The sequence below is a fragment of the Myxocyprinus asiaticus genome, chromosome 28, assembly GCF_019703515.2.
Source record: "Myxocyprinus asiaticus isolate MX2 ecotype Aquarium Trade chromosome 28, UBuf_Myxa_2, whole genome shotgun sequence".
Lineage (NCBI taxonomy): Eukaryota > Metazoa > Chordata > Actinopteri > Cypriniformes > Catostomidae > Myxocyprinus > Myxocyprinus asiaticus.
Window position 1 is genome coordinate 4919536 of NC_059371.1, and position 144179 is coordinate 5063714.

Below are 144179 nucleotides of genomic sequence, written 5' to 3' on the forward strand. Positions count from 1 at the left end.
CTGTTTAAACTCATAGATCACATCTGATTTTCTACAACTCATGATGTCAGGAGTTTTTTTTTTTTTTTTTTTTGTCTACTGAATGTGCTTGGAATGATGTTTTTTAAATGTTTTGTCCGCTGATCGATCCAAAAACACTTTAAATTACAGTACAGCCAATTGAAGATATTGTACATCTATCCCTCACAGCCTCATTCGCATTCCCGTTAACAATCAAAAATGGCGCTGCTGTGAATAAGGTCAATGCCGTCAGATTAAAATCATCAGAACTTGAATTTGGAAAAGCCTCTGAATTCATGATCTTGAAATGAGTGATGAATGAAATGTAATGTTATTAGCATTTTTTTTTTAAATTAATTAGTTAATTTTAAATATTTGAAAATATTTTGTGTGAATTCACCTGTTAGAAATTCGGGTTGTGAAATTCAAGTTACTTTTGATTCAAGTGGTGGATTTCAGGTCATGAAATTCAGGTCTCAATACTTAACTACATTATATTAACACTGTATGTATGTATTGCACAAAATGGAAGACAAAGTAATATTCTGGGTTCAATACAAGTTAAGCTCAATCGACAGCATTTGTGGCATAATGTTGATTACCAAAAAAAAAAAAAAAAAAAAATAATAATAATAATAATAATCTTTAAAAAAAGCAAAAATGGAGGTTACAGTGAGGCACTTTCAATGGAAGTGAATGGGGGTTTAAAGGCAGAAATGTGAAGCTTATAATCTTATAAAAGCACTTACATTAATTCTTCTGTTAAAACTCATGTATTATTTGAGCTGTAAAGTTTAAATTGTGTCATTTTTACAGTCCTTTTAGGGTTTGTTGACATTACATTGTCATGGCAACAAAGTTGTAAAATTGGCTATAACTTTACACAGAAAAGGTTAGTATGTGATTTTAACACACTAAAATCATGTTAACACACATATTGTTTATGTCTTGTCTATACTTTTGTATAGATTGTTTTAGCGTTCAAATATTGGCCCCCATTCACCTCCATAATAAGTGCCTCACTGTAACCCAGATTTAATAATTTTTTTTTAAAGGTGCAGTATGTAAGATTCAGAAACCCTTGTTATTAATGACACCTGTGGCCGTTAAGTGAACTGCAGCCAGCTACCTGTTGCTCGTGCTCTTGCACACACTCTATAGGGACGCGGTGAGGGAGCATCAGCCAATACAATGACGTAATGTACAAAGAGACAACGTGATTCACCGGCATCAAGCTGACAGGTGAGGTAGCATAATTACACAGTTATGATTGTTTTACTACAAACTTTGAGACTGTATATTATATTTGACTCTCCAGTGCTGGAACAGGGCTAAAACAATGTGTGGATATAGGTCTGGCTATGGGAGACTGTAGTTTGAAGTAATAATTTTTCTTTGCATGATACATTTACTGCATTTAGCCTATGTCAGAGTTAGCTAGCTAGCCAGCTTTATCAATAGCTGTTAGCTAAATTTGTACATTATAAATATGTTGACACAATTCAGTATTGATGTGATTCCATCACAACTGTCATTTTGATATATCGATGTGCTATTGTTTTATAATAATAGATTGTATATATTTTCTGTATAACCAAGTTATGTTACACTTATGAATGGGTCTTTTTGCATTATCATGAACATTGTCTCGCATTCATTTCATGTGTTATTGTAGTTTACCTTGCTGAATAATTACAGATTAACATTGACATTAACCTGACTTTTAATATAAAGAGAAGATCTTTTAAATTATTTGAAAGATACGAAGCAAAGTAGCTTGCAATTCGTGTACAAGACTCTCTCACAAACTTTACATGTTAATCTGGTCCCAAAATCTGATAAAATATTAAAGATTTGTGCAGCTCTCGTAAATCTAAGAGAAGAGCTTATTTTAAGCTAATAAATAACCAACATCTAATACATTTAACATTACACAACCACATGTCATGTGTATTACAGAAAGTCTAGTCGGTGTATTACAGAAAGTTCCTAACTTTGGAATCCTGTTATATCTGCTTGGTAACCATGGCAATTTCAGTTAGGATCTCATTTAGGAAAAAAAGATGTTACAAAATAACATTTCTGAAGTGCATTATCTTATCTTAACTGCAGGAAAAGCATATGACAGAAGCATCCTAACTAGCCAAAAATCTTAAAGTGTCCTAACTTTAGGATAACCCTACTGGCGTCCTAACTTAAAACCAGGCGGACGGCAGCGGCGAGGACTCCATGAACCTTCTCGGGTTTTGGCACTAATGTAACAGGGTTCGTAGCTCTTCAACAAAGAAGGAAGCGGGAGATGGCGAAATCCAGCCGAAAGACTTTTAATTCAACAAAACACAACATAAAATTGCTTGGGGCTGGAGACGCCAGTTAGAGAGAGAGAGAGAAATGCACGAAACTGTGTATGTGCGTCTTTGTTTGATTTGCATTTTATGTTATGTTTGAGTTCAGTTTGTTCTTAAAGTTTTATGTTGACTGTTCAGCGGGTACCTACCTCATCCTTGCCCATCTTTAGAACCTCGTTACATTGGTGCCGATACCTGGGAAGGAGGAGGAATGCACTGTCGTGGAGTCTTTGCTGCTGCCATCTGTCGGGAAGCAGAGGAGCCGCTGCCGTCCGCCAGGGGAGGAGCAGCTGTCGTCCGCCAGGGGGTGGAGGAGTGGCTGAGGACCAGGCGACAGTGTGTTCGGGGATCAGCAATCCACTTTTTCTCTCTCTCTCTCCTCTCTCTCTTGTTCTTTCTCTCCCACTCGCTCTTTATCTCTCCCCTCCCCTCATTCTACCCAGGAGGCGGGTTAGACCAGCCGGTAACGGAATGGCCAAAAGGGCAGCTCCTCCCATCCAGGAAGGGAGGGGGGGAGTAAGTCAGACCGGAGGTTTCCCCAGCCTGAATTGGGTGGCGGGGGTATGTGACGAGAGAGGAGAGAGAGAGAGAGAGAGAGAGAGAGAGACGCACGAAACTGTGTATGTGCGTCTTTGTTTGATTTGCATTTTATGTTATGTTTGAGTTCAGTTTGTTATTAAAGTTTTACATTGACTGTTCAGCTGGTTCCCACCTCCTCCTTGCCCATCTTAAGAACCTTGTTACAATACAATAGCATATTTATATACTTTGTTAATTACATTGTTTGCAACGGCAAGGCATTGAGCAATTTGAAAAGCTTGTGTAACGGTGGCCAGCTGGTACGTGATAGCTGTCTGGTATGTGTAAACCTCACTTCCCTGGCCTGAAGAGGTGCACTAGCGACTGAGGCTAGAGGCTGTAGCCTTTAGCCTCCTCGTTAGCGTGTCCACCTCCCAAGCCAGAGACGCTGGTTCGAATCCCGTTCAAAGCGGGTCGAGCAGGACCGGTTACACTTGGAGGCTTATTGATCTCTTCACAGGGATAAATTTGCCTGTGGTTTTTTTAAAGAATGTGGGAAATTACCTTGTGTCGTAAAAGTAGACAGAGAGCCGAGTCAAAGCCTGAACGTGTCACATCATAAGGCTTTGGGTCAAGTCAGGCCTAAGCCAAAAGGAATCAGAGATATCCCACACTGAACACAGCATAACACAAAGTTGTAGGAAGCGCAGTATGTTTAATGAGGCCTATTTTATATCCAAGCAGCTACACTGATGGAAGAAACCATAGTACTTCAGTTAGGCTATAGCATGATGCCAGAAAGCTGCATCTAACTACTAGCACAGCAGAGAGAGTCCCCAAACGGTGTACTACTAACCCAAGAAAACACCTGAATGAGCACTTGTACCCAACCTTCACTTGAAATACTGCAACTAATTATGGAAAAGAAAATGAGGGTAATTTCATTTAACACATGCAGAGCCGAGGGTATTCTATGGAGAGGAGAGGCCTGGTGGTGCACCCTAATCATCCTTGGTTGGGAGTCAGCCCAGATGAGATTCTTTATTAAACATAGCTCCTTGAGATCAAATGTCCCTTCAAGCATTTCTGAGTCAGCCACATGGTGACATCAAATGCTTGGATGATGGGCAGTATGTCATTCTTCCCAATGGAAAGGATGGAAACTCCCTCTAGGTGGGTAAAAATATATTTTCACAACAGTTATTAATAGCAGTTAATTGTACTTAAATACAGTAACACATTTATTGTAAAGTCATATTGATCAAAAGTTTGAGCAGAGTAACTTTATTTTCCTTCAAATCCAATTGACCATGATGTGTCTGGGCCTATACTGAGCTGCAAGCTGGTCATCTGGGGGCGTATTACAGAAACTTCCTATCTTAAGTTTTAAGTTAAGATCTGATCAATTAAGTTAGAATTTTTCACAAATTCATATTACAGAAGCAAATTCTAGCTTAACAGAAGGAACATCCATGTTTCACACAAAGCATCACGGGACATAGGAAAAAAGTGGATATTTCACCTGAGCAAATACCTTAGGTTTCTATTCAAACCTTTGGGCAGAAAGAATTGGAAATAACTTACAGATAGGCAAAGTTTTAGACATAAATTGAGAGACGATACAATAAAATAACCTATGGAACAGATTGAGAGACAACAATCTGTTACAGCAAAGAGAATAAACCAAATTATGCCTTCATAGGGCACTTTGAAGGGAAAACCTAATGATGGCCATGCTGGGTCATTATAAACAGAATCTTCAATAAAAATGTTATAACAACTTTCAGCCCTCCAAAACTCTCGCAGAAATAGGTAAAGTCTTTGAGGGGAACAAGGCATAGGGATGATCAATTCTGAATAGAACGCACCCATATGTTGTGTATATGTTACAAGCAGTGCTGGGTAGTGACATGTAATTGTGCTTTGCTGTATTTCTCAAAAGCATCGTAAGCCTAAGTAGATCGTAGAAACGTCTACGATCTACTAAGGCTTATGATGCTTTTGAGAAACGCAGCCCTGGGTAGTTACATGTAACGGATTTCATGCAATCTGGATTATGTTCCAAAAATCTAGTACTTGTAATTAGATTAAATGACATTTTAAAATACTCATAATTAGATAACAGTTACTTCTTTATGAATTACATAAGACTGCTGGAAGACTGCTCCTTAAGAAGGCTGTGTGCTCTGGAGGTTGCATTTGTTGGCCACATACGTCTTGTTTCAGAAAAGCAAGCAGGACACTCCAAATGCAGCCTTCGAACGTGACCTTTTTTTCACAGGAATTTGGGGTATGCGAGAGGTGCTTCCTCGACACTCACAACCCACAATGCTATGCTTCAATAGAAACGTACATAATTTCTCAAAAAATAAATAAATAAATAAATAAATTATTATGCCAATTTACCTGAAAATATGATGTTCAAATGCAATCAATGTTAATTTCCAAGTTGAAGTAGGACTTCACAAAGGCAGGAAGCAAAGAACTTTCCTTGTTATGCTCTAAGACTCACCTTGGCACCCAGCGTTCCCTTCGCCACAGGCAACAGGCTCTTGGAAGAGTAGGTGGAGAATGGTATCGGCTCCTATCATGATGGTGGGCATGCTTTTTCCTCTCTCCACAATCGCTGCCGCTTTGCACCCTGCTCAGGTTGTCCAGGAGACTCCGACAATGGAGGACCCTCCGCTTCCTCTCCTGGTGGTTCCAGCCTCTGTGGTCCCAGAGGTTTCTGGTTCAGTGCCCTGGACCTCGCCCTCCGAGTCCCCAGATGCCTTGACTTCGCCCTCTGAAGCCGCCTTTTCACTGCATCCGATAAACTACAGACAAGAGACCAGAAGTCATTAATTTCCAATGGAGAGTCACACCGGGGCTGCGTAGGGTTCCGACCTCCCTGTATGGGACATTTTCGGATCTGATTTGAGCTTTGACTGCATTGAAATATTTCAATTTGAGCGACCACACTGAATGTGACCGCCCAACCGGAAGTGATTCATGCAAAACTATCAGCGCCAAGTGAGAAACACTTTACGATAAGGTTATGTTCGTTAACATTAGTTAATGCATTAGGTATCATGAACAAACAATATATATTTTTTACAGCATTTATTAATCTTTGTTAATGTTAGTTAATAAGAATACAATTGTTCATTGTTAGTTCATGTTAGTTCATAGTGCATTATCTAATGTAAACAAATACAAATTTCGATTTTAAAATATATTATTATGTTTTAATGAACAATAATTAAGATTAATACATGCTGTAAAAGTATTGTTCATTGTTAGTTCATGTTAACTAATGTTATTAAATAATTTGGTTAAACTTTACAATAAGGTTTCATTTGTTAACATTAGTTAACAACATTAGTTAACTTGAACTAAAATGAACAATAAATATTAATCATTCATTAATCTTAGTTAATGTTATTTTCAACATATACTAATAATTTATTTGTTAACATTAGTTAATGCACCATAACATAAGCTAACAATGCACAATTGTATTTTTAATAACGAACATTAACAAAGATTAGTAAATTGTGGAACAAATATATTGTTAATTTTTAATTAAAGCATTAGGTGTCATGAATTAAAAAATTTTAACGAATGGTACCTTAATGTTACCGAAATATCAATGAATTTTGTCCCAAACTTTATCCTATACACTTGCTACTTCTGTATTTTGGACAATTCTGAATGTAGAAGTCAGAAATGATTGTTTATGTTTCAAATATATCACAAAAAGCTTTTGTAATTACAATAAATGTGTGATTAAATGTGTAGATGTGTCATATATTTCTGCACACGCAAAATCTTTATATTTAAAATCACATCTATGAATTTCTGCTACCTATTTGCTGAATTATGGTTGTTGTTGCTGTTAACAGGTTTGGGAGGGTTACTGTATGAAATGTAATCCACTACAGATTACAGAATACATGCTGTAAAATGTAATTTGTAATGTATTCCGTTAGATTACTCAAGGTCAGTAACGTATTCTAAATACTTTGGATTACTTCTTCAGCACTGGTAGATTTTTTCACTTGTTTTGACTATAAAAACTCTGCCAGTACAGTAAGACAAAATACACATGTTAAAAATATATTCTCTGAAAAACCTAAATATCTTATGCAGTGTTGTTTCTAAAACAAGATCAATCAAACTGATCTTGTCTTAAGGATTTTTAGATATTTGTACAGGAAAAAAATACAAAAAATATTATCAAGAATACGATTTTTGCCCTAATATCAAAGATCTTACTAGAAAAAAAGAAATTATGATCTAACATGAATTTTCTTGATAATAAAATATGATCGTGTCTGGTTATGCGCATGTAAAATGGCTAGAAATAGCATTTTAGCTTAGCGTAAAGCTGACAATTTACACAAGGTTTATTTCTATTTCTTCTGCTCCAAACTTACTTCAAACTTACTTCTCTGTCCGCTCATATGAATGTAACACATCATAAGAAAGTGTTTCACCGCTGTTCAAATGCACTTTGGATCACATCATTTATATGTATAAATGTTTTCCATCTGAAAGGACTAAATATTAAATGAAACAAATGACAATAAAATGCAAAGTAATCTCTTCAGTAATCTAAATACTTTTTGAATGTAACTGTATTCTAATTACCAATTATTTAAATTGTAACTGTAGTGGAATACAGTTACTTATATTTTGTATTTTAAATACGTAATCCCGTTACATATATTCTGTTACTTCCCAACCCTGGCTATAAATAAATATAATTAATCGTACAAGCTAGAGCTACTGTATGTGCAGGGAAGTTTTCTCTCCTGTCTTGATATTTTTGAGACTAACAAAAAAAATTTAAGTTTTGAACCAGTTAGACAGATCAGACTAAAATGTGACACTATATACACAAGAAAAGCAAGTTATCCGTCGCTGACAATCGGTAAAAAACATTTAGTAAAATCAATATTTAATCTGCGACTGGCATCGCATCGTCCGCCATGTTTTTTTCTCCAACTCTGAAACTGTGATTGGTCGAGAGGATCAGCAGCGGGGACTGTTTGGTAGTAGTCCACTGTGGAACACATGTTGTGTTCAGCCGAAGGGTGCATTGAGGGTGCAAAGGGGGTGCTCGCGAGCACCCTTCTGAGGTCAAATGTCAAATGGGCCTAATTAAGATTAATGCACACTATCTTTTTTTTCCCTGCTCTTTTGGACAAAACATACATATCAATTCAAATGTGTTTTTGTGTTTCATGGCCCGTTAAATGCCTTTATTCACCTTAATAGAATCAGAAAAATAATGAGTAAAAAACACACATGTAAAAATATACAACATATCAATTCTCATATTTTGATGTATAAGTTTTTAAAGCATTTAAGCAATATTTGTATTCATTGTAATCAGTACCAGATAACAGTTAAGAAAAAAAATCTACCCAGCACTGGTTACAGGGCATCTTAAATGGATAGTTCACCCAAAAATCTCTCATCATTTACTCACCCTCATGCCATCCCAGATGAAGAAAACAAATAAAGATTTTTAGAAGAATATCTCAACTCTGTTGGTCCATACAATGCAAGTGAATTGTGACCTTAATTTTGACGCTCCAAAAAGCACATAAAGGCAGCATAAAAGTAATCCATAAGACTCCAGTGGTTAAATCCATACTGTATGACAGGTGTGGGTGAGAAACAGATAAAAATGTCAGAACTTTGTTGTCCTTTACTTCAGTGACAAGATTGTGATTGTGGTTATTTTATGACAACAGGGATTTTTTATTTTATTTTTTATTTTTTATTTGTATTTATTATTTTGCTCCATGAAATTGGAATGTTCGTCTGATAAAAATCAGGTTGGTGGAAGACTGCACCAGATATTACCATCATTGAGCATTATGGTGTAGTAGTCGCAAAGCGCTGGCCCAAGGGATAAGGGGCACAGTTTGATTTTCTCTTCTTTGTGCATAAATGTTTCACCTTTTACCATAGAGTTCTCTTTTTAGGGTCGCTCTGCTGACAGCAGAGCTGCATAAGTTTGCTGAAAGAAATTATGGACTTTTAAACATAATAGAACAGTTTCAACAACAAAAACATTATAACATCAGCTGCATGAATTCAAGGTTTTCTTTGCATTATAGGGAGCACTTTTCTCATAAAGGATGAGGTGGGATCAAGACTCTGGGTGTGTTTAATAGGGTTACCCTAAGCATTTACTTCCTCCAGGCTTGTCCCTGGCCATTGTGAAATGCCCCCAAAATTCACAAAAAAAGTGCCAATCTCTCATGGGAGGATGCTTGTTGCCATGTTCTATTATAATCAGCAATTTTAGGTTTATTTTGTGTTCAAAAATTGTGATAGAGAACAAACAGAGGTTTAATTCTATTTAGTGTTGCTGATGTTGTTTTATTGAAATGTTTCTTTGAAGGCACCATTATGATGATTAGTATTCTCTTTGGTTAGGTAATTGAATTGTAGGTTATATTAATAAAGGTTTCTTCTAGCTAGTGCAGGAATGTTTCAAAAGTATATGTTTGCTTGCACTGTAATGAAGAGAATAATTTAGTGTAAGTTCATGTATCTCTCATTGAGGTGCCAAAAAGTGGCATAATTCTCTTATTTCATTCCAGGTTAAATATCTGTGTCTTTAAATCAAATATATATGAAAAATTCTAATTTGAAATCCTCCATATTTATTTTGGTAATATAACTTGAGCAATTTTACACAACTTAACAATTTCAGCTCTTGTGTTAATATAGAGGAAAGTTCAACAATGGTGATCATAAACCAAACTAATTTTAAGATAAAAGCTTTATGCTGGATGCTAGCATAGTACAACAACAACAACAATAATAATAATAATAATGTAGCCAAGTGAAGAAATGTAATGTGATTTAACTCTAGTCATAAATTGGATGTGGCCCCTTTAAGAACCGGAGTTTTGTGACACCTGCTTTCCTGCACTCTCTCCTGTTAGAAATGTGAGAACATACATTGTGCAAGAGAGCTCCCAGTTTTGTTCATCGGTTGATAATTCTTTGGGATGCATATGGATTGCACGTGTGGAGTTCAACCACGTTTTACACATGTGAGGACTGGCCTCTGCCCTATTTCCTTGTACCTTATTTCATTTCCATATTCCGTTTTTTGTATTTCATTACCATGTTTCATTAAAAAAAAATTCTTTATTCTTTTTTTGTGGTCTTTTTATATAATAAGGCCCTTATCGACCGCTCTTATTTATTTTTTAAATTTTTTTATAAAAAGCCATCAGAATAAAAACCCAATATATATTTTTGTATCCTGTGGTGATTTTCAACCCACCTGCTACAACAATAATAATGTTATGTAAAAATACAAAAAGAAATGCATTCTTTTAATGTTAGCAAAATGATTACTATGTGATCTCTCTGTGGAAATGCAACTGTATTGCAAATTCAAGGGCATTTGTATTTGACAGTGACTTCAATTAAAGAACTACTGTTGTACTTGTTGCAATGACACTTGGTATCTTAATCCAGAAGAACTATACATGTGTCACAGAGGAACTGAACTAAGTGAAGGTAGGATCCAATCGAGGGACTTTATTGACTCAACTGGAGAAGCAATAACAGAATGAACAATAACAGGAAAATAAAGATAGGAAAACAAACCAAGTAATCCACAATGAGGATATCTAGACACCACAAGGAAGATATATACACACAGTGAATATAATGGGTGACTAGACAACAAATGAATGAACTAGGAAGTCTATATATACAGTTGAATAGCTGATAGGGAGACGATGAACAGGTGAGAATACTAATCAGAAGTCCAGGGAATTAGATCGAAGAAGGATGGGATTGGAGGAGACTGATGAGGGTGTGAAGAAGTGGAATCTGGAAAATGAATACGTGACAGGGCGTCAGCTTTCAGGTTTTTTAGAACTAGGGCGATAAGTGACGATGAATTGAAACCGGGTAAAGAACAGGTCCTATCGTGCCTGACGAGGATTCAATCTTTTGGCTAAGCAAGATATTCCAGATTTTGATGATCTGTGAGAACTTGAAACAGGAACCGGGCCCCCTCCAACCAGTGTCTCCATTTCTCCAGAGCCAATTTGATGACTAGCAGCTCTCAGTTGCTGATTTAATAGTTTTGTTCAGCAGACGTTAGCTTCTTGGAGAAGAACGCACATGGATGAAGTTTGGCTGGGGTTCCCTGTTGTTGAGATAAGACGGCCCCCACACCATTATTTGATGCGTCTACCTCAACAATGAAGGGGAGATCCGGATTAGGGTGTATCAGTATTGGAGCACCTGTGAAGGTAGATTTAAGCCACTGGAAGGCTTGATTGGCTGCGAGAGTCCAGGAGAGGATTTTAGGTTTATTTTTTAACAGACCAATAAGTGGTGAGACCTTTTACTGAAATCATAGATGAATCTACAGTAGAAATTAGCATTGTAATTCTTTGAGGGTGGTGGGTTGTGGCCAGGATGTAATGGCGGTCATCTTTACTGGGTCCATCTGTTCTCCTTGAGGTGAAATTATGCATCCTAAAAACAGGACAGAGGGTTGATTGAAATGACATTTTTTGGCTTTGAGGTAAAGGTGCTGCTCACGGAGTCACTGGAGTTCCTCTCGTACATTGTGGATATGCTTGGTGAGGGAGGACGAGTAGATTAAGATATCATCGATGTATACAATAACAAATTTGTACAGGAAGTCCCAGAGTACCTCATTCATAAAAGACTGAAAGACGGAAGGGGCATTAACCAATTCATAGGGCATGGCCTGATACGTAGTGACCTGTCACGGTGATGAAAGCGGTCTTCCACTCATCCCCCTCCTGGATACGGATCAAATTGCAGGTGCGCCGCAGATCCATTTTGGAGAATATGGTAGCTCCTCTTAACTGTTCTAGGGCTGTTGGTACTAGAAGAAGAGAATATTTAAATTACTGTAATGTCGTTGAGGGCTCGGTAGTCAATGCAGGGGCACAAACCGCCATCCTTTGCCACGAAGAAAAAGCTAGAAGCAGCGGGCAAAGTGTATGGTCGAATGTACCCCTGATTCAAAGCCTTATTAACATACTCCTTCATGGCTTATTGCTCGGGAATGGAGAGGGGGTATATCTTCCCGCGGGGCCCTAGGAAGTATCTCAATCTCACAATCCCATGGCCGCTGAGGTGGAAGTTGAGATGCTTTTTGGGGGCTGAATATGTCCAGAAATACCTGGTAGGCTGCAGGAATGTGGAAATCGGCGCCGATGGAGGGACTTTCAATGGATATGGTACGACATGGAATAGATAAACAATTGGACAAACATCAATCGCCCCAATGAGTGATACTCCCAGTAGACCAGGAGATTACTGGGTTGTGGTGAATGAGCCAGGGAAGACCCTTAGAGTTCTCTAGCACCAGCAGAATTCCTGCTGAACCGGAATCTATAAGGGCAAGAGCAGAAGGTCGTATGAGTTGTGTTGGAGATAGTAGTTGTGATAGTGAAGGAGGTATGATGTACAGTGGGACAAAGAAAGAGCTCACCATCACTCGAGGAGGGCGCACAGGACAGCAAGGTATCAAATGATCCAAAGCCCCACAGTAATGACAAAGGAGTTGATCTCGTCACCTCTTTCATTCAGTGGGTGTGAGTCAAGTGGAACTAAGCTGCATGGGCTCCTCCACAGAAAAATCTGTCACTGGCTCAACAGATCTCCGGCGCAGCTCATGGAAGAAATACTTGGACACTGGTATGGGACAGGCATGCAGACAATTATTGACCTGAATAGACAACTGAATGAACCTTTCCAGCCCCATGGCATCATCAGCACAAGCTAGCTGGCATTGCAAGGTGGTGAGCCCCTTTTGGTAGGTGGTCAAGAGGGCGGGCTCATTCCAGTTACTGGCCACCACTAGGGTCCAAAATCTTAAGCCATAATCGGAGAATGAAAGTTGCCCTTGGCGGAGACCAGTTAGTTGCACCCCGGAGTGGAAGCCTGACACAGGATGTTGCATGAAAGCTCTGGAAGAGTAAGTGATTGCCCCATTTTGATCCCAGATGGTGGCCCCCCACTGGAGCGCCCTGCCAGATGATGTATGCCACTTTAGCTTGTTCTGTAAGAAACCGATCAGGTTGCAGCTAGAATGCAAGGTAACATTAAAGAAGAAAGCTGTTACATTCCTCCGCAGAGCCGGCATAATGTGTTGGGGCAGCCAGTGGACTCGAACCGGGGCAATCCGGAACCATAGGAGCGGGAGGAGGATCAACTGGAGCAGTATAAGAGTTACTCCCAGAGGACGGGGTAGCGGGACTCACCCTGGAAGAGGAGAGAGTGGTGACCGCTGCTGTGAGGATATCAAGAGTGATTTTGATGTTGTGCAGGGTGTCAGCATGTTGTTGAAGTATTTCCCCTTGTGCTGACAAAGTGTGGGCAATAGATGATTCTCCCGCTGGATCCATTACAATCAGTCTAGTCTTCTGTCACAGAGGAACTGAACCAAGTGAAGGTAGGATCCAATCGCGGGACTTTATTGACTCAAATGGAGAAGCAATAACAGAACGAATGATAACAGGAAAATAAAGATAGGAAAACAAACCACGTAATCCACACTGAGGATATTTAGACACCATAAGGAAGATATATACAATATACACACAATGAATATAATGGGAGACTAGACAAAGAATGACTGAACTAGGAAGTCTATATATACAGATGAATAACTGATAGGGAAACGATGAACAGGTGAGAATACTAATCAGATGTCCGGTGAATTAGATCGAGGAAGGATGGGATTGGAGGAGACTGATGAGGGTGTGACAGCATGTGCACTTGCTTTGGTGTTGCCACCCCTCATAGTCCTCATGCCACCCTATAAATACTTTTCTAGATCTGCCACGCAGGTATCTCACTAATAGCCAATCATCACATGGTGAGTGTTCCTACTTTATTTAATTGACTGCATGGGCAATTCAACATTAAACACTACAAAGAGTATTTACAACACTGCTTCAGTGTTAATTTTACACTCCTGTAGTTGGGGACAATATGTACATTGAGAAGTGTGCATTTAATACTGAGAATTTCACTGTGTAGACTTATATATTGAATCTGGCATTTGTAATGTCAGGACATAAGGGTGGTGTTCAATGGTCATTCTCAAGAAATGGTGCAACTGTGAATTAATTCATTAAATTACAGGAAGATATTTGTATTTTTAATAATTCATTTGTCATTCATCCAAAGGTTACTGCTGAATGTTCAAGAAATTATTTTTTCCCTATTTAGGCCCAATGTACAAAAAACAACAATAGGGATGGGGATGCAGCCTCCAGTAAAGTCTGGTAGTATAAGTCAGTTTCTGTTTGCCTTCATATATTACAATTCACACATTATAACTGAAAATAATAATAATAATAATAATAATAAAAATAATAATAATATTAATAACCAATCACATTTATATTCCAAAATATATTTTGGATGCCAATATTTTGTGCCAACCCTGTTAAATTAAAAATCTTTCAGGGTTGATAGAACCCTTTGAAATGCATGTTTGTATATTGACATTGTATTGACTCCACTTTGTACTAAAGAAACCTAAAAGCTTAAAATAAGAATTTCTAGATGAAAATGGTGTTTGAAAAATGATATAATATACATAATTAACATTTCAGATAAAGACATAACTAAAAAAAAAACAACACATTTTGTTTTAACTGAAGGTTTATTTGTTGCCTAAAGTACATCTTCGACCATTTACAACTAGGCAGATATAAAAATAAAAACAAAGAAAGCAAAAACTTAACTTAAGTCTCATCATGAGAATCGGAGAATGGCAATATTCATGAAAATGTACACCTTTACAGAATATTAAAATGGAGGAAAAGTGCAAAAGAAACAATTCCAATATAGGATAACAGTCCCCACCAGTAAAAAAATAAAAAAAATAAAATAAAAACTAAAACAAAACAATGTACAACTTAAAAAACAAAAAACAAACAAACCAAAAAAACCGCAACAACATGCAAACATACTTCATTGATAGCTTTGATCCAAATTTAAATTCACTCTATTTACACTGGTATTTGGTAGGTCATATAAGATTATTTCTTCTTTCAATGTAGCATTTTGAGAAAGTAACAGTGTTCATAGAAACAAAACAAAAAAAAAAAATGGCAATATTCACACGCACTAAACCAATTTATTATTATACCATTATTATAATAAACCAATTTTTTATTATACCAGCTGAACAACCAATTTAAACATTTAATAAATATTGTTCCATCGTATTGAAACAGACATCTCAAAATTAGAGAGAAAACAGAAATACCCAGAGGTAAATAAATAAAATTAAAAATAAAATTAAAATAAAAAAAACTGAAATGTGCTGAGAAAATCACTAATCATAAAAAACCCTCTTAAATCTTTTGGGATGAAAGAAGACCGTATGTGAGCCATTTTGTTTCTAGGTGGAGAGAAGGCAGGGACAGCTAATGCTGTGTGTGTGTGTATATATATATATATTTAACCCTATACACAATCAAATGACAAGAAAATACATAATATTGAGCCCAAATTACAACAAATTACAGTACATTTTTGAAACCTCAAACTCTATTCTCCAACATGGTCCCCTGAACACAATCAAATGAACCTAAAATTAAAGGGTTAGTTCACCCAAAAATGAAAATTCTCTCATCATTTCCTCACCCTCGTGCCACCCCAGATGTGACTTTCTTCTGCAGAACACAAATGAAGATTTTCAGAAGAATACCTCAGTTCTGTAGGTCCATACAATGCAAGTGAATGGTGACCAGAACTCAGAAGGTCCTAAAATGACAAAGTCAGCATAAAAGTAATCCATAGGACTCCAGTGGTTAAATTCATAGATATATGATAGGTGTTGTTGAGAAACAGATCAAGTTAAGTCATTTTTTTTTTTACTATCAATCTCCACATTTGACCAGCCCCAACCAGTAGGTGGCTGAATGTGAAAGTTCTGGTCACCTTTCACTTGAATTGTATAGATCTACAGAGCTGAAATATTCTTTTAAAAATCTTTGTTTGTGTTCAGCATAAGAAAGAAAGTCATACACATCTGGGATGGCATGAGGGTGAGAGAATTTTCATTTTTAGGTGAACTATCCCTTTAAGACACTAACTGATATTTGTTCACTTTTTGCCAATTACATTTTCTAGTTATTGTTTTGTTATGCAAATAAAAAATAAAATAAAAAAAAATCAAATCTAAATCCATATAGCAATTTTTCTCAGCGTTATTGACACTATACTAATGTCTGAGCCATGGTTGTTTGTAACTAGCATTTTAGCATGAACAACTTGATCACCTTGTTTTAAATACACCTATGACTTCCCAGTCTGATAAATCTCTCTATATACCTAATGTACAGTATAGTAAAATATATATGAATTCTATGCATTCTGGTCTTGAGAAAACATGGCATGCAAATATACCAAATCACACACTGAATGGTCGCTGGCAATATTAGCATACATGTAGTTTTCTGAAGATACCTACTCAACCCTTACTAATGGCATATTTCTACACAATTAAAAGTAATCCAAGGAGAGAGAAGTCTTGCACACAATGTACATAGGAAAAATCTGCAGGAATTTATTAAGAGGCCACAAAGTGTAAAAGTGCTCAGTGCACTTTGTGGCTTCTTAATAAATTCCTGCAGATTTTTTCTATGGACATTGTGTGCAAGCCTCCTTGGATAATATTTAATTTTTTGATCTTACACACCAAAGCTACTTGGATATATAATTTTTTTTCTTCAGTATTTGGCACAGACATTTTTTTCAGCTTTTTTCTGCTGTTTGTTTACACAATTAAAAGTAAAATATTTGAGTTATTGGCCTATGACGATTCTATCTACATGTGTACACCGAGATTATGGCAGATAATTTAACATCACCAGTCATGTGCTTGTTATATAGAGAATATTAAAGCTTGTAGGTGACATCTACAGTGTATATATGGTACATTTACTAGAATATTATAACCAGTAGTTCATGAGAATATTGTAAAAGTTTAAGAGAGAAATATGTTTGAAATTAGAAATAAAGAGTTGTGCCTATGATTCAAGTTTTACCGATGTGTCCAATGTCTTTTATTTTCTTTCATGAACTTCACTTCCCACACCTTTAAAATGTACAGTCATGATCTGACCTGTAAGCTGAAAGTTTTGTTTTACAACATAGGTTTTCATATGAAGAAAAATAGAAATAAAATAATTTGAAAATTATATCTGTATAGTTTCCTGCTTAGATATGCTACTTTGCGCATCCAAATTCAAGTAGATATGAGCAGAGTAATGTGTAATTCATCATTTACAAATTGTGTGCTGTTGATATGTGTATTGAATTCAGTAAATTACTTTACAATGCAAATATTGTATATTGTATCCTTTGTGTTGTGTCTTTAAGTTGCGTAACATGTTCCATGTGGAAGTTTTCTTGCATGTGCCAAATATGTGGCATGTTGTCCATAGTCCATGCTTCTTATGCAAAACTGCTAGAGCTGAGACACTGGAACTTTTCTCTCAGTGACTGGACAATTTTGGGCTGATTTACACCCTGCTGGCTGCAGTCTGGATCATTCCACTGGTATCCCTGTAGAGCCATCTCAGGTGTGGTCTGCTGTCCCTTTCCAAGGGTCTGAATGCTGCTTTGAGGTTGGCTGCAGTACTTAACTGCAGTTCCTGACAAATTGTGCAGCTGAGCCGCTATGGGCACCTCTTGTTTTTGCTCTTCGCCCTCATCTTCAGAACGGATCTCCACATAATCGTCATCATCATCTCCAGTGTCTTTAAAGTTGGCCAGATAATTTTCAGTGGCACTTTGTGCATTCAGTGGCACTTTTTTGCCCAGCACCACAACTTGCTGTGAGTCCCTTAGTGTGATATCACATGGCACTGAGATGTCAGAAGTCACTTGGACAGGACATTCAGGGAGGCTTTGCTGCCGACACATGTGCGTCCTTGATTCTTTTCTGTGCACCTCCCACATCTGATTACATAGTCCCCTCCCATTCTCTTTTCCAGTCTGATCTATCAATGAAGATGAGGACTTGCAGTGATTGTAAGCTGACACTTTAGTGTTACGTGGTCCTATTGAAGAGTAAATGTGATCAGAGTCATCTTTGCTTGGTGTCACACAGGCACTCCAACGCTGATTGTGTTGAGTACTATGAGCAGGTGGGGGGTTCTTCAAGGCAGGAGTTGAAATTGCAGAAGTCAGTCCTCTCTGTGGGGTTGAAGTGCACACTGACGATTCTGCTGGCCAGGACACAAAATCAGCAAGTTCTCCATTACTGTATGTGCAGTTCAACCAATCAGACTCTTGGGTAGAGCTTTCGGATAGGGAAGGGGAGGAGGTGGTGTTCGGGAAAAGTGGATGGGGGCCTGCAATACTGACAGAGGACTTCAGTACTGGAGGAGTTATAGGAGAACCCTTGAAAACCACCTGCTCATACAACTGAGAGTACTCGGCTATTCTTGCACCTAACCAAAAGAAAGGAAAAGGAAAAGAAAGAGGTGTTCATAAAAACTTCAAATATATCATTTTGTTTAACTTGTTTGTGTCACGCTAAGTAACACTTTGTAGAAAAAATATAGAATGACCTTAGTCTGTCTTACCTATAGCAGTGCCACCTTGTTTCTTCTCCTCTAGTATGGCTGCCAGGTCTTTCTGTTTACTCAGCCTTAGCTTGGCACAACTGGGTTCATGGTCCATGCTCTTCATCTTCAGTAACTGGTTGGCCTTTTTGATCTTCTGACTGTACTGCCTAGCCATGAGGAACACTCTGTTCTTTCCCCTGTCCCCAAGCTCAAGAACCTGATCCCTTGCTTCTCCACCCAGCAGTAGACTAGAGGAGCCAGGCTCCAAACTACTAAACAAGGACTGAAGCTCTGAGTCCTTTGGTGAAGAGATGTCCTCATCATCCATCCGGAAGCTTCCACTGCTTAATCTAGCTAGTTTGTTACGGATGCTCTTCACTGTGCCACATTGAGGCTCAGGGGTGGGGGAAAAAGGAAGAGAAGGTAATGTAGGAGAAGAAGACACCTCAAGTTCTTTCTCATCTAACATTGTTTCTGGAATGTTGAGGATGGGGAGATGGAGACCTGGAGGTGGTCTGGATGCAGTTGAATTCTGTGATCCAGATAAAGCAGAAACTAAAGGGTCCATTTTTAAGGGTAATTTGCATGGAGAGTCATTTGACTTTTGCCCAGAATTGGCTTTCTTACTTGGAGATTCTTGTGCTTTGCATTGGGAATCATTCGCCTTTTGTTGCAACCTGTTGACTTTACTTGGGGAGCTGTATGTTTTACATAGAGAGTCTTGTGCTTTTTGTGGTGAGTCATGTGTTTTATATGAGGAGTCTGTTCCACTTACAGGAAATGCTGCTGGAAGTCTGTCCGGGTTCTTTTCATTGTTCCGGATGTAGTTTTCCAGATCACACCAGATCTCATCCACTTGCTCTAACGTGTTATTGGCTGTGAAAAGCTGAGACGTTTCAGTGTCTAAAATTGAAGTAGATGGAATCTGGGGAAGGGGTCGATCAACTTCAGTGTTGTTTCTAGAACAGAGGCTTTCCTCAGAAACCAAGCCCCCTAAAATCTTGCTAGTCATGTGATCTATCTCCGATGTCTGCAGGCTGTCTGTTTTTCCCAGATTAGTATGCGTTGAACAGACTGGGCGATCCTGGAAAACAATGGTGTCATAGACATTCTCTTCGTCCTCAACAATTTGCAGATCACATGTCTCAAATTGCTCCGTCTCTCGACCAGAGGACCTATTACTCTCACATGAACTTTCAGTTTCAGTTGGAGTGATTATAACTTGTGGCGCTATCCTGTGTTTGACTTCTGTGACCTCTGTAACTTGGTCCTTGCGATTCATCCCCATGGCCTGAAGCTCCTCGTAACTAATGTTGTCATAAACATTCTCGATATCATCAATCGTCAACTGCTCGGCAGAAGATGACCCTGAGATTTCAGTGCTTGAAGACTCGGGCTGGGCATTGGTCTCTTCCTCTTTTAGTGCTCGCTTGGTAGGGCTTTGTCTCTCACTCTGTTTTTCTCTAACACTGCTGGCCCTACGAAGTACCCTGCCCCCACTTACGGGAAGTTCTAGCTGCGATCTATGAGTCTGTACAATATGCCAGCTACAGGGTCTCTCTGGATGGTCCGTGGTTTCATGGTCACTCTCTGCATCATGACTGCTTACATCTCTCTCAGTTGGCAAGAACATCTGATAGATGTCTTCATCGTCAATTTGGACAGACTTTTGGCGAGTGGGAAACATAGCCCTCCGGACACGATGGTCTGCCCATATGTTGCAGACAGAACGTTCCCTGCCTGTTCCCAGCATGTGAGAGAAGTGTTCATCGGTCTCTGTTTCAGGAGGACCAGTCACTCGTAGGACAGGAGTGTTCATTTTGACAGCCTCATTTTTTAGCGTCTGTTTGGCGGTCTGAAAAAATTATAATAAGCACCTTTACAATAAATTCAAATCATGCTGTTTACTTGTAATATCCCACAGATAAACCAGTACAAGTAATTTGTAAATCTGTATTGTTATGTTTTCATTCACCCAGGTCATTTTAGAATGTCTACAATTTCAGGCAGGCTTGAAAAATGTGTTAGTTGTAAGACATCTGGATACTCATCCAAGTGCACCATAATGAACACCATAATGTTGAGACTAGTTAATAGCAACTGATGGAGCCTTTTCAATGAGAAGAATCCAAATGAAATAAACAGAAAAAACAAATACTTCTGCTTCCAATTAGATATCCAGAAGCCTTTAAATGTCCAAATGAAATGTTTTGCTCAAAATAGAATCAGATTGACAAGCTTTAGTACACAACAATGAATCAAACATTTAAAGGTAGCCTATATGTTTTCTGACAATGGTTTTCTACTCAAACTATGAATCAAGCAAACTGTGATCTGTATTCTTTTTATTCTTTTCAAGTTATTGCTATAAATCATGGGCAAAAAACAAACAAAAAAAAAAGTCTGCAACAGCAGTCATCGCAATGGGGGCCAAGGACATAGCAGCCAAGTTAATGAAATCCATGGTGAATGAAATCCTTGAAAGCATTCATGATAGGGTGATTGTTACATACACAGCATTAGAGCCAAATTTATATTTCTAATGTTTGGAATTATGTATTATGTAGCTGATTATGATTATAGTTTAATTTAGCAATTATTAAATATTGAAATGTAATATGTAAATGGATTAATGTTGTTTATGTAAAGCTTCTATTTAATTGGATTTCTATTGATTTTGTTCTAAGAAGCAATATGGTGGTTATTTAGGACACAGCTTCCTTTGTTGTCAGGTGAGTAGTCACCTCCTACCTTTGTCTGTAAACAAGCATGACACGGTAGCTTAGGCAGGTATGCAGCCATATGGTTTTTGACTGCATTATATGGTTCTATGGATTATTTCATTTGGATTATTGTATCTCATATCAACATGAATGATGGGATGATGAACAGAACTTTTTTGACATTATATTGCTTTAGCAAAGAAACAAATAAACTAAATAGAAAGCATTTGGATTGTTGGAGCATTGGATTGTTTGTGAAAATGAAAGCGAGTCAAGCACTTGAGAACACCGCAAACCTTTGGTGTGAACTATGTATCATGTATCGCCTACAGTATGTCCTTAGTACCTGGAGATCTGTATGAGTGAGGTTGTGGTTTCTCCACTGGTCAATGCTATCCACTGACACTTGCTGGTTTAGCCTTTTCCGGCTGCTCTTCCCTGGCACCCTCAGCTTGGCCCCAGAGCCCTGGTTGTACAAAAGTCATGTGATCAGTCAAAATGAAATCTAGACACAATAATGAAATGTAGACAGTTTAAAAAAAAAAAAAAAAACATTCTGAAATTGGAATAGATACGTGAGCTTTATGCTAGAACCACCTTGTTTATTGCCACTGTATTCTTAAGTAATAAGGATAATACAAAAATAAATAAATGGCAAGTGATGTCACACATTAAATGTCATCTCACACTCACCAAACCAGTGTCATCTTCATCATCTGCATCCTGTGGATGCGGCCCTTCATCTACATCACTGTGGTTGCCTTGGTCGCCAGGATCCAGCGACTCCTGTGATTCACTGACAAGGCTACGAGATCGGCCAATCGAACCCAAATGGGCCACAGGTGACAGCAGAGTGACCCCCAAACTAGAACGCTGTGAGAAGCAAATGCAAGTTTATGATATATCTTCTCGAACACTTAGGTCTAACACATAAGCTATGCCCTCACTACATGATTTTTGGTCAGATTTCCCAATTATTGTTTCTGTCCAATCTTTTCTTTTGTTTTTCAGACAAAATCAGTGCACAACTAGGACAGCGAGCTCATCATGACCCTCCATTTCTGGAAAAATCTTGTGTTAACTCCAAAAAAAAAATTCGCTGTTGGCCGAGAATGTCTCTTGGCTAAAGATCTTGTTATTTGTGTACCTCACCTGCGTTCTGTTGTGTAGTATGTGCGCTGCTCCGACAAGAAGATGACAGATGGAAAAAAACCTTGTTGAGCAACTGTCTGACAGTCGTAAAGTGAGGGCATGGCTTTAGTTTAAATGTATTTCTTAGATGTATCTACTCTAAATTTTTTTAATGGATTCATGCTTTTGTGAATGGAGTTTTTTTACCTTCTGTGTATCTGGGCTGGATACTACAGCAAAAAAAGGCAAGATAAAAATCATTTAAATTACATTTGTAGAATTTGTAGAAAACATTTTACATGAATCACTTTACAAACTAATGCTACTTACTTATGTGTTTGGAGTTTTTCAGTAATTTAGCCAATGGCTCTGAGAATAGGGAGAGACAGAGGGAGAAAGACATATTGAAAACAGAAACATAGATTAAAAAAAGATTCAGTTAAGAGAAGATTGGAGAAGATGAAATCCATTTGTTTTGTCTGATGTGTCTACCTGTCCTCCTTCGCACTCTCCTTGGTGAAGGACCCTCCTTAGTGTTCACTCTCTTGTCACCCTCGGAGTTAAAGGTAAAACCTGGATGGTCTAAAGAAAGTTTCAGAAGAGAGTATGAAATCCAGTTATTTTAATATTACACATGAACTTCACCCATACATGCACTGTAGCTTTTAATGTGAAGTTAATCATAATACTTACTTGCAGTATCCATCTCCAGAATGGCCTGCTTAGCCTGTGGAGAGACAGAGAGAACACTTCTTGTAACACCTACGCAAACACTGCAGAACTCTGCATTTTGGGTCAGCTTCTATTTTCTATTTTCATGTAAAGGGGCCATGACATGACCTTTTTTTTTATTACTTTAAAATGTTCCCTGAGGTTCAGTTATAATATTAGTAAAGTCATATATTTGTAAAACATGATCATTTTCCACCCTTATTCTAACCCTCTGTCAGAAATACTCGGTTTCAGTGTTGCTTCTCCTTTAAGACGTTACAGTAAACGCCCACATTTCTGACTGGCTGTCTCCTTGCCATCTCACTGCTCACCACTACTGGGTGGGGCTACTGAAGTATTAAGGCAAAGTAGGCATTGATGTTTTGTTGTGGAGGCGGTCAGATGCAAATATCTATCACAGTGTGACCTCATGATGTGGAGGAAGTAGAAAACCAGTCGAGTTGTTTTGGCAGCTTGGTTTCAACAAATTCTCTTTCTGCAGTGAGGAGTAAGTTTTGAGTTCTGAAACTTACAGTATGTTTTTATAGTACAGTGACCTTTCCTATGTCAAAAAATCAAAGAAAATTTGATTCCTCATGTCATGACCCCTTTAAGGTTTAGTGATCTTTAATCTCTTTACTGTTAGGTGAAAGAAAAAACATATTAATTTTTAATTATTTGTATTTATATGTATATATTAGGGTAGTATCAAGTAAAACATTTATTACAGTATGTATTTACTGTAATACGGTTTACAAATACTGTACTGTAATAGAATCTGTTATCGAATCACCATTGAGAATAATGGGAATAATAAACAAAAAGGTCTGGGTGCATAAGGTCAGGGTTTCCCAAACATTTTTGTCAGCTGAACCCCCTTGTCCTAAATGATTTACCTGAAGTACCCCCTGATATTTTAAGTATTTTTAACCTTCGAAATATAATACATTTTACATCTTTGCACTTCCTTTTCTTCTTATTCTTATAATGAACCTCTATTGTATCTATTGTTATATATCTATTATAATATTTACACATTCATGTGTCCCCATTACTTCTAGGAATATTTTTAAGAAATGAAACATTAAACATATATGTTTAGTCAATTATAAATTATATTTGGTTTCAGCAGCCATATAGACACAAGGATGAGAGTGCAGCCGTAAAGCCAGAAGGATGGTTAAAAGGAAAATTTACTCGACTGATGTTCTTTCTTTCTCTGTTTTAATTGTCAAATGATGGACAACATTTGAAATTATCCGTCAATCTTTTTAAAATTTGGTAAATTAATAAATATATATTTTGGTACACAACCTCTTCACAACCTTCCAGGGGTTACCTTACAAACCTCCATTTGGGAAACCCTGCATTAGGTAATGAGCATTAAGGAGAAAATGTGCTTAATTGTGTAAAAATAAGGTTACAATGCAATAAATACATAAATACATTTCAGTTGAAATTTATTTATTTATTTAAATTGGGGTGAAACCATCTAATTGAGTACTGTGAACAACTGCAGCTTTTGTTCAAAAACATTCAGGTTGTGTTTCAACTAAATAACATCTGGGTGGCGCTATGCTCTCATTTCTAGTATAAGAGAAACTTCTGCTCAGAGATTATTTAGCAGAGATGGGCCACTTCTATTAAAATGAATGGGAGAAATTGGAAAGCCCAACGGCAGCCAACGGTCAACGGATATAGAAAGGAAGTCCTGCCTTACTGGTAAAAGAGCCAATCACCAATCACCTGTCAATCAACTCGACAACGTGCATGAGCATAAGCTGTTCAAGCTGAGAAAATTGTGTTTTTTAATGTAATCTGAGGTACAGAAGCACAATTTCTTATACCAGTTTTGTCAGATTTTACTGCTGATTTGAAACATGTCCTTTGATCGTAATCTTGACCAACCGTTTTGGAGATTTTGGTGTTCCCTCATTCAAGTAGACAGGAGCTGCACTGGCATAACTGGAAATAACTGACTTGCTAGAAAGACTTTGTTCTGCTTCACCTTCAGAGTTCTTTCATTCTCTTTGAGATTTGAACTAATTTATTGTGGCACAGTTCAGTGGGAACAACCAGATTTGGCCAAAGCCTCACAATCACTGAGAGTACATTCTATAGAATTATAGTTAGGACATTGTGTATGTTCATGTTCTAACCTTGGCCGGTATTTTGGCTGGATGGTTTTCAAGGATCAGCCTTTTCAGATGCAGGACCCACATTCTCTTGTCCTGTTGAGACTTCGCCTGAAGGTGGATTAGAGATATATCAGCACAATCTGAAGGTTTAAGGCTATTTACTGACACACCTCTGTAAAACCACTGTGACCGAGTCACCCAGCATTCAAAGAACATCAGCACAATCATAAAAAAACAAAACAAACAAACAGCAACATCAACTGGGTGGACGTCAGCAAAATTAAGTGACAAACAAACAGATGTGGTGGACTGGAACCATCCCTCAACAGTGACGCAATTGTCCTCAGTTCATTTCATGGACAGTTATAATGAAAAGCCTGTGGGAAAAATTGTTATTCAACCTAACAGTGTGCTTATGGCCAACTAACTGTGATGAACTTAAGAACAACATGTAAAAGGATGTTATTCAACTTATATACATCATGTCAAAGGATGAAATATAGTCCAGAAAGGCTTATGTTATCACAACAAAGAAAATCTACAAGCAGATGTTAAAATTATCTGTATTATCAGACAGAGGCAGACAGTTTTACGAAAATGTGGGTGAATCTCACCCCAAAATCAAAGAAAAAATAAGAAATACATTTTACTTAAAGAAAACTAAGCCTAGTGGAAGGATCATTAAGATATTTTTGCATTGTGTATTTGTATTGCATTATTTTTATGAACATTATGCCTGCATTTAGGACCATTTTCAGAACATTTAAGAGGGGATATGCCAAAACAGATACTGGTGTCGGAATCAGGTCCGATACTGTGCTCATGTAGTTGAGTACATTGTGTTAAATACACAATTAAATTATTGCATATACCAGAAGATCAGTAGTTAAATTAAATTTAGTACAACAAATATTTTATGATGTACAGTGTAGGAGGTGGGAGGGTTGTGTGTGCTTAATTGTAATGAAAACAAAATGCAAAATAAATTAAAGCTCTTAAAAATAAGCTTTAATTTCTATATGCAAAATATCAATTCTGTTTTTTTTTCTTTAGACTTCTGGGAGAGAAATATGACCCAGAAAGATTCTTGACTGCCCACGTCTGCTCGCGTTCTTGTTCTAACCCTAAGAGCTTATGAAACAAGCTTATAAAAATAAAAGGAGAGTGAACATGTATTAGCTCCTTAGATAACAGTGTGCCATCCAATCACATTAGAGTGGTGGTGATTCACGGGCATTCTGTAAGTTGTGGCACATACTGCATCACATTTATGACTTCTCGGCTGACATCCAACACACAGGTCAGATGTAACAGCACTGGCTTTAGGCGAGACTCAATCTTTCATACACACACACAAATACATTTACAGGTATGTGCATATAATTCGTACAAGCAGAAGCTTGTAGGTAAAGAGGTGTGGTTTTACTAGGGTAAAGTTCAAGGTGATTGGCCATTTGTCAGAAGTCTGGCCTCAGGCTGGACATTCCTGCGTTTGTTTAACACGGCCTGCTCATCTTATGTTGCGTACAGTTTGCATGTGCATGTGTGTGTGAATGTTTGTAGTTACCTGCACAGTATGTTGAAGTTTAGGGTTCTTATAGTGAAACACAGTGAAGCTCAGAGGTTCTTTAGTGATGACCTCCACCAACATCAGATTACAACACTGCAAATAAATAAATAAATAAATAAGAAATTAAATAAATAACAGTCTCAAACTTTTCAGGCAACCATGACAGCAATTTATGTACATTTCAAATGACTTCTAAAAGTAGCTGGTTTTATACGGCAAAGTTCTACTTAGCGCTGTGCTAGAAATAGAAACAGTCGGGCAAGGGTATTTTTCTTTGCGACATTCGGACACTGCCGTTTTGAAGAGCATTTAAATATGAGATGCATGCTGTCCTGTCAAAAAACTGCATGTAAAATATTAACCAATGTGACATTAAATTTAGAGCTGTGGATTTTATTATTAATTACATGAAAACGTTTTAAAAAACACAATTAATCATCAAGGCTATACATACTATTACAGCAATTCAAGCTTGATGTACCACCTTGATGCAGTAGGGGGCAGTCAGCGCTCCAGCTGTTCAGGCAAAGCGCCTATTCAAACCAATGAGCAGACAATTTACCACCTTAAATAGATGCGCTTTTATGCTGAAAAACAGCTGGACCAAGCTGGGATCTTGAGACATATTTTTCAAAGGCAGAAAGCCTGAAAAACACAGCACTTAGGACTATAAGCACTGAAAACAAGTCAAACTCAACACAACCAAAATGAGACACACCAAAAGCGTTCGTCTGACACACAAGACCAACAATTAAAAAAATCAGAGGGATGTAGGCCAAAAATAGGGTTATGTTTGGTGGTGTGAAAATAAAACATAAAATAATATATTGATTATTAAATGGCTACCTACTAAATAAATAAGTAAATGGACATAAAATATAGACTTGCATCAAAATTATGATATTATGTGATAAGAAAGAAATCGCAGAGTTTATAGAAACATTTGAATTACACCTCTGTTTGTGTTGGAGTACTGTTCTGTTCCACGAAAGTAATTTATTCAGAGACAATCAGCAATAAAAAATGCATTAAACTATAATATGTGTGATTAGGATAAAGCAAAGATGCAAATTAAGTTGCTTTCATAGAGTACTAGCACTTTGGTGCTCACCTGGGTCCGTTTCACTTTAAAGTTTTGTTCATTTGATTGGTGTGAATGCTGTTTGGCTAGTGCTACGAACTGCACCCAAAAATACTGGAAAAGGTGGTCTAGGGTTCAGTTCATGTGAACTTTGGTACGGTTCACTTCTGATATGAACAATCCATCCTGAATATCAGAAGTGAACAGCTATTGATGACGTATAATTTGCATCTTTGCATGCTGACAGTCGCAATTATCATGATATAATGCATTTCTCATACTTTCTTGTCTCCAAATAAGTCACCTTCTGAGAGCAGATCACATTCTGCACATCTCTTGCAACACATTTTTGGTCAATGGCAAACAAATGCTAATAATATTCACATTTTTACACACCCAATGCCATAGCAGGAGACAAACGCAAAAGCCGTTCTGTCAATGGAAAGTTTTGGTGGTAAATGCAATGAGAAAATACTTCCATAACAGTGAAACTGACATCTCAGTCAAAACCTAGTTAGAGTGGTAACTAGGCTGCCTCTATTACTCAAGTTGATGATGCATTAATAACACAGTTGGGACCCAAATAACACGAATATGATGTGTACAGAGACTAGCAATGGCAGGTGGAGGGGGAGGAATTGAACTTGGAATCGAACCAAGTATAAAAGCACCCAATAGCATCAATAGTGGTTCACTTTCGTGAGTTAGGCCAGATTGCTTTCATACCTAATGAGAACTGCACCAGAATTCACATGAACTATCCCCTAGACTGCCTTTTTCAAGTCAACTTGGTCCGCTGGTGCAAACCTGAGTACGGAAAACCACTTACACAACAAACAAATGAACTGAACCCATTAAACAGACTTGAGTTTGCACCAAAAGCTCTAGTATGAAAGTGCCCTTATGGTCATTAGCTGGTCCAAGCTAGTCTGAGTGGTTCATCAGATGGACAACCAGCTGGTGGACCTGGTTTTGACCTGGTAGATCACCTTGGCTAAGCTGGTAGTGACCCTAATCAATGACAAACAATAAACTAGCTATCCTGTTCAAAACACCAGCTCGATCACATGGTATGACTTGTTTTTTCAAGCAGGAAAAACTGGTGGGTTCATGAGCTCTCACCAGGATGTGAGCCTTGTAGGTGTAAGTCTCCTCTCGTTTCTTGGTGATCAGTAGCAGTCTATCAAACAGGAAGAGTGTTCTCTCATTTTTCGCTCTCTGGATTCGGAATGTTCCCTCGAGAACCAGCTCGCCATAGCTAATCAGATCAGGCCCATTCCAGTTAGTCAACAAACTCTGAACCTCCTGAGAGATAGAAAGAGAAAACAGAAGAAAACTGTTACTTCTCACATACATCAGTTCAATTAGTCGACTGACTTTTATGTCTGAAGAACCTCAACCAGAATGCTTTACTATCTGTTACCAGACCCACAAAAAATGTGTTCTCTGCTGGAACTAAACTAGCTTAGGGTGGTAGTCGGTTTTACATAGTCCAAGTTGGACATGTATGGTCATTTTCTGGTCCAAGCTGGAATAGGGAAAAGGTTCCCTTGTTTAGTGCGGGTGGATCAGCCAAACGGGCTCAATAAAGCATAATAGTGCCCGCTCACTTTTTGAGCCACCTTGGTTCCGAAAGCATTTTTCCCATTATTTTCACAGTGCGTCATGTGAGTGGGACAATGCAGAGCTCTTTTGGTGCGCTTTATTGGCCACAGTTTTCTGATTTAATGATCTTTCTCCAGTGGAGCATGGATAGTGTAGATATTCACCAGTAATTGTGCTATTAAAGACAATTTTTAAACAATGAAGTTGAAATAACAAGGACTGATGGCTTCAATAGAAGCATATACCATTGATTATCAACCTCGGAGCTCATGCTATGTCAGTCTTTAAGGTTTAAAAGTTAGCGTTAAAATTAAATTCCCCTGTTGGGAAAATGCTGAGATTTTTACTTCTGGAACTAGACTTAGGGGTATGTTTAGATTTATGGCCTCGTCCGGCTGTCAGGCACAAAGCGAGGCATCCTTCTCCAATGGGCATGGGATGAATCCAATCTGATCTAGATGTTTAATCAACTGTACTACTAGCTGGTGGACTTGGTTTTGACCCGGTAGCCCACCTTGAAGCTGGTTAGAGCTGGTTAGAGCTAGTTGACCACTTTGGACAACCAAAATCCACCATGTTCCAAAAACCAGCTTGACCATTTGTAGCAGCACACCCTCATGTATTCTGGAAAAGTAATTAATGCACTTGTCCATTCTGCACATACTATATGTTTGTATATACAGTATGTGTGTTGGTTACACAAACCTGTAGTCTCACTGCATGTTCATGTTTTCTCTTCATGTCATTGATGTGCCAGGCCACTCTCTGCATGGTGTCTATGGCCTCCTGGATCACGTCGTACATCTCTGATTCCTTCTCCAGATGTGTGGCGATCTCCTGCAAGACACCAGCACATCTTTGACCTCAGAGTGTACTATAGTAAACGCATGTGTAGGTAATGCAACTGAGTGCAAATGAAGTCATGTGATTTGAACGAACTGATTAGTTAACTAGTCGGTATAGCCTCTGCAGTACTTTTTTTAAAGAGTGTGTATGTGAACACTTACATGCAGTAGTAGATGGTACTTGAGGATCCTCTGGACAGGTTTAAGCAAGTATGAGCCGAGAGGAAGGGAGTGTTTCAGACTCTCCTGACGTTCACGCAGAAACTTTGCCACTGTTTTATTCTGCATGCACTCTGTTAAGACAGCAACGGACCTGCAGATGCACACAAACACACACTTTATTGATACAAACATTTTTATACGCTCTGTAAAAATACAGACTCGTGCAGATATACAAAATAGATAAAATACAAATACAACAACCAAAAATTACATCTATATCTGCCAAAAAATGCTGCTAGAACTTCACTTTTCTGAGTCATTTTTTGCAATGACCTTTAATCAACTGGTGTCATGATGATTTTTAGTGGATGTATAAAGTCAGTTCCCTTCAAGTTCACACAGGTGTCCTAGCAGAGTAACCACCACAGGTGTAGTTCAGCACATTAACTATGGATATGTTCCACTAACATTTGATAACCAGAAAATATCCAAATTCCTTTAGTTTTGAACATAATATCCATTGTTTTATCATTTGAAGCCTAACAAACTTCTTTTGAGAACTGTTTTGCTTGAAAAGTATGCTTCTGCTGTCTTTCTTTAAAAGAAATGCCACTTGGTTGGATATTCTGTGATCTAATACAATGATATTCAGACATTTTTATACGTGACTTAAGTGTCCAAATTGTTTTTGGGACCAGTATAGGCCTACAGTATATTAAAAAAACGCATGCATGGTTGAGAGAATAAGGTTGAACCCTTCTGTTAAAACACAGATTTTACAGTTTATTGAGTCTGCTGCCACACCTCACAAAGCACTGGGAAAGATAGACATATGTGTGTGTTTGCACGCGCGTGCATTCCATTGTCCTGCACACAGACTTCACATTGTCCCAATGGGAAATATGACCAGAGTATCACTGAAATACATCTATCGCTTTCAAGAGTATTACTGTATGTGTGTGTATGATGTGGGTGCGTGCCATGTGACCTTGGTTAGGGTCAACAGCTGTGTGAGGGTGTGGAGAGAGAGTCTCAGTGGCCCAGACAAGAATCCATTCTCTCTCTCTCTCTCTCTCACACACACACACACACACACACACACACACAATGCAAAATTACAACTAGAAAAAAATTGCAAATAAATAACATGCTAATATTTTTATTTTATTTTTGTTGTTGTTTAGTGTTAGCTAACACTAAACAGGTTAGACTGTTGTCATCTGTGTTTCTTTGCAAGATACCAAAACATCAGTATGTCAAGTAATTCTGGTAGTGAATCCTGTTTTTCACACACACAGAATGTTAATTTAGGGGATTCACTCCCTCATGTAAATGTGGTTGTCACTCTCAAAAATTGCAGCATGTATAAGGCCTTCATTTCACTCAACATCAAAACAGGACTCATGTAAGCACGTGCTGCACCTGTATGTGTCTGTGTGTGTGTTAAATTCTAATAATGAAAAGAATCAGTGGGTTTGTGTCATATTTTTCCAGGGAGAAGGTGTTGTATGTCAGTGCTTTTGTTGAGCTTAGTTATGTTTCAGGCAGACGAATTAGCTTCAAATGTCTGCACACATACAATCACCCAAAGGCAAGCACACATTTGACACATATACACATAAATCTAATAACCTTAATAAAAGGCATCAATACTGTTCTGCTACAAAAACACTGACATCCTCTTTTATTTAATCTTCTCTGACTTTTTATTACGGAGCCCCATAAAGGACAGGGAGGGAATTTATTTTCTGAAATAGATTTGCGTTCCCTCAAAATAAGATTTGTGTTCCCAAGCAATAAGTTTAGCATTTCTTGCAATAGGTTGCAGTCCCTCGCAATGTGTTTTGCGTTTCCTCGCAAAAGTTTGCATTCCTGCTTCACAATAAGTTTTGCATTTCCTCCCAATATGTTTTGCGTCCCCTCGCAATATGTTTATTGGGTTCCCTTGCAATAGTTTGCATTCCCTCGCAATATGTTTTTTGTGTTCCCTCGCAATAGCTTGCATTCCCTTGCAATACGTTATACGTTCCCTCGCAATATGTTTTGTGTTCCCTCGTAACATTTTGCATCCCCTCGCAACGTTTTGCTTTCCCTTGCAATAGTTTGCATTTCCTTGCAATGTGTTTTGCGTTCCCTCACAACATGTTTTGCTTTCCATCACAATAGTTTGCATTCCAGCTTCACAATAAGTTTTGCATTTTCTTGCAATAGATTGCGTTCCCTTGCAATCTACTTTGAGTTCCCTCACGATAGTTTGCTTTCCTTGCAACAGTTTGCATTCCCTCGCAATACGTTTCGCTTTCCCTCCCACTATGTTTTATGTTCCCTCGCAACATGTTTTGCTTTCCCTCGCAATAGTTTGCATTTCCTTGCAATACATTTCACATTCCCTCGCAACAGGTTTTGCTTTCCCTCGCAATAGTTCGCATTTCCTTGCAATATGTTTTTTGTGTTCCCTCGCTATAGTTTGCATTCCCTCGCAATACGTTTTGCGTTTCCTCGCAATATGTTTTGCATTCCTTTGCAATATGTTTTTTGCATTCCCTCGCAATAGTTTGCATTGCCTCACAATACGTTATATGTTCCCTCGCAATATGTTTTGCGTTCCCTCGCAACGTTTTGCTTTCCCTCACAATAGTTTGCATTTTCTTGCAATAGTTTGCGTTCCCTTGCAATCCGCTTTGATTTCCCTCATGATAGTTTGCTTTCCTTGCAATAGTTTGATTTACCTCACAATAGTTTGCATTCCCTCGCAATATGTTTTTGTGTTCCCTCGCAATAGTTTGCATTCCCTCACAATATGTTATATGTTCCCTTGCAATAGTTTGCATTCCCTCGCAAAATGTTTTGCATTCCCTCACGATAGTTTGCTTTCCTTGCAATAGTTTGAGTTTCCTCACAATACTTTTTCTGTTCCCTCACAATAGTTTGCATTCCCTCGCAATATGTTTTGCATTCCCTCGCAGTAGTTTGCATTCCCTCGCAATATGTTATGCGTTCCCTTGCTATACGTTTTGTGTTCCCTTGCAATGCGTTTTGCCATTCCTCGCAATTGTTTGGATTCCTTCGCAATAAGTTTTGCATTTCCTTGCAATAGTTTGCTTTCCTTGCAATAGTTTGCGTTCCCTCGCAATACTTTTTGCATTCCCTTGCAAAGGTTTGCATTCCGCCACAATACATTTTTGCTTCCCTAGCAATATGTTTTGAATTCCCTCGCAATATGCTTTGCATTCCTTGCTATAGTTTGTGTTCCCTCATAATACTTTTTTTGTTCACTCGTAATAGTTTGCATTCTGCCACAATACATTTTTCGTTTCCTTGCTTGCAATATGTTTTGCATTCCCTCGTAATAGTTTGCATTCCCTCACAATAGTTTGTGTTCCCTCACAATTGTTTTCATTCTGCCGCAATACATCTTGCGTTCCCTTGCAATACGTTTTGTATTCCATCAAAATAGATTGTGTTCCCTTGCAATAAGTTTTGCATTCGATTGCAATAGTTTGCATTCCTGCTCAATACCAAGGAAAATAAAAAATGACACTTCAAGTCAAAAACTTTTCCAACCCCTGCTCTAGTTAAACTGTATTAAACATGTTTTTTTTTTATGAGTATGATTTTTATTGTTTTCCTGTATTATTTAAATATACTAAAAACTAAAGCTAAACTGAAACTAGAAAACACTACAAAAAATAAAACTACAGCCACGTCCACATTAATATGTTTTTGCTTGAAACTGCATTCATTTAGCTTCATTTACACCTCTCATCCACAATAGAATGCCGTTTTCTGCCACATAAAACAGAGCATTTCAAAAAAGCTCTCCATGACTATATACTTTGGAAAATAGTATCATTAGAAAACTGAAAACTGAGTTTTTAAATGAAAATGGATTAGTGTGGATGTGACCTAAGACCCATAAAAACAAAAACAGAACTAAATTAAAATGACAAATTTTAAATAAAACAGAAATAAAGCAAACTTAGCAAAAGAGACAGATTGGATGGTTGAGAGAGAGAGAGAGAGAGAGAGAGAGAGAGAGAGAGAGAGAGAGAGACAGACAGGCAGACAGACACAGAGAGAGAGAGAGAGAGACAGTCAGGCAGGGGATTTCCCTCAGGGGGAAGACATATAGGAACAGACTCTCAGACTCCAATGGTTTTAGACACATGCACACACACAATGTATAATATGAGCATACACTCCTCACATTCCACACACACACACACACACACACACACACACACACACACACAAGCATGTGAGAAGGCATCTCTCAAAGTCTTTATAAAGCTCTACATTGAGAGACAGATGGTGATACGCTTATACACACAATCACACACACCACAGGAAGTGTACTACAACCACAAACCACAGGATGTATTTCTTACCTTGGATAATTTGTGCAGTACTGTGTGTATATGTGGAAGTCTTCACTCTGAAAAACAATTAGGAAATTGGTGTTAGTTACTAAAAGTAGATGTGTGTGTGTGTGTTTGGTTTACAGTGCTTAAGTATGCTTTGGGAACAAAATTGTCCCCAGAAATAAAAAAAAAAACTCCCTCTTTGGGACATCCCCAAAGGTAAAAACTATATATATATATATATAAAACAACAGAACTCAGAACTCAATAGAACAGTATGTCCTGATTTTAAGTCAAGTAAATATGTGTGTGTATGTACATACATACATTTCCCAGCTTCCTCTGAAAGGTCATGTCAGGATGGTGCATTATATAAAGTCTGATAGGGCCACCACACACACACACACACACACACATACACACACACACCTATAATAAAAGAGTCCTGCTGTTGTGTTTACAGTAATGGTAGATCTGAACGCGCTCTGATTAAATCTCTCTCCTCTCCTCCTTCATCTTGAGTCATTCGCTCTCTCATTCCGCCTATATGAACATCAAAGAGTTTGTAAAATACAGAGCGCCAGAGTATCAAAGAGCCATTTATCCTCTTCCTCCAGCATCCCCTCTCTCATCTGCCCCCGCTGGCTTTCACATGTGCCCTCTTTCTCTCTCCATACACACACATAAACGCACACAGGTTGGTTTATTAATAAATGTGCCCTGACATAACTACTATGACCCACACACACACACACACACACACACACACACACTGAGTGGTTCTCCATGGGAATCGTCTAAATTTAAGAGCTACATTCTCTACTGTCTTCAAATGTCCAGAACCACAACCAGATGTGTGCTGTGTTTGTTTATGTGTGTGGGTGTGTGTGTGTGTGTGTGTGTTCATTATTGTTAATGACACTTTCCAGTGTGCAATTTGTTATTTTTTTTAAAAGTACAAATCCCATGTTATTTGACGCGAGAGATATTACACATGTTAGATAAACAATTATCGAACATACAATTAATATAGCATGAAAAGCAGATAGTTGTAAACAAATCATATGTCTGTATTGACAAAAATGGGTAAAAAACAGTATTTTTTCGTTCCAGTTACGGCTTTCCACTGCCACCTTTCCAATTGGTAACCGGTTTAAACTAAATAAAAGAACTGTTAATTACATTCTTTGTAAAATGACAGTACTCTGTGGTAAGGGTAGGTGAGATACAAGTTGCTGTGTTGCTGGATCTCACAAGAGAAACAAGGCACCTGTTTTGGACATTATCTAAAGTAACATCATTTAATAAACATATTCTTGATTTTAAATATATCCCCAACAATATTTTGAATATTAATTTGGCCACCTAAAACCAATTAATAGCCTAAATCTCTCTCTCTCTCCTGCATGCATGCACACACTGCATGGACGAGTTTGTACTAAACGTCACATTCAGAATCATAGTGCATACTTTTCACCCAGTTTCTCACACAAAACCATCTTATAACATCTAAACAGTTTTTTTAAGAGCATGACTTGAAAAACAATATATTTTAATGTTTGCATTACATAATCAATTACATTTACTAGAACAACTACATTTTTGGACAAATAATATTATAGCTGTTACTTTATTGTGTATTGTAGCTCAACTGAATGTGGTATTGACCAATCAGCATCCAGGACCAGAACTATCTGTTTTATAAGTACTAATAGGGTTGTGTTATACGTATTTGTCTGTCTGAAGTGAAGAGCTGTTAACAGCTTATTAATATTCTAAGAGAAATACACTAAGTCAACACTAGAGAGAGAGATAGTGTGTGTGTAAGAGAGAAGCAGTGTTCTCAGGAAAGCTTTGATAGGAATCAGATGTAATAAAAAGCCCACACTTTTACTGGAATCACGAGCTCTTTTGTGATATCAATACCACAGAACTGGCTGAGTAATGCATTTTAAACACACACACAGACACACACGCACACACACACACACACACACACACACAGTTCTGGAACTGTGATTGGTTGCTAATGATGACTAACCTCTACCAAGAAGACTGACCAATACACACACACTTTATACCTTCTAACCTCTTTCCACTGTAAGACATAATGTGCAGTCAGTCGGTCATTATAGCAAACTACAGTAAACTCAGACAGGGTACCTAGAAAAAAAGTGAATTTCTGCTTATTACATGGCTTCTTACAAAAATAAATAAATAAACAAATAAATGGACATCAAGTTTTGATTTGAGAGATTATATTACAGTGACTTGATGTGAGAAGAAAGAGAGTGTGGAGTGATTTGAGAGACTTGAAACTAGCGCAACTACTTAGGAAATTGGTCAATTATTCAGTTTAGCTCTCATTATACAACAGATTTGATAACAGAATTCTGCAATTGACCAATCAGAATCAAGTATTCCAGAGAGCCATGCATTTCGGTTAAAGTCCTTCATAAATGCAGTAGTTTAATGTTCAGTTTTCAATTACATTATCATTTAACTCAATACACTCAGGAGTGTAATAATCTATGAAAATTCTGAACATAAACAAGATGTGTGTTTGTGAGCATATGAAAATGTCTGTGTGCATACACTGCAAACAATGTTTTAGCAGGTAACGTTAATACAAGTAAATTAACTGGTTTTAGTCAAAGTTATTATGGTAGCACTATCCATTATTGTTCCATTTGTGGAGGGTTTACAAAGTGGTTAATAAATGACTTATAATTAATTTACAAATGCATATAAATATTTGATATGCAGTTAGAATAACATGCATAAAAAAGACTGACTTTAATGCAATACCTGCCAAATAGTGAGCCATTTTACCTCACGTGTTATAAATGCTTAATAACACATATTAAACATTATTATTAAATTAGTTATTAACTAAAAATGAGTGTAATAATCAATGACAAATACTGAACATAAACAAAGATGTGTGTATGTTAGCATATGAAAATGTATCTGTGCATATACTGTAAACAATGTTTTATCAGGTAACCTTAATACCAGTCATTTAACTGGTTGTAGTCAAAGTTATTGTGGTAGCATTATACATTAATGTTCCATTTGTGGAGGGTTTATAAAGGGCTTCATTAATTATTTTTAATTAATTTACAAATGCATTATAAATAATTGATATACAGTTATAACAACATGCATAAAAAGGTAGACTTTAATGCAATGCCTGCCAAATAGTGAGCCATTTTACCTCACATGTTATAAATGCTTAATAACACTTATTCAACATTATTATTAACATAGTTATTAACTAATAATAATTAAGACATTTTTATGTTTTTGATTAAGTATTAATAACTGTATTTATTAGGTATTTATAACATTTACCAGTGTTAAAACACATATGCTATAACTGCATATAAATTATTTGTAATGCATAATGACTTATTAGTCATTATTGAACCCCTTTATAAATCCTTAACAAAGGAAATATTGATGTAAAGTGTTACCAATATTATTTAATATGACTGCATCAACCTGACTAGATTGGTTTTAGGGTTTATACGAGTTTGTTGTAAGCCACAGTCATTTGCACTTTTTAAATGAGCAGCCCCCTGCTACTAGCACATCAGCACAACAATAACCCCCCCAAAAAAACAGACAATTATCACACAAAACCACAGGACAGAAACCCACTGAAACCAGCATTCCAGCAGCTGCTAATTAGAGCTGTAAAACAGCTGTAACACTTAATCAAGTACTTGTTATTACACTGTCAAAAGAGACACTTGAGGTGAGAAACTAATTATAACACAAAATAGTGTACAGGATTGTTAATGTGTGTGACCAGGGACTTTCAAGCTCAGAAAATGACTAAAAAGCACCCTATATAATAGTACTTGTGCTCATTATTCCAAGACTTCAAAACCACACAATATCTTTGTGAGAAAGACCAAAAGTTCTTATTCACTGAAAATAACTCCACAGTAGTTCTCTTTATCTAGTTTGCACATGTGCACAATCATAACTGGTTCTGTTATGAAAAACATGTAATTGACGCCATTGCATATAAATGCACATTGACACAACCTGTTGCAATGCATCTTTCAATATGCGCATGCACAAATGAGAATTGTTAGCTACAGTGGAAGGTAAGATCCTGCAAATATTGGCTTAAATTTCAGTCTTTTTCCTCACACAAAGTTATCGTACTGCTAACTTGGACTTGGAATGTAGCGCATGAGTTACTGTATGCACTACTTTAATGGCATTTTTATGGGGTTTTGTAATTGTTGGAGCTTTACAGCCCTATGTTTAACATTTTGCTATACATCCTCTTTAGTGTTTTACAGAAGAAAGTCATACAGGCTTGGGACGACATGAGGGTGAGTAAATGATGACAAAACCTTTTACTTTGAGGTGAACTGTTGCTTTAATGTTTGTCTTTGTGACAAAGGTGTCTCGAAAGAAGAAAAAAGAGACAGTTACCTTGGCTACGAAACACTTCGCTATGGCAACTGGGTCAGCGTTACACTTCTCCAGGTCATGAAGCAAATCACTGAAACACACACACATACACACACATTGATTATTTCAGCGACAAGGCACTCAACAGCACACAATAAAACATCTTATTGTACTGTATTGTGAATATAGGCACAGCTAAAAGGTGTTGCAACCACACAGCTAAACGAATGACTATATACACAATATAGTATGGCCTCAAGTGTCGTATTGCTTTAATAGTTACTACCTAATAAAACTACTAAATACATAAATGTAGGTTAAAATGTTATGCAGATATTCATTAAGTGTCATCTTTCCGCAAGAAGATACTGTGTAGTGCTTGACAGGTAAAGTAAGGTTAATAGCTGGTCTCTATGGGTGCTGCACAGTGATTTACACAGCAGCTGGGCGAACAAGTGTTTTGTGTCAAAACTGTTACTATATTGTGTATTAATCTAGCAGCATTCAGGACCAAAACTATCCATTGTATACATTTTATTTTTACTCACATTCGTGTAAGGGCTGAACCGGTTGTAAAACTATTCAGATTCTTTTTTAGTTATGTGCTATATTGTATGTATTGTAAGAACAGGTCAGCTTCCATGAAATAAGCACCATTGTGGAAGTGTGTGTGTGGTCACTTCTGCATTGCAATAGTATGAGGTAACACTCGGTATGTGTGTGTGTGTGTGTGTGTGTGTGGGCTAAAAACACAGGAACGGTCAGGAGCTAGCCTTTGGTGTGAGTCTGGCAATGCGCAGGTGTGTGTGTGGTCTGAAGTGAGAGGAACCAAAAACAGTCTGTTTTGACGTTTGTCACTGAAACAAACAGGAACCGAAATATGTGTGTATACCTAGGGTTATTTCATTTGTATTTTTTTTTTTTTTTTTTTTTTTTTTGGGATGTTTGGACAGACACTGACACTACAATATAAACATATCAGACCCTCTTTAATTAGGTGTCTTTAACTACTGTATTTATGCATTTGATACAATGTTCTTATTATGTACATATGTGTTGTTGTATTGTACTTACATTTAAAGTACCTGCATATTATTACATCTGTAGTTACACTGTTAACCTTACCTCTAAACCTAACCCTAACTCAACCCTTACCCTAACCCCTAACCTCTAAACAAACTCCTAAACCTACCCGTTCCTCAACCTCTGCAGCAGAAAATGTGAATCTTGTGAGAATTTTCAGAGGAACATATAGTTATAGAATAAATACATTGCATTGTTTGCATTTTCATTTTATTCCATAGTAATTGAAGACACCTAATATAAAGTGGGACCAACATTTTGACTGCATCTAAAAATTAAACCCTTTAACATATTAGACACATACAGATTTTTACAAATCCTGACCGGAGAAGGTGACAGAGCTTAATCCTCATTAATCAGTATATGATGGAGAAGCATTATTTATTTGTCTGCAAAATTGTCTGCAAATGTACTTATAAACAGGGTTGGGAGGGTTACTTTTGAAATGTAATCCACAACAGATTACAGAATAAATGCTGTAAAATGTAATTTGTAACGTATTCTGTTAGATTACTCAAGGTCAGTAATGTATTCTAAATACTTTGGATTACTTCTTCAGCACTGGTAGATTTTTTCACTTGTTTTGACTATAAAAACTCTGCCAGTACAGTAAGACAAAATACACATGTTAAAAATACATTCTCTGAAAAACCTAAATATCTTATGCAGTGTTGTTTCTAAAACAAGATCAATCAAACTGATCTTGTCTTAAGGATTTTTAGATATTTTTACAGGAAAACAATAAAAAATTATTATCAAGAATACGAATTTTGCCCTAATATCAAAGGTCTTACTAGAAAAAAAGAAATTATGATCTAACGTGAATTTTCTTGATAAAAAATATGATTGTGTCTGGTAAAATGTGCATGTAAAATGGCTAGAAATAGCATTTTAGCTTAGCGTAAAGCTGACAATTTACACAAGGTTTATTTCTATTTCTTCTGCTCCAAACTTACTTCAAACTTACTTCTCTGTCTGCTCATATGAATGTATCACATCATAAGAAAGTGTTTCACTGCTGTTCAAATGCACTTTGGATCTCTTCATTTATATGTATAAATGTTTTCCATCTGAAAGTCTAAATATTAAATGAAACAAATGACAATAAAATGCAAAGTAATCTCTTCAGTAATCAAAATACATTTTGAATGTAACTGTATTCTAATTACCAATGATTTAAATTGTAACTGTAGTGGAATACAGTTACTTATATTTTGCATTTTAAATACGTAATCCCATTTAATGTATTCCGTTACTCCCCAACCCTGCTTATAAATAACCCCCAGATGGGACTAGTAAAAGTAAAGTCATTTGCACTTTTTGTCAATTGTTGAGCTTTATTATCAAAGCTCAACAATTATGAAATATAAGTGAACATGCCAACAATGTAACATTAATTCATTTACTGAGAGCGTGTGAGTGCTTACACAATGGTTTTGATCTTTAGAAATCACACAGACCAAATTAAAACCATCAAATTATGTAAAGGGTAACACTTTAAAATAAGGTTATATTTGTTAACATTAGTTAACAATTTTAGTTAACGTAAACAAACAATTAACTATAATTTTACACCACTTATTAATCTTGATTAATGTTAATAACAACATATACTAATACTAATACTTAAATTTTAAGTTGTGCTGACATTAGTTATTACATTATTAACTAGTATGAACTAACAATGAACAATTATATATATTTTTATCAAATGTAAATGTTTATATTTTTATGTTTTGCCATCAATACATTGAAATTGCATGTATCTATGGTCCCTTGATCCCAACACAGAAGAAAATAAAATGTAAAAAGTAATTCTGACTTAATATCTCACAGTTGTGGCATTATTTCTTGCAACTGCAACTTTATTTCTCGGAATTGTGACTCAATATCTCGCAATTGTGAAATCCGAACGTACAAAAATGTATATACTGTAGGGTACAATTTGAGCACATTTGATTTTATTTTCTCCCAAAAAACTAAATAGCAACAAAAACTACCACAGTACTTTCCTAAACACCTGTTTGTCACTATGCACTGCAAAATGTTCCTGATGTATGAGATCAATGTGTGTAATGTTTAAAGTTTGAGGTTATTTGATTTACTGTAATAGTTAAAAATTTTGCAAATGTATGTAGTTAATGAGAATTCCTGAAATTTCATTGTCAACTCGGCTTTAGGACTCCGTTGCCAAGTATTCATCTGGCGAATGTCCGCTACCTCGCCAACAAAATGGATGAAGTGCTTCTGCTCACTCAAACAAATAAGGACTTTTGGAACTCGCTGCTCTGTGTTTCACGGAAACCTGGCTGAATGAAGCCATCCCAGACAGCACGCTAAATCTGCCGGGCTTCTGGCTGTTCAGAGCAGATCGCGTTGCAGAATCATTGGGGAAAACGAGAGGCGGTGGAACATGCTTTTACATCAAGGAAAGTTGGTGTACAGATGTAACAGCATTGAAGAAGATGTTCTGTCGTAATTTAGAAGTGCTCTTCATCAACTGTAAGCCTTTCTCGCCGCAGGAGTTTTCCTCGTTTATTCTGGTAAGTGTGTACATCCCGCAGCTGGCTGATCACATCACAGACATGGAACGACAACACCCGGACACTTTTGTCATTTTTCTGGGAGATTTTAATAAAGTTAACCTCACCTGTGAACTGCCAAAAAGAAAACAACACATCACATGCCCCACCAGAGAAAGAAATATACTGGACCAATGCTACACCACTGTAAAGGATGCATTTCACTCTGTTCCATGTGCAGCTTTAGGACTCTCTGATCACTGTCTGGTTCATCTTCTCCCAACCTACAAGCAGAAACTAAAATCAGCTAAGCCTGTACTAAGGACTGTAAAGAGATGGACTAATGAAGCAGAGCTGGAACTACAAGCCTGCTTTGACTGCACTGATTGGAGTGTTTTTGAAGCTGCAGCCACAGACCTGGACGAGCTCACAGATACTGTGAAATCATATATCAGTTCCCTATCTGTCACTCACTCGACGTTGTGTCAAAGTTGTGACACTAGGGGTCACCCTTGGGAGCCCAAACACCTCTGATCTTTGAGAAAAGGCCAATGGGAACTGGAGAGTTGAATTTGCATGCCACAGGAGCTGGCCTGCAACCACTCATTCAGATTTTTTCATCGGAGCCAAGCGGTTGTGTTTCAGTGAGCTGAATTCCTCCACTGATCCATTCACCTCGAAAGCTGTTGGATTTATCTCAGGGCGAATTCGCGATCTCATTCTGGGCTCGCAAAGAGGATGAGCTCTCGATCGCAGGGTCGGAGAGCAGGCTCCTCCAGTCTGATGCCGAGGACTTGACTGGGCTCCCACCCTCGGGTGCGGTCACCCAGTCGCAGGCTGACGCGGAGCTAGCGGCCATGCTTGCCTGGGCGGCTGTGAGCGTCGGGCTGGAGTGGAACCCTCCACTCTCCCCTGAACCCTCGCAGCTCGACAATTGGTTCCTGGGCTCAGAGCGCCGCTCACGGCTGCGCCCCACCACGCCCCGGTTCCTTTCTTCCCGGAGGTGCATGATGAGCTCACGAGATCATGGCAGGCACCTTTCATTGCCCGGACCCGATTTATGGGCTCCTCCACTCTCACTACCCTCGATGGTGGGGCTGCCAGGGGGTACTTGGCGATTCCCCAGGTGGATAAGGCAAAATGCCACCACCTGGCGGAACCGTCCAAGACTCCCGTCCAGGGCCTGTAGGCTTACACAGTTGCACCCATGCCAGGATGGTTGCGACATGCTGCAAGGACAATTTCCCTCCTCCCCTATCCCGGACCGGTCCTATGGTGGGTATATGGAGCCAGGTAAGTGCTTTGATGTCCCCAGACTCAGCATGGCCACAAGTTCGGGGCTTGAGCCCCCCAACGTGGCACCTAAGGCTCCGCCCGGCACGAGGCCCCACCCGCCTGTACGTCAGACACGATTCTTCCCTTGGTCCCCCTCGCCCAGAGCTTGGGGGCATGGCTTTCGCTCCCCAACCCATCACGGTGGCTGACCAGGACCGTCCGACTCAGCTACGTGATTCAGTTCACCAGGCGTCTGCCCAGGTTCAATGGCGTCCGCTTCACCTCGGTGATGGGCGAGAACACCGCTGCCTTGCATGCGGAGATAGAGCCTCTCCCTCCTGCTGAGATGAAGAAGGGGTTTTACAGCCCCTACTTCTTCATACCAAAGAAAGGCGGTGGGTTGCGGACAATCTTGGACCTGTGAATACTGAATCTGTGGGGTACTGTGTTTTACTGCAGGTTTGAAAAGCCCAGTCTCTCACCCATCCCCTGCTCTGATCTTCACTTCACACACACACCAATGCCTCCTGGAACCACCCTCCACCCCCTCCTGCTACTCAACCTGCACTTATGGTCTGTGAGAAGGATGTGTGCCAGGTCTTCCGGAAACAAAAGACAAGAAAAACTTCAGGCCCAGGTCTCACCTGCCTGTCTGGAAGTCTGCACTGACCAAATGGCCCCCATCTTCACACACATCTTCAATAGATCACTGGAGCAGTGTGAAGTTCCCTGCTGCTTCAAATGCTCCACCATCATTCCGGTCCCCGGAATGAACAATAAAAACAATATCACAGGACTTAATGACTCCAGACCTGTCACTTTCATGTCTGTGATCATGAAGTCATTTGAGAGACTGGTTTTGGCCTTCCTGAAGGACATCACTGGACCCCTGACAGACCCCCTTCAGTTTGCTTACCGAGAAAACAGGTCTGTGGATGATGCTGTCAACATGGGACTGCATTGTATCCTGCAACACCTCGACAGACCTGGGACTTATGCAAGGATAATATTTGTGGACTTCAGTTCAGCCTTCAATACCATCATGCCTGATTTTCTCTCAACCAAACTGACCCAGCTCTCCGTGCCAACCACAATCTGTCAGTGGAACAACAGCTTTCTGACAGATAGGCAGCAACTAGTGAAACTGGGGAAAATCACTTTGTGTTCTCTCTCCACTGTTCTTCTCCCTGAACACAAGTGACTGCACTGCAAAGGACCCCTCTGTCAAGCTCCTGAAGTTTGCAGATGACACCACGGTCGTTGGCCTCATCCGCAACAGTGACGAGTCTGCATACAAATGGGAGGTTGAACAGCTGGCTGTCTGGTGCGGTCACAACAACCTTAAGCTGAACACGCTCAAAACAGTGGAGATGATAGAGGACATCAGGAGAAATCTCCCATAGTCCAATAATGTATAAATATGTCATGTACATATGTAAATTCACTTAGATTTAATTCAGTGACTGTACATACCCCTACCTTGCACATATATTACCACTTGCACATGTACAGATGCCATTCTATGTTATATGTCCTATTTATTTATTTATTTATTATTTATTTATGTCTATTTATACTCTTACCTTGTTTTATTATCTGCGTCTCACTGTAATGTTCTGTGTGCACTTGCTTGTTTCTCCTATCACCAAAAAATATTCCTTGTGTACGTGAGAACACTTGGCAATAAAGCTCATTCTGATTCTGATTAATTTGTTACTAAAAAAATGTATCTGCCTAAGTTGACAAATTTTGTACTATAACTATTATTTTATAATTACTATGTATTATTTTATTATTATATTTACACTATATCACCACCCCCCCCCCCCCCCCCACACACACACACACAAATTATATTCCTCCATCATTATATAATAAAAATACATTTATTTTTTCAATCTTGATACACTTTGTGATGCATTGCCCTAAAGGTGTGGATTTAGCCCTGTGGTACCGTATCCTACAACCACACTTTACATACAAACACCTACGAATACTAATGAGGTCATGTTACCTTATGGAACAAGATACCTGTTAAAACTGTAGATGTCACAGATATTTCCAAATAAAGAATTCCTCTCTTCATCTCCCAGCAGCAGAAGAGATTGATTACTGATGCACTCTAGGTAATCCTGCAGAGAGAGAGAGAGAGAGAGACAGAGAGAGAAAGAGACAGATGAAAGAGTGAGTAATCTCATCACCGGTCATGTGAAACAGTGATCGTGCATCAAACAGGATGGAGGAAGTCTTACCCTCTGACTGGCTTTATGTAGCTTGTAGTTGGGTTTGCCGTATTTGGACAGAGACCTGCTTTAGTGCTTAAGGTTGGTTCAGTGGCTGCCTCATCACTCACATCTGACATGATCATTTATGTCTAAGTAGATAAGATATGTCCGCAAGTTGTGTACCGCAAAGTACGGTATGCAAATAATACAATGACTCTCTATGGTATCATGAAATGACTTTCCTTTTCGCCCAGAATGTCTCATGTACAGCTAGAACTAGCTAATATTTCTGTGCTTTTCTGAGAAATTCTGGAACTTTGAATACCAACACTTCTCATGTTAATGTCTTCCAAGGATAATACATACAATCCCCATGAAGCAAATCTAGACAAGTGATGCTGAGGAGGAGGAGGATTTCAGAAAGAAAACTCTCGTAATACGAGCTGCAGTGATACTGGCTTACCTGCCAACTACTGTGGCAATTTAAATATATGACAAAGAGACAGTAAACAAGTCAATTGGCTAAAAGATTACATGTTCAAAGACCTATCAGATTGCACCATTTAGAGTTTTCATAACTAAACTTAGAATCATAAATGTAAATGGGTTTCAACACTTAAAAGGGAATTTCTGTTTCGGTTTTTGATTCCACTTTATATTAGGTGCCTTTAACTACTATGAATTTATTGTGTAACTACATGTTGTTCTGCAAAATTCTCACGGGATTCGCATTTACTGCTACTGAGGTTAAGGTTCTAGGTCTAGGAGTAGGAGTAGGGTTAGGGTTAGGGGCTAGGCTTAGGGTTTAGGGGTAAGGTTAACAGTGTAACTACAGATGTAATTAAATGCAGGTACTTTGAAAGTAAGTACAATGCAACAACTAATATGTTCATAATAAGTACATTGTATCAAATGCTTAAAGGTGCAGTACGTAAGATTCAGAAACCCTTGTTATTAATGACACCTGTGGCCATTAAGTGAACTGCAGCCAGCTACCTGTTGCTCGTGCTCTTGCACACACTCCATAGGGACGCGGTGAGGGAGCATCAGCCAAAACAATGACGTAATGTACAAAGAGACAACGTGATTCACCGGCATCATGCTGACAGATGTGGTAGCATAATTAAAATTACACAGTTATGATTGTTTTACTACAAACTTTGAGACTGTATAATACATCTGACTCTCCAGTGCTGGAACAGGGCTAAAACAATGTGTGGATATAGGTCTGGCTATGTGAGACTGTAGTTTGAAGTAATCATTTTTCTTTGCATGATACATTGACTGCATTAGCTAGCTAGCCATCTTTATCAATAGCTGTTAGCTAAATTTGGTGGATGATGACAGTAGTTGTTTATAAAATAGACTGTACATTATAAATATGTTGACACAATTCAATACTGATGTGATTCCATCACAACTGTCATTTTGATATATCGATGTGCTATTGTTTTATAATAATAGAATGTATATATTTTCTGTATAACCAAGTTACGTTACACTAATGAATGGGTATTTTTGCATTATCATGAACATTGTCTAGCATTCATTTCATGTGTTGTTGTAGTTTAGCTACTTTTGGCCTACTCAGAGTTTGTGTAGGAGTCGGTGTTGTGTTGGGAGCCAGACATTTACTGGATTCCATCTCTAAGATAACATTACCTAGTTTGCAGTTTGTTGTCACTGTTGAATAGTAGAAAAGTAGCTATTACTGTCTGAGGCAAGGCTCTCGGGAGCATGCATAAGCGTCACATCCTTTGAACAAAAGCGACCCGCTCCCTTCGCATGAAAATCAGTCTACAGGCTTTAATAGTCAACCTAGGAAGTCCAGGAAGGGCTCATTTTTTAAGTTGCATTACAAGCCGTTCACACATTGGCAAAAAAAAGGGCGAATATTACATGAAAATTGTTACATTTTGCACCTTTAAGTACATAGTAGTTAAAGACACCTAATATAAAGTGTTTTTTATTTATTTTATTTTTTTATAGAAAACATTAAATTATTCGTGATATATTTGTGATACTGTGTGTAAATATCTAACAAGGTGATAAATAAGGACAGTACTTATGTTTTGTTGATGTACCGCGCAATAATGATAGCAACGAAAAGCACTTGAGTGGCCTGTTGTTCCTATTGTGGCAATGGCAAATGCAACTTCCATTCTTGAGTGCTATTTGAAGTTTGAAGGTGAAAATACACTCAAATGATCGCACAATTTATAATCTAAATTTTGTGGTGACTGGAAGGTTGTTTGAAAACCATGTAAGTTGGAGAAGTAAAACTATTTTGTACTTTTTAAGATCCCTTAAATCCTTTTGTTTTGACTTTCTTTGGAGTTTTCACAAAATGGGTTTTACAGCAACATAACATGGCAGAAACGTTTTCTGTTCCGCAAAAACAAAAACAAAAAAATGTATTCCCTGGTTCTTTAGAAAAACACCTATGACCCCAAAAACCAATACGCTGATCTTAAGAACTTTACTCTAACACCAAGAATGTTTTTTAGTTTCTCTAGAACCATACAGTCAACTCAAGAACTGTATATAGTAGTGCCCAACTGATTTATCGTTCGGCTGATATTATCGGCCGATATTAGCCTTTCACAGATATATCGTATCGGCATATATGTTTTCCATTATGCGCAGATATGAACACTTTTTTTTTCAGAACATATAATGCAGAAAACGATGCTTGAGGTGATTTAGAATTGGTGTCATAACATAGTTTGTCCAGCACAGCGCACTCTGACTCCATTGTTTACAGAGCTGAGCTGATGGTGGTTCTGCAGACGGTGGTTCTGCAGACAGTGTGGTGTTAAGTGGTGTGGAGTTAAGCGGTGTCTTCATGGTAAGTTGCTAACTAGTTTGTGAATTACATACTGGAAAGGTAATAAACAATGACACCATCATTTTCCCTTTTCAATATAACAAATATAATATTAACCCCATCCCTGACAACCATGTCACTCATGTTTATCACATCTGTTTGCTATGTTAGCCAGCTATAGTTTGTCAGTGCAGTCAGTAATGTAGCAGATTGAAAGGTAAGCATCAGACCATTTTTTTGCAGCTCAGCAGACAACGGTGCGGTGGTGGATTGTGTCTGTTGAGTGTCGATTTCATACTACGTTGCTACCTAGTTGGTGAGATGCAATGCTGGAAAGTAAATAAATAACATCCATCTTTTACTCTCCGTGACAACGAGCTTATAGTTAACTAGCTAACCACGTAGCTACTTTCATACCTTGTCAGCTGAGTGGAAGCTAATGTTTAAACATGTATTCACCAAACTGTTTTGTTCAGGATTCGCAGTTTGGTACCCCCTTCAACTGAACAATTCCAGTTGTTGCATTTACAAAATTTAATATTTAAAAGTCTGGTTTTTGACCGTTGAAAGTTTCCCCTGAACTTGTATAGCAGAATACGGTGTAACACCGCTGCCACTGTTTATCTCTTGACTCGGCAGGTGTAAATGCTTCTTGTTTTACAACCTGCCCCTAATTGACTGACAGTATTAAAATATATAAAATATAAAATAGCATTTGACTGATACTAAACGGTACTACTGATGTTTATTTAGCTATTTATTTTATTTTTATTTATTCTTTATTTAAATGGTCAGCAACTGACTGATACTAAACAGTACTGATGTTTATTTAGCTATTTATTTTGAATTTATTCTTTATTTAAATGGTCAGCCATTGACTGATACTAAACATGCAGTACTGATTTTTATTTAGCTATAATTTTAATGTATTCTTTATTTAAATGGTCAGCAACTGACTGATACTGAACATACAATACTGATGTTTATTTAGCTATTTATTGTATTTTTATTTATTCTTTATTTTCTCAGTGTTCCTATCTAGAATTTGTTGACAATGTATAATAATAATGTCAAATATTCTTTGATAAAAATATTTATTTAAGAAAGCAGCCTTCTGAGTACCTTTGCATAGTCATATCGGTGTTCACATAGAAAAGGTCTGTTTTCATTCCAGCTCAAAAATTAACTATATCGGCCACCATATCGGTCGGGCTCTATTATATAGCCAAAAATGGTTCTTGATAAGAAGAGGGTCCTTCGATTAACCGAAAGTGCTTCAAAAGAGCTTTGAAGAGCTCATAATTAAGAGTATAAAAGAGGGAGGAACAAACTGTCTGAACTATAGAAGCCCCCATTGTGCTCTCTCACACATACACAAATCATGTGAGAATGTATGGTTATGATGTAATGTCTCTTCTGCTCCACCCTGCATTTGAATGTCTCTCTTTCTGGTTGACAGACAAGATAAGTGATTCTCTCACTCTGATAAAAATCTTTACCTGAGCACCCTCAGGCAGTGTAAAATAACCATTCTGTGTCTACCCAAAAACACATCCCGAGTCAACACCCCCCACACACAGACACACAGACATTGAGGTTGTGTTGTGTGCCAGTATTTTTAAAACTGAAAGATAAAGTGATGGTAAAAAGATACTGTACACTCTCAGCATTTTTAATACACAGTCATTGTCTTATTGAACACAATTTATCAGTTATACCAAAAAAAAAGTTTTGTCTTAATAATCTTTCATCAAAATGTAATAACTTACCCCACCTCTGTAATGACCTGTCATATAGGATCTTTTCCAAAGACTTTGATGGTAGCTTGTTGCTAAGCTAATGTTGTGATACTCTAAAGCACAAAGTATACTTCAGTTAGATGTGAACGCTAGGCGTATGTGTACAGGATGCATGACGCAGATTTCGTCATCAGCAGAGTGCTCGAGCACTGAAGACACGCGGTCTGATTTTTCTAACCGTGCATACTCACAAGGTGGCAACACTCACAGTTGAGCCGTTGCTGTCACGAAGAAGCACTAGAAGAAGATGTAATTGTCACTAAACAGTAGGAGACGAAGGTGGAAACAACAATAGTGGATGTGCACGTCAAGAGCGCGTGTCTTAGGAGGTCAGGAGATACCTGCATTTTTATAACTCAAGTATGAAAGAATATAAAGGCACTTGAATGGGTCTCAGCAATGGAGTATACATTCAAAGGCTGAGCATTTGTGTCACAAGCAAAGTATACTTCGAGCTTTATACGCATAAAATTATGTAGCAATCTGATGTATTATTGTGATGTGAAATAGTCACGTTTAATTTTTGTAGGTTGCATTTTCACTATAAATGTATAAATCAGATAGTTTTAACTCTGAATTCTGATTGGATGAACCGTGTTTGAAGCCTTTGTAAAATTACTATAAACACACACCTGGCATAGGGTTCCGCTTCACATTGTGCCTAAAAACACCCCTTACCTGTGGTAAAATCACTGTACAGTACAGACTCAAGTGGCTTATTGCTTTATTTTACTCCACTGAGGGTCAGGTTTAAGGCTGGGGTTAGGGTTAAGGGGTAGAGTTAATAAAAAAAGCATTTCTGTTGACTGTGGTCCATCATATACAACTAAAAATACAACTCGCTTTTGGCGCCACTCTTTGGACGATTCACCTCAACAACACTTCAGCCACAGGGGGCAGTGGTTTGAATTTCTGTAAGCATATATCGATTTCAGCTGGAGAACTTTCTACCAACTCTGGCAGAGTAAGCAAGAGACAGACACAGTGGGTGTGGCGTTAGACATTTATTGGAAATAATAATAAACATAAAATGTTCCAAAAAGGGGAAAGTATAGTGTCCATTTGAAAAGTGTCCAAAACAAAGAGGGACCTGGCACCCTCGCAGTGAATGGGGCTGTGTGAAGGCAGGGAGTGAAGAGAGAAAATGTCCAGGTATAATGGGTGGGGTCTGGCAGCCGTGATGCATTCCCCTTCTGGATCAGGGCACGAGAGGTGAAGGCATCCTAGCCCGTCAGCTGCGGTGCGTGCTCTAATCCCTGGTGTCGCATCTAATTCGCACCGTTCCTGGACCTGCGAGGATGCCATGATGAGCACACAAGGAGATAGAATCCGGCTTCATGAGGAGAGGCACGCTCTATGTTTATATGGCAGTGGTGATGAAACTATATTCACATCAGGTGTGCCTCATCATCCGCTACCCAATTGAGGCTTATTAAATTGCACCTTTCCTCTCTCCTGCCCACTCTCATTGTGAGCCTGGTTGAAGGACGGCCCTCAGAGGTGGGGCAACAATAATCAGGGGCGGATCGTTCCGCCACACTACATTCACCCAATTCACGGTGTGATAAGTCTGTTGCATTAGAAGCACACCTATGATGTCTTATAATGCCACCTACACCTGCAGCTCACTAGAGACTACTTCTCACTATCAAATTAATTCCAGATAAATAAAATCAAGTCCCGCCCTACATCTTTTATTGTTTAATATATATTCACTTTATGGAAGTAAAAGGGACATTCAACAAAGCAGTAAAAAGAGACTTATGAATGTTTTTTTTTTGTCAAAAGCAATAAAGAACACTAGTGTAAAGCAAAGTATTGTGATCTATATGGAGCCTCAGTTATAGTGATGTGGCTGATTGATACAACGTGACCTCAACAGAGTAAGTGTTAAAGCCCAGATTCTTCACCATCAGAGTGGCAATACCCCCAGTGGGACTTTGTAAGGGTTCAAACTCAAGACAAGTGAGTTAGTCTGTGTGTGAGTGATTATGGCCAATTTAATGCTACTGGAAACCAGGAGAAACTCTAACTTATGGATATGTTAATTGAAGGCCACGACCTTTACTCCCTGCTTATGTCGTCTAATAGATAAGTGTCTGCCTTGAGGTCAGATGATTGTAGGGTTGACTTCTGCTGTGGTTGTACTTCAGACAACAGTCAACAGTCAGTAACTTTGATTTAAGAGATGTCTAGACTGAGTGCCATTCAAAATGAATAACACATTTAGAACCGAAAAAATAAATAAAATAAAAATAATTAGGTGTAAACTTATTCTTCAATGAGTGACCCTGTGATCTTAAATCTCAAACCAGCGAGAGACATCAACTAACGGTGCTTTATAGCAGCTTGACATATTTAACAAATTATAACCTTGAGTCCTAAATGTGCATGTAACAGAGAGAGAGAGTTTATAAGTACACTGCCTCCAGAGCTTTACTTTACATACACACATGTACTGTATATAGCAGTCTGTAAGTGTTAGCAGGAAGCCCTGTTGTTTTCCTAACCTATCTGATCTCTCCATCCATCCTGTCTGTTTTCTTTTCTCCCTTTCTCCTCTCCAACCATCTATCATCCACTTAGTACCGGGGAACATTTAAATGTAGATGGGACCAGGGGAATTATGGCCCCCTAAATATCCTTGCCCTCACATTGTGAGAGAAAGAGTGAGAAAATCAGGGAAAGGGTGAGAGAAAGAGTTAAGCTTTCATCTACTCACGCTCTCTAGGTCAAATAACAGCCATGTGGATTTTACATTTGCAGGTTTGATCCCAAGTATGAGGAACCTATAAACTGGAGAGTTGCTACCCTTTTGTACCCTTAACTCTTTAATGCATGGGTGTTTCACCAAATGAAGTTCCAAACGTGAGTTTGGAAGGATCTTGTTCATCTAGGCGTGCCAATCATATCCCAAGGATATAGAATCGCCTGCTTTCCTCGATCTGGCGATGATTCTTTCAGCATCCTACCACCTCCCCATCTGCATCTTTACAATTCATAATGCCTATACCACTTAATAGTGAGCGTTAATATGGAGTTATTTTGACAAATTTTAGGTTTTAATCTTTGATACAAGTATATGTATACATTCTAAAATCAGTGGACATGCTGCAATTAAAGGTTGGGCAAAATCTTCTGCCATTTTACTGTGGGCTTTTTAAAAATAATATGATCAAATGGGCAGAAACTTAACTGTGCATTGCCAATGCATAATTAGACAATCATGTATAAAACATATTGAATGCCGAAGTTTAATCTGCTGAAGTTTAAAATCTTAAAACTATTATTTTCTCTGGCTGCCATTCAGTCTCTACAAGTATCCCTGACTAGCCTACAGCTTACTGAACTGTCAGGTCCTTCTCAGTCTCTATCGCGCACACGCTGGGTCTCTCTCGGGTGGTTTCGCTTTTGAAACTGATTCAGATGGCATTTACAGGCTATGTGAAAAGATATAGGAGCTTGCTCGTATCTCTCGCACGCAAGGTTCACCGTTTGCGGGTGAAGTCTCTATTCTCCGTACAGTAAATCCGCTCCCATATTTATTTTGCTCGGGACATGCGGCGCGCATAATGTATAAGCGTGCACTGCTCCACACAATCAGTTTCTGTGCTGGAATGTGCAGTAGTAATCCTAACAAATATGAAGTCTGTAAAGTTGAGCAGCCTGCCAGGAACAACTCGAGACACCTTTCTCCATCCTGGAAAGTTATAAGAAGTCAAATAAAACCAGATACTACATTAATTGCGTTAATTTGTTTAATGCGTTAAATGAAAACTATTAATCAAAAAAATTAACGTGCTAAATTTCCCAGCCCTAATGGAAACGCAAAATATGTCACAACTATTTCATTTGGTGACATAGAGATACTGTGGAGGTGAATAACAACTTGGTCTGTTTCCAAATTTTGGTCTGTTTCTCACACAAAGCTATCGTACGACATTAGTATAGCACATGAGGCATATTGACTACTTTTGTGATACTTTTATTGTGCTTTTTTATCATTACTGGAGCTTGACATGCACAGTCCCCATTCACTTTCATTATGTGGAAAAGAACAGCCTGAACATTCTTTAAGCTCAATCCACAAAATTTGTTGCATAATGTTGATTACCACAAAAAAAAAAAAAAATAAAATAATGATAATAATTTTAACTTGTTGCTAGTTAAAAAAATAAAAAGAAGAACAAAAAAAGAAAAAATCGTGGTTACAAATCAAGGTGAGTAAATGACAATTTTCATTTTTGTGTGGAAAATTCTTTTAACCCTGGCTTTTTTGCAATTAGTGTCGTTGAATGAGAAATCTGATCATAATAAAGTCTCACACTGCTCAGGAATCTTTCTCACCTGAACTATACTGCGAAGGTCCTGGACGTAGGTTTTTTCAGTGTCGAGAATTTCCTGCACCACTCGGTCAACATACTGGAGTTTACGCCCTTCCGGTGACTGAACATCTCCCTCGCTTTGATTGGCCAGTGTAGGTGTCTGTCTTACTAAATCTTCCTCCTCTAGCTGACCGGCAGGCACCAGCTCCAAACGGATGGCCCCAGAATCCTGATCCCGCTCAGGGGTGGAGCCTAACACCGGCCGGCCCCCTAGTGAGCAGTGGCTGTCCCGGGAGGAGGCGGAGGAAGAGGTGGAGCCGTAGCTGACCGGTCGGTCGTTGCAGTGCGTGGAGTCCATGCTGCGCGAGGAGCAGTATCTCAGGGCAGAGTTTCTGATGGGACCGCCCACCTGGCTTAGGACCGCCCCTCCAACAGGGACCTCCGGCAGCGGTGGTAAAACATCAGTGGAATATGGATAATCTTCTGAAAGAGAGAAAGAAAGATAAAGAGTGTAGAGTTTGCTTTGTATTTTTTAAGTGATCTTCCGACTTTTCTACTTAATTGGTAATTCGATTTTTAGTATTGGGTCTACCAATAAATGGCACCAATTTGCAGGTCTCTACCACAGGAGCAGGAAACAATACTGTTCATAGATAAATTAATGTTAATTATTAACAATTGTATTGCTTGGGTTACACTTATTTCTAATTAATACTATTTATGCATAATACATTTAAAACATGATTTATGTTCATATATGTCTGTTTGCATTTATGTGACAGCTGAAAGGTGCCCATTGACATAATATAGACATTATTTTGAATTTGTTGAGAGAAATGTATAAAGTAATTCATAATTTGATTATGCTATTTCGATGAAGTAATCATTAAAGTAATCAAATCTTTTTTTAGAGAGGTACAGTAATTAGTAATCTCCAATGGATTGCTTTTTGTTTTTTTTTTTGTTTTTTTTAGTAATTTACCCAACACGAGCTTAAAAGCAATCCATATGCTGGTGTATATTTTTTTTTTCATTATTGGGTGGAAAAGCAGAAATAAATCCAAAAAAATCAGTTATGTATGTAGGCTATTGGACACACAACAATAAGTCGATCTCTATAAAGAGCCCACAGGGCTTAGGCATTGTTAATTGAAAAAGGACTCTTGATATATTCTGAACACACAAAATTATAATCTAAAAAACCCCACTCTGCTATAATTACACGCATAATATTTGACTCCCACAGACCCACATCTCTTGGGGATACACACACAAAAACATCCTGAGAAACCCACAGCAATCTCTAGCATTCTTCTAACATAATCGCCACACACACACACACACACACACACACAAACACACACACACACACACACACACACACATACACACACACATACACACACACACACACAGAAACGATTTTGGGTTTGTCTTTCAGGCAACAATGCTGGTCAATCTCTCTGTGTTCCTGTCTTTCTCTCACACACAGCTTAGAGGAAAAGTTGAACTTTAGCCCACTTTTAGTTTGTAGCAGACCTACATTTAAAAATCTAATGAACAAAACAACAGTAACATCAAACACATAGAATATTATCAAACTAAATTTTAATGTGAAATTTAGATAGATTTACCCTGAGGGAGGGACCCCCAGACATATCTAGAAACGAGAATCTCATAGAGACTTGAGGGTGGACTATTTTGACTTTGGTCAGTAAGCAACCATCCAGAACATCTGAGCGACTGCAGAGAAACATGCTAAAAACCCACCCAGAACACCTTAGCAACCGTATAGTTGAGTGATCATCATGATGGCGCCATGGATGGCTGCCATGGTGTGGAGCTCCTCAGTTCTTTTTTTGTTTTTGTTTGTTTGTCCTGTGTTTAGTAATCTTTTTCCAGTGACGAACTGCTGAACATTCAGCAGCATATACCAGACAATCTTTTCCCGGTTTTCGAATATTCATACGTTTTGCAAGACATTTTAGTTGGAGGTGCAGCTCTGCTGTTCAACGAGCCGGTGCACTGGTCAAACTCCGTCGGCACAGATCTCTAACAGCACTACCGAGTATTCACTTAGTGAATCTCTGCTCTCTTCCTAACAAAACGGACAAACCACATCTCCTCACCCACACAAACAAGGACTTTTCAACCTCTGCTGCCTTGTGCTTCACAGAAACCTGGCTGAGTGAAGCCATTCCGGACAGCATGTTACATCTGCTGGGCTTCCAGCTGTTCAGAGCGGATCGCATCGCGGAGTTAACAGGGAAAACGAGAGGCGGTGAAACATGCTTTTATATCAGTGAAAGTTGGTGTACAGATGATACAACGTTAAAGAGGATGTGCTGTCCTAATTTGGAAGTGTTCTTTATTAACTGTAAGCCTTTCTACTCGCCGCGGGTGTTTTCCTCGTTTATTCTGGTGAGTGTGTATAGCCCACCAAACGCATGTTTGAACACAGCACTGCAACAGCTGGCTAATCAAATCACAGACATGAAACAACAATACCCGGACTCAGTTATTATTATTCTTGGGGATTTTAACAAAGAAAATCTCATATGTGAACTGCCCAAATACAAACAGCACATCACATGCCCCACCAGAGACAGGAACATACTGGATCATTGTTACACAACAATAAAGGATGCATATTGCTCTGTCCCTAGAGCAGCTTTGGGACTCTCTGATCACTGTCTGGTTCATCTTCTTCCAACCTACAGGCAGAAATTAAAATCAACCAAGCCAGTAGTAAGGACTGTAAAGTGATGGACCAATGAAGCAGAGTGGGAACTACAAGCCTGCTTCAATTGCACAGATTGGAGTGTTTTTGAGGCTGCAGCCACAGACCTGGACGAGCTCACAGATACTGTTACATCATATATCAGTTTCTGTGAGGATTTGTGCATTCCTACTAGGACTTATTTAAAGTTCAACAATGACAAACCATGGTTTACAGCGGAACTCAGGAAGTTTCGTCAGGCCAAAGAGGATGCTTACAGAGGTGGGGATAAAGTCTTGTACAATCAGGCCAGGAACACACTGAACAGGGAAATCAGAGTGGCTAAAAGAAGATACTCTGATAAACTGAAAAACAAGTTTTCAGCTAATGATCCTGCATCAGTGTGGAGTGGCATGAAACAACTCACAAATTACAGGACTCCTACCGCTAACCCTGTAGGGAACCAACAACTGGCTGATGACCTGAATGAGTTCTACTGCAGATTTGAAAGGCCCAATCTCACACCCCACACCCACTCTGACCTTCACTTCACACAAACACCAACATCTCCTGCAACCCCCCTCCTCCCCCCTTCTGCTACTCAACCTGCACTTAAGATCTGTGAAGATGATGTGAGCCGCGTCTTTCAGAAACAAAAGACGAGGAAGGCTTCAGGCCCAGATGGCGTCTCACCAGCGTGTCTTCGATCCTGTGCTAACCAGCTGGCCCCCACCTTCACACAGATCTTCAATAGATCACTGGAGCAGTGTGATGTCCTATGCTGCTTCAAACGCTCAATCATTATTCCTGTCCCAAAGAAACCAAAAATCACAGGACTTAATGACTACAAATTTGTCGCCCTGATGTCTGGTGTTGGCCCACCTGAAGAACATCAATGGACCCTTTCTAGATCCCCTTCAATTTTCTTATCGAGCAAACAGGTCTGTGGATGATGCAGTCAACACAGGATTGCATCATATCCTGGACAGACCAGGGACATATGCAAGGATTCTTTTTGTGGACTTCGGTTCAGCTTTCAACACCATCATCCCAGCTATACTCCAGAATAAATTACACCAACTCTCTGTTCCCATGTCTATCTCTCAGTGGATTACCAGCTTTCTGACGGACAGGCAGCAGCTTGTGAGACAGGGGAAACTCACTTCTAGCACCTGTACAATCAGCACTGGTGCCCCCCAAGGATGTGTGCTCTCCCCACTACTCTTCTCCCTCTACACCAATGACTGCATTGCCAAGGACCCCTCTGTCAAGCTCCTGAAGTTTGCAGACGACACCACTGTCATCGGCCTCTTCCGAGATGATGATGAGTCTGCATACAGAAGGGAGGTTAAACAGCTGGCTGTCTGGTGCAGTCAAAACAACCTTGAGCTGAACACGCTCAAAACGGTGGAGATCATTGTGGACTTTAGGAGAAACACTCCAACACTGACCCCCCTCACCATTCTAAACAGCACTGTGGCAGCAGTGGAGTCATTCAGGTTCCTGGGCACTACCATCTCACAGGACCTGAAGTGGGAGACCCACATATACTCCATTGTGAAAAAGGCCCAGCAGAGGTTGTACTTCCTTTGCCAGCTGAGGAAATTCAACCTGCCACAGGCGCTGCTGATATAGTTCTACTCAGCAGTCATTGAGTCTGTCCTCTGCACTTCAATAACTGTCTGGTTTTGTTCAGCTATGAAATTAGACATCAGAAGACTACAAAGGACAGTTCAGACAGCTGAGAGAATTATTGGTTGCCTCCTGCCCTCCCTTCAAGAACTATACACTTCCAGAGTGAGGAAAAAGGCTGGAAAAATCACTCTGGACCCCACTCACCCTGCCCACTACCTTTTTGAACTGCTGCCTTCTGACCGACACTTCAGAGCTCTGAGCACCAGAACTATCAGGCACAGGAACAGTTTTTCCCTCAGGCTATCCATCTCATGAACAGTTAAATTGCCCCATTGAGCAATAACTATGTGCAATACACAGTTTAGTCTTTCTTATATTTATCCAACACATCCAACCTCTTCTGCCATTTCATTCCTCTGAAAAAAAAAGAAAAAACATTTGCACTGTACATAACAGATTTGTATTTGCACTGTACATAACAGATTGTATTAGATTTGCACTACCTATGTGTATGTATGTATGTATGTATGTGTGTGTCTGTACGTATGTGTATAATTAGCAACCATATAGCATCACACTAAAATCCACCCAGAACACCCTAAGTGTTTCGAGTGCCATTCCATCTCGCGCACGGTCGAACGCTCAACTGGTCAAAGTATACTCTGTTGACCGCGAGCGCATCCCACCATGACCCACAACACCCAAGCAGCTCGCACAAGCACCACTCACATTTTCTTGTAAAAATGTACAAAAATAATATACTTTTTTTTTCTTTTTTTTTTTTTTTTACTTTTACGAGCATTGTGTCTGAACTCATAATACAGCAGCCCACCAGTTGGCGGTCACTAACCAGATCACACTAAGCCAATTACCATGGGAACACACACAAATGCGCACAGATTCAGGCATGCACACACACACACACACACACACACACATTGTTGGTGCGGCTATCCTTATGTGGACTCTCCATAGACATAATGATTTTTATACTGAATGAACTATAGATTCTATCCCCTAACCCTAAACCTAACCCTCACAAAAAACATTCTGCATTTTTACGTTTTCAATAAAACATCGTTTAGTATGTTTTTAAGTGATTTTAATTACGGGGACACTAGAAATGTCCTCATAAACCACATTTAGAGCATAATACCCTTGTAATTACCAGTTTGTAACCTAAAAAAATTTCCTCGTAAACCACCCAATCCCGCCTTTCATAAAAGAAAAGTCCAGCACTGAAAGAGAGATGCATTAATAACCAGATTAATGTGTAATGGAGATATTCTACTCTTTGGGTGAAATGAAAGAGAATACTGTATGACAGTGTGTGTGTGCTTCATAGTTTTCTTTTAGTCTCACTAACAAAATATTGTAAGACCATCCATTTAGACGCACCCTTTCCACACACACTCGCACAGGTGTGCACATACAATCAACTCACTGTAACATGGAGATTTTCCCCTCTCCATTGACACAATGGGTCGGTTACCTATGTGGAGTAAGTGATATTCACATCCATTGAAAAGTTTACACACACCTACTTATTATTTATTATTCATATTTTATAATAGTACAATTGTCAAACTTATGAAGTAACACTAATGTAAGTATGGGAATTATGAAGTGATGCTTTTTTCAAACTTCTCAAAATAAAATAAAATAAAAAAATAAAATAAAAGGCTTTTTTTTGTAAATAAATATATACATAGGGACAATTTATACTGGTCCGCAAAACTACTTTAAGCATAAGTCTTTATATCGGAGGGTTTTAAGATCATGAGAAACATGAAATGTGTCCGAAGTTTTGACTGCTAAATGGGAAAGGCAGACAATCTATCTTGCAGACAGATAAAGCAAAGTCTTGGATTACAATATATCTGCAATTTGCACCAAATGGAAGATACTCAATTTGCAAGAAGTAATCGCACTCTGAAAACAAAAACACATAAACAAATTCCAGGGAATTTTTGACTTTCATTTTGTCTTGCAGTCAACTGCATGTCCCGTTCTCAGTTGCCAGTTTTAAATATTCACTGTCATTATTCACTCAACACACAGATGTCTACATTATCCAGGGATCCAGAGGGAAGCCACATGACTGGCTTTTGCCTGCCTGAGCCAGACTGTGATTGGCTTTATCCTGTGCATGCCAAACTCACACACTGACCCACTTTCACTACACAAACAAACTCAACATGAGATGCTGCCATCTACAACCTCACAAGTAAAAACATATGCACATATTGAACTATTGAACATGTAAGCTATTCATATGTATATAGATATCACTTTATATTAATGTTCCCTTTGTTAAAGGCATAGTTCACCCCAAAATGAAAATTCAGTAATGAACAGCCATTGAATGATATCACTGAGCACAATATTTTTTCACAATTTCTCCCTTTGTGTTAAGAAAAAGAAAGAAAGTCATATGCGGTTTTAACAACACAGGGGTGAGTAAACAATGACTGAATTTTCTTTTTTGGGTGAACTATCCCTTTAAGGGATTATAAAGAAGTGCATTAATGTCATTAATAAGGTGTTTAAAAATGCATTATAAATCATTCATTATTCAACATTATTACATGTTACAAATGCACTTATGCATACATATATTAATCAAAAGCATAAAATACCATAATTAATTATTTATGTCACAATGTAGCAAAAATCGACTATTATAGTGAAATTAAAAGGAGGGATTATGTCATGTTGTGTTTATATTCATTAATGTATTGTCTTGACTCAATCAAATGGCACATGTGTTGTCATGTGTATGTCAAACGAATGGTGCTATTCCAAGTGATGTCCCAATTTAACTAGTCCTAGTTACCCAAAGTCCTCTGCAAAAAACTTTTCAGCTCTTCATGTTTATTCATAGCACATATATAATAAAGCCTGATGACCATTAAACCAGACTGAACTTTATGCACACGTTTCTTAATTCCTTATTAAATGCTTTACATTAAGATACATTTATTTATTAAGCATTTATAACATGTAAGGTAAAATAGCTCACTATTTGACAAATATTGCATGAAAGTCACCTTTTTATGCATGTTGATATAACTGCACATCAATGATTTACAATGCATTTGTAAAATAATTATTAGTCATTAACAAACCCTTTATAAACCCTTAACAAAGTTAAGTTATTAATGTAAAGTGCTATTTATATATGTACGAATTATCGGTATGTTACAGAAGTTTAATGCACCAGGCTCAACGGTAATTGTGTGTTTTGGTGGGTGGGGTCATGTTCAAGTCAAATAAACTTCTGTGGGTGTGTGTTTGTATAGTGTTCATGTGTGAGTATGTCTGTTCAAATGCATGATGTGTTTATATTAGAGTGTGTGTTGTGGTCAGTGTTTGGAAGTAACTCATTTAAAGTAGTCATGACACTAATTTAATAAGATTTTTCAGTAGCATGATAGTAGCTCAGCTGCTTGCAAAACAGTAGTTTTTCCAATAACAAGCTATTTTTCCAGTGACTACATTGCTGTTTTTATGTCACACTGTATTGTTTTTCAGCTTTACAGCAGAGCGGGCTGAAATAATAATAATCAAAGATGCTTGAATGTTTCTCTCTCTCAAGTAGCGTTGTGAAGTCCAATGCCAACAAAATCCAAAGTGAGCATGAAATTAAAATTGACCCTATTTAGATTCTTAATGTATATTCCTGGTTTTTGAGTATTTGTAGGTATTCTTATGCAAAGTGTGTTTCTAGCGCACGCACATTTACTAACATTTGCATAAACACTGAACGTACAACATTGTACGTATAAAAAACTTTAGAGACATACATTTACAAATCTTTTTTGAATACATGGATATTGAATTCATGGAATTTATTGGTTTAATTTTATTGCATTTATAATCAATGATATTAATTAAATGTTCAGTGCCATCACATTTACTGTATTTAGCACAGCAGACACATTTACCAAATTTGACATTATAATTTGACATTTATCGGCCTATTACATTTTTTATATTGTTGAAAAGTAGTTATGTATAGGGTAGGGTGGGGTTAAGGGGTTAAAAATATCTATAAAATAGTAAAAATACAAATAAATAAATACAAACGATTATATGAATACCTACGGATAATAATGAGATCAGGCTGGTTATTCCAATGAAAACAAAATGTTTGTAATTTATCAATGTAATATCTTGCTCTGCCTTGTTAATGACATCTTCTCCGCCAATGTCACGAAACCCTCTTTTCAACCCCTCCTCTCCAATCACTTTCCATTCCTGTATGTAATGCCCAATTTTCAAGATACATTCAATTGCCGATGGATGAATTCAAGTGTTGTCCTGCATTTTTGTTCTCTTTGAATGTTCTGTTTGACTCTGGGTATGGTTACCAGAGTTTTGCTGACTACGCCACACCATTTTGTTTACCTTTGTAGCATTTCACAAGTAGCAAAAATGGCCTAATGTGGCAGTAGTGCAGATAAAATGGGATAATCCATGGCTAGGTGTGCGTTAAATGATTTTAATGCACAATGTGGCGACAAAGAACCACCCAAAGCGAAGTGCATTCAAATTGTTTAACGCACACCTAGCCGTGGATTATCCTGCTTATACCATGGTCACTTGCCAGCATTGATTAGTTAAAGCTGTCACTGATATTTGTAGCACAAATTTTGGCTGGAAGAATAAAAGAAAGGTTAACTTTATCAACGGGTCGTTAGATCTAGAGTTCTGCCGGTTCTAGATAAAGTAGTGCGACCACACCTTTGGTAAAAACTGTGCATTTAAATTCACTATACAGAAATAATAATAGCTATAAATTGTAGAAGGTTTAGAACCCCTAAGAACATGTCCTATTTAATTTCTGTTCTTTGTCATTTTCACATTAATCAGGAAAAACCGGCGTTGGGGACGTGACTTATCTATAACAGCCGTGGCAGTATAAAAGAGGCACTTACATTATGAGGGAAAACCATCCAAAACACTTTAAAACCTGCAGACTTTGACCTCTGAGACATTCATATGGTATCTATTAAGACTGCACAATTGATTAAAATAAGACTGAAATCACGATTTGGTCTTGCATGATTACTAAACAACAAAAGGCTGTTTTTTATTTTAAAAAATCTGCATTCAGCACTTCAGTCAGTGATGCGTGATCAAGCGGTGCCCTTAAAACTGACTGGAACTACCTGTGCATTAAACTGTTTTAACGTACGCATTCCAGCCAATAAGAATGGAGTATTCAAATAGACCATTGTATAAATTATTTTATACTCTTTATGCACTTACAAACACAGTTTGAACTCATATGCTGATTACTGTAGCAGACAGTATGTGTGTTTGTATAGAGTGTGTTTCCTGTTCCAGAGAAACTCAAACTGTCACATGACTGGAACTACATTTATTTATTCATGATCCCTTACATCTACACACATACACACACATACACACACACACACACACACACCGGTGATATAGACACACCCTGTGAAGACAGCTGAGTCTGACTCTGAGTGCATATACAAACGTATGCACATGTAGATGCGTACATGCCTGTTTACACACGCAGACATGCAAACCAACACGAGGCATTATCAAAAGTTACAGAGAGCTCTTTCAGAAGCTACGAGGTAACTGTAAACCAAGCAATGCTGTAAGGAGAAAATAAAGAGGGTGTGTGTGTGTATAGTAAATGTAAAGACATTTGTATAAGATCATGTTCACTTTGATCACAACAACAAAAGCCATTAGAGCACTAAGCCTTTGGTTTATTTAGTAGAGCTTTCTGTGTTTTTTACCGTCTTAAATTACATCTAAATCTGATACCCAGTTTTCTTGTGTTATATTTACTCTTTGATCTGCGGAAGTAGTTATCTATAAAAAAGCTGCAACCTGGTCTCATAGAATCATGTTACTATACCAACATTTTTGCAAAATTATTTTTACAGGGATTGTTGTAGGTATCGTGGCAGTTTCCTAGTGAAATGAACACTAGAGTAGGGCTGGGCGATAAGGGCAAAAATATTATCACGATATTCTTTTTCATATCGTTCAATATTGATATTTATCACGAAATACATTCACATTTGTCCATTGCAATTTTTTTTTAATTTCCAAGTTTGCAGGAAAAAAACCAAAATAAAAAACCAAAAAAAAAAAAAAACTAAACAGTAAAAATACTCTAAAAAAACTGAATTGGGGGACCAGAGACAGCAAAAGCAGTGGAGTCTGAGGGATCTTCTATCAAAATATTAACATACTTTATGTTTATCAATCAAGTGCAGTTGAATATGAATGTTAAAAGACCATCTGTTCGTTTTGAAGCTTAATAACATCAGTCCAATATTTGTTTGAACATTTTTACATTCAGATTACACATTTTTATACCTTTTTTACATTTTGATACACAAATATGGGGCATAGAAGCCCTTGTGACTGAGGAATGATACTGTAGGGGGTTCTGAGTTATCCCCTGAGAGAAAATGTAGAAGTCTGAATGGCCCATTTTATTATTTTCATTAAAGTGAGAAAGACTAGGCTCCCAACTAATAATTTTATTGTCTTTCCTTGCCAGAGATGATGACATCTGTTGAATTTTCACAAAATTAGAACACAAATCTGTTTGTTTATAATTAAAGGCTCGAAACATGCTGATTAATTTATAAGGAAAAAACATTATGGTCTAAGGCCTTTTGGAACCACATTAACGTATGCAGCGCCTCAGGTTTACTCGCATGTGGGGAAAAGAGGCAACGCGTGCAGAGCGGGACAGGGCATAAATGAGGCGTTTGGTGCTGGAGAAAAATTTTCAAGAATACAGTGCAGAAAGATCAGATCTGGTATACACTGCACTGCTGTTTTGTCGTGCTGCTCACTAGTGAAGATGAGAGGGTGCAACCGTCGTCATGATGTCTTGCAGATCACTCCGGGTTCAGGACCACGGTGACTGGCGCAGCCTAATCATTAGCAAGGCAGCTAACGTTAGCAACTTAATACAGCCTGAGAAAGCCAAACTGCTTGCGTTTTTCAGCGACATACACCTGATTGTCTAGTTGTAGAGCACAGGCTAAATATCAAAAATTACTCAAAAGCTCATCATCGATATCATGGATTTTTTTATCGCGATAAATATCGAGATATCATTGTATCGCCCAGCCTTACACTAGAGGCACTGCGACAACAATGACGTTTATTCACCTTCACTCAAATCATGAGTAAAACATCAAACTATCAGTTTAGAAACACTTACTTTTCATTCCTTTGTTCCTGTTCCCCACACAATGCTATCTTTTGACATCTAAACATTTTTACTATAGTCAAAGTCCCTTTCAAGAAAATTCAGTGCACTTTTGGTCGATGCAGTGTTCCAGAGTGAAACTAAACAGCCTCTTTCCATTCTTCAATAACTAGTATTAGTTCCATGTAGTCTACTGAAGATCTGAGTAAATCTGAGTAATCTTGGCAAGAACTGGATTAATTAAACCCACAGTCAAAGTCAGGATAGTGTTGTTGATGATTGCCAGGGCATTGCTATATGGGTGCTAAAGTGTTCTGAGTGGTTGCTAGGGCATTGTTAGGTGGTTGCAAGGGTGTTCTGGGTGGTTCCGTGGTGGTTGCTTACTGGCCAAGTCTAAAGAGCTCACCCAAAATCTCTATGATATTCTGGTCCTTAGATATGTCTCGGGGTCTCTCCTTCATTAGAAGTCTATTTTATTGTCTGCCAGATGAAAACTGTAAGTCTGATTGCTTAGACAAAGTAACAGCACACCTTTCCTCAAGAATTAGCATGATTTAGGTATCATTCATGTCTGTAAGTCAAACAATGAAAAAACGTATTTCAAAATTTAGGGTTGAGTCAAGTAAGTTTGTTTATTTTCACAATTGTTTCAAAGCAGCTTTGTAGAAAACTATGCTGTAATGTCTGTAAAGTTTTAAATGTGTGAAGTAATTAAGGGATTGTTCAAATCCCTAACCTTAAGTATGAGCAATAGTACTTGTGATGCTTGCCTTAGCAAACACCACTAATTACTGAAAAAAGTACTGAAAGAGTTATGCTTCATTATATGACATTGTATACTTGAATGTGCCCATGAATATTTATGTAGGTCTTATGAAGCTTCTATGACCCCGTTTACACCTGGTATTATGATCATCTCAGGTGATCCGGTCATATGTGGTCAGGAGTGACACATCGCTGTTTACACCTGGTCGCTTAAATGCGTCTCCTGTGATCACTTGTGTTGAGGGTCTCTGATTTATTAACAACATAAAGTGTGTTACTGCATGATAACAAAGTGCGACAAAGTCAGAAAAGACAAAGAAAGCGTGAAAAAATGAAGTGCTTTTCCCCCCAGATGCATTTGAAATTTAATCTAAGCACAAACAGATCAGAGCAGAATTATCCGTTATTTTACTGGAGTACCTGAATTTGTTGAGGGTGCTACTCATCTGTGTCCCTGAATGTTGATTTCAGATACACTGGAGAAAATCTGTGAAGTTTTCGTGCTTGTATATGTGTATTCGCTATATCAAATTTTATGGATGGTAATTTTCTTTTAAAGCAGCTCATTGCCAGCAAAGTTTAAAACTTTTGTTTTAGTGCAGTGGTTGATTTAGAGGTGAGGGGAGGTGCTTCGCTGCTTTCCGGGACACAATCAGGACGGATTAGCATTTACAGTACACCTCATATGCGATGTGGTCACTTGCGTTTTTGACTGCCTCCGAATGTGATTTTTGTGATCCGATCACCCTTTAAACCTGTATTTTGCACTGACCTCTTGTCATTGGATCACCCGAAATGCATCTAAATACCAGGTGTAAACGAGGTCTCTGTGGGTCTTAAGGTCTCCATCCTGGCTTATACACACACACACACACACACACACACACACACACACACACAGGCATCCACCCTCACCATGCACACTAGATAGTGAATGAAGAAAGGGGGTAAGAGCTATGGGGTGGGGGGTGTAAAATGCGGATTAAGTCTCCTGTCTCTCCCCCCACCCCACCCCCACCCATAGCTCTACTGGTGGAAGACTCAAACATGACATAATTCAGAGTAGACTAAAGGACAAAGGCTTCTCTCTCTCTCTCTCTCTCTCTCTCTCTCTCTCTCTCTCTCTCACACTCTCTCTCACACTCACACACACACACACACACACACACACTTACACATTCAGACAGTTGAAGCAGTTCAGGCTGGGGGTCCTCTGAATGCCAGGCTTTTAACATTTATTGAGTCTTAAACCTGAAGTCTGAAGTCATCTGTGTATGTATATATAGCTAGAGGTCAATAAATGTTTAAAATACACTTTGTGCTGAAGTTGATCCAGCTGTGAGGTAAGCGATATATTGAACGGTGCCTGTGGCCAGTGTGGAACGGTTAAACTGAAATTTTCTCTATGCAACACACTAGTGGTTGACTGGCATGGGATTTTCATTGGATTGTGGACAATATACAGTAATGGAAATGTATACTACTGTTCGTTTCGTTCCTCTAATTTGATTGGCCAATATGCTGATATTTAGTATAACAGCACTGGGTCACTCTTCTGGTATGTGTTCATGGTGTTACAGACAGGTTGTCAGTCTGTGTTTTGCTTTGTAATTAATAAAATGTAAATAATTGTATTTGTATGAGATCTGTGTGGTTGCTAGGGCTTTGCTTAACATTTAAATTCACACCTTAGGTCTTAACCTGGGACCTCATTCCATCCCCTTTACTTCATAATTTTTTTGAAGTTAAGCCCCCACCTCTTTACTATTCCTCAATCTTTTTCTCATGAATAGTGTAACAATGAAAACAATTATGAAATTGTAAAAAACAAACAAAACAAATGCAAATAAATAATAGTAATATTTTTTTTTATCTAATTGCTGTAATACCAAAAGTTTAAAGGGTCGTTATTGACACGAGATACGCAATAGTGTCGCAATTTATATTTGCGCTTCCATAAATCATGTTTTATGATTATTTCATATATATATATACAAATGACTACTTTATCATGTTGATTTTCTGTGCAAAAATGGCTAATTATCAGTATTCCATATGCATGTACAGATTCATGTTAAACATGTTATCAGTTCCTCAATTTGGCACTGTTGTTTAAGTGATTGAATTTATTTATATTTGGCATTGCTATTTGATGAAAAAGGAACGTGGAAGTAAACTATAGCAAGTGTAACACATGAACAGTATTATATGGCTATTGACATTTGGGTGTACTACTGAAATTTTGTACGTGGTATGTCTATTTAGACTCAAAAAAGAAAGAAAATTCATACGTGTAGCTGATGTGATATGTGTAGCTCAATATGTGTTTGACAGCCAGCTGTATCTCATGAAATTTCAGTGTGGAAGTAATGAATACCATTCCCGTTCTCATTCATGTCTGAAGCATAAATGGTGTGGGATATATTTATTTATTTAATGTTATGCAGTAAAGTTTAATTTAGTTTAGTTTCTAAAGGGGTATACTTACAAATTATGAGCAGTAATTTAAATACAAAAAGTAATAGTAAAAGTCATGATTGCCTTAGCAACACCACTTATTATAACAGCCATACAAACATGTAATCCCAACGGTAATGCATAACTGCACCGAGATAAGTGAACACTGAAATTGTCTGCGGTGTGTGTGAGCTGCAGTCTGCGGTCTGTCAGTCATATAACTGTACACTGTGTGTAAACTTCCGCCCATTCATTATGCATAATAAGCAGTCCTTACCACACATACTGTACAGTGAGGATACATAATCATTCCTAAGCATACACTCATAAATATGCCAAACACTTAAACGTGGGTGTGAATGGCTCATGGTCTTGCATAACCTCTCAGAAACCTCTCATGTCCTTATTGGACATGAATGATCAAACGTGTTTGATCACAAAAGTGTGCAATTGTTTTAATTTACGTAGTGACCTAGTGTGAAGTGTACAAAGGATCAAACGGTAACTAATGTTACAACACACATGTCCACCCGCAGAGAATGTGAACTCTTGGTGTGTGTGTTCCTTCTTTGAGGCTGGGCAGTTAACTGTGCTCCATTGCTAGAGGAAACTACTGCAGGAACCAAAATTAGTACTTCATGAGAATACTAAAGTCAATATACAGTTTAATGCTGTTGGCTTTTTCCGTAACCTGACATTCAATGTAGAGTGGAACAATTTTTTGGGAAATTATTTTATCATGAAAAGTGGGCATAACATACCAAAATGGAGCCGGGTGATTGAAGGGGTTAAATCAATACCTTTTTAAAAAATGTTTTAGTGTACTTAGAGTAAGGGACAATCCATGGCTAGTTTAGACAATTTTAATTCATGACTCGGAGGTAAAGAAACCACCCAGTGCAAAGTGGAGTGTAACACCCAATGCAAAGCCAGCATTTAATGCACACCTAGCCGTGGATTATCCCGCTTATACCATGGTTACTTTTCAGCATTGATTAGTTACAGCTGTCATTGAATAGAATAACAATAATGGTTACATTTATCTACAGGTCATTAGATCTAGAGGTCTGCCCCTTCTAAATCACACACAAATATAAAGTATTAATAAATAATTGGAAAAATGGAAATGAGTTTTTTTTTATATACTTTTTTTCCCTGTAATGCATCACAGTTGAAAAAATGGCACTGAATGACTTGATGATGTTGTGTTTGGTGATCTGATGGTTAATACAGACTCTGAGACTCATCAGACTTGATTCACTATAATCATGTCCGGAGGTCATTTGAACAGTAACATAAAACTCATTGTCTCAATACGGAGGACAACAAAGAAGCTGTATTCATATAGAACTTTAGAATCTACACTTCCAGGATATTATTTCATAGCATAGATTTAGTATACTTAACCAGAGACTATATAGCAGAGATGGGCCACTTCTATTAAAATTAATGGGAGAAACTGGAGTGAACTGGAGCCAATGGATGTCCTGCCTTACAGGTAAACAAGCCAATCACCTTTTAGATACTGTCATCACCTGTCAATCTAATTGGGAACGTGCATGCACAGTGGCTGGTATCCATAGAAACAACTGCCCAGCCTGCCTGGGAGCTTTCCAAAGATGGTCGCAGAGTGAAGTGACTTGCCTTGAAAGAGACTTTGATTTAAAAAAAGAACATATTTGTTTGTCATGTCAACGTTAGTGTGTGTGACGAGGAGGAGGGTGTAATCGGGCCGTGAGGATGCACACCTGGCGCTGAGTTGCCCCAATCAGCGGGAGAGAGAGATAAGGAGGAGCCGGGGACGCCAGAGAGAGAGAGAGAGAGAGAGAGAGAGAGAGACACGGAGCTGTGTTTGTGTGTGTGTCTGCATGTCAGTGTTCTGCTAAAAAGCAATTATATGTCTGTGTTTTGCTTATTAAAAGTCTTTTTGGTTGATAACCCAGTTCCTGCTTCCTCCTTTCCGATGAACAAGAGGTTTGTCTGCCACACTGGTGCCGAAACCCGGGAAGGAGGAAGGATGCACTGTCATGGAGTCCTCGCCGCTGCCATCCGCCTGGAGGCGGAGGAGCCCGCTGCCAGGAGGCAGTGCAGCTGGCTGAGGACCATGTGACAGCATGTCCTCCCCTCATCTCTCAATCAACCACTGCACTAAAACAAAAGTTTAAAGAGTGTTTTCTCCCCCCCCCCCACACACTCTCTCGGGCTCTCCCGCTCTTTTTCTCTCTCCCCTCTCCCTCCCCTCATCCTACTCAGGTTCCTAGGAGGCAGGGAAGACCAGCCAGCGGCAGAACGGCTGAAGGGGCAACTCCTCCCCTCCAGGAAGTGAGGGAGGGAGTATGTCAGGCCGGTTGGTTCCCCGGCCTGAATCGGGCATTTGGGGTATGAGGAGGAGGGCGTGGCTGGGCCATGAGGATGCACACCCTCCTCCTAGTCACATCCAGATTTTGGCACCAATGAAACACATCATTTTCTTAACGTGGAAAGGAGGAAGTGGGGACCGGGTGAACAATGCATGTCAGACATTTAATGAACACTTTTCAGCTTGTAAAAAAAGCTTGCTTTTCAGCAGACATGTTCAACATAAAGACACACACACAGAGACAGCTTTGTGTGTCTCTCTATCTCTCTCTCTGATGTCCCTGGTCCTCCTTATCTCTCTCTCCCGCTGATTGGGGCAACTCGGTGCCAGGCGTGCATCCTCACGGCCCAGCCATGCCCTCCTCCTTGTCACAGTGTGATACTAATAATTAGGCCTACAATTAAGGTCAATACATTTTGCAATGAATATAGTGTGCTCTTCATTTTTAATTAAAACTGGTGTTAAGTTGTAAACAAAGTATGTCCAACTTTATACTTTAAATATATTTCCAGTGAATTATACCTTGTTTTTCACAATAGCATACTTAGCATTAATTAAGTGCAACTTAAGTGGGTCAAAAAAGCACTTAGAAGTTGAACTTGATGCATTTAACAAATTTAAACACTAACTAAATATCATTTAAATACATTGAAGTTGCAATAAATTGTTCAAAAATCATTAAGTTCACACTGAAGTTTGTAATTTGATAGTATATTATTTTCATAATAAGTACTTTTCTTAAAAGTATGCTTAAGTGTGCTTCTTTTTACAAGGGCAGGAATGTGCATTGAGAAAGTAAATAGTGCCGATTATTATTTCATATTGATTTTAAAAGGTTAATTAAATTATTATGAGAGTTTTGAGCTTAGTTATTTTAGTGTTATTTTATTATTATTATTATTATTTTTTTTTCAGTTTAGCAGTGGCAGAACCCAATGAAATGCTGTCGTCATATGTGATTTTTGTTACGAACATGAATTGTGGAATTTGGTACCAACATGAACAGCTGACAGTAACTCATATAACATTCAGAAGACACATCTGCTCTGTACAGATAACAAAAATCCTTTAACGGGGCTTTAAAAAAATGACTAACAACCGTTTGTGGCTGCAGATTAGTGTGTCAGTGTGCAAATTACTGTCATGAATGAGTTACTGAAAGATTTACGTACACATATTATATAAATGTGCCTTTATCTGCTCTGCAGTGCTTTCCATTTCCAACTTTTCTGCAAAACTTGCACATATTCATTATAAATGAAGTCTAAAACACATGCAAATTAACTGATGATATATCACATTTACCTTGAGGCTTCCAAGACAAACAAACTCAACGATGAAAAGAACATAAAAGAATACACACAATCACACAAAGCTCTCATGGTCTTGATATCTCCATGACGATGTGTGTTTTGATGTGAAGAGCTCCGTGTCCGTAACCAATGGGATTAATTCTCTCAAGCCTGACTGCACGAGACTGACTGCACACACACTCGCGGCAAGGAACGCAAGTTCTATTTTGGTCGCTGAAACATGTTGGAACGCCACCACGACTTCAACAGAGCTGGAATGCCTGTAACGGATTCATAACATGCCGAAAACCTTTCCAAAGCAACTGCAAACTTCTCCCTCACTCCGCTGCTGAAGATCCTGAGAAATAAAGTTCTTGCTTTCTTATCTCTCTATCAAACATCTCCTTAATGACTCATAGTAATCACATCTCTATAAAAAGCTCTTCCTCGCTGCCCATTTCCTGTAATTAAACTGGCCCATTAACTCTTATTCTCAGTCATCAGTCCGACCGAAAGTACGGAGTGTCTGATTCTAGAATGTTCTAGACGTTTGACTGATTGATTCTAGAATGCAAATATGGTGGAAAATAGAACAAAAGACAATAAAACAAGCGGAAAAATAACTGCCACAATGAAAGTGGTCGCCAGGTTAACACTATGGGGAGGAAAGGATGTTTTGAGTGTTTTTTGAGCTTTGCTGTGTGTTTGCTAGGGTGTTCTACACCCAAGTCTCTATAAAATGCAGGTTTGTATACATGATTTGGGTCCCTCTTTTAATGCAAGTTTATTGCATTTTTTCAGACATTTATTGCCTGCCAGGCAAAAATGAATAGCATAAACACACTTCTCCTCAACAAGCTTCATGATTTCAGGTATTATTCATGCCTATAGTACAAACAGTGCAGGACGAATTAAGCACCAAAGTAAAATACTCCAAGTATGAGCAAAAGTAATAGTGATGTCTGTATGAGTTATTTAATACTTTTTCCATACTGTTTTCTTATATGTTCTATAACAGATCAAACAAATAAAAAAGACTGGACCGTCTGCTGACTCTGACTGCAGTCCAAGGAAAAACTTAAATATCAATTTATCAACCAAAAGAACTCTTCCATACAGGACAAAGACAGGCCCACACACAAAAACCACACTCTTGATGGATGACTGATCATAGATCAGAGTTTCTCTAGTGATTTATGCAGTCATCTGCAAAGCGGTGCTGTCCGGTATGACATCTGAACTATGTTTGCCCTGTCTAGAAGTACAATTCTCTTATTTGCCTGTTTCTGTTTCCAGACAGCAGTGGTGTAATGTTATTAACATGTTAGATTTGCTTTTCTCCCTCTCTTGTATAATATAACATATTTTTGGTTTATTACACACCTATAACAAAGTGCACATTGAAAGACAATGTGTGAATTACACATCTATAACAACCAAGTTTAGACGGGCTGGTAGAAGAGCCATTAGAGAACTAAATGCAATAAAAGGACTATGACATGACAAAGGGAGTTATGATGCATGAATGCACACACTAATACACACAAGCACACACATTCTAGGGTGAGGGTCCGCTTGTGACCCAGTGCTGCCCACCTATTAGATTTCACTGAGACAGAATTGGTTCAGAGAAACATAAAGCTGACTTTTATCCACAGCACACATTTATCACCCAAGCACATGCACAAATGCACATGGGTAGCTGATGTCCATGCACTCTTTTTGTTATCACCATCAACATTTTAGCTTAAAATTTATATTAATGTATTATGTTTCTAGTTGATTGCAAGGGTGTTTTGGTTGGTTGCTAGAAATTTCTAGGGTGGTCTAGCAGGTCGCTAGGGTGTTCTGACTAGCTGCTAGGTAATGCTATGGTGTTCTAATTAGTTAGTTAGTCAGTTAGTTTGTAAATTAATTCTGACAGTTGGAGTTCACAAATATTCCATTACAGAGTATTGGTTGGTTTGAAAATTCCCTCAATGCAAGTCTATGGGATTTTCAATTGTCCATTATGGGAAAACCGTAAGTCTGATTAGTTATAAAAGACAAAGCAACCAAATTCAGAACAGTCTAGGAGTTTCAATTGATAATTTGGTCTTGATATAGGGATTTTTGAAAAATCCTAGATCAAGTTTGTAGAATAACAGTATGTTGGCTTTGTCAAGCCAACATAATAAGAGTTCAGGAATTTAATACAAAAATATAAACATCTAAAAAACCAATTTCTTAGTGGAATTTTTTTTTTTTTTTTTTTTTGTACATGAAGCTCTGTGGCAGGATGGTTAAATCTTGATGGATTCGCTCATTTTGAACTCTTGAAACCAGTAATTGTTGTCTGCAAATCAGTTCTGACAGGTTCCTACTGAACTCATCTATCCATCTTTCAAACACGCGCTTCAAACTGAGTCTTTCTTGCTCTCTCCAGCTGGGTTTTGTGCCGGGGGGTGTATTGCTTTAGGGACAGATGTCCTGAGGGGGTGCTGGTATTGTCTAAAGCAGACTCTAAACTGTTATTATCCCCCCAAAACCCTCAAACCATGGGGGACTAATTTAGGTCATGGGTTGGGGAGAGACAGAGAGAGAGAGAGAGAGAGAGAGAGAGAGAAAGAGAGAGGTTTCCTCACAACAACAAAATAATCTAAACATACACTTACTTAATACAATACACTGATCTTGAACCACGTTGCTATACATATATTTTTGCAACAAAAAAATAAAAAAAATAAAAACATTGTTGCGCATCTTTGAATGTATTGCAGCAGTTTGCTGGTGAAATTGTATTCCCTTTCAAAGAAATCGTGTATAATGGCAGACAAATAGTTCATAAACACTTACTTTTTCACACTGTTCCTCACACAATGCTATGACATCTAAACACTTTTACTATAGTGCATGACTTGACATTTGTATTACAAAACCAACTACATTTACAAGCTTGTTCAAGTGTGATCAAATTGCGTGATAGCTCAACTGATAGAGCGTTGCACTTGCGATGTAAAGGACCAGAGTACGAGTCCTGAAGAGCATGCTTGATACGTGAGCAAAAGTGTCACAGAAGCACCCAAAAATTACATAGTTGCTTCTGCAAATGTGTTTTTCATCTCACAGTTGCTTTTTTGACACTCTGTTAGGTTAAGGTTTAAGGTTTAGGGTAGGGAGGTAGGTTTTGTTGATTTAAAACTCGATCTGTTTGGGAGAACATTTAACTCACTTTTATCGCCACACAGTGGACATTTCACATCGGAACTGCCATGATAAGTGTAATGAACCACGTAACATCATATCAAAATATGAATTTTGTGGATTTTTATGAGATTAGGCTGCACATTTACCTTGCTATTTAAATATAAAAATTTCAATAACCTCTATTATTTTTATATAAAATTAATTATAAGGATTTCAGACTAATCTAAGCACTACCATACGAATTAGGGTCAGATTTTGGAGATAATTTTAAACAATCCCACAGACTTTCTAGACGTCTATAGATTTTTAAATGACTTTAGACTAACCCAAACCCTTTTACACAAACATTAAATAGTTTTTCCTTAAAAAAATAAAAAATAAACACACACACACGCACACACACACACACACACTGTCAAACATCGTAGTCAGTTGAGGTTGTAAATAGGACACCAACTTCTGTTTGGCAAATACTTTGATTAAGCACTCACCAGCATTTAGGAAACCAAATAAACACTCTCTTTTCCCAACATCCCAAAACACACAGACATATACACGCACACACGCATATATACAGACATACCAATATGCCTAGTTAAACACAGAGTGCCCTAGCGGCAGCGCTGAGGCAGTTTAAACATCCTGGCTCTGACATCAATCAGAGATGTGTTTGAATGTTGGCACACACACACACACACACACACACACACACATGCACAGGAAGTTTTGAACTAGTTTTCAAGAGCTGCTATTACACTAGAAGCCATAAAGACACAAATTCATACAAATTCTGCATATACAACACATAACCAACAGGTCTAAAGACATCAAATGCATGCATAACTAATGCAAAACAGTGAAATAACTACAAAACCTTTCTAAAGGCTTCTGAAAACTGTGATGTTTCATGCGAGACTCTTCTCTTACCCATAGGCATTGCAGCAAATTCCAGATTTGATCACATATCCACTTAGTATTCCAGTCAAGTGCCACACACACACACAACACACTCCTCTAATCCTTCAATTCACTTTACATTCTAACAGAGACCAGCAGGACGACTCCGTCTGTGTCAGTGAGAATATCTGCACACACACACACACACTCATTCAGTAAATCCACGTTTGGTGCACACATAAGCTCTGAGCCGTGCTACAACGTTCCTTTCGGTCTCCTTGTCAGTGACAGACTGAGTAGTCCTGGATTTCTCCCTCTCCCTCTCGGTGTTTCCCAAATATCCCTCCCTGTAACTCCTCCCTCTCCCTCTGCAACAAATTAGAAGCTCAGACTTCCACAGAACTTCTTTCTTCCTGGAAAATTTCCTCATGTTGTTCATCAATTATACTATATATTCATTTACTTCCAATTTTCATTTTCTTTATCTTTTCACATGCCTTTCTAAACCAACAGCCTAACTAACAACTAATGAACAAATGAATGAATGATACATAGGAACAAACAAGTCAATGCACAAACTAACTAACTAGCAAGTGAGTGAATGAACAAACTATCATAGACATGAACGAAACAATGAATCGTCCAACAAACAAACAAACTAATTGACAAGCGAGCAAATTGCCAAATTAGGGCATGAACAAACCAAATAAATAACTAACTAATGTGTGAGTGATTAAAGGAAGGAATAAGTCTAAGAACAACAAATAAACACACATAAGGTGGGTTTCCATCCAACTATTTTTATGCGCATTTTAAACTGCACATAAGAAATCCTGAATGAAAACGCTTGATATACAAATAAACTTTCTAAATTCGCTTAAAATTTTATGCGCTAGAAGGAGGTGGATTTTCTAGAGTTTTGCATAAGTTAAAATGTGCATTAAAGTGATGAAAATTGTTTATTTGCAAAACTATGACGTGTTTTGACCATTCGTGCATGTGTTATGAGTGTGCGATAGCTTGATGTGACTAGCCCACCGAAAGGTCCGACCTTGGCACACAGATCTTTGAACATAGCGCTTGTCATTCAGAAGTGTTTAACCCACAGCTGGTCGATAAAGTTGGTCCTCACAATCCACCAGAACAGTTTTGAGAGCGGGCGTTCCCAGGTATGCGGAGACTGGCACTGTGTGGGCATCGCATCTATTTCAGCTCACATTATATCAGATATTACACTTATCCTGTGGTGTCTCGTGGATGCATTTAATAAAATGAGATACTTGCTCCAATATTGCAAATAAAACCGTCCCCAAAGCAGGGAATGGTCATTCAGCTGCTCCATCATGATGAAGTGGCTCCCTCATGATAATGTGCATTACATAGTGGATGGAAATGCACAAAAATGTGTATTTTCTTAATTTGAATTTTTAGAAATGCACTTAAAAAATGCAAAACATTTTGGATAGAAACCCAGCAATTGGTATCCCATCATTGCCTGTACTCATCTCATATGCATCCTACAGTTGCAACACTGTGAACGATTAACCAAGGATTGAGTAACATTCAGCCTTTCACTAGGTAATAAGTACATGTGAAGTAAGCAGCTTTGTTGTTGTTTCAGATTTGGCACGAGTTGAACAGGAAGACTGAGTGCAACTTCAGTAGGATATGAGAGAGGTTCATGCTAGTACAAGTGCAGTATTTAAGTGACACCATAAAGACAAACGCATTCACACCCTGAACACACACACAACACAATAAAATCAGCAACTTTGGAAGTTATAAGCATTGGTTTAACACACACACATACAATCCTCTATAGGCAGAGCAATTCATACCCACTGACCCAAATTAAACCTACCCCTCAGTTCCAGCATGTAGCCTGTCACAAACATACACACACAAATATGCACACACACACACGCACGCGCACACACACACACACACACACACACACACACACACACACACACACACACACACACACAGACTTGTTTTTATATCATTGTGGGTATTCTCCATAGACTTCCATGCATTTTATGGATTTTATACAGATCTAACGATAATTTCTATCCCCTAACCCTACCCCTATCCCTAAACCTAACCCTCACAGAAAACTTTTGCATTTTTACATTTTCAAAAAAACATAGTTTAGTATGTTTAATAAGCCATTTTCCTTGTTGGGACCGCTGGCTGGTTGTGCCCCACAATTTAAGTGATCTCTGGTTTTACTATCCTTGTGGGGACATTTGGTCCCCATAATGTAGTATAAACATGTACACACACACACACACACACACACACTCCTGAAATTGTCAATAAAATTTGATGGATTAAAGTCACACACACGTACATACACACAAATCCAGCCCTAGTCACAATTTGAAAGTTTGGTCTAATCCCTAAACACTCGGTCAAAAAATCACCCAGTTTAACTGGTAGAGGGTGATATTTCACACAACACACACTCAAACACTTACACACACCCAATTACCCTGATATCCATACTGTACATGTGAAGCTTTACACACGTTTAGCTATCTAAATCAGGACATTCCATAGACTTGTATTGTTAATATATAAAGCTAATTATAATGACAATTACTGTTGCAGTATCATGGAACACAAACCTCAAAACAGAAGCAATGTCACATTATAATTCAAACATATTGTAGATAAAGTATTGTGAATATTGTGAATATAGTCATGAATAAAGGTGTTTGTTAGGCAAAAATGCAGAGCGAAGCGATGTATATAGCATAGCTTTTATTACCTTAGAACTTTTCTAAAATAGTTACTACATAAAATTTTACATTTTAATTAAAAACGTCATTTTATTACAGTAAGCAAATTCATTAAATGCCATTCTTGCATTAAAAGATATAGTCCCTGACATGTAATTTTAGGTCAGTAGATGCTCTCTTTGGGTACTGCACCATGATTTTCACTGTAACAGTGAAGTATTTCAAGTATTTCTGTTTCTATTTTAGCACAGCTGCAATGCTGTATAACTAATCACCCTCTAGGACTATCCATTTTATAATCCTTTATTTGAAAATAATGATACATTTTTCTTCATGAACAAGCAAACTTACTAACTAACATGTGAACCATCCATCCATCCATCCACCCATGAAACAAAGAAGCTACCTAACAAATGACAAACAAACAAATAAACCAACAAATGAACTAATTGATGAATTAATGTATGAACAAAGGAATGAATAATTCACCAAGCTAACTAGCCAATCAATCAACCAACTAACTAACATAGGAAACAAGCTAATGACCAAACAAACAAATATACTAACTAACCAACCAAGCAACTAACAAACAAACATTGGAAACAAGCTAATGACCAAACAATCAAATATACCAACAAACCAGTCAACCAACCAACCAACTTACTAACATACTGTAGTAAACAAGCTAATGACCAAATAAACAAAAGTACTAATTAACCAACCAACCAAACAAAAAAACAAAGGAAACAAGCTAATGACCAAACAATCAAATATACCAACAAACCAATCAACCAACCAACCAACTTACTAACATACTGTAGTAAACAATCTAATGACCAAAAAAACAAAAGTACTAATTAACCAAACAAACAAACAAACAAACAACAAACAAACAAAGGAAACAAGCTAATGACCAAACAATAAAATATACCAACCAACCAGCAACTAACTAACAAATATGGTAAATAGATAATGACCAAATAAACAAATATACTAACCAACCAACCAAAAAAACAACAAACAACAAACAAACAAAGGAAACAAGCTAATGACCAAACAATCAAATATACCAACAAACCAATCAACCAACCAACCAACTTACTAACATACTGTAGTCAACAATCTAATGACCAAAAAAACAAAAGTACTAATTAACCAAACAAACAAACAAACAACAAACAAACAAAGGAAACAAGCTAATGACCAAACAATCAAATATACCAACCAACCAGCAACTAACTAACAAATATGGTAAATAGATAATGACCAAATAAACAAATATACTAACCAACCAACCAAACAAACAACAAACAAACAAAGGAAACAAGCTACTGACCAAACAATCAAATATACCAACAAACCAATCAACCAACCAACCAAGTTACTAACATACTGTAGTAAACAATCTAATGACCAAATAAGCAAAAGTACTAATTAACCAACCAACCAAACAAACAAACAAACAAATGAAACAAGCTAATGACCAAACAATCAAATATACCAACAAACCAATCGACCAACCAACCAACTTACTAACATACTGTAGTAAACAATCTAATGACCAAAAAACAAAAGTACTAATTAACCAACCAACCAAACAAACAAACAAACAAACAAACAAACAAACAAACAACAAACAAACAAAGGAAACAAGCTACTGACCAAACAATCAAATATACCAACCAACCAGCAACTAACTAACTAACATGGTAAAAAGATAATGACCAAATAAACAAATAAACTAACCAACCAAACAAACAAACAACAAACAAACAAAGGAAACAAGCTAATGACCAACCAACCAATCAACCAACCAACCAACTATGTAAACAAGCTAATGACCAAACAAACAAATATACTAACAAACCAACCAACTAATGAACAAACAAACTAACAAACAAGCAAGTGAAATGAACAAACAAGCAAACGAACCAATGAACAAACAAGCTAATGTATGATCGAACAAAGGAAAAAACAAAACAAGGCAAAATTAACTAACGAGTATGCAAATTAACAAAATAAGGCAATGAAGATATATTTTTCTTCACTTTCACTCAGTATTATTGCTATTTTGTTCTTCACTTTCACTCATTATTATTGCTATTATTAAGTTTTAATACAATATTATTAATATAAACATCGGATCATCAGTGGTATTGTGGTACTGTTCAGTATCACAATACTTATATAACTCATAATACTAGCTTGTACCATAAGATTTGAAAAAGGTATCGTTTCAACTACAAACTAACACCAGATAGCATACGTACACCTCCAAGATGTCTGTTTTAGAACATTTCATTTGGAAAGCATTGCAATCTAATTAACATCTGCTAAACATCTTAAAAAGATCGGATTTACAAACAATCCAAATCATAAATGTCTCAAAGACATCTGCTGAATGTTTTATTGATATCAGGGACATACTTATTGACATACATCTTATAGATGTATTACAGATGAACACACAACATAAAAAACAGCATAGTCTTCCAGATGTAAACACACACATCAAATAGATGTCTGGGTGATGTACTTGTGTTATCAGGGAACGCAAATCCATTTTTAGAATATAAAAAAGAAGTATTATATTCTTTATTTATAAAAAAAAAAAAAAAAAAAAAAATTCAAGGTTTTGTCATATTTAGAACATTTCTTTCAATTTTGCAAATGCATACACACAACATGTGGGGTGGGAGGTCTGTAGGTTGCCAGAAAAACAGCTGTTGTTATGACAACAGGTCAGTGGCAGCCTCTGCAGTGGACCAAACAAAGGAACATCGTTGATAAACCAGTCCTGAACGTTCACACTCTTTCTCAAACTTCTCAAAGAGAGAGAGAGAGAGAGAGAGAGAGAGAGTAAATACTCTGATGATTCCTCTTAAGACACACACAGACACATGCGCGCACACACACACACACACACACACACACGCACTTTTTTTCCACAATTGTGTGTTTTAGCATAAGCATGTGTATGTGTGTGTTTATGTGTGTGTGTGTGTGTGTGTGTGTGTGTGTGTTTTGGGACGTGGTGTGTTATTCCAGCTGTGTAGTTAACCCCAAGAGGTGGACGTGCCAACAGCAAACCTGAAGGGTAGGGTCAGTGTGTGTGTGTCAGTGTGAATGTTTGTGGTAGTTTTGTGATAAATGAAAGCCATCATGGACGTGACCCCCAATCCCTAAAACACAATCATACACTGATCATCCACAACATTAAAACCACCTGCCTAATATTGTGTAGGTCCCCCTCGTGCCGCCAAAACAGTGCCAACCCGCATCTCAGAATAGCATTTTGAGATGTTATACTTCTCACCACAATTGAACAGAGTGGTTATCTGAGTTACTGTAGGCTTTGTCAGTTCAAACCAGTCTGGCCATTCTCTGTTGACCTCTCTCATCAACAAGGCATTGCTGTCCGTAGAACTGCCATTCACTGAATGCTTTTTGTTTTTGGCATCGTTCTGAGTAAATTGTAGAGACTGTGGTGTGTGAAAATCCCAGGAGATCAGCAATTACAGAAATACTCAAACCAGCCCGTCTGACACCAACAATCATCCATACGATTATCTAATCAGCCAATTGTGTGGCAGCAGTGCAGTGCATAAAATCATGCAGATACAGATCAGGAGGTTCAGTTAATTGTTACATCAACCATCCGAATGGGGAAAAAATGTGATCTCAGTTATTTGGACCATGGCATGATTGCTGGTGCCAGACGGGCTGGTTTGAGTGTTGTGGAAAATAGCCTGAGCGTAAAAACTGTCCTTGTGCCTGGATGTCCTGGCGCTGAGTGCTCTGTAGCACTGGCCAGAGGGCAACAGTTCAAAAAGGGAATGGGCAGGGTGTGTGGGGTCCAAAGTGATTCTACCTGCATGTTTCCTCAATCTGGAGACGAACAGGTCTTGGAGGATGGGCACAGGGGCACCAATAATCCTCTCAGCAGTCCTGCCTGTCCGTTGTAGTGTCCTTCTGTCTGATTTGGTGGCTGAACCAAACCACACAGTTATAGATGTACACAGTACAGACTAAATGACAGCTAAGTAAAACTGATTCAGCAGCTCCAGTGGCAGGTTGAACTTCCTCAGCTGGTGAAGGAAGTACAACCTCTGCTGAGCCTTCTTCACAATGGAGTCTATGTTGGTGTCCCACATCAGGTCCTGAGAGATGGTAGAGCCCAGGAACTTGAATGACTTCACTGCTGCCACAGTGCGGGAGGATTTCTCCTGAAGTCCACTATCATATCCACTGTTTTGAGCATGTTCTGCTCAAGGTTGTTGTGACCGGAATGACCGTGGTGTCGTCTGCGAACTTCAGGAGCTTGACAGAGGGGTCCTTTGCAGTGCAGTCATTCATGTACAGGGAGAAGAGTGGTGGAGAGAGAATGCATCCCTGAGGAGCACAGTGCTAATAGTGAGGGCCCCGGATGTTATTTTCCCCAGTCTCACTAACTGCTGCCTATCTGTCTGAAGGCTATTGATCCACCGACAGACTGTAGTTGGCACAGAGAACTGTGTCAGTTTGGTTTAGAGAAGATCAGGCATGATGGTATTGATGGCTGAACTGGAGTCCACAAATAGGATCCTTGCATAAGTTCCAGGTCTGTCAAAGTGTTGCAGGATATAATGCAGTCCCATGTTGACAGCATCATCTACAGACCTGTTTGCTTGGTAAGTAAACTGAAGGGGGTCTAGCAGGGGTCCAGTTATGTCCTTCAGGTAGGCCAAAACCAGTCTCTCAAATGATTTCATGACCACAGACATGAGAGCGACAGGCCTGTATTCATAATGTCCTGTGATTTTGGGTTTTTTGGGGACCAGAATGATGGTGGAGCGTTTGAAGCAGCAGAGAAATTCACACTGCTCCAGTGATCTATTAAAGATCTATGTGAAGATGGTGGCCAGTTGGTCTGCGCAGACTTTCAGACAGGCAGGTGAGACACCATTTGGGTCTGAAGCTTTCCTAGTCTTTTGTTTCCGGAAGACCCGGCACACATCCTCCTCACAGACCATAAGTGCAGAAGTGCAGAGTATCAGGAGGGGGGTTCCAGGAGGTGCTGGTGTGTGTGAATTGAAGATCAGTTCGGGGGATGGGTGTGAGACTGGGTTTTTCAAACCTGCAGTAAAACACATTTAGTTTATCAGCCATTTGTTGATTCTCTAGAGAGTTAGGGGGAGGTGTCATATACTTGGTAATGCTTTTCAGGCCTTTCCACACAGATGCAGGATCTTTGGCTGAAAACTGACTTTTCAGATTTTCAGAGTAGCTTCTTTTAGCCACTCTGATTTCCTTAGTCAGTGTGTTTCTGGCCTGGTTGTACAATATTTTATCCCCACTTCTGTAAGCATCCTCTTTGGCATGACAAAGCTGTCTGAGTTTTCCTGTAAACCATGGTTTATCATTATTGAATGATAAAAATGTCCTAGTATGGATGCACATATCCTCACAGAAACTGATATATAATGTCATAGTATCTGTAAGCTCATCCAGGTCTGTGGCTGCAGGTTAAAAAACACTCCAATCAGTGCAGTCAAAGCAAGCTTGTAGTTCCAGCTCTGCTTCATTAGTCCATCTCTTTACAGTCCTTACTACAGGCTTAGCTGATTTTAGTTTCTGCTTGTAGGTCGGAGAAGATGAACCAGAGAGTGATCAGAGAGTCCTAAAATCGCACGTGGGACAGAGCGATATGCATCCTTTACAGTATTGTAGCAGTTGTCCAGTATATTTCTTTCTCTGGTGGGGCATGTGATGTGTTGTTTGTGTTTTGGCAGTTCATGGGTGAGGTTAGCTTTATTAAAATCTCCCAGAATAATGATAAGAGAGTCTGTGATGTGATCAACCAACTGTTGTAGCACTGCGTTCACACATGCTTGTGGTGGGATGTAAACACCCACTAGAATAAACGAGGCAAACTCCCGCGGTGAGTAGAAAGGCTTACAGTTGATGAAGAGCGCTTCTAAATTAGGACAGAACATCTTCTTCAGTGCTGTTACATCTGTGCACCAACTTTCGTTAATGTAAAAGCATGTTCCACCACTTCTCGTTTTCCCCAATGATTCCGCAACGCGATCCGCTCTAATCAGCTGGAAGCCTGGTAGATGTAGCATTCATTCAGCCAGGTTTCCATGAAACACAGAGCAGAGGAGTTAGAAAAGTCCTTATTTGTTTGAGTGAGCAGAAGCAGTTCATCCGTTTTGTTGGTGAGGGAGCGGACATTCGCCAGATGAATACTTGGCAGCGGAGTCCTATAGCTGTGTTGACAAAGCTTCACAAGCGCGCCAGCGTGCTTCCCTCTTTTGCGTCTTTTGGGGCACTTGCAGAACACCGCTGCACCTCCAACTAAGATGTCTTATAAAACGTCCAAATAATCAAACACCAGCAAAAAATTATCAGGTATGCTCTGCCGAATATTCATCAGTTCATCCCTGGTGAAACTGATCGGGAAAGAGTGACAAAAAACATGACAAACATACAAAAGTAACAAAAACGCTAGAGAGATCCATACCAAAGCAGCCATCCGCGGCACAATCTTGCACTAATCTATATACTGTGTATATATATATATATAAGTCAGCCAGTCAACATCCTCTTTTCTGTGTCGAGATCTGTGATGACCCTGTTGTTTAGCAATAACGACCTGCTGACTGTACACTTTCCTTTACATCAATAGCAACATAATAAAAATAATACATAGTGTATCTGTATAGGGGATACTGGGGCTAGCTGTCACAATGGCTAAATCTCAGTAACAATGAGATTTGGAGTCAAAAGTCCAATCGCACAAATGAGTGGTTTTGTATGTTGGTTTCGATCAACTAGTTAAAAAATCCTCTTATATTAGAATATTTCTTGTAAATTCTGCCCTCCAAAGTAAATGTTCATCACCATCGAATTTTTGTTATAGCTCTTGGGTAAATAAGCAAACACAATCAAATCAAACTGGCATACATTCATGTTGGGACATGCTATCACATTTTATCATACAATTTATCAATTACAATATTTGTTGGCCAACACATTGTTTTGATATTTTGGAATGTAACCTTTTCCAATTGTTATATTTTATTTATGAATCGGTTTGAAACCCTTATAATTGTACTTTTGCTGAAAAGTTTATAATAGGCTGTTTAATGCAGGTGTAGTTTTAAAGAGAGGCACAGATTTTGTCTTTGGTGGTTGTGATAGTGTGGACATATTCCTTCGTCACCCCCCAATGTTCACACGAAACCTACATCACTGGAATAAAGACAGGTACCATTGTGACAACCTGCCCCATACAGTGCGACAATATGCCCTGCTATTGTGTTCGGTGAACTGTATCTTTTTACTAGGCATTAGTGGTGAACATTTTTCAAAAGCTTTTTTTTTTTTTTTGTCGCTATGCAGAAATTGACTTTCAAAAGTAAACCCACACTGAGAAATATTCACAGAGGTACAAAGAGTGACAACTAGCCCCAGTCACCCCTACATATGAATGTGTGATTTCAGCATGCATGAATGTCTGTCTGTGTGTGTGTGTGTGTGTGTGTGTGTGTGTGTGTGTGTGTGTGTGTGTGCCCATGTCACCATATGTGTGTGCAAGTGTCAGCATCAATGTGTGTGTGTGTTAGGAAGTGCTGTTTGGACTCAGATTATCATGCTGGGTGAGCAGACAGCAGGAAATGGAAATGCTCTTCCTCTGACCAATACAAAGCAACATGGATTTGAGTGTGGGGGGGATATGAGTTATTCACAATCATTTGAAACTTTTTTCTTATCTACAGTAAGATGAAGCTGATCACCATAAAACATTCACACTCATTAATTGACAGTTTGTTTAGTATCTTGTCACAGTAATATACAAATGTTCACACACACACACACACACACACACACAAACCAATTCCACACTAAAAACATCACCACATACACCCATAGAAACATGCAGAACATATGTTTGACAGTACAAATATCTAAGAATCCTTAAAACAAGACACTTCCACAAATATTAAGACTCGTCTTGAATAAACAGAAGAGCATTTTTGATGGCAGATGTCTTTACATGTTTTAAGCATAAATGTCACTAAATGTAGTGTATGCGTACATGTTGTATGCAGGTCCATGCTCATAAAAATCATTTGTTCTGTGTGTCTGTTTGAATTCAACAATCTTTGGTATGTAACAAAGTATTTCTCAAAATGCTTTATATTTGACCACATATTTCCAATAAAATTATCAGCATAACCATTTGAAGTTGAATGCAAAAATATATGTGAAATTCAGAATTTCAGAAGTATTTGGTAATAAACTGGCTTATTTTTTATGTTATATTAGCTTATTTGATTTGTGACCTATATAGAGCGCAGGGATACAAATATTTCTTCTTCATTTTATGTCATAATGTTTCTTTGTTTCAAAATGTTCAAAATCCTTACACTTTCTGTTTTACTTTCATGTTTATATTACATTTTGAATCCCAGATTTGAATGGGTACTCAGACTTTTGGATCCCACTGCATCTCTCTAAATGCTCTAAGTATATTTATGTTAAAAGCATGTTAAATTGATATTAGTTACTTTCATTAAGATCAGAATATCATCATTCAGAGTCTTCACTTTACCTTGTTTACTGATAAACTTCTTTCCCAATGTGAATAAATAAATAATGGAAATAAACTCACCTTTCAAGCAGCTTTGCTGCTGTTTCCTGCCCTCTGAATTGATTCAAAGAGTATTCTTGAAAGTAAAATCCTTTGTATGTTTAATTCCATGTCCACAGGTTCAGCCAGTCTCACTCACCATCTGACACACACAAACACACACACAAACAGATCAAGTTTGACTCTCAGGCTGAGCATCCACACCTATGAGATCAGAGAGAGTGAGAGAGAGAGAGAGAGAGAGAGAGAGAGAGAGAGAGAGAGAGAGAGAGTATATCTTGATGTTTCTAATGTTCCTTCACATCACATAGAGTCACACTCACATTTTGTGGATGCAGTAAGTGGATCAGGGCCAGTGCTGCAGGCAACACATAATATAGACATTACTGGAACAAAAGAAAAAGCATGGGAGGAAGAAAGTTTGAGTGAAATAAAGGGGTTAAGAAAGCGAGACAGAGCCAAGGACGAACTGATGTCCCTATACACACACACAATTGGGTCACTTTAAAGAGGTTACGCACACAGAAATAGACCTGGAAACGGTCTGAGAGAAGTAGAGATGGGATTTCTGATAGAACGCTAAAGCTTTGAAAACACACACACACACACACACACACACACACACATACACACACACATACACACACACACACACACACAGTAACGTCGCAAGAGGAAATTAGTGAAACTGAATGCAACTCTAAACAATGTCATGGTGTAAGACAGGGGCAATGTTTTGATATTGTTGCACACACACACACACACACACACACACACACACACACACACACAGTAATGTCGCAAGAGGAAATTAGTGAAACTGAATGCAACTCTAAACAATGTCATGGTGTAAGACAGGGGCATTGTTTTGATTTTGTTGCACACAAACACACACACACACACACACACACACACACACACACACACACACACACACACACACACACACACACACACACTTGTGCTTGAGGAAAGTCCCTTCAGTTGAGTCCAGTGGAAATTCCTATAACCCCAATTCCAAAAAAGTTGGGACAGTATGAAAAATGCTAATAAAAACAAAAAGGAGTGATTTGTAAATTATATTCACCATTTTACTACAGCACTACAGCTAAACATTATATGATGTATTACCCTGTGAATTTCATAGTTTTTTTTAAATGTATAGTAATTTCAAATCAGATGATTACAACACACTCAAAAAGTTGGGACATTTGAGTGTTTACCACTGTGATACATCACCATTTCTTCTAATAACACTTATTAAGCATTTAGGCATAATGCACAAGTTTGTTATGTTTAAAAAGTGGAATTTCCCCCATTCATTCATTATGCAGGTCTGCTGCACAATTGTACGGGGTCTTCATTGTCATATTGTGCACTTCATAATGTGCCACACATTCTCAATTGGAGATGGTCAGGACTGCAGGCAGGCCAATCTAGCACCTGCACTCTCTGCTTGTTCGGCCAGTATGTGGTTTGAAGTTGTCCTGCTGAAAATTCCCGGATGTCCCTAGAAAAGACGGTGCTGGATGGCAGCATGGGCACCTGAAGAATTTAATCTGAGGGTACACACAGAAATCTGCCGTAGAGGTCTGTATGGGCCTTAAAAAGAAACCCAACCCTTACACTGCCCAAACAATACCATTAGATTTTAAGCCCGAACAGAACCCGAAATCGCTATCTAATTTCTTCTCCTAGCAAGTACTGTTGTAATAGGCTGTATTATATGTAAGCATATAGGCAACATTCGTAACACTACTGAAACAGTAAACATACACAGTTTTAACAAGGCACAGCAGCCCCTTAGTACACTAGAGCAGAAGGGGGGAAAAAGCATTGATTTACCATTTATGCACTGAAATTTCACTTGGTGCAGAACAATCTGGAATAAAATGAAACACTGCAACAGTCCCCTTATGTAGCCTTAACTTGTTTAGAATGTTGAATCTCTGTGATACCAGTGCTAAAAAAAATTTAGACCCAGCGCAAAGAATGAAAGAGAGTGCACGTTTCCAAAAACATTTGTTTTTTAAAATTTTACGTTATTTTTAACTTGACATGGTGATTAAAATGTGGCGGTCCTGTCCGAGACACTGAAGAAAAAATGAGACGCGGTGCAAATGTCAAAGACATTCACCCAGCATGTGTTTAAACAATGGGAAAACAGAACAGACTCACGCAAAAACACGTTCGGTGTGAACAGCTCCTTACTTGTCCATTTGTGTGTCTTTCGTGTGTGTGAAACAAGTTTGGTAGGCCTGTTTATTTTTTCATTCATACAAACCCGAAACCGAAGTCCTACTTGAAAAACTGACCCGAACTGGACCTGAAACCCATCGAACCCATCGGACCTGGGTCAGGTTCCAGACCTCTAAATCTGCCTAATAAACCTTAAATCATGCTCCCCTGTGAGATTTTTTATTTTTATTTTTTGCAAAAAAACAACAACACCAAAGCGTTCAATTCTGGTGACTTTGAGATAAGCATTTGTTTTATTTTCTCGAGTATGAGTAGCATTCATGTAACTATTGGCTAAAGCATTTCTTCCAGTAACCATTCAGACAGATGCGCTTTCGCACTAAAAAAAGCAAAATGCACCACAATGAATAGAGCAGAACACAGGTGTCTCGAGATGCGTTTTTATCAGTTGAAAAAGTTATTTTTAACTTGAGACGGCAGCACTAGCTGAAGTTTCTCAAAGTTACCTCTCAAAAAGACAGGCAATGACACACCCCTGGCCCATACAGACACTGGCTTTTGGACCTGACACTGATAACAGCTTGGATGGCCCTTTTCCTCTTTGGCCCGGAGAACACAACGGCTGTGTTTTTCAAAAACTATTTGAAATGTGGACTCATCGGACCAAAAAACAGGGTTCCACTGTTCTACTTTCCATCTAAGATGAGACCGAGCCCAGAGAAGTTGGCAGCGCTTCTGGACAGTGTTGATGTATGGTTTCTGCTTTGCATAGTAAAGTCTTAACTTGCAGCTGTGGATGCAGCTGCAAGTGGTGTTGACTTACAAAGGTTTACTAAAGTTATCCCAAGCCCTTGTTCATGATATCCATTGGATGAATGATGTTTTTTAAGACAGTGATGTCTGAGGGATCAGAGATCACGCGTGGTTTTCGTCTTGCCCTTTACGCACCGAGATTGGACGAGATTCCTTGAATCTTTTAACTATATTGTATACAGGGTGAAATGCCCAAAATCCTTCCAATTTGTTTTTGGGGAACATTGTTCTCAAAGTGCTGGATTATTTGCTGAAGCATCTGTTAGCAAATTGACAAGTCTCGAATGATCCTTGCTCTTGAAGGACTAGGGTGTTTTTGGAGGCTCCTTATATACTATGACACGATTGCCTCACCTGTTAGTGTTGGGTTCGAGTCCACATTAGTCGAGTCCGAGTCAAGGCTGAGTCTTTAAACAATCAAGTCCGAGTTGAATCCGAGTCCAAAAGGGGCCGAGTCGGACTCAAGACCGAGTCCATAACAGGCCGAGTCCGAGTTGAGTCCGAGTCCGAATGAATCTGTCATGAATCTGAATTAAAATTGTAACCGTAAACTCAACATCAATATTTTAAACTTATTTTAAACTTTACAACTAAGAAAAACAGTTTGTCAGTATACAGTAAATGTAACAAAAACACCTCTGTTGCCTTTCATATATATATATTTTATGATTAGTATCCTGCTGAACAAACTTCAGAGTGGTTTCAGAATGAAAGCATATGCTTTAGGTGTATGAGGACAAAACTGTCCTTCAACAAAATTCTTATTGCGTTCTGTTGACATTTCAATTATTTGTTGCTTTTTCCCCTCCACTCAAACATAGACTAAAGAAAGTGAAAGCTGCATTAGTCACTACAACCAAAGTTATTATTATTTCAAATTTTAATTTAGCTTTTATTTCTACTTCATTTTCAGTTTGTCAGTTCAGTTTAATTTAGTTTTATTTAAAATGATCCCTATCTAAAGAAATAATAGTCTATACTGGGATTTCTTTCTGAATCTTTTTTCTCTATCTGCTGACTGATTTACGAAAATACAGTACATACTGTACAAATGTAAACGTAACTTCTCAGCGAGTGCAAAAGTAATTAGCACTCGCTGAGAAGTTACGTCTCATGATTTGACTGCAAATGTTACATCCAAAAACACTGGAAAAGCCCACTGATAATATAAAGCCATGTCGTCACAGACATGAATTTCTAGTTAATTTGCGGGAAACTGCACAATGCAGAGCAGTTCTGCATGCTGCTCGTTTACCTAATTCCCTGATGTGTCCATGTGCGTCTCGCAGCAGCTGCCGCAGAAGAAGATAAAAAAAGAATAATAATTGATATTTGCTTGAGCGGCAGCTGCGTTGGTCTGCAATCAGCCTGAAATCTTTAAATATCAATGAAAGAAAATTTAATTGAGCTCTTCTTTAACTGCAAAAACATGGAGAATAATAATTCTGAGTCATAAATTTACCAGAATTGTCCTTCAAAAGTGTCGGAGATGTAGGCTAAAAAAAGACATGCATAAGTTACCCAGTGGTTTACAGTAAAAAACAATTTTTTAATAAAATAAAAATGTAAAATAAAATGTCATAATCAACTAAATTCATCTCGTAACATGAAGTTTAACTTCATACACAAACTCTGTCATTGAATAATGCATTTATTTTATAGTCTATAATTAAATTATAAACAAAACATTTCACTGCCCAAAATATCCTAATATTTTATTGTGCATGGCTGAATGTTGTGAATGTTGGACAAATGCTGCAAAAGAATGTATTTTAAGCAGCTCATCAATGCTTTGAAAATAGTCAATCAATAATAAATAGGTGCTGTTTATCTGTTTAGAGTTGCTGTCTGCTTTAGCAATAACACTTTTTCCCCAACTATTTAATAAGTTACATGGTAAATTCATCAAGCTATTATGGACCAGTTCAAGCTGACAACACTGCGTGGACCACAAGAGAATACAGAAGCCTACATATGTAGATGCATTACGCCTAAAAAGACTTCATATCCAATATTAATACTATTTTTATTTCGATATGCTGTTTTTAGTAAACTATGAGAGACATGAAGTAGCTGCACAAACGCCACATGCAATTTTATAAATTGTCAGGTCCCGTGTCATGTGAAATTGCCTTGTTTAGTTTCTATTACATTGGATACATACCCATCTTTATGTTTTTGTCGTGCCAGCCACCTTGGTAGTGGATGTCATACAGTAGTCTCTGTAGTAACATTCAAGCGTATTGGTTGACTGATGAGTGTTCCTACAGTGCATCCGGAAAGTATTCACAGCGCTTCACTTTTTTCACATTTTGTTATGTTACAGCCTTATTCCAAAATGGATTAAATTCATTATTTTCCTCAAAATTCTACAAACAATACCCCATAATGACAATGTGAAAGAAGTTTGTTTGAAATCTTTGCAAATTTATTAAAAATAAAAATGAAAAATATCACATGTACATAAGTATTCACAGCCTTTGCCATGACACTCAAAATTGAGCTCAGGCGCATCCTGTTTCCACTGATCATCCTTGAGATGTTTCTACAACTTGATTGGAGTCCACCTGTGGTAAATTCAGTTGATTGGACATGATTTGGAAAGGCACACACCTGTCTATTTAAGGTCCCACTGTTAACAGTGCATGTCAGAGCACAAACCAAGCCATGAAGTCCAAGGAATTGTCTGTAGACCTCCGAGACTGGATTGTATCAAGGCACAGATCTGGGGAAGGGTACAGAAACATTTCTGCAGCATTGAAGGTCCCAATGAGCACAGTGGCCTCCATCATCCGTAAATTGAAGAAGTTTGGAACCACCAGGATTCTTCCTAGAGCTGGCCGCCCGGCCAAACTGAGCGATCGGGGGAGAAGGTCCTAAGTCAGGGAAGTGACCAAGAACCTGATGGTCACTCTGAAAGAGCTCCAGCGTTTCTCTGTGGAAAGAGGAGAACCTTCCAGAAGAACAACCTTCACTGCAGCACTCCACCAATCAGGCCTGTATGGTAGAGTGGCCAGACGGAAGCCACTCCTCAGTAAAAGGCACATGACAGCCCGCCTGGAGGACTCTCAGACCATGAGAAACAAAATTCTCTGGTCTGCTGAAACAAAGATTGAAATCTTTGGCCTGAATGTCAAGCGTCATGTCAGGAGGAAACCAGGCACCGCTCATCACCTGGCCAATACCATCCCTAGAGTGAAGCATGGTGGTGGCAGCATCATGCTGTGGAGATGTTTTTCAGCGGCAGGAACTGGGAGACTAGTCAGGATCGAGGGAAAGATGAATGCAGCAATGTACAGAGACATCCTTGATGAAAACCTGCTCCAGAGCGCTCTGGACCTTAGACTGGGGCAAAGGTTCATCTTCCAACAGGACAACGACCCTAAGCACACAGCCAAGATAACAAAGGAGTGGCTCTGGGACAACTCTGTGAATGTCCTTGAGTGGCCCAGCAGGGCCCAGACTTGAAGCATATTGAACATCTCTGGAGAGATCTGAAAATGGCTGTGCACCGACGCTCCCCATCCAACCTGATGGAGCTTGAGAGGTCCTGCAAAGAAGAATTGGAGAAACTGCCCAAAAATAGGTGTGCCAAGCTTGTAGCATCATACTCAAAAAGACTTGAGGCTGTAATTGGTGCCAAAGGTGCTTCAACAAAGTATTGAGCAAAGGCTGTGAATACTTGCCATGTACATGTGATTATTTCCGTTTTTTTATTTTTAATACATTTGCAAAGATTTCAAACAAACTTCTTTCACGTTGTCATTATGGGGTATTGTTTGTAGAATTTTGAGGAAAATAATGAATTTAATCCATTTTGGAATAAGGCTGTAACATAACAAAATGTGGAAAAAGTGAAGCGCTGTGAATACTTTCCGGATGCACTGTATGCTGGTGCGTATGTGTGTGTGCGTGTGTTTGCTTAAACACAGTGAAACAACTCTAAATCCCAAAGGCTCAAGTCCGAGTCAAGTAAAAATGCATCCGAGTCCATGACAGGTCCAAGTCCATTAAAACTGGACTCGGTCTCGTGTCCAAGTCCAAACTCAAGTACCCCAACTCTTTCACCTGTTTAACATCTCCTGTTTCACACTGCCTTGTCAAATTGTTATTAGTCTTAATAACTGTTATTGCCCCTGTCTCAACTTTTTTGGAGTGTGTTTCAATCATCTGATTTGAAATTACTGTACATTAAAAAAACAAAGAAATTCACATGGTAAAACATCATATAATGTTTAGTTGTAGTGTTTTCAATTTAGCAAAGAGTGAATATAATTTACAAATCACTCCTTTTTGTTTTTATTAGCATTTTTCATTCTGTCCCAACTCTTTTGGAATTGGGGTTGTACTTCCTGAAAAGGAAGTGTTGACAACTTTTCTTCAGTTTTATAATACACACACACCTCACACATTTATAACCTTATTCATAAGAAAGCACACAATGCAACATAAACAATAATAAGTGTCCTTGTAAAAGTGCCACTTAGACACACTCATGCGGGGCACACAGAGGCAACACTGTTTGTGTGGGATTAAGGTCACTGAGTGCAGGCATGTAAAACATACAGAGAAATTGAGTGGAAATACGTCACATGGTCTTACTGAGCTTTGTCGGAAGTATGTCATGTGGAGAAGTCCCATGGTAGGTCCTACCCTACGGGGGAGGAGTTTCTATGAGCATGGTGACTGGGACAGAGGGGCCTCTGCCTAAGGAAGATGCAGTTTACCAACAGGGAAATGAATTAGCGGAAGATATACGTCGCATGGGGTTACCTACGGGGAACCACCACCTGTTTAGCATCTCCTGTTTCACATTGCCTGGTCAAATTGTTATTAGTCTTAATAAATGTTATTGCCCCTGTCTCAACTTTTTTGGAGTGTGTTTCAATCATCTGATTTGAAATTACTGTACATTAAAAAAACAAAGAAATTCACATGGTAAAACATCATATAATGTTTAGTTGTAGTGTTTTCAATTTAGCAAAGAGTGAATATAATTTACAAATCACTCCTTTTTGTTTTTATTAGCATTTTTCATTCTGTCCCAACTTTTTTGGAATTGGAGTTGTACTTCCTGAAAAGGAAGTGTTGACAACTTTTCTTCAGTTTTATAATACACACACACCTCACACATTTATGACCTTATTCATAAGAAAGCACACAATGCAACATAAACAATAATAAGTGTCCTTGTAAAAGTGCCACTTAGACACTCTCATGCGGGGCACACAGAGGCAACACCGTTTGTGTGGGATTAAGGTCACTGACTGCAGGCATGTAAAACATACAGAGAAATTAGACTTAAGTTGGGTACGGTTAAAAAGTGAATCTAATTAATGTTTACAAAATAAAAGTTTTTAAAAATGTTATATCGAAGCAAAAAACTTATAAGGTTAATACATTTTCTCAGTTTTGCTCAGAATTACAGAAAAGTTATTCATCAACAAATGACATGATTTAAACGGAATCCGTCCTGACTAACATCCTGGTTACTTGCGTAACTTCCGTTCCCTGATGGAGGGAACGAGACGTTGTGTCGATGTAGTGACACTAGGGGTCACTTTTGGAAGCCCGAGACACCTCTGGTCTTTGATAAAAGGCCAATGAAAATTGGCAAGTGGTATTTGCGTACCACTCCCCCAGACATACGGGTATAAAAGGAGCTGGTATGCCACCACTCATTCAGGTTTTGTGCTGAGGAGCCGAGACAAGGTCCCAGCCATTTCAGCAGGTAGTTCAGCGTTGTTGCAGGAGGGATACAATTAAAATTGTGTTGATGTAGTGACACTAGGGGTCCCTATACGAAACGCCGCAACTGGCTGAACTGTGTTACGTGAACTGGCGGTGTGTGCTGGGCAGACCACTGTGTGCCTTGTAGCCAGTGCACATGGCCGATACGTAACCTCCCCCAATGCTGTTATGAGTGTCGAACAGCCCTTTGGGGACAAGTCGACTGCCCAAAGATAGAGACAGGCTAGCCCAGTCGTGGCCTCTTATCCTCTTTTTTTTCCTCTCCCCCAAAAAAAGGAATTATCCGACTGGGGCCACCAGGTCTATTCGGGGGGGGGGGTGTCACTCCCAAGGGGAAGACACCGCGGAGACCACACCCCGCCCGGGGGGGGGGGGGGGGGCGGGTTGGGTGGGGGGTGGGGGTGTATTTTGAGTGGAAAAATGTCACATGGTCTGACCGAGCTTTGTCGGAAGTATGTCATGTGGAGAAGTCCCTTGGTAGGTCCTACCCTACGGGGGAGGAGTTTCTACGAGCATTGTGACTGGGATAGAGGGGCCTCTGCCTAAGGAAGATGCAGTTTACCAATAGGGAAATGAATTAGCGGAAGATATACGTCGCATGGGGTTACCTACGGGGAACCACCACATGCGAAGCACCTACTCCAGTACAGGGCTTAGTTAGCACGTGTACTGAGCCGGCAGTGAGTTTTTCCGCAAACTCGTCTGCCACAGGGCTCGGAGGAAATCATCCAGGGAACACAGTTTGTGAACACTACTGGGAGTCACTAGCACATGTTTCAGCTTAGGGGAGGTGAAAGGCGCTATGCGCAAGCGATACACCTGGCCAGCTGCTTCCCTAAGGACTTACCGTCCACTGTGTCATGGTGTGCTGCTATAGCGGCTACATACACCTTCAAGGTGGAGGGGGACAGCTGCTCTTCCAACCTCTCCTGCAGGAAGGAAAGCACCGATCCGACTGCGCATCTCTGGGGGTCTTTGCGTCGGGAAGAACACCACTTAGCAAACAGACACCACTTAAAGGCATACAGGCACCTCGTAGAGGGGGCCCTAGCCTGAGTGATCGTGTCTACCACCACGGGTGGTAGGCCGCTAAAGTCTTCCGCGTCCCGTCCAGGGGCCAGACATGGAGATTCCAGAGGTCTGGTCACAGGTGCCAGATGGTGCCCCGTCCCTAAGAAAGAAGGTCCTTCCTCAGGGGAATTCGCCAGGGGGGGCTGTTGCGTGGAGCGTGAGATCCGAGAACCACGTCTGGGTGGGCCAGTAGGGTGCTACCAGGATGACCTGCTCCTCATTCTCCCTGACCTTGCACAGGGTCTGTGCAAGTAGGCTCACTGGGGGAAACGCAAATTTGCGAAGTCCAGGGGGCCAGATGAGTGCCAGCGCGTGTATACCGAAAGGTGCCTCGGTCAGGGCGTACCAGAGCGGGCAGTGGGAGGATTCTTGGGAGGCAAACAGGTCTACCTGTGCCTGCCCAAATCAACTCCAAATCTGCTGGACCACCTGAGGGTGGAGTCTCCACTCTCCTCTGAGGGTAACCTGCCGTGACAGCACGTCCACTGCAGTGTTGAGGTCGCCCGGGATGTGAGTGGCTCGCAGCGACTTGAGGTGCTGCTGACTCCAGAGGAGGAGACGGCGGGCGAGTTGTGACATACAATGGGAGCGCAGACCGCCTTGACGGTTGACATATGCTACTGTTGCCGTGTTGTCTGTCCGAACTAACACATGCCAGCAACTCAAGGCAGTTGATGTGCCAACACAGCCGCGGGCCCGTCCATATGCATACAGTGGCCCAGCCCGTTTTGGAGGCATCTGTCGTAACCACGACGCACCTGGAGACCTGCTCTAGGGGAACGCCTACCCATAGAAATGTGAGGTCGGTCCAAGGGCTGAAGAGGTGGTGACAGATCGGCGTGATGGCCACGCGATGTGTCCCGTGGTGCCATGCCCATCTCGGGACTCGAGTCTGAAGCCAGTGCTGAAGCGATCTAATATGCATCAACCCAAGCGGAGTGACCACCACTGAGGATGCCATATGGCCCAAGAGCCTCTGAAACAGTTTCAGTGGAACCGCTGTCTTCTGTCTAAACGCCTTCAAACAGGTCAGCACCGACTGTGCGCGCTCGTTTGTGAGGCGTGCCATCGTTGAGACCAAGAGATGCTCTGAACCGGGAGGAGCTTGCTCTTTTCCCAGTTGACCCGAAGCCCTAGTCGGCTGAGGTGCGAGAGCACCAGGTCCCTGTGTGCACACAACATATCCCGAGAGTGAGCTAGGATTAGCCAATCATCGAGATAGTTGAGGATGCGAATGCCCACTTCCCTAAGCGGGGCAAGGGCTGCCTCTGCGACCATCGTGAAGACACGAGGAGACAAGGACAGGCCCGAAAGGGAGAACCTTGTACTGATACGCCTGACCCTCGAATGCAAACCGCAGGAAGGGTCTGTGTCAAGGTAGAATCGAGACATGGAAGTACGCGTCCTTCAGGTCTACCGCCGCGAACCAATCTTGATACCGGACGCTTGCTAGAATGTGTTTTTACGTCAGCATTCTGAACGGGAGTCTGTGTAAAGCCCAGTTCAGTACTCGCAGGTCCAAGATTGGCCACAACCCACCGCCTTTTTTCGTACAATGAAGAAGGGGCTGTAAAACCCCTTCTTCATCTCGGCCGGAGGGACAGGCTCTATCGCATCCTTTCATAGGAGGGTTGCGATCTCCACGCGCAAGGTAGCAGCATTCTCGACCTTCACCGAGGTGAAGTGGATACCGCTGAACCTGGGCGGATGCCTGGTGAACTGAATCATGTAGCCGAGTTGGACGGTACAGATCAGCCATCGCGATGGATTGGAAAGCGCAAACCACGCGTTCAAGCTCCGGGCGAGAGGGACCAAGGGGACAATCTCATCGGATGCACCGGCAGTTGGGGCCTCACGACAGGGTGGAGCCTGAGGTGCCACGCCATGTTGTGGCCATGCTGAGTTCAGGGACATCGAAGCACTTACCTGGCTCCTTGTGACCACCCCCGGAACAGCCTGGGACGGGGGAGGAAGTGGCCTGTCCTCATGACCCGTGGAGACTGTCACATCGGGGGCAGATTTGTGCCACAGCTGGGTGCGCAGGGGCGGGGAGACCGCCGCTGGAGCGCCAAACCTGCCAAAATGGAATGGTGGACGGTGGTCGTGATGACGGCCGTGCACACCAGGTATGTGACCCAGGGAACAAGGAAACCGCTCTTTTGCTGAACTCTTGGTTACCGCAGCCACTTGGGCATGCGGCAAAATTAAACGAAAAGGCAACAAAAGATTCTCTTCCCGGCCCTCCACTGGGAGATGGAGTGGTCTGTTTACCAGCTCCAAAGCAGTGGGTTTCATCATCCCTGGGTCGCCCGTCTCAGGGGCCCTTCAAAGCTTTTTGCGGGTTATTGGCGGCCGGCCATGAGACGGGTGGCGTCTGCTTCCTGCGGTGGACTGGGCACCTGCTCAACACCAAGGGCGTCCCCCTGCATTGACTGCACCAGCTCCGCTGCAGCCCGCCCCTTCGGCCCGGCCCCAGCGACAGGGCAGGATGTGCCGGATAGCCTCTGTCTGCTGCTTCACCGTCGAGAACTGCTGGGCAAATCCTCGATGGTGTTGCCGAATAGGCCAACCTGGGAAATGGGGGCAGCAAGGAACCGTGCCTTGTCGGCCTCTCCCATCTCGACCAGGTTGAGCCAAAAGTGGTGCTCCTGGACCACCAAGGTGGACATCGCCCGCCCAAGAGACCGTGCCGTGACCTTCGCCGCCCGGAGAGCGAGGTCGGTCACCGAGCGCAGCTCCTGCATCAATCCCGGGGCGGAATTACCCTTGTGCAGTTCCTTTAGCGCCTTGGCTTGAAGGACTTGCAGGAGAGCCATGGCGTGCAGGGCGGAGGCAGCTTGTCCAGCGGCACTGTAGGCTTTGGCCGTCAGGGAGGACGTAAACCTACAGGCCTTGGACGGGAGCTTTGGGCGCCCGCACCAGGTGGCGGCGCTCTGCAGGCATAGGTGCACCGCGAGCTCCTTATACACCGGGGGAATCGCCAAATAGCCCCTGGCCACCCCACCGTCGAGGTTAGTGAGGGCGGGGGAGCTGAGAGATCGGGGCCGGACAGTAAAAGTTGCCTCCCACAACCTTGTCAGCTCCTCGTGCACTTCCGGGAAGAACGGAACTGGAGCGGGGCGTGGCGTGGCTGTGAGCAGCGCCGCAAGCCCAGGAACCAATCATCGAGCCGCGAGGGTTCAGGGGAGAGCGGAGGGTTCCACTCTAGCCCGACGCTCGCAGCTGCCCAGGAAAGCATGTCCGTCATTTCCGCATCAGCCTGTGACTGGGCGACTGTACCCGAGGGGGGGAGCCCAGCTGAGGCTTCCGTGACCGACTGGACGAGCCCGCTCTCCGATGCTGCGCTCGAGATTGCATCAGCTTCGCGGGCTCCGAACAAGAGGTCGAACTCGCCATGAGACGAGCTAGCGGACTCATCCGGAAGCCCGATCAGGGCAGACAAGCATGCTAGGGAATGGGAAGTCCGTGGGGGGATACCCGGCGGAGGTGGTCTCATTGGGGTTACCAAATTGCCCCCAGTGCTAGCCGCGCTGGCCTCATACCCGTAGGTAGAAGGACCGAGGCGGGGAGCCGCTGGGGTGGCTTGCTTTCTTACGAAAGCAAGCCGCGACCACAACGTTGCCATGGTCATGTTCTCGCAATGAGTACATGATCCATCCACGAATGCTGTCTCTGCGTGGGTCACTCCCAGACACGAAAGACAGCGATCGTGACCATCAGAAGTTGAGAGATAACGACTGCAACCAGGAATAACACACAAACAGAAAGGCATCTTTAAAAGATGCATCTTTAAAAAGACATTCCGTGTGTGCCACTCTTTTAGAGAAATATACTCTCTTATTTCTGCCGAAGCACCCAGGGACGTTCTCTGCAGTGCACCAGTGCAGAGGAGGGAGAAGCCGCTGAAATGCGCCGTCAGATCCAGCAGAGGTGAATGAACAGTCAGCTCAGTAAACATCGACCGTTCAGCTCCGAAGAGAAAATCTGAATGAGTGGTTGCATACCAGCTCCTTTTATTCCCGTATGTCCGGGGGAGTGGTATGCAAATACCACTCGCCAATTTTCAATGGCCTTTTATCAAAGACCAGAGGTGTCTCGGGCTCCCAAGAGTGACCCCTAGTGTCACTACATTGACACAACGTCAAGTGAGTGACAGATAGGGAAAGCTGGGTTTCCATCCACGTATTTTTAGACAAATTTTGAAATGTTGCATTAAAAATGTGGTGGATACATTTTTCATTCGATAAGACGACATGTGCGTAAACTGATGGAAACACATTTACTGAATATAATCCTATATAATTTATTTTGGAATATATTGTAGATTTGAGTCAAAAAATTCTTGTGACTATATAATTCACTCCGCTGCTATTACCTCCCAGAACTGTGTGATGCGCTTTTGCTCCCAGACATAAGACATGTGGTGCTAAACACTTGAAAACATGAAGTTTGTCAAAGTATTTTGTCTGCGTAAAGCAGTTTTGGCGATTGTGATAATGCGAGCCTGTCTGTGTTGTGGTGATGGTCATTTTCATGTTTAAACTGTAACTATGGGCTCTTATGACCTCAGTTTCTAAGTATAAATTTTATTTCAGTGTTGAAATATATCAGTGCCTACTGTATTAAATCCATGTAAACATCTGTGTTAAGTGTAAATGTATTTTGCTCAGCCGTTTGCATGTGTGCGAAACTGCTGGAGTGCATCTCTGTGCATGTACACTGCACAGCAACTTTGTTTTTTTGTTTTTGTTTTTTGTGATAGTTGTTTTTTTTTTTTCATAACCAACAGAGAACAAGCTCTGAACTTAATAAGCCTAACACGCTTCCAAATACAGAGATAATGTGCAGTTTACCCTTACTGTACAGACCTAATTATCTAAATTCTTTCTACACTGAAAATACTGTTACTGAACTAAGAATCCATTCAGGACTTTAAAAAGCTATGAAATAGCAGAGGTAGCAATAATTAAGCATGATCTTGCTTGTTTTTATTCATCATTACACTTTATGATTGGGCCTTTGGAATATTGTTCATGTTTTTCACTGTAATTAATTACTAGAAACTGGTTTCCAAACTTCTCTTCAAATTGACAGATTCATTCAAATCTGACAAGCATCCTTAAAGTGATAGTTCAGCCATAAATTTATATTCTGCCATAATTTCCCTGCCCTCATTTAGTTTCAAACCTGTGTGACTTTCTGTATTTTGTGGAACCCAAAACATTTTAGACAAAATGTTAGAGACTGACAGACTCAGTCACGATTCCCTTTTAAAATATCGAGAAGAAAAAAAAAAAAAACATGCAGTGAAAGTAAATGGTGACTTTAAGGCTAACATTCTGTCTGACATCTCCTTAACTGTGTTGCAATGAGAAAGAAAGTCATACAGGTTTGGAATAACATGAGGGTGAATGATTAAATCATTTCCAATAATAATAATAATAATAATAATAATTATTATTATTATTATTATTATTAAATTGTTATTATTGTTATTATTATTTTATGTAATATATGTTTAATTTATATTATGTTTTGGAATATTGGGGAGTAAATGTACATTATGTTTCATATGAAAGTAACTAGTTACTCGCTACTTGAGTATTCTTTTAATTGGATACTTTTTTACTCTTACTTGTGTAATTATTAACATCACTACTTTTACTTGAGTACAGTTTTTAGCTACTCTGCACGGTGGTTGTAAAGAAACAACACAGGATACACAAATATATTTTGGGGGTTTTATTCTGATGGCTGTTAAAAAAACAGTGGTCGATGGGGCCACATAGAAAATATATATATATATATATATATATATATATATATATATATATATATATATATTTGAAGAATGAAAATTGGCTTACATTCAAGGAGTTTTCTGACAATTTGTCAAATGAGAACAAAAATGATTCACTGAATTCAGCACAATGAAAAATCAGTAGAAAGAGTTACGATAATGAAATAAGGTACAATTAAATATGGTAGAGGCTTATGTCAAAATAAAATACGAACAGGGCATTAGCCTAACAATATGCTTCAGCATACATCACCTTAATACATGCTTATATCATTCACAGCCTTTTATACATTTAACACATGCTTAAACACTCACAGTATTTTATGTATTTAACACATGCTTAAATCACTCACAATATTTTATGCATTTCTAACCAGGCTTTAAGGACATGTACAACAGTTAAAAGCAATACAATTCTCATTACACATGCTCACTTATACCTTATATACTCACTTGTTATAGTGTATCTGTTATAACCACAAACTTAGAACTCAGTAGATAACGACAGAATTTTTCAGAGATAGCTCACTTGAGGGCCAGTAGCTCAAGCTTCATGCTACTGTAATTTCTGTCATTCCTTTCTGCTTTACGAAGTCTCCTACTGGCATAAACTATGACTCTCCTACACTCACCCTGCTGCTGGTATAAGACAGCGCCCAGGCCTTCACTGCTCGCATCAATCTCCAATGTGAAACAAAGATTGAAATCTGCATACCCTAACACAAGAGCAGAAGCAAGGTTCTGTTTAAGCAGCTCAAATGCTGATTGGCACTCTGATGACCACAAAGCACTAAACTCTCTCTTTCTGGTGTCAAAGTGCTTGATACTTAGGTTCACTAAATCATGAAGGGGGCTGGCAATTCTAGAAAAACCCTCAATGAACTTTCTGTAGTAACTACAGAACCTTAAGAATGAGCATAATTCCTTAACTGTACTGGGAATTTTCCATTGCCTGACCGCTTCAATTTTACCTGGATCAGTACCAATACCTCAAGCTGAGATCTGATGACCCAAGAAAGTTACTTCTTGCTGCAATAAATGACACTTTTCAGGCTTAGCTTTGAGACCTGTTTCTTTTAGTCTGGTAAAGACTATTTCCAGTCTCTGTAAGTGCTCAGGGAAAGTGGGCAAGTACACTAGTATGTCATCAAGGTACACTAGCATGATCTGAAACATTAGATCACCCATGGAATCCTGCATTAGACGTTAAAACTTCGAAGGTCCATTGCAAACCCCAAAGGGCATCCAAGAATACTCAAATATCCCAAATGGAGTTCTAAATGCAGTCTTATGCCTGTCTCACTGGTGGACAGCAACCTAAAGATATTCACTAAATAAATTAATGGAAGAAAATAACTTTGCTCCTTGTAGTGCATCAAAGCTTTCATCTATCCTCACCTTCCATTGTTTGCGGCTATAGAATGTTTACAATAACTGAGACACGATGCGCTTTTTTCGAAAAGCTTCTCTCAGGTACACAAAGAGGTCACATGGTCACTTTGGTTCATTCCCCATCCATAATCTGACTTCCTCCAAGGCTGCACCCTTTAGGAGGGACAATATGAAGTCTAACTGGTCCTCGGTGGTCTGATTTTTAGCATTTTACACCCTCTTTACTTCAATAAACTCATCAACTTGCCTGCCATCTTTCATCATGCATACAACTACCTGCACCATGTTCATCATCAGTGTTTTGTAATACTGGACTATCATTATCAGATTGTGACATTTTGAAATGTTCAAATTATCTCATTTCATCTCAGTAAAAAAAACAGTGTCAGTTCACTTGTGGGCAAAACAAAAAATCTCTTAATCAGTCCGTAATGTTTTTTTTTTTGTTATTTTTTCTGGAGCAAAGAATATATTGCCGAATGTCTGTATAATACTTCTATTTTCTCTTGTAGACAGTCACTGGATAGGTGTCTCATCCAACAGAACTTAGAGGAATCAGGCGCTCTCTCTTTCGTCCAGCAGTCTTGTCATCTTGCCATGTCACCCCTGGCCAATGTCTGTTCACTGGACAACTGCACCATTGAAGACAGCCTCCACTCTGTCCCACAGGCACTATCTTCACCTCTACTGTATTTTATTGTTTTTGTACTTATTTGAAGAATGAAAAATTGGATTGCAATCCAGGAGTTTTCTGACAATTTGTAAATGTGACTCAAAAAGTACAATGTCCCAAATGAGAAGAAAATTATAATTAACTGAATTTTAGCACAATGAAAAATCAGAAGAAAAAAATACTGTAATGAAATAAGGTACAATGAAATAAGGTAGAGGCTAATGTCAAAAGACAAGAAAAAACAGGGCATTAGCTTACACATATACTTCAGCATACATCACCTAAATATATGCTTATATCATTCACTGCATTTTATACATTTAACACATGCTTAAACACACAAAATGTTATGCATTTCTAACCAGTCTTTAAGGACATGTACAACAGTTTAAAACAATACAATTCTTATTACACATGCTCACTTAATTGGAAAACACTCATTATAAATCATTAAATAAAATGTAAATTTACATACCCAGTTCTCACATGTGTAAAACGTGGTCAAACTCCACACATGCAATCCATAAGCATCCCACAGAATTATCAACCGCTAAAAAAAAACTGAGAGCTCTCTTGCCCAATGTATGCTCTCACGTTCTAACCGGCACACAATGTGTGTAACACAGCGGGCGTCGCAGAACTTTTAAAGGGGCCACGTCAAATTTATGACCAGAGTTAAATTACATGAAATTTCTCCACTTGCCTATACATACATAATATTTAAAGAGTTTCGACCGCAGTGAAATAAAGTCTAATTTTAAACAGCAGAAGAAGTCTCTGTCCGGGATTCTGTCTGATTGCTTTGGCAATGGACTGATTGATTTCACTGAATTTTCACATGCAACTGAGCATTGCTGCAAAATCTTCATTGGCTACATTCACACCACAGCTGAATGTGACCCAAATCTGATATTTGTAAATAAAATAATTTGCTTTCGTATGGTGAAACAAACCATAAAATCGAAGGACAGCAAGAAAAAAAGCATAACATATACAGGTATATGAGGTAAGAAGAGTTGTTCTCAATAATTATTTCAGATTTCCATTGACTTGCTTGCATTCACGTATTCAAGTATGCAGTTTGAAGAATAAAGAAACTATGTTTTCTGCGTGAGTGACATGAGCACTTACATAAATCTATTTCTGCATCTTTTCATGTGCATACTTTACTACGTGTTGTCCAAAGAAATCGCTGAACCCAACCTTTGAGCCTTTAATTGTATTTTGTAAGTGAATGCATTAACTAGAAAAGATATGACTCGAAATTATAAGTTTTAAACCATAACACGCATATATATGCTGGAAATGTAAAAATGTAAAATCACATTAAATCTGACCTGGCAGTTCACACTGAAGGCACTTTGGGAAAAAATCAGATACGTATCCGTTTTATTTCCACATATGAGAGTGGCCCTTATCGGATTTGAACATGTCATATTCTAAGCACTTTTGGCTGTTCACATGGTCATCCAATTAACATATCTGTGTAAATTATGAATTAAAAATCAGATTTAGGCCACTTTCTGTTACAGTGTGAATGTAGCCATTGTCTCAAATGATTTGCTGCAGGTTCACCACTACCGGTGAAGAGCTGCAAACTCATTTGCATGTGAAAATAATGAGTGGCAAATTTGTGGCAAGTTTGCAGCAACTCTAGATGTTTTGTTAGGGTCATTTTGTAGTATAAGTAGTGCGAGTAGTGTGTTCACCCTGAAACTGCAATGAAAAGAAGAGTTAAAGTACCCGAACGACGTGCTTCTTTACAGATAAAATTATTTGCAGAAAATGCATCATACAGAGACATCAACTTTAATTTGTCATTCGAATAATTGGCTATTGTGGTGGGAGGGGCATTTAATTTATCTTGCTTTCCTGACTGGCTATGAGTCATTGAGTGACTCAATGATAACCCATCTGAAAGACTTCTGAGAGCCAGTCAGAATTGAGCATGAGTGCTCAGTTCACAGGCCAGGTGACCACCGCAAAAGCACATTCGCCAAAGCAACAGGAAACTCCTGACTTCCTGCTCCAGATGTTTGGAGATTGGGAGGCAAACAGGATGTGACATCATCAAGTGGAGACCTCAGCCAAATGTGATAAGACATCAGAACTATTTATAGTGACTTATCAACACCAGCCTCTGACAAACACACTGCTGCACGTTATGATTATGACGAAAGTGAACACACAGAAAGAGAGAAACCCATAAATGTTACCAAAGTCCATTTCAGGCAAAAAGGCAGAAATACACACTGTTTTTTTGACACACACACTTATAAACTGGTGTGGGTAAGCCAGTATTGGGTTCCCATGTGTTTGGTATTAAAGCTGAAACTACAGTCTCTAAAATACAACCCTGTGGAGCGGGACGTGGTCGTGTGTCTGTCACTGGGGAGAGAGGAAGCGGTAAGGATCATCACCTGGTGATTAATGATGCATAACACCTGCTTCTCCTCACAGTGACGACGGAGATGGGCTTGAAAAGGCCGCTGAGAACGCGAGTGAGGCAGAGAGAGTTGTGTGGAGCTGACAAGCCACGTCTGTATCTGAAAGCCTGTTTAATGTTGTGTGAAGCTGAAAAGCCTGCTCTTTATTTATGATGCTGAAAAGCCTATACTTTGTCTTTGAAGCTGAATGCTTGAATAAAAGCTGATTTAACTGGACTGCCAACCTGAACCTTTACAAACCCAAATATAACTGAAACCAAAGTGTATGTGTGTGTGTGTGTGTGTGTGTGTGTGTGTGTGTGCTGCTTTTTATTGCTGTGTCTTTAAGACATCTATAGAAATGTAAGCTTCACATGTGAAATGAGAAAGAACACAGTGCTCACGTGAGCTGCAGGTTTGCTGTCGACAGCCTTTTGCAAAGCCTGTATTACATTGTGACAGGTTCATAAAACAATCTGCACTGAAATGTACCACTCAAACTAGGGATAGTTCACTCAAAAATAAAAATTCTCTAATCATTTATCCACCCTCATGCCATTCCAAATGTGGATGACTTTCTTTCTTCTGCAGAACACAAATGAAAATTTTTAGAAGAATATTTCAGCTCTGAAGGTCCATACAATGCAAGTGAATGGCAATCAGATCTCAGAAGGTCCTAAAAGCACATAAAGGCAGAATAAAAGTAATCCATATGACTCCCGTGGTTAAATCCATGTCTTCTGAAGTGATATAATAGGTGTGGGTGAGAAACGTCATGGTTACTGGTGTAATCTCCGTTCCCTGATGGAGGGAACGAGACGTTGGTGTCGATGTAGCGACACTAGGGGTCACTCTTGGGAGCCCGAGACACCTCTGGTCTTTGATAAAAGGCCAATGAAAATTGGCAAGTGGTATTTGCATGCCACTCCCCCAAACATACGGGTATAAAAGGAGCTGGTATGCAACCACTCATTCAGGTTTTACGCTGAGGAGCCGATATAAGGTCCGGCCATTTCAGCGGGTAGTTCAGCGTTGTGGCAGGAAGGACCAACGTCTCGTTCCCTCCATCAGGGAACGGAGGTTACACCAGTAACCATGATGTTCCCTATCTGTCACTCACTCGACGTTGGTGTCGATGTATTGACACTATGGGTCCCTATACAAAACGCCACAAGGCTGAACGGTGTTACGTGAACTGGCAGTGTGCGGTGGGCAGACTTGCTGTGTGCCTCATAGCCAGCACACCAGGTCGACACGTAACCTCCCCCAACACAGTTATGAGTGTCGAACGGCCCTTTTTGGGGACAAGTCGACTACCCAAAGATAGAGACAGGCTTAACCCAGTCGTGGCCTCTTTCCCCCTTCTCTTTTTCCACTCCCTAAAAAAGAAGGGGGATTATCCGTCTGGGCCGCCAGGTCTAGTCGGGGGGTGTCCCTCCCAAGGGGAGGACACCGCAGAGACCACACCTCGCCCCAAGAGAGGGGGGGATATTTAAGTGGAAGAATACATCACATGGTCTTTCCAACCATGTGGAGAGCCTTCAAGGTAGATCCTGCCAAATGGGGGAGGAGTTACTACAACATGGAGACTAGGGCAGAGGGACTCTGCCCAAGGAAGACGCAGTTTGCCAGCAGGGAATGAATTAGTGGAAGATATAGATCGCATGGGGTTAGCCTTACAGGGAACCGCCACATGCGGAGCACCTACCCCAGAACCGGGCTCTTAGTTAGCGCGTGTACTGGGCCGGCAGCGAGTCTCTCCGAAAACTCGAATGCCACAGGGCTCGGAGGAAGTCAACCAGGGAACAGCTTTTGTGAACACTACTGGGAATTAACAGCGCACGTCTTCAGCTCAAAAGGAGGTGGAAGGCGCTATGTGCAAGCGATACACCCGGCTGACTATCCCGGGCTTATCCGCTTGTGTTGCGTGCCACTACCTGGGACAAAACCGGTTCCACCCGGAGGTTGTAGAACCTTGAAAAGGTGTTGGGTGTTGCCCAGCCCGCTGCTCTGCAAATGTCTGTTAGAGAGGCACCTCTGGCCAGGGCCCAAGAAGCCGCTACACCACGGGTAGAATGGGCTCATAGCCCTGCCGGGGGCGGCATGTTCTGGGCGAGATATGCCATAGTTATGGTGTCAATGAGCCAGTGGGCGATCCTCTGCTTGGAGACAGCGCTTCCTTTCTGCTGTGCACCAAAGCAGACAAAGAGCTGCTCAGAGACTCTAAAGTTCTGCGTGCAATCCAAATAGATGCGTAAAGTGCACACCGGACACAGCAATGACATGGCTGGGTCTGCCTCCTCCTGGAGCAGCGCTTGCAGGTTCACCACCTGGTCCCTAAATGAGTGGTGGGAACCTTGGGCACATAGCCCGGTCGGGGTCTCAGGATCACGTGAGAATAGCCTGGACCGAACTCCAGGCACATTTCGCTGACAGAGAACGCTTGCAGGTCACCTACCCTCTTGATGGAAGTGAGCGCAGTCAGGAGGGCAGTCTTCAAGGAGAGTGCCTTAAGCTCGGCTGATTGCAAAGCTCAAAGGGGGCTCTCTGTAGACCCTGAAGAACTACAGAGGTCCGATGAGGGAACGAGGTGTGGCCTGGAGGGATTCAGCCTCTTGGCACCTCTTAGGAACCTGATGATCAGATCATGCTTCCTTAAGGACTTACCATCGACTATGTCATGGTGTGCTGCTATAGCAGCAATGTACACCTTCAAGGTGGAAGGGGACAGCCTCCCTTCCAACCTCTCTTGCAGGAAGGAAAGCACTGATCTGACTGCGCATCTCTGGGGGTCTTCCCAATGGGAAGAACACCACTTAGCAAACAGACGCCACTTAAAGGCATACAGGCGCCTCATAGAGGGAGCCCTAGCCTGAGTGAACGTGTCTACCATCGCAGGTGGGAGACAGCTTAGGTCTTCCACGTCCCGTCCAGGGGCCAGACATGGAGATTCCAGAGGTCTGGGCGCGGGTGCCGGATGGTGCCCCTTCCCTGAGAAAGAAGGTCCTTCCTCAGGGGAATTTGCCCGGGGGGAGCTGTCGCGAGGAGTGTGAGGTCCGAGCACCACGTCTGGGTGGGCCAGTAGGGTGCTTACCAGGACGACCTTCTCCTCGTCCTCCCTGACCTTGCACAGGGTCTGTGCAAGCAGGCTCACTGGGGGAAAACGCATATTTGCGAATGCCAGGGAACCAGCTGTGTGCCAGTGCGTCTATGCCGAGGAAGGCCTCGGTCAGGGCGTACCAGAGCGGGCAGTGGGGAGGATTCTTGGGAGGTGAACAGGTGCACCTGTGCCTGTCGAATCGACTCCAAATCAGCTGGACCACCTGAAGGTGGAGTCTCCACTCTCCCTTGAGGGTAACCTGTTGTGACGGCGCGTCCGCCATATTGTTGAGGTTGCCCGGGATGTGAGTGGCTCGCAGCGACTTGAGGTGCTGCTGACTCCGTTGGAGGAGACGGCGGGCAAGTTGTGACATACAGCGGGAGTGCAGACCGCCTTGGCAGTTGACATATGCTACCGCTGCCATGCTGTCCGTCCGAACTAGCACGTGCTTGCCCTGCATCAACGGCCGGAACCTCCGCAGGGCGAGCAGAATTGCCAGTAACTCGAGGCAGTTGATGTGCCAACGCAGCTGCGGACCCGTCCAGAGGCCGGCGGCTGCGTGCCCATTGCAAACAGCGCCCCAGCCCGTTTTGGAGGCGTCTGTCATGACCACGACGTGCATGGAGACCAGTTCTAGGGGAACACCTGCTCATAGAAACGAGAGGTCGGTCCAAGGGCTGAAAAGACGGTTACAGACCGACGTAATGGCCACGCGGTGTCCCGTGGCGCCATGCCCGTCTCGGGACTCGAGTCTGGAGCCAGTGCTGAAGCGGCCTCATATGCATCAACCCGAGCGGGGTGGCCACCGCCAAGGATGCCATATGCCCCAGGAGCCTCTGAAAATGTTTCAGTGGAACCGCTGTTTTCTGTTTGAACGCCTTCAAACAGGCCAGCACCGACTGGGCGCAATCATTCGTAAGGCGTGCCGTCAAGGAGACTGAGTCCAACTCCAAACTGAGAAAAGAGATGCTCTGAACCGGGAGGAGCTTGCTCTTTTCCCAGTCGACCCGAAGCCCTAGTCGGCTGAGGTGTAAAAGCACCAGGTCCCTGTGTGCGCACAACACGTCTTTGTACTGATACGCCTGACCCTCGAACGCGAACCGCAGGAAGGGTCTGTGTCGAGGAAGGATCGAGATTTGAAAGTACGCATCCTTCGGGTCTACCGCCGCGAACCAATCTTGATGCCGAACGCTCACTAGAATGCGTCTTTGTGTCAGCATCTTGAACGGGAGTCTGTGTAAAGCCCGGTTCAGTACTCGCAGGTCCAAGATTGGCCGCAACCCACCGCCTTTTTCGGTACAATGAAGTAGGAGCTGTAAAACCCTTTCTTCATCTCGGCTGGAGGGACAGGTTCTATCACGTCCTTCCGTAGGAGGATAGCGATCTCCACGCAAGGTAGCAGCGTTTTCGTCTTTCACCAAGGTGAAGTGGACACCGTTGAACCTGGGCGGATGCCCGGCGAAGTGAATCGCGCAGCCGAGTCGGACGGTCCGTACCAGCCCTTCGCGCAAGGGGGACCAAAGGGACAACGTCATAGGATGTACCGGCAGGTAGGGCCTCGCGGCAGGGCGGAGCTCAAGGTGCCACACCACGTCGTGGCCGTGCTGAGTCCGAGGACATCGAAGCACTTACCTGGATCCTTGTGACCACCCCCGGAACAGCCTGAGATGGGGGAGGAAGAGGCCTGTCCTCGTGACCCGTGGAGACTGTCACATCGGGGGCGGATTTGTGCCACAGCTGGGCGCTCAGAGCAGGAGACCGCCGCTGGAGAGCCAACCTGCCAAATGGAGTGGTGGACGGTGGTCGTGATGCCAGCCGTACACACCGGATACATGACCCAGGGAACAAGGAAACCACTCTTGCTGAGCTCTTGAGTACTGCAGCCACTTGGGCATGCAGCGCAATTAAATGCAAAAGGTAACAAAAAGATGAAGATCTGCTTACCAGCTCCAGAGCAGCGGGTTTCGTTGTCCCTGGGTCGCCCGTCTCAAGGGCGCTTTGAAGCCTTTCACGGGTTCTGGGCGGCCGCGAGACGGGTGGAGCCCAGCTGAGGCTTCTGACTGGACGAGCCCGCTCTCCAATGCTGCTCATCCCTTTCGCGGGCTCCGAATAAGAGGTTGAACTTGCCGTGAGACGAGCCGGCGGACTCACCCGGAAGCCCGATTGGGGCAGATGAGCGTGCTGGGGAATGGGAGGACCGCGGGGGGGATACCCGGCAGAGGCGGTCCCATTGAGGTCCCCAAATAGCCCCCAGTGCTAGCCGCGCTGGCCTCAAACCCGTGGGTAAAAGGACCGAGGCAGGAGCCTCTGGGGTGGCTCGCTTTCTTACGAAGGCAAGCCGCGACCGCAACGTTGCCATGGACATATTCTCACAATGAGAACATGACCATCCACGAATGCTGTCTCCGCGTCAGCAGTGCCCAGACACGAAAGACAGTGATCGTGACCATTAGAAGGCGAGAGATAACGAGCACAACCAGGAATAACACACAATCGGAAAAGCGTCTTTAAAAAGACGCGTCTTTAAAAAGACGTTGCGTGTGTGCGCTCTTTTAGATAAATATATACTCTTTTAGAGGGGAAAAAGGCTCTTTCAGAAAATATACTCTCTAGTTTTTCTGCCGAAGCGCCCAGGGGCGTTCTCTGCAGTGCACCAGTGCAGAGGAGGGAGAAGCCGCTGAAATGCGCCGTCAGATCCAGCAGTGGTGAATGAACAGTAGTATTCAGCTCAGTGAGCATGACCGTTCGGCTCCGAAGAGAAAATCTGAATGAGTGGTTGCATACCAGCTCCTTTTATACCCGTATGTTCGGGGGAGTGATATGCAAATACCACTCGCCAATTTTCATTGGCCTTTTATCAAAGACCAGAGGTGTCTCGGGCTCCCAAGAGTGACCCCTAGTGTCACTACATCGACACCAACGTCGAGTGAGTGACAGATAGGGAACAGATCAAGATTAAGTCCTTTTTTACAATAAATCTCCACTTTCACTTCCACATTCTTCTTCTTCTGCTTTTTTCTTTTTGCATTCTTTGTGTAAATCATCACGTACTGGTAGAGTCTGGTCATTTGTGTAGATTTATAGTAAAAAAGGACTTCACCAAAAAACAAGGTGCATGGATAGTGCAAAGTACAAATGAAGTGTAAAAATCCAGCAACTTTTGTTAAAGGGAGAACATTTATTTAAATAAAGCTGACACGTTTAACAGTTAACTGCCCTGTAAATGTTTTCTTTTAACCCGGATGAAGGCCTGTGTGCCAGAATGTGTTGGTTTTTTATAAACTTTATCCCTTTAACAAGAGTTGCTGGATTTTTCTACTTCAGTTAACATATACTGTATATAAAACTATAGTTAATTTATTTGGGCATATATGTAGGCTACATAGCCTATTCAAATTAGTTTATAATAAATTATGAATTAGGAAAATATGTTACATGAAAACAAAAGTATTTTGAAATATATGTTGTTGCATATATGTTTAAGGATGTGACTTTTAGCGGGCCTGGGTAGCTAAGCGAGTATTGACGCTGACTACCACCCCTGGAGTCGCTAGTTTGAATCCAGGATGTGCTGAGTGACTCCAGCCAGGTCTCCTAAGCGACCAAATTGGCCCGGTTGCTAGGGAGGGTAGAGTCACATAGGGTACCCTCCTCATGGTCGCAATTAGTGGTTCTCGCTCTCAATGGGGCGCATGGTAAGTTGTGCGTGGATCGCGGAGAGTAGCATGAGCCTCCATATGCTGTGAGTCTCCGTGGTGTCATGCACAACGAGCCACATGATAAGATGTGCAGACTGACTGTCTCAGAAGCGGAGGCAACTGAGACTTGTCCTCCGCCACCTGGATTGATGTGAGTAACTGCGCCACCATGAGGATCTACTAAGTAGTGGGAATTGGGCATTCCAAATTAGGGATAAAAGGGGATTAAAAAAAAAAAAGGATGTGACTTATATAAATAATTTTATATAGGCCTACATTTTATATCATCTGTTGTGATATATCAGATTTCAGATTTGTATGGGTTTAATCTGATAGCTGTGTAGATATCAAATTGAACCAAAACATCAACTTATATTAGACAAAAAAAAAAAAAAAAAAAAAAACAATGAGATGGCACACTGCCTCCTCATTTCAAAAGTCACCACATGCAACTGCCATCAGTGGAGTAAAAATGTAATGTTAGAGGGGAAAATGTAACCTCCGAAACATGCTCGTCACTGATTTTGCGAATGTGATTACTTACCGGTTTCAACATGGAATGCGAACATGGGTCTCTCGCACTGCTGTCGCCACACGCTTCCGGTTGCGCCACAAGTGAAGGTAATCACACTGGAGCCAATGCAAAAACGTCTGATAGGAGATGCTGCTTTTCAGTGAGTTGGCATAATGTGGCTGATCCAATGGCACCAGATCTCTCGGAAACAACATGCTGACTTCCCATGTGATCATGTTGTGTTTGACCAATCGATTATAAAGAACCAAAAGAGTCAAAAGAGTGATTCATTGGCAAATCAGGCATTACTAGTTGTGATTGTAAAAAGCTGACAGAGTACAGTACACAAGACTTGATGGTTGAAATATTGTCTGGCAAAATGAAACATTGAAATTGTGTCACAGCAATTCAATATATCTATATAATAGCTTTGCTACCGAACAGCTATGTGAATTAAAAACTAGCGATGCTACCAACTCGCTACTGAGGAATGTAGTTAATAGCTTTCTTAAACAGTAAGTACACTGTTGATTCTAGAAAATAATACTGTTCTTTGTTTGGGGCTCAGATCATTCAGATAACATATTTTGGAAATTAACATCTAGGATATTTAACAACACACACAAGTCTCTCCCTGCCTCAACAAATTTGCAATAAGGAAACATGAAGAGAGAAAGGTGCTCTGTTATTCATTTGGGCTTGGTTTTCTGCTTTCATTGTTGGCTGTACAACCAAAACCATTAAACAGGAGAGCACATGTCTAACTAATGAAGGGTTATCTGTGTTGAAACACATGTATACACACACACACACACACACACACACACACATGTTGGTGCAGTTATCATTATGAGGACTCTCCATGTAGGGCTTTACTGGTTGTTTAGATCAGTGTTACTATCAGAAATAATTAATAATTATTTCTTTAGTTATTAATTAATATTTAAATTAATTAATTGAATCTAACTCATTAAAACCTCATATGGGACTCCAGTAAATGTAGTGTGCTACGTTTAGGAGCAAGTTTGGTCATTAGCAATAATTAATAATTATCAAAGATAATTATTAATTATTAAAATCAATAGAACATTGATGAGAATCAATGTTAGCTTTTTTAATCCTTTAAATCAACAATTATCAAAGATAATCGTTAATGGTTAACATCGATGAAACATTAATTAAAATTAACACTAGCTTATTGATCATTCAAATTCAACAATCATCAAAGATAATTATCAATTATCAAAAATCAACAGAATATTAATAAGGATTAACATTGACGGGGCACCACCCTGGAATCAGGGACTAATAACCAGATAGTATAACAGTCTCAGTATTAGAGTTCACAGAGGCTTTATCATCTGGACAGAGATTGAGGCACATCTGGGCATAGAACTTCTAGCTAAATCTAAAACTACATTCATCACACAAACATTTCAAGTATTGGAAGGCACAGCATTAACCATAACACAATCCTTTGTTGTTCTTTGGTCATAACACAAAATCAAAGTAGAACCTGACATTGGTTACTAGGAACAAAATGTTAGAGAAAAGGAGGGTTAAAGGTTAAAAGGCTTATCCTTGGAAATGATTGGGGTTAACCTGTGGGATGGGCTCAGACTGGTGTGTAAAACGCGGCTGTACGAGGAGTGAGTCCAGTCTGGCCTGTAGGTGTTGAATGTACCTGTACATGGCGTGTGCAATAATTGCGATGGTCCAACCACTAAGGAGGAGCCAGAGGGCAACCAAACTGATAGGGTGTTCTTGGTAAGATGACGATCTGCTTATGTGACTAGGAAATATAGTGGTCAAGCCAGTCGGTTTGAGACTGAACTTCACTAATTCCATCCCTTCAGCCTGAAGCTGCTGTCGAAGGGTGTCATCAACGGTGAGGCTGTGACCTCTAAATGCGTCCATGATCTCAATTTCTGCATCATGTTTGTCGACGTTGAGATAATGGAGGACAATATCATCAATGGTGATATTGGGGAACCATTAAGAACACCGTTTGGTTTGGTAGTGTTCGTTTAATGGCTGTATCATGGTAGTTGTATGTCATTGGGACTTCGGTGGCTGGTGTGTTAACGAGCCAGCGATTGCCTGCTCGATCTACCCTTGTCTCTGTTCCTTCATCTTTGATGGACATGCTACCATGACACTTGTTCAGGAAATTCGGCTCTTAGGCCGTAGAGGTAGTTAGTCACCTCTCTAACAAAGGGGTTGCGTTTTGACAAATCCAATGAATGTACTTTGTCTTGGTACACATGTTTAGGTTAGGGATAAGGTAGAGCGAGGGGTCCTCATCATGGTAGGCGAGTGTTTGTGGTGTTTTGAGGTGAATGTGTGCATTACCTCTCTGAAAACCAACATTAAATACGGACTTTAGTCTATATATATTCTGCCTATGATGGTAGATTGAGGATAAATCCTATTTTGAGGTTCTGAGGATTTACATGGATTGGAATTTCATTGCCAAAACTATATGCCAGGTGTATCTGTGAAGGTTGCACAATAGAGATAGTAGCAGATCTAAGGATTTGTTTGACAAGGTCTAGGGAGACCAGGTAAGCTGGTATCCTTCCACCACTCAGATTGTTGACTGAAGAGCTAATTTCCCTGAGGAGGTCCTGCATTAGATCTCTAACGATACACACATAAGTTGTCTTCTCTGACAAAGTCCCTAAAGCGTGCAAAGTGTTATTAATAAGAATGGAGTGCAAATTTACAGTGACTATAGTACCCTGAAGGGTTTTATTCAAGCCCCGTAATTGTTCTTATTGGAGTCGTCGTCTCTGCTGGATTTTTGAACGATGGCGACTTGTCTATCTAAAGCTGGCAAACTGTTTTCTGGTATGTCAACCTGAGCCCACGTGACCACGACGGCAGTCAATGAGCGGAGCCAGTCGGTTCAGTAGGTCCTGGCCAACTAACAGTGGTTCTGTATTAATGGGACATATGTAAACAGGGTGTACTAGCGTTATCCCTTGAAAGGTGTCAATCCAGGCCCGTTTTGTGATAGACGACCTATCTTGCATGTAGCTAGTGATGCTTACGTTGCAGGTCTCTATAACGGTTTGCCAAGGGAGAGCTTTGCTCTAGCCACCTCTGCGAAGGTGTTGGAACCATTAGACTTATTTCGGAACCGGTGTTGAGTAGTGCGTGGGAGCTGAATGACCCATGTGTCAGGCGTTGCCCTTATGGTACAGATCGCCCAAGAAGGTCAGAAAGGAGGGTGTGGCATGTTAGGAGTGACTATTTTGGGGAGCAAGTTGGACCCTGTTCCCCTTTTCCCAACCTACAAAGTAAACTTTGGCGTTAACGGGAGGGGGTACATCGTCTAGTCATACTGACAAGGATTCAGTGATGTGTTCCTTTGAGGAGGTCGACAGACCTGGTGAACAACGGAGCACGTCAAGCTTAGTTACTAACTCAGTCAAGCATCTCCTTATGTCCTCCATTTCTTTTCTCAAATCTTGTTCCCTATCTGTCACTCACTCGACATTGGTGTCGATGTAGTGACACTAGGGGTCACTCTTGGGAGCCCGAGACACCTCTGGTCTTTGATAAAAGGCCAATGAAAATTGGCGAGTGGTATTTGCATACCACTCCCCCGAACATACGGGTATAAAAGGAGCTGGTATGCAACCACTCATTCAGATTTTCTCTTCGGAGCCGAACGGTCATGCTCATTGAGCTGAATACTACTGTTCATTCACCTGCTGGATCTGACAGCGCATTTCAGAGGCTTCTCCCTCCTCTGCACTGGTGCACTGCAGAGAATGCCCCTGGGCGCTTCGGCAGAAAAACTAGAGAGTATATTTTCTGAAAGAGCATTTTTCCCCTCTAAAAGAGTATATATTTCTCTAAAGGAGCGCACACACGGAACGTCTTTTTAAAGACGCGTCTTTTTAAAGATGCTTTTCCGATTGTGTGTTATTCCTGGTTGTGCTCGTTATCTCTCGCCTTCTAACGGTCACGATCACTGTCTTTCGCGTCTGGGCACTGCTCACGCGGAGACAGCGTTCGTGGATGGTCATATTCTCATTGCGAGAATGTGTCCATGGCAACGTTGTGGTCGCGGCTCGCCTTCGTAAGGAAGCGAGCCACCCCAGAGGCTCCCGCCTCGGTCCTTTTACCCACGGGTTTGAGGCCAGCGCGGCTAGCACTGGGGGCGATTTGGGGACCCCAATGGGACCGCCTCCGCCGGGTATCCCCCCACGGACCTCCCATTCCCCAGCACGCTCGTCTGCCCTGATCGGGCTTCTGGGTGAGTCCGCCGGCTCGTCTCACGGCGAGTTCGACCTCTTATTCGGAGCCCGCGAAAGTGATGAGCTCTCGAGCGCAGCATCGGAGAGCGGGCTCGTCCAGTCGGAAGCCTCGGCTGGGCTCCTCCCTTCGGGGTCGATCGCCCAGTCACAGGCTGACGCGGAGATGACGACATGCTTTCCCGGACAGCCACGAGCGTCGGTTAGAGTGGATTTCACCGCTCTTCCCTGAACCCTCGCGGCTCTGTGATTGGTTCCTGGGCTCGCGGCGCCGCTCAAAGCCACGCCCCGCCCCGTTCCTTTCTTCCCGGAAGTGCATGAAGAGCTGACAAGGTCGTGGGAGGCACCTTTTACTGCCCGGTCCCGATCTTTTCAGCTTCCCCGCTCTCACTACCCTCGATGGTGGGGCGGCCAAGGGTTATTCGGCAATCCCCCGGTGGATAAAGGCGCTCGCGGTGCACCTATGCCCGCAGAGCGCTGCCACCTGGCGCAGGTGCCCAAAGCCCCCGTCCAAGGCCTGTAGGTTTACGTCATCTCTGACGGTCAAAGCCTACGGCGCTGCTGGACAAGCCGCCTCCGCCCTGCACGCCATGGCTCTCCTGCAAGTCCGCCAAGGCGCTAAAGGAACTGCACGAGGGTAGTTCCGCCCCGGGATTGATGCAGGAACTGCGCTCGGCGACCGACCTCGCTCTCCAAGCGACGGAGGTCACAGCGCGGTCTCCCGGGCGGACGATGGCCACACTAGTGGTCCAGGAGCGCCACCTTTGGCTCAACCTGGTCAAGATGGGTGAGGCCGACAGGACACGATTCCTTGCTGCCCCCATTTTCCAGGCAGGCCTATTCGGCGACACCGTCGAGGACTTTGCCCAGCAGTTCTCGATGGTAGAGCAGTAGATGGATGCTAGCTGGCTTGTCCTGCCCCGGCGTGGCTCAAGATCCCGCACCCCATCTACTCATCGCCGAGGGCGTCCCCCTGTGGTGACTGCACCGGCTCCGCCGCAGCCCGCCCCTCCAGCCCGGCCCCGGCATGGAGCCCACCGCAGGAAGCCGACGCCACCCGTCTCACAGCCAGCACCGAAGAACCCACGGAGGTCTTCGAAGCGCCCCTGAGATGGGCGACCCAGGGACAACGAAACCCGCTGCTCTGGAGCTGGTAAGCAGATCTTCTTTTTGTTACCTTTTGCATTTAATTGCGCTGCATGCCCAAGTGGCTGCAGTACTCAAGAGCTCCGCAAGAGTGGTTTCCTTGTTCCCTGGGTCACATATTCGGTGTGTACGGCTGGCATCATGACCACCGTCCACCACTCCATTTGGCAGGTTGGCGCTCCAGCGGCGGTCTCCCGCCCTGAGCGCCCAGCTGTGGCACAAATCCGCCCCCGATGTGACAGTCTCCACGGGTCATGAGGGCAGGCCTCTTCCTCCCCCGTCCCAGGCTGTTCCGGGGGTGGTCACAAGGAGCCAGGTAAGTGCTTCGATGTCCTCGGACTCAGCACGGCCACGATGTGGTGTAGCACCTCATGCTCCGCACCGCCGCGAGGCCCCACCCGCCGGTACAGTACCGAAAAAAGGTGGTGGGTTGCGGCCAATCTTGGACCTGCGAGTACTGAACCGGGCCTTACACAGACTCCCGTTCAAGATGCTGACGCAAAGACGCATTCTAGCGAGCGTCCGGCATCAAGATTGGTTCACGGCGGTAGACCCGAAGGATGCGTACTTTCACGTCTCGATCCTTCCTCGACACAGACCCTTCCTGCGGTTTGCGTTTGAGGGTCACGCGTATCGGTACAAGTCCTCCCTTTCGGCCTGTCCCTGTCTCCTCGCATCTTTACGAAGACCGCAGAGACTTCCCTTGCCCCGTTAAGGGAGGTGGGTATTCGCATTCTCAACTATCTCGACGACTGGCTAATCCTAGCTCACTCTCGAGACGGGTTATGCGCACACAGGGACCTGGTGCTCACACACCTCAGCCGACTAGGGCTTCGGGTCAGCTGGGAAAAGAGCAAGCTCCTCCCGATTCAGAGCATCTCTTTTCTCGGTTTGGAGTTGGACTCAGTCTCCTTGACGGCGCACCTTACGAACGAGCGCGCCCAGTCGGTGCTGGCCTGTTTGAAGGCATTCAAACAGAAAACAGCGGTTCCACTGAAACATTTTCAGAGGCTCCTGGGGCATATGGCATCCTCGGCGGTGGCCACCCCGCTCGGGTTGATGCATATGAGGCCGCTTCAGCACTGGCTCCAGACTCGAGTCCCGAGACGGGCATGGTGCCACAGGACACACCGCGTGGCCATTATGTCGGTCTGTCACCGTCTTTTCAGCCCTTGGACCAACCTCTCGTTTCCACGAGCAGGTGTTCCGCTAGAACTGGTCTCCAGGCGCATCGTGGTTACGACAGACGCCTCCAAAATGGGCTGGGGCGCTGTTGGCAACGGGCACGCAGCCGCCGGCCTCTAGACGGGTCCGCAGCTGCGTTGGCACATCAACTGCCTCAAGTTACTGGCAATTCTGCTCGCCCTGCGGAGGTTCCGGCCGTTGATCCAGGGCAAGCACGTGCTAGTTCGGACAGACAGCACGGCAGCGGTAGCATATGTCAACCGTCAAGGCGGTCTGCGCTCCCGCTGTATGTCATAACTCGCCCGCCGTCTCCTCCAACGGAGTTAGCAGCACCAAGTCGCTGCAAGCCACTCACATCCCGGGCAACCTCAACACTTCGGCGGACGCGCCGTAACAACAGGTTACCCTCAAGGGAGAGTGGAGACTCCACCTTCAGGTGGTCCAGCTGATTTGGAGTCGATTCAGTCAGGCACAGGTGCACCTGTTCGCCTCCCAAGAATCCTCCCACTGCCCGCTCTGGTACGCCCTCACCGAGGCCTTCCTCGGCATAGACGCGCTGGCACACAGCTGGTCCCCTGGCATTCGCAAATATGCGTTTTCCCCAGTGAGCCTGCTCGCACAGACCCTGTGCAAGGTCAGGGAGGACGAGGAGAAGGTCGTCCTGGTAAGCACCCTACTGCCTGCCCAGACGTGGTGCTCGGACCTCACGCTCCTCGTGACAGCTCCCCCCGGGCAAATTCCCCTGAGGAAGGCCCTTCTTTCTCAGGGAAGGGGCACCATCCGGCACCTGCGCCCAGACCTCTGGAATCTCCATGTCTGGCCCCTGGACGGGACGCGGAAGACCTAAGCTGTCTCCCACCTGCGGTGGTAGACACGTTCACTCAGGCTAGGGCTCCCTCTACGAGGCGCCTGTATGCCTTTAAGTGGTGTCTGTTCGCTAAGTGGTGTTCTTCCCATCAGGAAGACCCCCAGAGGTGCGCAGTCAGATCAGTGCTTTCCTTCCTGCAAGAGAGGTTGGAAGGGAGGCTGTCCCCTTCCACCTTGAAGGTGTACGTTGCTGCCATAGCAGCACACCATGACGCAGTCGACGGTAAGTCCTTAGGGAAGCATGATCTGATCATCAGGTTCCTAAGAGGCGCCAGGAGGCTGAATCCCTCCAGGCCACGCCTTGTTCCCTCATCGGACCTCTGTAGTTTTTCAGGGTCTACAGAGAGCCCCCTTTGAGTTTTGCAGTCAGCCGGGCTTAAGGCACTCTCCTTGAAGACTGCCCTCCTGACTGCGCTCACTTCCATCAAGAGGGTAGGTGACCTGCAAGCGTTCTCCGTCAGCGAAACGTGCCTGGAGTTCAGTCTGGGCTATTCTCACGTTATTCTGAGACCCCCGACCGGGCTATGTGCCCAAGGTTCCCACCACTCCTTTTAGGGACCAGGTGGTGAACCTGCAAGCGCTGCCCCAGGAGGAGGCAGACCTAGCCCTGTCGTTGCTGTGTCCGGTGCGCGCTTTACGCATCTATTTGGATCGCACGCAGAGCTTTAGAATCTCTGAGCAGCTCTTTGTCTGCTTTGGTGCACAGCGGAAAAGAAGCGCTGTCTCCAAGCAGAGGATTGCCCACTGGCTCATTGACGCCATAACTATGGCATGTCTCGCCCAAAACATGCCGCCCCCGGTAGGGCTATGAGCCCATTCTACCCGTGGTGTAGCGGCTTCTTGGGCCCTGGCCAGAGGTGCCTCTCTAACAGATATTGCAGAGCAGCGGGCTGGGCAACACCCAACACCTTTGCAAGGTTCTACAACCTCCGGGTGGAACCGGTTTCATCCCAGGTAGTGGCACGCAACACAAGCGGATAAGCCCGGGATAGCCGGCCGGGTGTATCGCTTGCACATAGCGCCTTCCACCTCCTTTTGAGCTGAAGACGTGCGCTGTTAATTCCCAGTAGTGGTCACAAAAGTTGTTCCCTGGTTGACTTCCTCCGAGCCCTGTGGCAGTCGAGTTTTCGGAGAGACTCGCTGCCGGCCCAGTACACGCGCTAACTAAGAGCCCGGTTCTGGGGTAGGTGCTCCGCATGTGGCGGTTCCCTGTAAGGCTAACCCCATGCGATCTATATCTTCCGCTAGTTCGTTTCCCTACTGGCAAACTGCGTCTTCCTTGGGCAGAGCCCCTCAGTCTCCATGTTGTAGTAACTCCTCCCCCATTGGGTAGGATCTACCTTGAAGGTTCCCTGATGGAGGGAACGAGACGTTGGTCCCTCCTGCCACAACGCTGAACTACCCGCTGAAATGGCCGGACCTTATATCGGCTCCTCAGCGTAAAACCTGAATGAGTGGTTGCATACCAGCTCCTTTTATACCCGTATGTTCGGGGGAGTGGCATGCAAATACCACTCGCCAATTTTCATTGGCCTTTTATCAAAGACCAGAGGTGTCTCGGGCTCCCAAGGGTGACCCCTAGTGTTGCTACATCGACACCAACATCTCGTTCCCTCCATCAGGGAACGGAGGTTACACCAGTAACCATGACGTTCTCTGAGGGGATTTGAAACCTTTTCTACCCACCCACCTTCTTGTTTGGGTCTTCTTTCGAAACGCGCCTTTCCTTTCGGCCAGCGAACGTTTTGTTGTTTTGGCCTGCCGTGACCACGGGGGTGTGTCTTGTCACCACCCCCCTGGTTCTGTTGCCTACCCTGCTGGCGGGGTGATCGGCGCCTCTGGGGTCCTGTTCTAGCATTCACCTTAACACGAGGCATTTTGTTGCCTTCAAATGCTGGGTCTGCACATTCTGAGGCTTGGATCCCCAGGGCTCTGGCGTCACCTTTGTGCCCTCAGGCAGGGCGCACGCATGTCTCCCATGCCAGTTGCGCATACCTTCTGATTTCCTGCATGGTGGGGTTGCCCTTTCTACAGTGCATCGTGACATCATATCGCACACACTCGTGGAGGTTGTGAAGGAAAAGAGACTTGAAAGCTCGTTCCTCCTCCTGACCTGGTGCGTTACTTCCTTGGAAGTACGTGGTTCTCAGGCATCTGTAATACTCACGTGGAGGCTCATGCCTCTTCTGGGTGATGTCGAAAGCAGCTATGGTAGTGGAGGGCTTTACACAGAGCTGAGTAGTGGTTTTGTGTACCAGTCGGTAGCGTTTCCATGAATGCATGGACACTCCTTACCGTGGTCTTCCATATAAGCTTGAGTTTTTCACACAATGAAGCATAAGGCAAGTCAACCAGGCAGTGCTCTATTTCCCTAAGATAATTGTCGATGTTTGAATCTCGATTACTTGGGTCAAAGCGTTCTATGTCCCCTGCGAGGGACTCGAGTTGTCGGATACGCAAGCGTTGGTGGTGGTATGACCACGGGTCATCCGAGTCATCCGAAACACCATAGTCACTCGGATCGCTATAGCGATGAGGATGACTTCCTCCCCTCCGTGGGGGAAGGAGTCCATTACGGCTCCCTGGCTAATGGGATCTTTGAGCCACTTACACCACTCTGGGCTTGGAAATAATTGTCCCCCCTCTGTGGTGTGGAATCAGTCGGTTTGAAACACACGGTGAACTGATTGAAAACTGACTGAGGAGGGCAACTGTAAGGAGGGGCACCTGCATCCAACCAGCGGGCCGCTGGAGGAGCTTGAAAGGTGTCTTGGAGGACAAAGTCAGAGACTGTACCACTAGGGGCAGCTCGGCTCCTAGCGTGTATTCCTGTGTTTCTCAGGGGCACATTTCTACACGTAGCGCTAAAGAGGGGGCCCTCTTCTATGTCAGATGTTGTGCTGTGCATTTCAGCTGCACTTACCTGATCTGACTCTACTTTTAGCTGGGCAGCTTGAAGCTACCTGCACAGGGTTTCGTTTTCCTCCTGCATCTGGGCATTATCTTCCTGTGCCTGGACCTTCTCAGCTTGGGTGCACCTAACGTCTTGGTGCAGGCTGAGATTTTCCCTCTGCACCGCTTGGTAGCTGCTCTGCAGCTGGGCGAGCTGGGCCTGGTGCTCTGCGGTTTGCAGTTGTGTTCTGCGGTGATGAAGGAGGAACATTTGACCCACTAGGTCCGGGAATGTGCGCATTGGCTTCCCGACCGGGTTGTTGACATAATCAACAAGTTCCTGCAATGTTTCATCACAACGACTAATATTGTAGCCGTTAAGGTTATCTCTCTCCACTACGGAGAGACGGAGGACAGCAGTGACCACATCTTGCAGCACTGGGTCGACTGACCTCTGTGGAGCTTCAGCTCCAGTCACACGGGGCGATTGGTGACTCATTTTTGCGACACAGTGGCTCTGATAGCTTGTTGTTTTACAGTTGCTATAACGCTGACACAAACGCACAGGTGAGAGGCTTCGACCTATGGCTTACGGGGTACTGTTATGTAATGTGCAAATTTCACTGCGTTCTCTCTTTGGTGGACGTCAGTGAAGTGACTTGACACCTCTCTGTAACATTTAGGTGAAAGCGTTAGAAGTTAAATAACAACAACAATAGGCTTTAAGCAGACTATCGTAAATTTACCAACCCCTAATTCACTCTTAAGAGCACTGTCACACCACACTCGCTTATGTTTGGCAAGTTGTGAGAAGTAAATTGTCAAACAGAACCAAACTTTGAAGTTATGATTCAAGTTATTACTTTGGATTCTTATGCATACACACTGTGAAAGAACTGGCACGTAAGATGCCTCACACGGGGCACCAATTATTATGTAGGGCTTTACTGGTTGTTTAGATCAGTGATACTATTAGAAATAATTAATAATTATTTCTTTAATTATTAATTAATATTTAAATTAATTAATTTAATCTAACTCATTAAAACCTTATATGGGGCTCCAGTAAATGTAGTGCGCTACGTTTAGGAATGGGTTTGGTTATTAGCAATAATTAATAATTATCAAAGATAATTATTAATTATTAAAATCAATAGAACATTGATGAGAATCAATGTTAGCTTTTTTAATCCTTTAAATCAACAATTATCAAAGATAATCGTTAATGGTTAACATCGATGAAACATTAATTAAAATTAACACTAGCTTATTGATCATTCAAATTCAACAATCATCAAAGATTTTCAAAAATCAACAGAATATTAATAAGGATTAACATTGACGGGGCATCACCCTGGAATAACCAGATAGTATAACAGTCTCAATATTAGATTGTTTTCTTAGGAAAATTGACATCTGAAGAATATCGATTTTCGGGAAAAAAAACAATGAATGAAGGCTTGAATCCGAGCACTGACATCCCATCAGCATGACACAGGTGTATGCAAAACAAACCAAAACACTTCTCTTTGTAATATAAACAAAGTTTATTTATGCAGTAATATCAATTAATAATTAATACAATGCAGTCAATAAACTTCCAACTTCCAACTACAAACTAAACAGTGATATGATTAGATATGGAAATCAAAATAATCCTATAACACATGAGGGTGTGTCTGTGAGAGCGAGTGTGTGTGTGTAAGGAGGAACGCGCACAAAATGGCGGACGTGACTCTCGTGGAGAGTATGTCACGCGAGACTTCTGGCCAGGGAATATAGCTGCGAATGTGGGCAGAGAGAAACCAGTCAATGGCGTCTACCAGTTACCGCGTGTATCCGCTTGTACGATAGCTTAGGGACAAAGCTGAGCTTTAGCACGAAGCTATCTATGAGCCAAAAATATGTGCCAGAGTGTTTGTGAGGGGTCGCGTGTGTGTGTGTGTGTGGTTAGAACGAGAGAGAGAGAGAGAATAAGGTGACGGCCCTAATGCCGATTTCGCGATCGTGGGAGAGAAAGCAGCTGTTAGTTTATCGCTCAGAGACGCGGTGGACGGCTCGTAAAAGTCCCGCGTTCTTTGACTCTTTAATGGATAAACTCAGTTTGCTGGTCTCACCCGTGATGGCGAAAATGCACAACAGTCCAATTTGGTTGGACCACAATACAGTAAAACAAATTCGTGATAATTAATACCCTGAGTATTAATAATGAGCAGACATGGCGGTCCGTAAACTGTACAAGCAAAAACCTTGAAACACAAGAATAACACACTATAATATTCTATCTCTGCCCAGACGTAAACCTCTTACTTGAATCACATGAGGATGCAGAATGTGTGTTCATCCGTCCTTTAACTCAGACCCGGTTCCTCGAGGCTCGGGTGATGACGGGAGGCTGTTTCCTCACTCTGTCGGCGGGCACGGCTGCTGATTCTCAGCAGGCTGGCGGAGAACTCAGAAATGTCGACTTGACTGATGATGGAAGAGAAATCTTTAATCTCTTCACTTCTGCAGGCAAACGGATGAAGATGCGGATTGCTCGGCGGTCTCCTTCGGATCCGTTAGAGTGTTCGGTAGAACACAGAGTAATCTCAACTCGTCCAGCGAGATGGAGATTGTATGGCCACAGTTTCAAGTCAGACGTTACTTCTTTGTACCACGAAGCTGCACCTGAGAGCAGCGATGAGCTGCGTCTACACATTGCAAGCAAAGTTGCTGGAAGCAAATCCCGGAAGCATTTCAGAGGTATTTCCACTCCTGATGATGTCATAGTTGAGGGACATTCTGTTGTGTGCCTCATCCAATAGGAGTTGAGAGTTCGATCCTTTAGTGAGCAAGGCTTCATGGGATTTGTAGTCTGTTTTGGACTCCCTTTGTTTGATTTTGGCGCGATTTTTATCAGTAAGATTTACGACTTGGTATGTGGGGCCTGAGTTAGGTTTTACGACTGTGTTAGTCCAGCCTTTGTCTTCTATCTGAATACATGAGGCCCAACATCCATATACATAATGATTTTTGTACTGTACGAGCTATAGATTCTATCCCCTAACCCTAACCCTCACAAAAAACTTTCTGCATTTTTACATTTTCAATAAAACACCGTTTAGTATGTTTTTTAAGTGATTTGAATTATGGGAACACTAGAAATGTCCTCATATACCACATTTATAGCATATTAACCTTTTAAATACCAATTTGTAACCTAAAAAATGTCCTTGTAAACCACCAACCCCCCCCCCCCCCCCCCCCACACACACACACACACATACATATACACAAACACACACACACACACACATACACAGAAAGCAGTAACAGGGCCCAGATGCTGAACGTATGAATATGTCAGAGTAACTTTACCACAAACTGACAGAAGATGAACCAGAGATTTCATTCTCAGTATCTACCAAGGCTTTCTAGAGTTAACTCCCCTAACATTTAATACAACATTAACAACTAGAATTTTAGGTAAAATAATTTGCATATAAACTGCAGCAGCGTAATGTATCATATTTACAGTGAAATCACTGATCGGTAACATGATCCTCTGTGTTGTCAGTACATTAATAGAGTATCTCATAGGAGACACATCACATGTGCTTCTATGTCTTCACTACCATTGGTACAGTATCACTAAAAAATACAAATAACTCTTTAGCTGAACTTGATTCAGTCATGGACAGTGGTTCCACATGTTTCAAATGAGTTTTCTTAAACTGAAATTCCATCATGTAATCAGCTTAAATACTTCAAGTAGATGTAATCTAACTGAATCAAGTAAACCCAACAAAATAACTCAAATGAAACTCTTTTAGTTTAACTAGCTGGTGATATTAGCGTGCTAAATACATGCTTTTGGGAAGCACTGCTGAGTGCAACTTGGTCACTATGATATGGTTAACACAGCAGTTGCACAGTGGATAAAGCAATATGTAGAATACTTAAAATCTATTGGTCCTTAACCTAGGCTGAAACAAACTATAAAACTACAACATAACATAAATTCTTCTAAATCTCAACATAACAAAACATTAAACACTAACAAGTCTCCTCTTTTTTAGTTTTAATATGTAATCTCCCTATCAAGTCCCATTCAAAGTATGCTGGGAACTATAAGTCCTCTGCCCAGTTTCAGTTAACCCCCACAAAAATTTAAAATAATGTTTTCCCAACACAAATGGAGTTCTGACACTCGGTAGGTCATGAGCCCCTGCACGTTACGAGTCAGTTTATCTGATACATGATATCATACAGATGCAGTGGTACAGGACACGACTTTACGACCTGGCGAATTCCAAAGAAATCGCATGAATTTTTATGTTTCATCAATATAAGACATAAAGTCAGAGGAGGACATTGCTTTAATTCCTCATATAAAAAAGAAGACTGACATGGCCAGGGGATGCATTAGCTGAAAACTCATCTGCCGATTAAAAAAATGAAAAATTATGGACAAAATGTGCACAAAATTTACAAGAGTAAAAAGAAAGTGTACCGTTTCTGCCGGTTATTCTTGTATTTAATTTAAGCGCAAACATGATGTTTTAGTGTTGACTTCCAAGTTATTTTAGTGGAGTAGGCTACCTGTATTATTCAGCTTTAGATGTAGGCTATGCCCTTCTCATCTGTGTCACTGCTTGCATGTTGATAGCAGACATGATGAAGAAGATCCGTGAGGTCTTGTCCATGTGAATGGACTTTAAAGCCACCCATAGCAAAGTTAAAAAATATTATTTTAGTGCAGCAGTTGATTGACAGGTAGAAGTTTCAACCTAGAAGTCATTGGTTCCACCAGAATTGCACTTGGGAAGTTGAAAAAAGGTATCACACATCCACTATTGTGTATATACAATTATAACAGATGCCCATAAACATAGACCTAGAATTAAACGAATGCAAGTATGATGAAGAAAAAAACAGACCATGATGGAAATTTTACAACTCTGTCCGTGACTGATAAAGATTGGTTTCTAGCGCAACCCGTAAATGATTTGTTTGAAGGGCAGAGAACAGCATGGCCTTTCTGCAGAATCCTTCCCAGTGATGTGGTCATGAATAATATGGGAAAAACACAGTTTAAACCTGACCGTTTTCTCCAAATGTGTAAAAGCTTCATGAACACTTGTGCAGTTTTCATTGATCATGTGAGTTGTAACACCTTCTTCTGATTGGTCAACTTCAGGTAGATTGCCAAATCGATACGTTCAACCGCACATACCTCACAAATTCAAGCTGAGAGCGCCCAAATTTTTAGACATTTTTACAAATTATCGGCAGGTCGTACGCTACTAGTAAGCCGCTGTTAATTCCTCTCACATGACGCGAGATGCGACCACATGAGTACCAACGATTTCAAGTGACTTCTCCCGACTGGAAAAAATCTGTCGGGAGATCGTACAACAGCTGAAAATAGCAAGCGGTCCTCACTGTGGACTGTAGCGTGATGACGTAGTGGATTTAATCTACTATGTCACGGACATCCATCACGTTGTGGATTAAATCCATGTTTTAATGGATTTAAAATGTTCAGGCCATGATATACTGGATGTTTTTTAATGCAAACATTTTATTCAGATTGTACAGTATGTAGTATTATGTGTAAATAAAAAGCGAGAGAGTGCAATAATAACGTCATGGTTACTTGTGTATCCTCCATTCCCTGATGGAGGGAACAAGACGTTGTGTCGATGTAGTGACACTAGGGGTCACTCTTGGGAGCCCGAGACACCTCTGCGAGTGGTATTTGCATGCCACTCCCCTGGACATATGGGTATAAAAGGAGCTGGTATGCAACCACTCATTCAGGTTTTATGCTGAGGAGCCGATATAAGGTCCAGCCATTTCAGCGGGTAGTTCAGCGTTGTGGCAGGAGGGACACAACTTCTCATTCCCTCCATCAGGGAACGGAGGTTACACAAGTAACCATGACGTTCCCTATCTGTCACTCACTCGACGTTATGTCGATGTAGTGACACTAGGGGTCCCTATACGAAATGCCACAACTGGCTGAACTGTGTTATGTGAACTGGCGGTATGTGGTGGGCAGACTGCTGTGTGCCTCATAGCCAGCACACCAGGTCGACATGTAACCTCCCCCACCATAGTTATGAGTGTTGAACGGCCCTTTTTGGGGACAAGTCGACTACCCAAAGATAGAGACAGGCTTAACCCAGTCGTGGCCTCTTTTCCCCTTCTCTTTTTCCACTCCCTAAAAAAGAAGGGGGATTATCCGACTGGGCCGCCAGGTCTAGTCGGGGGGTGTCCCTCCCAAGGGGAAGACACCGCAGAGACCACACCTCGCCCCAAGAGGGGGGGGAGATATTTAAGTGGAAGAATACATCACATGGTCTTTCCAACCATGTGGAGAGCCTTCAAGGTAGATCCTGCCCAATGGGGGAGGAGTTACTACAAACATGGAGACTGGGGCAGAGGGGTTCTGCCCAAGGAAGACGTAGTTTGCCAGCAGGGAACGAAGTAGCGGAATATATATATAGCATGGGGTTAGCCTTACGGGGAACCGCCACATGCGGAGCACCTACCCCAGAACAGGGCTCTTAGTTAGCGTGTGTACTGGGCCGGCAGCGAGTCTCTCCGAAAACTTGACTGCCACAGGGCTCGGAGGAAGTCAACCAGGGAACAAAGTTTGTGAACACTACTGGGAATTAATGGCACACGTCTTCAGCTCCAAGGGAGGTGGAAGGCGCTATGTGCAAGCGATACACCCGGCCAGCTATCCCGGGCTAATCTGCTTGTGTTGCATACCACTACCTGGGACGAAACCGGTTCCACCAGGAGGTTGTAGAACCATGCAAAGGTGTTGGGTGTTGCCCAGCCCGCTGCTCTGCAAATGTCTGTTAGAGAGGCACCCCTGGCCAGGGCCCAGGAAGCCACAACACCTCTGGTAGAATGGGCTTATAGCCCTGCCGGGGGCGGCATGTTCTGGGCGAGATATGCCATAGTTATGGTGTCAATGAGCCAGTGGGCGATCCTCTGCTTGGAGACAGTGCTTCCTTTCCGCTGTGCACCAAAGCAGACAAAGAGCTGCTCAGAGATTCTAAAGCTCTGCGTGCAATCCAAATAGATGCATAAAGCGTGCACCGGACACAGCAAGGACAGGGCTGGGTCTGCCTCCTCCTGGGGCAGCGCTTGCAGGTTCATCACCTGGTCCCTGAAAGGGGTGGTGGGAACCTTGGGCACATAGCCCGGTCGGGGTCTCAGGATCACATGAGAGTAACCCAGACCGAACTCCAGGCACATTTTGCTGACAGAGAACGCTTGCAGGTCACCTACCCTCTTGATGGAAGTGAGCGCAGTCAGGAGGGCAGTCTTCAAGGAGAGTGCCTTAAGCTCGGCTGACTGCAAAGGCTCAAAGGGGGCTCTCTGTAGACCCTGAAGAACTACGGAGAGATCCCATGAGGGAACGAGGTGCGGTCTGGAGGGATTCTGCCTCCTGGCACCTCTTAGGAACCTGATGATCAGGTTGTGCTTCCCTAAGGACTTACTGTCGACTGCGTCGTGGTGTGAAACATCTTATCCGAAAGCACTGATCCGACTGCGCATCTCTGGGGGTCTTCGCGACGGGAAGAACACCACTTAGCGTATAGACGCCACTAAAAGGCATACAGGTGCCTTGTAGAGGGGGCCCTAGCCTGAGTGATCGTGTCTACCACCATGGGTTGTAGACCGCTTAGGTCTTCCGTGTCCCATCCAGGGGCCAGACATGGAGATTCCAGAGGTCTGGGCACGGGTGCCAGAGGGTGCCCCGTCCCTGAGAAAGAAGGTCCTTCCTCAGGGGAATTCGCTAGGGGGGAGCTGTCATGAGGAGTGTGAGGTCCGAGAACCACGTCTGGGTGACCACGTCTGCTATCAGGACGGCCTGCTCCTCGTTCTCCCTGACCTTGCACAGGGTCTGTGCAAGTAGGCTCACTTGGGGAATGCATATTTGCATAGGCCAGGGGGCCAGCTGTGTGCCAGCGCGTCTATGCCGAGGGGAGCCTCGGTGAGTGCGTACCAGAGCGGGCAGTGGGAGGATTCTTGGGAGGCGAACAGGTCCACCTGTGCCCATCCGAATCGACTCCAAATCAGCTGGACCACCTGAGGGCAGAGTCTCCACTCTCCCCTGAGGGAAACCTGTGGTGACAGCGTGTCTGCTATAGTGTTGAGGTTGCCCAGGATGTGAGTGGCTTGCAGCGACTTGAAGTGCTGCTGACTCCATAGAAACGAGATGTCGGTCCAAGGGCTGAAAAGACGGTGACAGACAGACGTGATGGCCACGTGGTGTGTACCGTGGTGCCATGCCCGTCTCGGGACTCGAGTCTGGAGCCAGTGCTGAAGCGGCCTCATATGCATCAATCCGAGCGGGTTGGCCACCGCCGAGGACGCCATATGCCCCAGGAGCTTCTGAAACATTTTCAGTGGAACCGCTGTTGACTACTTGAACGCCTTCAAACAGGCCAGCACCGACTGGGTGCGCTCGTTCATAAGGTGCGCCGTCAAGGAGACTGAGTCCAACTCCAAACCGAGAAAAGAGATGCTCTGAACCGGAAGGAGCTTGCTCTTTTCCCAGTTGACCCGAAGCCCTAGTCGGCTGAGGTGTGAGAGCACCAGGTCCTTGTGTGCGCACAACATGTCTCGAGAGTGAGCTAGGATTAGCCAGTCATCAAGATAGTTGAGAATGCGAATGCCCACCTCCCTTAGCGAGGCAAGGGCAGCCTCTGCGATCTTTGTAAAGATGTGAGGAGACAGGGACAGGCCGAAAGGGAGGACTTTGTACTGATACGCCTGACCCTCAAACGCGAACCGCAGGAAGGGTCTGTGTTGAGGAAGGATTGAGACGTGGAAGTATGCATCCTTCAGGTCTACCATCACGAACCAATCTTGATGCCAGACACTCGCCAGAATGCGTCTTTGCGTCAGCATCTTGAACCTGGCAAATTGAATCATGTAGCTGAGTTGGACAGTCCAGATCAGCCACCAGCAAAGGATTGTAAAGCGCGAGCCATGCATCCAAATTCTGCGTGAGGGGGACCAAGGGGACAACGTCGTCGGACGTACTGGCAGGTGGGGCCTCGCGGCGGGGTGGAGCACGAGGTGCCACAGCATGTCGTGGCCGTGCTGAGTCCAGGGACATCAAAGCACTTACCTGGCTCCTTGTGACCACCCCCGGAACAGCCTGGGACGGGGGAGGAAGAGGCCTGTCCTCGTAACTCGTGGAGACTGCCACATCGGGGGTGACTGTGTGCCACAACTGGGTGCTCAGGGGCGGAAAGGGCACCGCTGGAGCGCCAATCCTGCAAGAAAAAGCCCATGGACGGTAGTCGTGGTGATGATGTACGCACCGGGTATGTGACCCAGGGAGGAAGGAAGCCGCTCTTTTGCTGAACTGTTGGGTACTGCAGCCACTTGGGTGTGCGGCGAAATCAAACAAAAAGGCAACAAAAAGATTTTCCACCCGGCCCTCCACCGGGGGATGGAGTGGTCTTTCTACCAGCTCCACGTGAGTGGGTTCCCTCGTCTCTGTGTTGCCCGTCTCAGGGGTGCTTCGATGACCTCCGTGGGTTCTTCGTCGCCAGCTGTGAGACGGGTGGTGTCGGGTTCCTGCGGTGGGCTCCACGCCGGGGCTGTGCCGAAGGGGTGGGCTGCGGCGGAGCCGGTGCAGTCACTGCAGGGGGACGCCCGTGGTGACGAGCAGACGGGGTGCGGGATCTTGAACCGTGCCAGGGCAGGATGTGCCAGATTGCCTCCGTCTGCTGCTTCACCGTTGAGAACTGCTGGGCAAAGTCCTCGACGGTGTCACCGAATAGGCCCACCTGGGAAATGGGGGCAGCAAGGAACCGTGTCTTGTCGGTTGGCGCTCCTGGACCACTAGTGTGGCCATCGTCCGCCCGATAGACCGCGCCGTGACCTACGTCACTCGGAGGTCGAGGTCGGTCGCCGAGCGCAGTTCCTGCATCAAATCTGGGGCAGAACTACCCTCGTGCAGTTCTTTCAGCGCCTTGGCTTGGTGGACCTGCAGGAGAGCCATGACGTGCAGGGCAGAGGTGGCTTGTCCAGCAGCACTGTAGGCTTTAGCCGTCAGGGATGACGTGAGCCTACAGGGCTTGGACAGGAGCTTAGGGCGTCCTCGCCAGGTGGCGGCGCTCTGCAGGCATAGGTGCACCCTGAGCGCCTTATCCACCGGGGGAATCGCCATATAGCCCTTGGCCGCCCCGCCATCGAGGGTAGTGAGAGAGGGGGAACTGCGGAGTCGAGGCCGGGCAGTGAAAGTTGCCTCCCACAACTTCGTCAGCTCCTCATGCACTTCCGGGAAGAATGGCACTGGAGCAGGGTGCAGCTGCTTTGAGCAGTGCCGCGAGACCAGAAACCAATCATCAAGCCGTGAGGGTTCAGGGGAGAGCGGAGGGTTCTACTCTAGCTCGACGCTCGCAGCCGCCCGGGAAAGCATGCCCGTCATCTCGGCATCGGCATGTGACTGGGTGATTGTCCCCAAAGGGGGAAGCCCAGCTGAGGCTTCCGCGTCCGACTGGACAAGCCCAGTCTCCGATGCTGCACTCGAGAGCTCATCATCTTCGTGAGTATGAAGCCAGACTCGCCGTGAGATGAGCCAGCAAACTCATCCGGAAGCCCGATTGGGGCAGACGAGCATGCTGGGGAATGGGAGGTCTGCGGGGGGATACCCGGCGGAGACGATCCCATTGGGGTCCCCAAATCGCCCCCAGTACTAGCAGCGCTGGCCTCATACCTGTAGGTAGAAGGACTGAGGCGGGGAGCCGCTGGGGTGGCTTGCTTTCTTACAAAAGCAAGCCGTGACCACAACGTTGCCATGGTCATGTTCTCGCAGTGAGAACATGAACCATTCACAAAAGCTGCCTCTGTGTGGGACGCGCCCAGACACGAAAGACAGCGATCATGACCATCCGAAGTTGAGAGATAACGACCGCAACCAGGATTAACAAACAATCGGAAAGGTATCTTTGAAAAGACGTGTCTTTAAAAAGACGTTCCGTGTGTGTGCTCTTTTAGAGAAATATATACTCTTTTAGAGGGGAAAAAGGCTTTTTCAGAAAATATACTCTCTAGTTTTTCTGCCGAAGTGCCCAGGGGCGTTCTCTGCAGTGCACCAGTGCAGAGGAGGGAGAAGCCGCTGAAATGCGCCGTCAGATCCAGCAGAGGTGAATGAACAGTAATATTCAGCTCAGTGAGCATGACCGTTCAGCACCGAAGAGAAAATCTGAATGAGTGGTTGCATACCAGCTCCTTTTATACCCGTATGTCCGGGGGAGTGGCATGCAAATACCACTCGCCAATTTTCATTGGCCTTTTATCAAAGACCAAAGGTGTCTTGGGCTCCCAAGAGTGACCCCTAGTGTCACTACATCGACACAACGTCAAGTGAGTGACAGATAGGGAACTGTATTTCCTGAAACTTTTTTTTATGTTAATAGTATAGTATAGCGTATTAATATCTTTTGAGCTTTGGAAATTTCAGTCTTCTAAAGAATATGAGAGGTTGTTGACTATTTGGAGTGAATTTGTTTGGTGTGGATGATAACTATTATATGTTGTTGTTGTTTTTAATTCGTTTGATTCTGTTTCGAGACCATATACAGTCCTATTTCTTCTTTAATTTGGTTTTGGATTAAAGTATTATTTTACTAAAACATGTCTTATATACTCAAGATGACAAGAATAAAAAGAAGAAAACATTTATCTTTATGCATCCTGCAATGGTTGATTACAATACTGCACAAGTAGTTTTGTGGAAATAAAATACAAAACAATGCATACTGTATATCCAGTATTTAAAATAAACACCAAACTTTGAAGCTGCCAGAGAGAAAATTACATTTGTTATATGGATGAATTTAATCATTAAAGCTTGTACAGACAGATGTCTACCGGCAGTAGTTAAACTACTAACATTTAGAAGCCACTAGGCTAGTATAATCTGTCAAACAAAATTGCGTATAGGCTATATGCCACACTGACAACACTAAATAATATAATATTTTAAAGAGAATCTAATATGATATGTAGCTGTTAATTAAACATTAAAAACATCCAGTACGTCATTGAAATAGACAACGTAGTGGATTAAATCCACTACGTCATTGCGCTTGTAATGTTTAATGTGTGTTCATGTATTTCATGTCTTTTATTTTGAAAAGTTTAGTTCCTGTTTCATGTCTTGTCATGGCTCCCTAGTCATGTGATGTCCTGTTTTCCCTCCATGTTCATGTGTCTTGTTTTCATTGGTTCATTGTTTGATTATCTTGTTTAGAGTTCTGGTTGTTCATTGGTTTGTTCTCCCATGTCCAAGTATTTAAGCCCTCATGTTTGTTCGTTGTCAGGTATTGTGAATGTAACTTTGTTAGTCAAGTCATGGACGGTAGTCGTCCATGTCCATGTTCATGTTCATGTCCATGTCCATGTCCATGTTCATGTTCATGTTCATGTTCATGTCCATGTCCATGTCCATGTCCATGTCCATGTTCATGTTCATGTTTATGTTTATGTTTCATGTTTACAGTTAGGGTTTTTTGGATATCACTTTTGTTTAATAAATTGCACTTGGGTTCTTCATTCCATTGTCATCGTCTTCATCATTGTCAGCACCAGCAGCGCATTGTTACAGAATACCTGACCTACAATGAACCCAGCAATCCAGCTCCTCTGCCTACGTCAGGGGAATCGTCCCCTGGAGGATTATGTGGAGGACTTCTGTGCTCTGGCCTGCCGGGTAGACTTTAATGAGGTAGCCCTCAAGGACATTTTCCAGGCAGGTCTGAGTGAGCCAACTTCCTCCCTTATGCCTGACGATCGGAGCAACTACAACCTGACTCAGTATATCGACCTTGCCCTTCTAATGAGTGGTTCACCATTCACTGTGGGGGAGGCGCACAATGAGCCAGCATCCCACGTCATGGTCGACGAGCCAGCGTCCCACGTCATGGGCGACGAGTCAGCGTCACACGTCACGGCCGTCGAGCCAGCGTCACGCGTCACGGGCGACGAGTCAGCGTCTCGCGTCATGGCCGCCGAGCCAGAGACTCACGTCATGGCCGCCGAGCCAGAGTTTCACCTTATGGCCGCCGAGCCAGAGTTTCACGTCATGGCCGCCGAGCCAGAGATTCACCTCATGGCCGCCGAGCCAGAGATTCACGTCATGGCTGCCAAGCCAGAGTTTCACATCATGGCCGCCAAGCCAGAGTTCCTCGTCATGGCCACCAAGCCAGAGTTCCTCATCATGGTCGGTGAGCTAGCGCCATCTTTTGCCCCGAATCCTCAGCCTGCTCCATGCCATGTCACAGCAACGCCTCAGCCTGCTCCATACCATGTCACAGCCATGCCTGAGCCTGCTCCATGCCACGTCACAGCCACGCCTGAGTCTGTTCCATGCCATGTCATGGCCACATCTGAGCAGTTGGACCTGGAGATGGTTCCTGCCCTTGTACCCACCCTTTGTTTTCCTGAGCAGGCAAGGGGAACTTTCAAACCTCCGACCCCGCCTGGACCCTCCGAGCCCTGGACTCCGCCTTGGCCTGTCGGTCCCTTGACATTGCCTCAGCTCTGCGTTCCCTCGGCTCCACTGCGGTCCTTCAGCCTGTCGGCTTTGCCGGGGTCCCTCGTCCCTCCGGCTCCTCCTTGGTCTGTCGGTCTCTCCGATCCTCTGGCTGCGCCTCATCCCTCCGATACATCAGCTCCTCCGGGGACCTCCTTCCCTACGGCTCCACCTTAGTCCTCAGTCCCACAAGCTCTGCCTCAGTCTTCCGATCCCCCAGCTCCGCCTTGCTCCTCCGAGCCTCCAGCGCCTCCTTGATCCTCCCTGCCATCGGCTCCACCCTGGCCCTTCGAGTCTTCGGCTACTCTCTGGGTATCAAGTTCCATGGTGACGCCTTTCAAGTCTCTCACGGCTTCGCTTTCCACGGCTCCGCCCCTTCAGCCTCTCAGGGCCCCACCTTCCTTTCTGACTCTACCCTGGTCCCATGCCTCATGCCCTGTCTCACCAGGCCATGCCCCATGCCTCAAGGCCCCCCCAGCTCCCTACAGTACTTTGGAACTATGTCATGTTTAATTTGTGTGTTCATGTTTTGGGGCATCGGGAGCCGCCCCTAGTGGGGGGGATATGTAATGTTTAATGTGTGTGTTCATGTATTTCATGTCTTTAATTTTGAAAAGTTTAATTCCTGTTTCATGTCATGTGCTCCCTAGTCATGTGATATCCATGTTCATGTGTCTTGTTTTCATTTGTTCATTGTTTGATTATCTTGTTTAGAGTTTTGTTTGTTCATTGGTTTGTTCTCCCATGTCCAAGTATTTAAGCCCTCATGTTTTCCATTGTTGGTTGTCAGGTATTGTGAATGTAACTTTGTTAGTCAAGTCAAGTCATGTTCATGTTTATGTTTATGTTTCATGTTTACAGTTGGGTTTTTGGATATCACTTTTGTTTAATAAATTGCACTTGGGTTCTTCATTCCATCGTCATCGTCTTCATCATTGTCAGCACCAGCAGCACATCGTTACAGCGCTACGGTCCGCAGCGAGGACAGTCTCGAAAATCACACCGTATACGCCTGCCATAACTACTGCTCAATGCCTTAAACAGAGGGCTTCTTTCTACAAGAAAATAAAGAGGCCTCAATTATAGATGTTATCCAGCTTTACTGGTGGAGCTCATTTATGTTTTCAGTATCAATATTTGCCTACATGTGCTTGAGAGATTCAGCTCATTTGTTACTGCAGGTTGAGGGTAATAGATATCCTGGACTGTGTCCTGTAAAACACAGATCAACCCAGTGAACTGCTACAGGCGGATCTGCTGTAACACTGCATGCTGTGCAGACATGCAGCGACGAGTGTGTGTGTGTGTGTGTGTGTGTGTGTGTGTGTGTTGACAGATGGTGAAGCTGTGAGTCATCCTGTTCTGCATATAACAAGGTCTTATAATTTACATTCTGATCTAATTTTTGTGGATTTCGTTAAATTTAGGGGCTGTTGTTTCATACACTATGAAATCTCCCATATGGGAAACAAAAATCATATATTTAATATCTCAGTTGTTTTTTTTCTGTCAAGATTTATTACTGAAGTCTCAGATTCTCAGACACCACAAAAGACATTTATTTATAAAGAAATACATTTGTACATTTAAAAAGATTGAATAAACAATCATCTTGTGACCTTACTATTTCATAAAATCTCAATGTATGCTTTAAGACTAACTTTGAATTGATGAAATAACAGGATCTTTCCACCCTAGAGTTTGATTATTCAGGAACCACTGTTTTAGATATTACTGAGGTAATAGCTTTACATACATTTGTTTTATGCAACCAAAATCAATTGAGCTGAGGGCAATATGTTAATTAATTAATGTTCATTTAGTGACAATAATTTACCTTAGAGCTCCTTGGATGTAGATGTTCATACAGATAGCTCCTTCGCCTGTTTAATAAGCACCCTACTATAACAGCAGACATGCTTTGAAAGCGTCAATTTCTTATTGACATATAGTAGCAATATTAAGTAAAAAAACAAATAACAATGTTACATTTTAATGATTTAAGTTCATTCTTGAAGGCTGTGGGAGAATGGGGATGGAGTGTGGCCTGTCAAGTGTTTGCACTGGGGGCCCTGCATTCAATCTGAGTAATGCCACTGAATCTCAGCAATGTCACAAACTGCGTTCAGATTTACAAAAGATACCAACATGTGCAATCAAAAGTCAGAAATTTCCAAATACACTCAAACATTCCTTATCAGCTTCTTCCAAGATCAAATTATCCGAATTTTGCGCTCCACCTCCATTTTGTAGCTCTAAACTCCTCCTAAGCTACAGAAGAGCAACCTCTGAGTTTCCTCTGGCTCAGGAATTCACTGTGGCATCACTGAAAACAAAAAAGTGAATGACTAATAACATTAGCACTGAATCACAAACATGATACTGTTAACTAACAGCACTTAAACCAAGGTACTGTAAACATACCACAGGAGAGAGTGTCTGACAACCGTTACTAACAAAGTTCATGACCTAGGCACTCCCGGCATCACCCTGAGACTTTATTTTTATGGGTGCAACCACCAAATCAGAAGGCATGCAGATTAGTTTCTGAATACATGCATGCTTGAAGTGAGCTGATACGTGGTACTAGCAACGACAACAAAATGATGTCACAACCCTTGCGTACCGCCAGCTCTTCTGTGATAGCAGTGCTGTTGCCCGGACAGAGAAATTGAGTTGATACCCTATATATACTATGCATTTTTCTGTGGAATCTGTCAACTCCAACTAGCCCAAAATCTAGCGTCGACTAGCACCGACTCAGCCCAACTGCAAATCAGGGCTGAAATCAGTGTAACAGATGAAGTGTGTAAATTTGTTAGTGTTAAAATACTTTCTCCTCTCCAAGATTAAAATGCAGGGATGAGAATAAGTAAGCAATTCGTAGGTTAATATTCTGGAAAACTGTAAACACGGTGTCTCTGTGGTGCTATAGAAGTTCCTCTGTTTGTTTAAGTGACCTCTCCAGCCCGACAAAACAACATTGACTCAAACAAATGCCCTGAGTTGGGGGCTGGACTCTCTGTTCGATCAACAACAGACAGAGGGTGTATTCAAAAAACTGGAGAAATTACAAACTTCAGCTTTAAAGTTGTGTTGTGCAACCCATCCTTTAGGTACACATGTGTGTGCATCAAAATCAGAAATTAACTTATTACTATAATTTTTCCCCCTGCTTTTTGCATTTCGGGGGCATTTTTGTCACTTTCAGTGGCATTTTTTTTCCCAAGCCCCCATTAATATCTGACCCTGGTGTGCATACCAAAATAAATTTATTAATTAATTAAGCGCATGAGGCATATTCAAAACTGTGCGGGAAAAACAACTATAAATATCTTAAATTGGGGCTAAACACTAAATGACTGGACTGCGTTCCAACTGAAGTCCCTCCACATGTCCAATATCTTTTAAAAATTTCCGAACAACTTAATATTTTAGTATTTCTTAGTGTTTGACACGTCTCCCTTTTGTTTTAATGACAGCGTGCACTTGAGCTGGCATGGACTCAACAGGTTGTGCAAAACCTAATGATTGTGTTATCCAGCATGGTTTGAGAATGTTTCAAAGAGCATCATGTGTAGAAAATATGACCTTTTGTAACAAATTTACAACCCCAATTC

The 144179-nt window shown here is 41.5% G+C and overlaps 1 protein-coding gene across 3 annotated transcripts; it reads right to left on the reverse strand.

Annotated features, from left to right (window-relative positions):
- Positions 1-14540: 14540 nt before the first annotated feature.
- On the reverse strand, positions 14541-89548 carry LOC127418875 (pleckstrin homology domain-containing family G member 1-like). 3 transcript variants are annotated; one of them, XM_051659736.1, is made up of 19 exons: positions 89530-89548; positions 89228-89348; positions 55315-55775; positions 46148-46248; positions 39258-39327; positions 34830-34876; positions 30442-30592; positions 30140-30271; positions 28952-29134; positions 26746-26841; positions 25200-25286; positions 23023-23056; positions 22822-22911; positions 22660-22698; positions 22537-22559; positions 21892-22071; positions 21545-21664; positions 18494-20330; positions 14541-18358 (listed from the first exon to the last, which is right to left on the reverse strand). In XM_051659736.1, exons 3-19 carry the CDS (start codon positions 55648-55650, stop codon positions 17358-17360), a joined length of 4527 nt encoding a protein of 1508 aa, XP_051515696.1. In that variant the 5' UTR covers positions 55651-55775; positions 89228-89348; positions 89530-89548; the 3' UTR covers positions 14541-17357. The 3 variants fall into 3 exon arrangements, with proteins under 3 accessions (XP_051515696.1, XP_051515695.1, XP_051515694.1); XM_051659735.1 differs by lacking the exon at positions 89530-89548 and having other exon boundaries at positions 89228-89375; XM_051659734.1 differs by lacking the exons at positions 89228-89348; positions 89530-89548 and adding an exon at positions 77855-78095.
- Between the last annotated feature and the right edge of the window lie 54631 nt (positions 89549-144179).

What these genes read in the sequence shown, in the direction of transcription:
- LOC127418875 (XM_051659734.1), bottom strand. An exon ending in AACTTCAACATACTGTGCAG is followed by an intron (nt 25,287 to 26,745) that starts GTAACTACAAAC and finishes ATCCACCTTCAG; the next exon opens with GCGAAGTCTCAACAGGACAA. An exon ending in GAGAGTGCGAAGGAGGACAG is followed by an intron (nt 22,699 to 22,821) that starts GTAGACACATCA and finishes CCCTATTCTCAG; the next exon opens with AGCCATTGGCTAAATTACTG.